Below are 137,440 nucleotides of genomic sequence, written 5' to 3' on the forward strand. Positions count from 1 at the left end.
GATAGCGATGCAGAGAAAGGCAAGATGGCTAAGCGGAAAGGCAAGTCCAAGAAGTCTAATGAGCATCGACGAACAAAGGGTGTGGTTGTGGAGGTGCCGGATGTTCTCTTATCTATCCAGGGTTGGAGTCCTCACGCGTTTTCCCATTTTCCTGTATTTGAAACAGCCACTAATTAATATCTTCAAACTACAGTTCAGTTGCAAGACCTCACCTCATACACTGGTGACGTGTTCGAAATCCCTCTTGTCATCAATACAGATGGTGTCATCTTACGTCGTCTCAAGATTCAGAGAAATCATTAAGGACCTCCCTCCCCATGTTACTCACAAGCAAATAGCCAAGATTGATTCGTGCAGAAACCTCCGACCTCAGATGCAAGTGCAGAGCATTCGGGCTCTGAGGCTGTGCGTCCGAACTTGGTAAATTTATGATTCAACTGAAGATCTTTATACTTATTACCAGCAGGTTTTTTGTACCGTGGTATGGTTCCACGCGCCAAACTCAGGGGCTCCATGCTCTCCACCTTGGGGCTCTGCGCTCAAAACCAATGGGCTACGCGCTCAAACCAAGGGGCTTTGCGCTCTGCCGCTGGGGCTTTGCGCTCCACTTCTGGGGCTCCGCGCTCCAACCAATTTGTCCCTAGGCACACGGACTATGATGATTTCGCTGACAACAGTGACCTCCCAGGCGACTATGACGATCTCCCACCATCTTCTCCTTTTTTGCCTGCTACGCCTCGAGGTTCAAATGCAGCCCATGGTCGATCCCAGTACACACCCGTCTGCGTGAAGACATCCGCCATTCTATTGCCTCTACGTCTGACAATTGGAAATGATCTCGTGGTGATTACGAAACTATCAGTGAGGCCGACGACATCGAGACTGCCATGGTGGATGATAGGCAATGGGCCAGGATGTGTGTACATCGTCTACATCTTTATTTTATTTTATTTTCTCAGCATACCTTTCGAATCGCAGGACAGGACAAGCATGGATCAAAGGTCTACTCTTGGTCATCAGTACGTTACTATTCAATTGTCATTATATATTACGGTGCTAATTGTATCAATTATTGTTCTTTCCTTAGCCATCCTAAGCCACATGTTCGCGCTACATCAAAGGCATGCATGGGACCTCCAAACCAAAACACTACGCACTTGCCATCTCGTTCGGCAGTTGTGCCCTACTCTGAGGGCTCTCCGTCTTCGCGCCAATATGCCTCACGTGTTCGGCCTGCTCATGTCTTGGATCGCCGTTTACTTGCTCCTGTAGATGAGCATGAATTTGAGTATAACTGACGTTTACAGCTTTTATAACTGCCTCTCTAATCTCGACTCTGATTTCGACTATGATACTTTGCTTGTCGTGACTTATGTGACTCATGTTAAAATTCTTATGCCTATGCAAACATGCTTTTCTAATCTATGACTCATGGTTTGTGTTTTGTCGTCTATGTTACATCACAATTGTCGAGACTTACCTGATGTTGAAGAAGAATACTGTGTGTGAAATCACACACACAGTTATATTCTTCAACATTATGTCTGCACTCATGCAACATTATAACCTTCAATATCAATCTGTCTATGTCTTGTGACTGCGCTGACTCGTACTTCTCTAGTTTCAGCTACATACTCTTGAATCACGTGACCAATGAAGTACATTCGAGCTACATGTAGCTACATGACACATGTATTCATTGACCGAGTGAAAATACGCAACACTCAATTGAACGCCGAGAGCCTGGCATCCTCAAATTAATTACTACCTACAATGGTTTGTGCTCACAACTACGGTCTCTTATTCAACAGCGGCGAGCACCCCCTTCTGCTGTTCCCCCTCATATCATCCCGCGTGATGGCATCTTTCAGCTCGACATTGATGACGACATCTGGCAAGATGTTGGGCTAGATGATGACCCTCTGAACCCTCCAGCATGGCTATCGGATGACAAGGTCAGGAATGGTATCCGGTTGCAACTTGAAGCTGACCGGTGCAATGAGGAGGAGGCTTGACTGATGTGGGAGAGGGCCGTCCTTCAAGAATGGATGTTAGCGGAGTGGGACAGTACGCAAACTGCCTTGAATAAAGCAGGTGCGTCAGTGTGCAAATGTTATGAACAGTATCTAATTATTTCACAGTCGCAGATCCAGTGATGTCTTTCCACCTTGGGTCTCGCGCAGATGAACTTGTCAACATCTGCGTCATCTGGAGGAAAAAGGTTCAGTGTATTCTGTGCGTGTGGCCTATGATTGCGAGTTGGGGACCCTCAGACGAGGCTTTGGTTCAAGCCGCTTTTAGTCAGGCACGATCATCGTTTTGGGATGAGGATGATGATGATGAGAGTTTGGAAGGAGATAGAGAGGGTGATGGAGAGAGTGACCTGGAGTATGGCGAAATTGAAGATGAGGAACTGATGGATGCTATTGAGGAGATTGCATTGGCAGATGAATATAGGTATGACCAGAATAAGGAGCTCGTGGATGACCTGGATGACTTGGATGACATTGATAATGACTTCATGCCTTCTTCCCCTATAAAATCGTTACACAAGCGGCGCAACATGTAGAATGCAGTGTTTCAATACAATATTTTCTGTAATATCCTATTTATTTAATAAGATATTTTCTGTCACATCCCATTTGTTAAATTTGTTAAGATATTCATTAACACATGTGTGCATATGACAGACAGAAAGAATTCACATACCATTTTGTGCAATTCATCAATTTTTTCTTGGCAAGGGTACTGGACCAACATCATAGATTCGTACCATACAGCATTCCAATCATCATCAATTTTTTCTTGGTGGGAGGACTGGACTGTCATCATAGATTCTAACCGTACAGCATTCCGATCATTCTTGGTGGGGGTACTGGACTGTCATCATAGATTCATACTGTACACCATTCCAATCTTCATTGATTTTTCTTGGCAGGGGTACTGACTGACATAGGGAGGGGGGGCTCTGTAATAAGGGGCATTCTGCGCAATTTATCAATTTTTTCTTGGTGGGGGTACTGGACAAACATCATAGATTCGTACCGTACAGCATTCCAATCATGCTTGGAGGGGGTACTGGACCGTCATCATAGATTCGTACTGTACAGCATTCCAATCTTGATCAATTTTTCTTGGCGGGGGTACTGACTGACATAGGGAGGGGGGGTCTGTAATAAGAGGCATTTTGCGCAATTCATCAATTTTCCTTGGTGGAGGTACTGGACCGTCATCATAGATTAATACCATACCGCATTCCGATCATCATCTATTTGTTCTTGGCGAGGATACTGGACTGACATAGGGAGGGGGGGTCATCTGGAAAAGCGAAAAGGTGTATAATAAAGGTGTGGGTTATCTTGTCCCTGTAACTTGTATGTTGGGTATTGGACCGACATCATAGATTCGTACCGTACAGCATTCTGATCATGTTGTTGTGGGTCTGCCCTATATTACATATGGTTCACCCTAGTTAGTCTATCATGTTGTTGTGGTCCACCCTACATGACATATGGTCCGCCCGACATAGGCTATATTGTCTTTGCGGTCTGCCCTATAGGACATATGGTCCTCCCTAATTAGTCTATAGTGTTGTTGCGGTCCGCCCTACGCAGGCTGAATTGTCTTTGCGGTCTGCCCTATGGGACATATGGTCCTCCCTAATTAGTCTGTAGCATTGTTGCGGTCTGCCCTATGTAGGCTATATTGTCTTTGCAGTCTTCTACCATGGGATCATGACCGAAGATACTACTGGTAAACCTGGCATCCAGGCAAAGGTAAGTAGGATGGGCAAAATCGCCTAGGCAAAGGTATGGTAGAAGTCACAAGTACCATGGTTCAGCACTTTTGGTAGGGGTCTGACAAAGGTAAGTTATTCACGGGATTTAGAGTGATCATGTAGCCAACAGTCAAAAGTGAGTATCAACAAAGGTACTGATTGCGCAAAATTTTGAAAAACTAGGCGACCACTACCAAGGTCCAAGGTAGGAAGCATCCTAGCTATCAACTCTGTAGCTTTTTTTTATTGTACTACGTAAAACTCCGGAATGTACAGGTGAGGTCAGTAGCAAGTGTAGGTGCATGGGGATATGCATCTGTAAAAATTCAACCAGCATCCCTGCAGCGAAAGTATGTAACAACTATACCACATTATTACGTGCAAATCGACAGGACATGTGCAGACATAGGGTGTAAACCGGTCAAAGAGGCTCGGCTGAGTGACAGATAAGGAAGGTAGGTCCAGGTATGCCAGTAACACATAGACGAATATGGTAATACAATCATAGTGTGAAGTAGTAGAACTAAACAGATACAACCACAAATACTACCAGACTTCGGAATGTACAGGTGTCTTCCTAGCAAGACACTAAATTGGGCAATGTACAATTGCATCCACAAATTCAGCCATTATATGATTCTATACGGTAGATATAACACAAACATTCATTGTAGTCTAATGCTATTCACCATCAGAATCAACAGAAAATTACTGCAAAAAATCGAACATTTAGGTGGTTTGTGACCCCAGACACTCCTATATATCCAGGGAAATCCATTAGATATGTGGTCCAAAATACCCTGTGGTATGTGCCATGACATGGTCCCAACGGTCTATGGTCCATGTGCAGCACGTTCTCTTTTGGTCCACAAAAACAATAGGGAAGGACCATGGAACACTGGAGAGACCAGCAGAAACATACCTCTTAGGTGCAAACCTCTATATACAACAATCAACCTAAGAGGTATCTAAAATAGGGTGACCAAAGTGTTCAACCTGGGCACCAACAAATTGATGAAAAAGGTCGACACAGCATGTTGCAGTTTTCTTGCTACTGGTAAGAATAGTTGTTACTTACACATCTCTGATTCTGATCTCCTGCTTAGCTTTTACAGAGACTTGGCACTAGCCTATATGAATCTGAGTGATTTCTTTTTGTAAATGACTACTGTAAAATAGGATTGATTACTCTGCTGTGATACATATTCGTGTATAGATTATCGTTGAGTGAGTGATGATTCAACTGTGAGAGGGGCGATGAGTGGGTGATCATTGGGTGATCAATTTTATCTGGAGACAAAACTTGATGATTTGTCTTCACATTTTATCATCAGGGGGTATTTGAAATATTAACGCCTGTCAAAGTGGTGGTCTAAACTTCATACATGAGCAGACATTCAATCACATGCAATGGTTGAAGTTTTTTCGAGTATTAAATGTGAAGTTTCATTTTGAAGTTTAGGCAGCATTAAAAATACATTTATATTTCTTATTGTCGTTGATGTTCGGCTGGCAACAAAATGTTTGCTAATGCTTTATATTTCTCATGTCGTGCAAGATCTCTTTAATATTTGAAATTTTGCATCTCCTTTGACGACTACCTAAATACTAAGTGTTATCTTCACATTTTGCATGGCATTCAAACCTGTCTTAAATATTGCAAACTGATGACGGCACAAGGTAGAATGCAATCTCGCATAATGTTAACCAGATACAATCATAGTTGTGATTGGGAGAAATTCTGAGGGCTAAGTACAAAAACACGACCTTATATACTGTCGAAGTGTACCAAGCCTGAAAATAAGGGGAAAACATATTACACTGAAAACTTAACATATGGGCCCAGGAACAACGAGTTACCGGGCCTAGAACAGTCTATCTTCGATATTCTGAGACCTTCCTTTTGTGTGGGTGCCGGCGCCACATACTCCCCTCCAGGATGTGCAACATCCTTCATTTCTTCCTCCTGGTGGGTTCCTTCCCAGAAATGTCTCCGGCGCTCTTACCTGGCTGGGACACAAGTTCCTCTTCTTTATCAACTTCCATATGCGCCTGGTTACAAGGGGCAGTAGAGGTAAGAGGGGACAAATTGCAAGGGGTATGAGGAGTGGTATGAGTGCTGCTTGGCCCTTCACCTCAATCCTTTGGCAGATTGGTAGGGGGGATGCTAGCAGTGTGGCGGGCGCATTTGGCTGCCTTCCGCTCCGAGATACTTCGGTTGCGCCATTCCCTTTGCCATTTGGTGGTCTCAATATTCATACACAGGGCCTCTTCCAATAGCTCAGCCCAGCAAGGATTAATCCCACGCCCGCCTTCCGGGGGCGGTGGATTGGTGGTGTTGGGTTGCAAGGCTGGGGGGATATCCTCACCAACGAGGTCTGTGAGGGATGGGGAAGGGCCTCCGATGTGTGGCCCTTTGGATGATTCTTCCGTGATGCAGGACACGAGTCCATTGGTGGTCTGCATCATGTTGAAGGAGAGGACAAAGTCTCCATACCCTACGGGGTTGGCACGATTTGCAGCCATCCCAGACCGTAAGGATGCATTGTGTTCGAGGTAGGCGCAGAGCATGTCGAGGACAACCAGCATGTCCCCGTTGCCTAGGCAGTGGGGCAGGGTAAAACGACACATGCCAGTGCATGTGAGGATGGGGGGCATGGTGGTGATGTGACAGGCGAATAGCAGTAGGGAGTCATTGGAGGTGAAGGAAAAGGAGGAGTTAGGAGAGGAGGGAGTGAGGCCCAGGGCTTTATAAGCCGAGTCTTTGGGGGATAGGTGCCCTACTGACACCTGGGAACCTCCTGTTGGGGGGCTCCTGGTCCCTTCCTCTAGTTCCAAGATGTTCTCGATACCTAGTACTGTAAAGTATTCTTTTAGTGCGTCTAGCTCTTCTACTCACTTATAGGGCAACCAGGTGATGTTACCTGCTTTTCCACTTGGTTTCAAACAGGGAGTCGGTGTAGAGACTCGCGTTTCTGTGGGCTCATATGGGCTCATTTTACGAATTCTGATGACTGGCCTTTACTGCACAACTCGCACTATCATCCACTATGACTTCCCTATAGAGCGCACCACTTTCCCGCAAAACGCGCCATAGGCACGACACTTTCCCACACAACGTGCAGCATTCCCACATGCGCGCCTTGCGTGCTTTCTCGCGCTTAAGCGCCCTGCATCGCGCATCATCCAGGAGCATCCATCCATCGTCCGACCAGTCCCTCGGTATGTCCCTTTTCGTGATCTGACCATATTTGGCATATTACACTTCCCATTTCATTATGCACCCTTACTATCCATCACCTTACCTCACATTACATACTTAGAGCGCTCCCTATTCGGCTCCGAGCCCTGGGAGAGCGCTTAGGTAGAACTTACATACTCTCATGTTCGTTTTACACCGAACATTACACCTTAGCTTCCTACCACCAGCTTCCTACCACTCAGTATCTATCACCAGTTAGTTCCATGCAATGCATGTGTCCATCATCATCTTGAGGCCCTAGCATCAGTCTATAGCTAGTGGCACTATCAGTATCTGTCTAGATCTGCGCTTTACCTCTTATCAGTCTCAGTATCCGTCTCCTACACTTGTGCACCGCTTGCACTACCTTCCCGCACTTCGCGCACTTTCACACTTCGCTTTCCAGTGCGCGTTTTCTCGCGCTTTCACCGCCATTCACCAGGGTTGTTCAGCATCATTCCGTGGATCCTTGCTTTCTTTGCTTCCCCTTTAGGGTCGAACGTTCTTGCATTCTGCAAGTATAGCAGCTAGGCAGAGCTAAGACTCACTTATACTGGCTGAGCACTTTTCTTATATGTGCCTGCCAGGTTGTGATACCCACATTGGTTCGCTTCCCAGTGTGAGTTAGGATCCTGTCGATAGCCATTCTGACTCGGGTTCTTCAAAGTTGGCTACGTCAGGAAACCTGCCATTTCCATGATAAGCTGAGAGATCTGAAGGAAATGATAAGCTACTGGACTATGTATATGATATACTGTACATCTGAGGTCAGACCCAACAGATTGTTCAGGCAAGACAGACACTTTACCTGGCAGGATATTAATACCTGCAGAGTGATCATATCATCAGTGAATCCAAAATACATTATTTCAGACAGCACAGTATATCTATCCATCAGACAGTCAGTAGTTGCAGGTCAACCAGAGCAATCAGACACAAATGAGGTCATGTTTCCTGATCCTCCAGTACCATGGACCATCTGTCCCCCAAACCAGCAATTGTTTCAGGAATATCAGACAAAACAGCTGCAAGAAACCTCAGGCTCTCATATCAACAAAGAGATAGGCAGTCTGGATCTCAGAGCATCAATACAAACAGGAATTATCAAATACACAGAAAGGCTGAACATTCATGTCATTCCTGATCAAGAGTCTATCCATGGTCTCATGACATCAATAGGATAAGATCTTAGCAAGTTATAAGCAAAACACTTGAAAGTGAGTAATTTGATTGTAAGAATTTCAATTATAATAAGCAAAAATGTGGTCAAACCCTAACCCTAAGTAAGCAAAAATGCGAAATTTCACCAAGTCTTTTGTTTGATACAAGTTTGGCACTGCTTATATAAGCAAAAATGCATTCAACAAACAAGTCTTTTCCTTTCCTTTCCTTCCTTCTGACTATCATGCCCTTGTGATAATTCTCTCTTCTCCTTTGTTCTGGTCTTTTTTTCTTTCTCTTCCTGGGGGATGGACTAGTAATGGGCTGGTAATGGGCTGGTGGAGGGCTGATTAGTGGGTTGATTCATTATAGGGGTTGTGACAAAACTACTGTATAATTTTGATACTAGTTTCAAGCCCATCTGCCCATGATCATGTCATGCTTAGCTTCATAGCTTCAAACTTCAGTGTGACCTGTGACCATGCCTAAATAGGTTCATCCAAGTCAGCTCATTTACATTGGCATAAAGTTGCTGATGTTCAGTTCAAGTCTGGTTCAGGCAAATTTTCATCAAACCTGAATACAGACTGGATGTGTTTCGAGTGATAGTCTTGAACCCAAACCTGGACTGTATTTAGTAGTGGTCCAGTCCAACATGGGTCTGGTCCATGTTCAAACTGAGTCCAAACCATTTTCAAGTTGCATAAGGAATTTTCTTTCCTATATGTGAATTGACAATATACAACTACTGTGCTACACTGTCATATCCTGTATTCCGGACCTATGTCCGATGATGTTCCCACGCCTTCCGGATGCACATCCGGACCTCCATACCCTTATCCATGACTCCATACCCTTATCCATGCCTTCAGTCCTCCATTCCACTATCGGTTTGGATCCGTACACCTTCGTACATCCATATATCAATACCTTCGGACCTCCGCAGCTAAGCCTGCTCCATCCACCCTTAGTCCTATCAGATCCAAGCTCATTCCATCTCGGACTCTACCTTCCCTAGACTACCAGTCTATATCCATGATCCATATCCTAGTCTCGTATTCATCTAGATCTCCGGATCCGCTCATCCGATATCCAGACGCCTCATCCGATATCTCTAGACCTCCGGATCCGACCTATACTCATATCCGAAGCCCAAACCTTAAATCAGCATCTATCTCCTTATGGTAATCCCCTTGACTCCAGACTTCGGTTATCTCTGTTTCCGTCTTGCTTATTGATCTTTGTACTCTGTTCATATCCGAGTTCATTTACTTATGTTCCGTTCATACTTACTAATATGTTTCCACATGCTCGTACATAGCATTTGTGTTCATTTTACCGATCCTCTCGGATCCCGTCCAGTATATAAACCTCTGTACAACTCCTGTAAAGTTTCCTTAGTTCGAATATTGCCTTAGACTTTGCTCTGTCTCAACATAGACTTGCTCCCTTGCATCTTAGACTTCACTCATTTTTGTCTTGGACTTTGGTCCATCTGAGTTCTGCCTTTCCATCAAGGCCTAGGGATGGATTCCCTAGGCCGGAAATCTGGACCTTCGGATTTGTCCCCTATGTCTCTGTTCTGAAGTCTAGGGATTGATTCCCTAGACCGAAGTTTTGCCTTTCCGGCACTTCCTGTCTTTCTGAGACTTCTGTCTAAACCCCGTCTATCCGACTCTACCATAGTGTAGTCTACCTCTGTTTGTTTCTACTCCGGACCTTGTCCATAGTAGCCTTTCCCCTCCTGTCCTAATCCTGTCCGCTCCTCCGGTCCTCGTAAACCTTCGGACCTTCGGACGTCATAACCTTTGGACATCGTAACCTTCGGATGTTGTAACCTTCGGACGTCTTAACCTTCGGACCTCTGGACGTCCTGTCCTTCGGACCACTCCTCTTATCCTATCCTGCTTTGGACTCTGTCCCTTGCAGCCCATCCTCTATGTGTTTCTATCTAGGGAACTTACCTTTGGAAGTCTTACCTTCGGATCTGATACAGCGGATGAAACTCCTCCGGAGTTTCCTATACTCCTCCGGAAGTTTCTCGCACTCATACGGAAGTCCTCTAGCACTCTACTAGAGTAGCCAGCCTCCAGAAGTCCTTCGGACTTCGTCGGATTCCATCTGGACTTCATTCTGAAATTAAGGGCACGTACTTGGGTAAGGGGCACAGCGCACGAGCTGAGGCCAAGCCCTTCAGATCTGTTAACCCTTGAGCTACGGTCTTAACATACACAATGTTACTGCTCTGACAAAGTTTCTTGTTTCAATACCTGCTCTGATGAGTCCTCATCCCACTATCTCTTCTGTGCTGCATGTTAATGAAGGTTGAACTAAAGAGAGTCTCAGTATCCAGGAAGAACAGCTATGACATTAATAGTACCTAAGGGGAGAGTCTAGAGATGATGTAATGTAAGATAGAGTCGGTGTGCAAGAGAGAAATGAAACATACCTCAGTATCTAGGAAGAACAGCTGAGGTATGAACATATGAGACAAGAGACTTATAAGGTAAATTAGGTAGAGTCCATGATAACAGAGACAAACAAATAAACACAAGTGACAATGTTGCACCCCCAACACATCCTTTAAACTTACCCCCTCAACCAGATGACACAAGAGCCAGACCAGTACGGTGTATGATGAATATTGGATGAGGGAGTGTTTTTGTAAAGATGTTAGCAGTGTTTTTATGAGTTGAAACTCATATAGGTAAGAATGTCCCTTTCTCAATGTGCCGCTGGATGAAATGATACCACAAATCAATGTGTTTAGTGTAAATATGATTGGCCACCTCCTTGATAGTACAATGGCTCCTGCATTGTTTGCAAATAGCTGAAGCGGAAGAGTAAGAGGAATCTTGACACATCTGAAGAAGGATTGTAGCCAGAGGCCATCCTGTATGGCAGCTGTTACAGCCATATACTTGGCTTCAGTTGATGACAGTGTATGTGTCAACTGCTTCTTTGTGGAGTGGGACACAGGCCAACCATTGAAGAACCATACATATCTGGACACTGAAACATGATCCTCAGGACATGAGGCCCAGTTGGAGTCGCTGAAAGCATGAAGGACAGGGTTGACACCAGCACCTCCATAGTGAGTTCACATATTTATAGTTCCAGCAAGATATCTAAGGACATGTTTTGCAGCAGTATAGTGTCAAGACTTGGGGGATGCATTGTTCTGTGTGAGGTGCATGATAGTATGGGCAATATCTGGTTGAGTATACATCGCGAGGTACAGAAGCTCACCAACCAGCTTTCTGTACTTGGCCTCAAGATCGTCTATGTGAGGATGAAGGTCAGTGGGATGACCAAAGGGAAAGCTGGGGTCCATGGGAAGAGAAACAGGATTGCATTTAGCCATGTCATGCTTTGCAGAAGGTAAACAATGTATTCTTCTTAGTGTATCCATAGCTTGTGTGTCTGACAGTCTTGGATGAATTAAATGCTAAGATATTTAGTGATGGGGCCCAGATCCGTTATACCAAAGCATTGAGTGATTTTTCCCTTCATCTTGTCAAGGAATTTGCAGTTGTTCACCCCTGCCAGTCCATCATTGGTGTGCCATGCAATGATGCATATGATTCTCATCCCCTCACCATTGACATGGTCAAAGATGAACACTGTGTAATCTGCCTTACAATGATTGAATCCAAGACTGCTGAGTACTACCCAAAGTAATTCATACCAGCCATATGCAGCCTGTTTCAGTCTGTAGAGTGATGAGAGCAGATGCATGATAAGATATTGACCTTCAGGACCCGAGTGTTCAAAACCAGGGGGTTGGTGCATGTACATGTCCTCCTGCAGCTTACCCCAGAGAAATTCACACCAGGCATCAAAACAGTCAAGTTTGCAGTCGTTCACTGCAGCATAGGTGGATAGCATACATATTGAGGAGGACTTAGCCATGGGTGCAAATGTCTTGCCGAAATCAATCCCTGGGACCTGTGAGAACCCCTGTATGACGAGCCTTGCCTTGAACACTAGGCCACCTTTCAAATCCTCCTTGAATTCAAGGACCTACCAACACCTGATTGCACGACACTCTGCAGGTAAGACAATGAGCTTGTAAACATTCATTTCTAACATAAGATTGATTTCCTTGTGCATGGCTACAAGCCAATTGTCAGTGTCAGAATGGCAGCACGGCTTCATCATATGTGGCAGGGGGGACTTTTAGATTGTAACCAGGTACCAGTGGGTTGCAGTAGGTATCACTGCAAACAGACAGGCACACGACTTTGATGGCAATGAGGTTAGCTATCACCTGAGGGAAGCCAATCTCTTCCTCATAGGGGACAATGACATCAGAGTCATTTGTTGGCACAGGAGTAGCATTGTGCCTTGCAGGCTTGTATGGAGCAGTCAGAATGTATACTGTGGGAACCACATAAGAGGCAGAGGAGGGGGAGGAACTCTCTGCATTTTGCAGCTTTGACGTCATGCTGGCATGCAAAGCAGGACTGATCAGCAACAAGACGACTCTTATAGGCCTGACCTTTGGCAGTGGGCATTGGGATACAAGAGGAACAACATGTGACAGGCTGGTTGTGAGAGGATGTTACAGGGGCAGGGGGAGGAGGAAGCTGTTGATGGAGAGTGAGTAGAAGCAACTGAATCATCATTGTTGTTATCATCACTGTCTGGAAAAGGACAATTGGAAAAATCCTCATCAAAAATGACATCCCTGGAGTTAAAAAAATGCACCCATTGCAATGTCTCTCAATTGCCACACCTTAATGCCTGGAGGATACCCCATGAAAATTGCTTCCCTTGACTGTAGACCCAGCTTCTCCTGGAGTTCAGATGGGATCTATGTGAAGCAACGCACACCAAAGACATGTAGATGAGGAAGTGTGGGCTGCAAGCCCATAAGCATCTCGTAGGGTGTGCATCCAGGAGGGAGTGTGTGGGACTCTGTCCTGTTGAAGAGGTAGGCAGTCCATCAGAGCTGCTTCCCTCCACAGAGTACAAGGCAGGTGTGCATGATCCAACATAGCTTACATATGTCCCTCGATGGTTTACATTACCCTTTCCGCCTTGCTATTCTGCTGATGTGCATAAGGCACAGAACACTTACATTTAATCCCAACTGACTCCAAAGTGGTTGTGAAGGCATTGTTGATGAACTCACCCCTATTGCCTAAGTGAAAGATCTTGACCTTCAACCCTGACTTATTCTCCCATTTAGCTTGCACAGTGGTCCAGGCATGCAGTGCTTGATCTTTTGTGGCTGTCATATACCATACTTCTAGTACAGGTCGGGACATCCGGATCTCAGATCCAATCCAGATCCATTGTTCTAATCTGTTGTTTGGTCCACTATTCAATTCCTGTTCATATAACCTTAATACAGCATCTATCTCCTTTCAGTAATTCTTTGACTATTGGTACTCTGGTTATCTGTACTTCTGTTTGTCTTACTGATCTATTACATACCTTTCATCTCCAGTTTCATGATTGGTGATCAATCCTACTTACTAATAGACTTTGCATATGCTTCATACATAGCCTTGGACATTGCTGATTAATCATTCCATTAGATACCTATAGTATATAAACTCTTGTACAACTCTGTAACACATCAGTTTGAATATCATCTTAGATTATACTCATTCTCATCTCAGACTTCAAGTCCTCCTCTGTCCATCTTCCATCTTCCATCTGAACTTGAGTTACTTCGACTCTTGTCTACTCCGAGACTTAGGATTAACTCCTATGGTCTATATCTCCACCTTTGTCTTAGGACAGTCTACCTCCAATAGTTTCTAGTTTCAACTCCATCTGGATTAGCCATTACATTACTTGTTTGATATCCAGAAGTCATCTGGAATGGACTATAATACTCATCCCTCTGGATGCGATATCATTAGCCTTCTGAAATAAGGGGTAATACTCAGGAAAGGGGCACAGTACACAAGCTGAGGCTGAAACCCTTCAGATCTGTTACCCTTTGAGTACAGTATAGGACCAGTCCTTTACCCACCTCAGGCAAAATTCATTATTTCTTCATTTTTTCACATCAACATATAGGAATATATTAAAGATGAGGCCTCAATGGACATTTATATAGTATATGATGAAGAATCAATGTTCACAATGTTGTGCATGACACAAATTAGTTGATTTTTCCTTCCTGAGTGAATTTTGTTGGGAGCATAGTACATCAATGATTTTTTTTTACAAAAAGTGGCTGGTAGAATACAAAGTATATCTGTACACTTGTTTATTTGCATGCACAACAGCTTTTGGTAGTGTTGGCCAACCACAACACACAACATTTCAGACTAGCCATAGATAATATAGTGAAAGCAGGAGCTGGTGCAGGCTGTGATACAGCATATTTATTGAACTGTTGTATTGTCAATAATGTTTATCAGATGAATTAAGCTATCCAACTCATGACTTTTTCCATTGTTGTTTTTGCATTGTTTCAGCCACTCTCGGTCCAAAACAGTTTGAAGTACTTGTCTTGAAACATATAGGTTCAAGTCTGTTGAGTTACAAATCAGCACCTGGCATTAAAAACTATGAATTACATACATATCAACACAATGTGAACTGGTCTTTTTCAAGCTGTAAATTGCAGCATTGAGTGCTGGCCTAAAGGTCACCATCTCCAGATCTTCAGCATACTCCTGCCACTTCACAATGAACTCTTCATAAAGGGGTGGTGTGAAAAACACAACCTGACTAGGCACTTGTAAAGGTACTCAGCCAGTATATGTCTAATGCTCTGCCTATGCTGCTATACTTGCAACAAAGATGCAAGAACATTTGATCCGAGGGAAAAGCTACTAAGGACTACTCAAGATCAAAAGACCCGAAAGAGCGCTAAAGCGTGGGAATAGCGTGTTGCAAGATAGAGCGCTAATGCATGGGAAAGAGCAGAAGTCAAGAAAGCAGACACTGAGTCAAAGGAGGGTAATGGATAGCGAGTGAAATCAAAGGTATTGATCGCAAGGGTAAGGAAAGTCAAATAGGGGCCATAGAGTGCCACTAAAGGGTGACTACTTCTAAGTAAAACCTAAGGGAAGGAAATACAGTCAAAGGGAAGTAATGTCAAAGTAATCACCATAGGCTTCTTATACTAGTAAACTATACCATCTCAGACTCGGAAGGGATAGGATATACATGTAATAAGACTGTAGCACTTGTTACAAACTTGAGGTAAGGCAAATTACACACCAATAATGTAGGATGGACAATGGATGGATTCCAACGTTTTGGGTGGATCCTAGAGTGCGAGAACAGCGTGCTGGATAAGCGCTAGGCGCGGGAATGAGCGCTAGATAGAGCGGACAAGCAGTAATACTCCTATAGACTCATTGCTGGTAGTTCTGATAGTGCTATAAGTGCAGGAATAGCGTCGGATAAGTCGTGGGAGTATGAATAGCACTGCGGGAATGTGTGCGCATAGTGTGGGAAAGTGCAGAATAGCGTCAGACAAGGGTTATGGCTAAGACAAGGGAAGACTGCTGATAGGGGAGTAGTGAATAATATAAGGGATAACTTTGATCCACCTATTGAAGGCTTATGCAGGTATACATGCCTAGCGCCAATATGATTGTCACAGTGGTATATGCCAAACAGTTCAGTAGTACTCTGCAGTGAAATCTTCCTGAATTGATGCTGCAATCTGTGTCAAATGAAGTCAGAACTTAGTTTAACTCAAGTGGTATTATACTCACATTTCAAACCTTCTTAATAAGATTAAGCAGCTTCCACTTGTCTTCAGAGAACTTGTAGCTTGAATAGTTTTGCTGGTTCTTATTGATGTTTGGGACTTCATCAGAGTCATCTGCATTATTTGTGAATTTGATGACAGCCTAATGACAGCCTAGTCATTCTGGGTTAGTAAGATCAAACTTAACACTGCACCTTTTAAGAAGCAACAAGTGTTTGATAACACCATGTCAAGATCTCTATCGTGTCTTGCAGTATGACGGAAGTTCGGGAGCCTTGATGAGTGCCTCATTGCAGCATTTCTTGGAGAACCTCTTGGCCTGTGGAGAATGTTAAACCTGGATATTGCTGTTTCAAAAATGTGTCACAAGAAGGTTCATTACTTACCTTTGCGATAAAGCTACAAACTTTCAAAAGGAGTAATGCCAATAGTCAAGGGTGTGAGTCAGTGTTAAGACCATACTCAAGAGGTATCAGATCCGAAGGGCTTTGGCCTCAGCTTGTGCGCTGTGCCCCATTCCCGAGTATTACCCCTTATTTCAGAGTACTGAAGTATCATGTCTAGTGAGACAGATAAGTATTGTAACAGATCTGTTAAGGCTTCTGGATATCGAACATATAGAGTAACAGCTAATCCAGATCGGATCTGAACTAGAAACCAATGGATAAAGACTGTCCGAAGACAGAGGCGGATATATAACTATAGGAATCAATCCTAAGTCTCGGATGAGACAAGAGTAGAAGACTCGAGTCCGGACAGATAACGGAGGACAAATGGAGGGACTTAGAGTCCAGACGGAATGAGTGCAATCTAAGATGATATCCGAACTGAAGTACTACAGTGCATGTACAAGGGTTTATATACTACGGATAACTAATGGAATGATCAATAAGCAAAGGTGTGAGGCTATGTACGAAGTATAAGCAAAGTATAATCAAAGTATATTGGATGGATCACGAATCATGAATCGGAAATGAACATAAGTTAAATGGATCCGTAAGCATAGTGGAAGTAAGAATATCCAGATTACCAGTGTACAGGAATACTGAAAGGAGATGAACAATAGTTAGAGTCATATGAACAGGAAATAAATAAGAATCAGATTGGACCTATGGACCGGACAATGGATATGTCCATCAGATCTGAATCAGATCTGAGATCCAGATCTTTGGATCTATACCCAGATAAATGGTATATGACAGTCAGATGGGAAAGACTTTGCAGCTGCATTGTCAATATATTGCATAAGAGCCTCAATTTCTTCCTCAGTATCCTTGTCATTGAGATTGGAATCAATCTCCCCTTGGCCACTATCTGATGGTTGTAGTTCTTTTCTTTTTCATAGGTGATAATGACAATAAGAATTTGCCCTCCATAATTGCAATAACATGTGAGAAGCAGTACAAGCATTGTTCTCTATGAATTTTACTCCATCAGCTTTCAGCTTGTTGGTGAGAATCCAGGCACTTTTGTCATTCAATGTGACATTGTTGGAGGTCAAGTTCTGAGTCTATGTTCATATAGTATGACAAGCAAGAAGATTCATTATAAATTGTGAAAAATAACAAACTTTGTATGTGACATTATACTTCTTTAAGATATCATAGAGCTTGTCACCCATGTTCACCCTGCTGTGACTTTCCTTGAGCTCTGAGAAAGATAGAAGCTCAGACCACAACTTCCATTCTTTTGTATTCCAATGTCCTGTCACTGCAAGGTATGCAGTCATAATTTTTGACACATCCATCCATCAAATGTAAGTAAGATTCAACCCTGTCATATCCCATATTCTGGACCTACATCTGATGATATTCCCATGCCTTCCAGACATACATCTGGACCTCCATACCCTTATCCATGCCTCCAGACCTCCAGTCTACTATTGGTCCAGATCCATGCACCTTCACACATCCAATATCCAGACACCTGATTCAATATATGGATCCATACTTTCATATTCCAGACTCAAATCTTAAATCAGTTTCTATCTCCCTCATGGTAATCCCCTTGACTCCAGACTTTGGTTATCTGTGTTTCTGTCTTGCTTATTGATCCTGGTACTCTGTTTCATTTCCAAGTTCATTTACTTATGTTCCGTCTCACTTACTAATGTATTTCCACTATATTTATACATAGCCTTAGTCCTCTGCTTACTAATCCCCTCATATGTCCTCCAGTATATAAACCTCTGTACAACTCCTGTAGAGTTTCCTCAGTTTGAATATTAACATAGACTTGCCTAATCTTCTTCCAGACTTTGGTCCATCTGAGTCCTGCCTGTTCCATCAAGGCCCAGGGATGGATTCCCTAGGCCAGAAATCCGGTGTGACAATCTGTTTAAAAAGTTATTGGATAGAATAACTGATGCAAGTGTCAATGAATCAATGAAAAGACATCTACCATGAAGCAAGGGAGTCTGCCACTCACACCTATCCAAGAAGAAGCCATATCAACATTATCTTCACTTATTAGCCTCCAGAAGTGGCCCACTTCATTCCTATCTTAACAGCAAGGCCAATAAAATCATTCTCAGATGACATAACCTCTCATTCATCAAACAATGGCTTTTGGTGATCTGTAGCATGAATTATTTGGCTTCAGTCACTAAGCGAGCATTTGCCAGTACTGAGTCTGATATTCCAATAGTAGGTCAATTTACTTTATTGCTAGCTATCTATACCTCACATGTGCCCCACCCTTCCAACCCTACTAGTTCCAGTAAAGACATAGATTGCAAGCCAGACATGAGTTTTTAGAACTCAGAGGTGAGCTGCCAGTAGTAACTCATGAAACAGGTAAATTTAATCTATAGTTTATTTTCTTGCTTTCTGGTTATGCTTTTACCTATCTTGTGCCATCTTGACAACTATGCCATGGGCCAATTTATTTGCCACATTTTTGGCAAAGAAGAAAGCCATGTCTGAAGGTGATAGTATGTCAGTGGAGTATATTACCAGGGGAGCAGGGGACAGGTTGGTACTAGAAACAGTTCTTGACCACTTTGAATGATGTTTAAGTTCTTTGATAGAAATTTGGTCATTGACCTTGTTGATGTTAGTTAAGAGTTAGTGCAGGATACTGACTACATCTTGCTATGTACATTATACTCATATCTGTATGTCACTTTGTATCATGTAGACATCAGTAACAGATAATACTAGAACATGATCTGATTTGCATGGTCCATGTGGTCCATTAACTTGGTGCCAGCAAACAATATCAAAGGTGACAGGATGGTCACCCTTTCAGCATACTTAGAGAAGACTGTGTGCTGAAACAATTGTAAGACATTGTAGGAGGATGAAGTTATAGAACTTGTTATTAATTTTGCCATGTCTAGAGTCCAGAGTAAGTTGTCAATGTATTAGAGTATAGTGAGAGTGTATAGTACCTAGGGTCCAGAGTCAGTTGCCAAAGAGGCAGGAAGCACTGGACTCTAGGATATGGGCGATATTTGGTAAACAAATGTAAACAGACAAGCCACAATCCAAATGCAAGGAATAACTCATCCTAGGGACGTCCTAGGGAGGTCAGGAAGTCATGTAAATAGTCAAAGAAATGTGAGGAATGATACTGTAAGTATATAGAGATAAAACACATAGGAAAGCGTACTGTAGAGGTGAATAATCATATAACTAACATTTGGATCCTCTGGCTGTAGCTGCAAGGCTTGGCCAAGCATGTCCATCTCTCACACCTACTTAAATATTCTGTCATCTTACTGTCAGTCCTTCCCTATATATACTCTGCTATCATACTCTTTTACCTTCTTTATTATGACCTCAAGCCAGCAGCTGCCAATGACTTTAGTGGTGCCCTTTGTGACTAGTCACTCTGAGTTGGGCATGAATGGCAGATGGTCTGTATGAGGTATGAAAAGACTGGTTCCAAGTCACTTCATCCTCCAGGGAAGCAATACAAGACACAAGCACAGAACTCTCTGTCTTGATATACTCTAGATAGTATGTCTGCTAGCCTTCCTTCAAAATGAAAATGTGGACCCTCTATGTTTTATTATTATGAGTTATTGTTAAGACCGTAGCTCAAGGGTTAACAGATCTGAAGGGCTTCGCCTCAGCTCGTGCGCTGTGCCCCTTACCTGAGTACGTGCCCTTAATTTGAGAATGAAGTCCAGATGGAATCCGACGAAGTCCAAAGGACTTCCGGAGGCTGGCTACTCTAGTAGAGTGCTAGAGGACTTCCAGATGAGTGCGAGGAACTTCCAGAGGAGTTTCATCCACTGTATCAGATCCGAAGGTAAGACTTCCAAAGGTAAGTTCCCTAGATAGAAACACATAGAGGATAGGCTGCAAGGGACAGAGTCCAAAGCAGGATAGGATAGGAGAAATGGTCTGAAGGACGGGACGTCCAAAGGTCCGAAGGTTAAGATGTCCGAAGGGTACGTCGTCTGAAGGTTACGACGTCCAAAGGTTACGGCGTCCAAAGGTCCGAAGGTTTACAAGGACCGGAGGAGCGGACAGGATTAGGACAGGAGAGGAAAGGCTACTACGGACAAGGTCCGGAATAGAAACAAACAGAGGTAGGCTACACTATGGTAAAGTCGGATAGACGGGGTTTAGACAGAAGTCTCGGAAAGACAGGAAGTGCCAGAAAGGCAAAACTTCGGCTTAGGGAATCAATCCCTAAGCATGGATATAGACGGAAGGATAAATCCGGAGGACCGGAAAGTCGGCCTAGGGAATCCTTCCCTAGGCCTTGATGGAAAGGCAGAACTCAGATGGACAGAAGTCCAAGACAAGAATGAGTGAAGTCTAAGATGCGAGAGAGCAAGTCTATGTTGATATTCGAACTAAGGAAACTTTACAGGAGTTGTACAGATCTTTATATACTGGAAGGGATCTGAGAGGATCGGTAAGCTGAACACAAATGCTATGTACAAGCATGTGGAAACATATTAGTAAGTATGAATGGAACATAAGTAAATGAACTCGGATATGAACAGAGTACAAGGATCAATAAGCAAGACGGAAACAGAGATAACCGAAGTCCAGAGTCAAGGGGATTACCATAAGGAGATAGACGCTGATTTAAGGTTTGAGCTTCGGATATGAGTATAGGTCGGATTCGGAGGTCTAGAGATATTGGATGAAGCATCTGGATATCGGATGAGCGGATCCAGAGATCTAGGTGAAGACGAGACTAGGATATGGATCATGGATATAGACTGGTAGTCTAGGGAAGGTAGAGTCCGAGATGGAATGAGCTCGGTTCCGATAGGACCAAGGGTGGATGAAGCAGGCTTAGCTGCGGAGGTCCGAAAGTATGAATATATGGATGTATGAAGGTGTACGGATCCAAACCGATAGTGGACTGGAGGACTGAAGGCATGGATAAGGGTATGGAGTCATGGATAAGGGTATGGAGGTCCGGATGTGCATCCGGAAGGCGTGGGAACATCATTGGACATAGGTCCGGAATACGGGATATGACAGTTATGCACAAAATATTCTATGCAAACTTCATTTGCATTTATGTATCCAAAGCTATGGTATCAACTAAGTTGACAATATAAATAGAGAGCTTGTAATTGGTAGCCAAAGGTACAACAATCAGGTAGTGCTAATGTGCTGTAACACAGCCTTTTGCCAAGCATTCTATGAGATTCAGAAGTATTCTATAGTACATTGGTAATCAGTAGCATAGCCACTAGTTTAGTATATAAGGATCTCATTTTCTTCTCTTATGAAATAATCAATTTCATTTCCAAATTTTAATTATCAAATTACAAGTGTGATACAAGTTTAAGGGAATCAAAGATGATTCAGAGTCCCCAGAGTACAAGATAGCTATACAGGCTTACATTCCCACAGAGCTATGTGCACCTACATACTTATGACCTAAATAAAGGGCTTTCACTTCAGAGGCCTGTCTTGAAGAAAACCTTGAACAATCAAGGTATTTGTGATAATGATAGCAATGATAGTGACAATATGGATACAAAGGAGGGTGCATGTGCATATGCTGGTAAGCTTCTAATATATCTGCCTTTGAAATATTGAGATACTATTATTAATAAGGATTAGGTATCTCAAATAATGTTATGTTCTTATGGTATTTTAACTATATATAATTCAAATAACTGGTTAATATCTTGTGAACTTGTTTAGTTTGTTGCTGATAGCTGGTGAGTAATTGTGGAAATTGTGATAAAATTAGTTATTTGCTAATTGCTCTCATAAAATTCTTTATGTAATGTTCTAGATTATGCTGTGCAACCTATTTCAGTAAAGTGTATGGCTGCCTATGATGCCATGATGACAACCCTACTAAGGGAGGAGCCTTTAATATACTTGATATATCCTATAGTACATAAGTAACAATTATAGTTCTAGTAGACTATGCACATACACACACATAGTTTATAATACCATACATGTATACCAAAATCCTTCATAGCAGCCTAGGTAAGAACAGATTGCAAGTAGAGAAATGATTCCCAATCTCAGTAATAGGTGCTACTAGACTCCTTGTGAACACATTCATGAGGTGATTAGGTTAGATAGCAAAATGCCCACATGCTACATATATGAAGATCAAGCCTGTACTCTTTCATTCACCACTCAAGTTTCCAGATGTGTCAAATCTGTCTATAAGGCAGTTGATAGAACTTTGCAGTTTACAAAGGCACTGGTAGTGCTAATGATAACATGCATAAAACTTGTAGTCAATAATTCTCTAGTTTAAGCTTTCTGTGTATACATCAATCATGGTATCAGCTTAATGTATCTCCTGAATATCATTCTTTCTATTATGATAACTGTTGAAAATTTATATTTCATTTCTGTTAGTACAGATCACTCATATAGTAGGACAATAAATAGTAATATCAAACTCCCCTTGCCTTGGGCTGAATATTAGATAGAGTAGTAATAGGATCAGTAACCAATGTACTTCCTTTGCTGGGCAGTCCATTGGACTTGGTTTGTTTTACTGACAGGAAAAGTAGCAAAGTCCTGCATACAGAGTGGAGATGTTATTGTCTAAAGTGGGTGGTCAGCTATCTCTGCAGCACAGGAGTCAATGTTATAGGAGGGGGGGCCTTCAACTGCAAATGAAACCAGAGGATCCCAAGTGGACTCTCTGGATGGCAGCTGGAATGTGCTAATGAAGAAAAGATATGCTCTTTAGATATCCTTAGTAATTAAGTGATTAAAACTTACTTGTATGGAAGCCTGGACAGTGTTTTTTCACACTGGGAAAAATCTCCAAAAGATGGAGTTACAGCTTCATCAATATCACCAACACCCTTCATGAAGATTAGACAGTTGATTGGTTTAGATTTGCATAAAATGTGAATCTTCTATAAAAGCACTACAATTCTTGCCTTATGACTGACAGTCTCATTTTCAGTGGCAAAAACTATCTAAAATCAGTGTCAGCTGAGAAAAAATAAAAATCCCCATACACCTTTAGGACATTAGCATGTAAAGCTGAAAGAAAGAACAATATCATTCACTAGCATATGCAATGAAAGCCAACCAGCTTCCACACTTGGCAAATCCAGCTACAGTATCTGATTTCACATTTGCTTCTTTATCTAGATAAGCATATGAAATGTTTTTGCCTTTGATTCTGTGTAAATGTTAATGACCAAACAAGCAAAATACAAAGAACTTACTTTGCAAGGTGAAAGGCTGGTTTTATATAGTCCACCATGGATATGAATGAAACATAATGGAAAAAATTAACATTAGACCTACACTTTTCAATCAAGGCATGCAGGCTAAGATCACTACTATAGGCTAAAACAAAGGTGGTGGGCATCTGAATTATCCCTAGAAGATTTTTGATACTTTCTATATGCACCAAGGAGGAAAGATTTGCCAGCTCTATAATCCTAGTCAGGATGTTAGACTCTGGGGTAGGTGGATGATAATAGGTCCACTGAACTGCACCAGCAGGACATATTGGCACTACCTCAGCTAGTATACTTGAAATGTTGCACTGGGGAAGGCTCAAAATCTGGAGAGTGTTAATAAGTTTTGTGTGAATAATTAGTTTTAAATAGCTCACCTGCAGGACAAAAACATCTCTCAGTTCTCCTAGGACATAAATCCCTCTGAGACATCATTCTAGAGCTCTGGCTTCTATCTGAGTCAGGTGTCAGATTGGAATGTTGAAGCTATTTGAGTATATCTTCAGGGATGTTAATAGAATACATTCATTGTATTGAAAGTCAGTATTGAGATAGGTTCAGAACCAGGTGAGGCTTATTCAAGTTGATAATTCAAATTACTGAGTCACTTCAAAGCTTTTCTGACTTAGACTCTAAGACACATATGATGACAGCTGCTACCTCTTCAAGTTAGTACTGCCATAACACACTATTGTCATACTATACTAGCTACCAGTGATACATGGGCCTCTCTCACCATGTGTTAAAAGCCTGCATATTTGCAAGGTAAGTAGAAAGAATAAAACAAAGCAATATGATCAATTTTTGAGGCATAAAGACTATCTGTTAGATGTTTAATGAAACCTTGAACAATCATAAAAGCAGCAGTATTGGTAATGTCCATAGTAGCCTTAAAGCCTGTGCAATTACTGCTAATAAATCATCACTCATACCATCAAGAACCTGAGGTAAAAATGAAGGACATCATCAGGATAACAGTTTTATATGGCTATAATCTATAAGAAGCCTTAGACACTTAACCACAGCTGTTATTAATAAGGTTTTGGAGAATGACACTTTTATGAACACACCTACTAATGAAAGTCATTGCCTTTTATTATTCTAAATTCAATGCTTATAGATTTATAAATTGAGTGGGAGAAAAAATCATAGATGTATCTTTTGACCACAGTATAGTGCAGAACCTTGTTAGACACATCCTTTTCTACAATGTTAGTCCAGTATTGCTTTGATAAGTCACCTCAATGTATTACAATATGTATCTATATAACAGAACATTAAATATGATTAAGATAATTTCTAGTTAGATTGGAATTATAAACTGAAGTACTACTGATGATGATTGGTGATTATTGCTAAAGTAATCAACTCCTACTTGTATTTAATAACTCTGAGTGGGATGAAGCTAGCATTAAGGAGCAGGATAGAGGACAAGGACATTTTCAAATGTCAAGTAAGTCTGATAAAAAGGTGTGAGGTAAAAAGTGAAAATTTTGGTTTAAGATAAAATTTAATATTGGAATATACTGTTGCAGAGGGTTCATAAAGAGGGACTGCAAAAATACTCCCCTAGTCTTGTCTAGGGTTTGGAATCTAGGTTACTTCTGTGCTAAGGGTTCTTCAGAATATATTAGATCAAACTATGAACTCAGAAATTGTAATACTTAATCACCAGAATGATTCTATAATGTATCTTATAGTTAATCTTGTCACACATATTGTTACAGTCGACTGTATGCCCCTATTCTTTCTTTTTACTCTTACCTGTATTACATCATGTGCTGCACATGCCACTGCTAGACCTCCATTTATATTTTGTGTACTTACTATTCTTGTTAAGTCTTAAACCTGTTGCATTTATATTACTTATGTATCCTTAGTCCATGCACTCTATATGGTCTATTTAAGCATTAACACTATGTTCTGTACTTTAATCTTACTGGGTTTTACCTGGAACTTTCTTTGCTTATGTACCAATGATTTTCCAAAGTGATTCTGGCGACACTTTATTTCATCATTACTCAGCTATTTCATTTCGTAACAGACTCCATGCCAGACACACTCAATGATACCCTCCAAGTTCTGCCTGAGGAGCCAAGCTACCCAGGACACACCCAGGACCTGGGAGAGATACACAGTAGAGTGCAACAAGTCGTCATTACTGGTATGTGATATTTACTTTGCTCAGCTCGTATTGACGATTTCCCTCAAGCTATTTGCACAACTAATCTTACTATTGGTCTCCAGCACATCCCCGCTGACTTGCATGTGGTGGTAAAGACCGACAGTGCTGAATGTCAGATGGGCAACAAACCCGTACACGTATATGAGGCTGTTGTCAAATGGACCAAGTCCATACTTCTGTATGTTGTCCTTAATCTCATCTTTTCTGTGCAGATTGAGAAGCACTCTAGGCCGTGTGAGCCATCTTCTATAGTTCAAGTCAGCGTGCATGCCTCATTTGAATTGGGTCCGATGCTCAGTCAAGGAGAAGTCCTCCACGCATTTGAGATCTCCGTCGGAGAATTACTGGATCATAGCGAAAATTCAAGTGGTCAGTAACGTCTTTTGCAAATAACATCTGACAGATGTTAAGAAGTATCACAGCCATAATCTTTCAGCTCAAGCAAGGCGAAGTTATATCCCCATGTACATCACTGTTCATGACACTGGCACGGCGACTTGCTGATGAAAACAACACCGCAGTTCTTTGCCCCCTGACTACCATGAGTGATCAATGCTGTATGGCATTCTGATGCTAAGAGCTCGTAACGTGTAGCTTACGTCCCTCAATATGGATGCATTAGCACTAAGGATGGATGCCAGACATCAGCTTCTCGCACGGTACCATGGGACGCAGAACAGTAGGGATCTCGACCAATCCATAAACCACTTTGAATACGTCTTGGATATCTGCCCCATGGATCATCCCTGCCGCCTTGCAGCACTGTTCAATCTAGCTACCATACAGTTTGTTAGTTGCTATGCTAACAGAAGACACCTCGACCTTGACATCCCTATCAATGTGTTCCAAGATGCCCTTGATAGATCATCCCGACCAAACCGTCACCCAGTTCCACCTTGCCATTGCTCTGCTTTCTCGCTCTGTAAAACAAGGATTTCAAGCAGATGCTGATGCAGCTCAAGAGTTACTGAACAAAGTCCTCAATGTCTGCCATGCCAACAGCCACATTTACAGAGCAGCTTTGATTGCAGTCGAAACATCCGCTCTGCATTCTGCGGGAAGCATTGGTGCAAATGATCTTGGGCAGGAGCAGCCCACCACATCCATGCTTCCATTATCACTGAATCAACTTGCTCATCAAACAGAGCTGTGTTTGCAGAGAGATGAGCCCCCACCCTAGATGAAGTGATATCCCTTCATTATCACGCACTGGGATACTACAACTCTGGGCATGGCATGCGTGCCGAGGGCAATTGCTAGGTAATCTGGCTGTAATGCTGATCACTTGCTTTGAACGTTGAGCCTTTGCGCCTGGTTGGTCACCCAGATCAGTCTATGTCATTAAATAACCTTGCAAATCAACACTCCTCCCACTTTGAGCACCGAGGCAAGGACGAAGACTTGAATCAGGCTATCGCACTTCAGAGGGAAGCACTGGCTTTATGCCTGGTTGGTCACACAGATTGCTCATTGTCATTAAATAACCTCATGAATCAACTCCCCTCCCGCTTTAAGCACTCAGGCAACAACAAAGACTTGGATCAGGCCATCACACTTCACAGGGAAGCGCTAGATTTGTCCCTGGTCAGTCACGCAGATCGGACGTTGTCATTAAATAACCTCGCGGCTCAACTCTTCTCCTGCTTTGAGCACTGAGGCAAGGACGAAGACTTGGATCAGGCTATCACACTTCATAGGAAGCGATGGCTTTGCGCCCAGTCGGTCACACAGATCAGTCATCGTCATTAAACAACCTCACAACTCAACTCTCCTTGCGCTTTGACCATCGAGGCAATGGAAAAGGACTCGATGAGTCATGAGACAACCTATGCTGCGCATTGACTCTGTTGACACAACATGATCCTATCCAATTAAATGTCTATGTTTTGCTCGCAACTGTCTATCTATCATTCCATTGTTCAGGGCTTGATGGCACCAGCGCCGGCAAAGATACCGACAGTCTGAATGCTGTCATGCATCATCTCAAGGCAGCAGCAAATGTTGTCTTGGAGGCTCACTATCTCGCCTGTGAGCAAGTCTATGCTGGGTTTGCCATGCTAGTCAACATTCACATGCCACTGAGCTGGAGGCTTATGCAACTTCCATGCAACTTCTGGACGCTTACATGTCCACCACAGCTTCCATATTGTTCCATCACAATGTCATGAAGGATTTCCCAAGTACACATGCTGTGGATGCTGCATTGTGTGCTCTTTGTAGTAGTGACATGTGTCACACTGTTGAGTCGTCGGAACAAGGCAGGACTATCATCTGGACCCAGATGACACAACTACACATGCCTCTTGACAGCCTCCAGACACATGGCAATCACGCAGTGGCCTTGGTGAAGAAATTCCGAGACCTCAGCTCCCTCCTTGACAAACCTCCTGCGAACGATCGAGAAGCGACCCCAAGAGTCGATTGTAGAAGTAGACAAAACCTAGTACAGACATTAGTAAATGACTGGAATGGAGCTGTAGAAGAGATCCGGAAGGTCGAGGGCTTCTCTCGCTTCCCTCCTTCCCCCTTATTCTCCAATCTTCAAGATGCAGCTCGTGATGGGCTTATCATCATGCTCCTCGCAAGCAAGTTGTCTTGTGATGGCATTATCATCCTGCACAAACAAGGTCAAAAATCTTACCCGATTTCCACAACGAGGTTCTTGAATATGGTGGTGTCCGATGTCTGTTTTCAATTTTTTGCCGTTGCACGCTGCTGGCGAGTACAGGGAACATGAGACTCCAATGCGGAAGTACACCAGCCTTAACAACAGCCTTGGCGCAGTTGTAGGATGACGTTGTCCACCTGATGATCGAAAATTTGGGCAGATTTGCATGACCAGGCTCCCAAATATGGTGGTGCCCGACGCTTGTCTTCAATTTCCTGCCATTGCACACTGCTGGCCGGTACTGGAAAGATGGGCAGTTCCTTTCATAGTTCTATGTCTCTTCATACACACCATCGCTTACTGCATTGATAAATGCTCGCAGACATGACAGGTCTCTGTCAGTGTCCTTTGCTGCCATTGGTCAGGATCGCCCAGCCAGTGCTTCACACACTTTGGAATGTGTGGAGCCTGAACTGGAATTAGTGCAGAGTCTGTTACCCCCCTCCCCCAACTCTTTCCTTCACCAAGATAACGAGTGTTGATGCAACGAAATTGAGGGCACTGTGCACGCTGCGAGAGAATACTTGGCTCCATTTTTCGTGTCATGGGACACAGAAATATGAAGACTCCTTCAATTCGGCCTTTCTCATGTGAGACCAGCCACTTTCACTCCTCATTATCACACAAACAGATCTGTCTCGGCATGAATTTACATTCCTTTCTGCCTGTGATACCACAGTCAGTGACCATGATACTCCTAACAACGTGATACACCTAGCGGCCGGCCTGCAATTTGCTGTGTCATAGGGACATTATGGAAGGTCAACAATAGTACTGTGCAGCGCTTAGTTGAGGCATTCTACAAAAACCTGTGCAGGGATGGCAAATGAATTCCAAGCGAGCCACCTGAGCGTTGCACCGAGCGGTCCAGTCGTTGGCTTTCGACAAGGACATGCCCTTGGACCAGCGCATAGTGTTCATGCATATTGGCATATGATCAATTTTGTGCGTACTCCTAGCTTATTGATTAATGTATTAATCTGATGATTTCGCATGTAGCATCAAGTCGTGGTTACTTGCAGCTTGTTGCCAAGAAGATAAATTTCTATTTTTCAGACTATAACTGTATATCTCCCTGATATGTGCACCCAATGTAGACTTCTATTTGTATTTTCCAGTCTGTTGCCTGGGAACCACAGGTGACTATCATCAGGTTAGGTGCATGGATGGGACTTCCGCATGAAGGTCTAGTGGATATCTCCCCGTCTCTTAAATCCATCACTCCAGGATGTTTTCTTCTGTCGATGGAGGTTTGATCAATTTCAATGGGGAGCATTTATCTCATCCCACGCTTAAATCAAGCCATCCTCTGCATTGCAATTAGTAGTTGATGGGGATCATTTTACAGATAGTGGTCCTGCCACAGCTTCAATGTCAGCACGTATCTAGTGTGTATGTTCTTGATATTTTTATTTTCACTTACTCTAATTCGGTCCTTCTTCCATCCCAGCACTAACAAATGCAAGTGGTGTCCAATGCCTAAATCCAGAGACATCCAAACATTCAGTTTTGGAACAAGGCTCACCACCTCGAGTGGTTGGATGCTGAATTGACCATCGACGTGGAGAAAGGCAAGAGCAAGGGCAAGGTGTGTCCTAGCCAAACCAAAAATGGACGGTGATTTTTTCTCTTTCAATTCGGATGATACTGATCATTATCTACTAATATCAGGAACCTGTGCGCCTTATGTTAGCTGAAACAACCAAGTTGACGCACCCAGGAGTCAGTGCCCACTACAACTCTCTCACATCAACACAACATACGGTGCAGCTCTATACTACTCTCAACAAGGGCTGCATCTACTAGGACGCATCATACCACCATGATATTTTCCGTGTTCCTCAACGCATTTTCACTCTGATTTATACTGCCTCTGCTCATCTAGTCTGCTCTGCTCTCAGCATGTTTCCGATGTGTGCTCCACCTGTTTTCAAATCATTTCATATCAATTTTGATTTTTTTTGTGCACTGGCTTTCAAGTACCTATATGGCTTAATACTCTCTGTGCAATTGAAGAAGAAAGTGGTGTTTTATCCATTACAAGCGGTGACCTTCGGTCGGTACTTTTTATTGTCATTGTCATGTCATTTCACCATAACTACAAAAGCAGACTTTTGTACACTATTTTTGCACTATCTTTTTCCTCATTTGCTCCTGAAAATAAGCACAGCCTATGGACAATGCTGTATATAGCTGAGAGCATGAGACCTTGGCAACTATTGAAAGCTATGTAGAGCTGTTATTCCTACTCATGCATTTATCACCAATTCCTTCTCGACTGAGAGGTTGCGTTGTATGACACATGCTGTTTATTTTGAGATGCAGTCGATGGGGAGAAATTCTGGGCCCGTAAGCCCATCACTTGTTTTGTGGGGAGAGAAAGGCACAATCGAGGCAAGTATGGGAATTCACCAGCTAGTACTATGTGTGGCAGGAGAAGAAAGCAAGCGCTTCGTCAGTCTCTGTTGACCGCCTGAAGCATCTTCGCCAATTTCATGGACAAACATCTAATGAACTGTGGGTTTCCAGATCTCCAGCAGTGCGAACAGGTATGTGCGCAATGAAAGCACATGCATAGCATGACATAAGTGAGATCCAGCCAGTGGTTAAGAAGTGGCAAGTGTGTGCGTCAGCGCTGCACAGCATGGTGGGGTGGACACGAACCACCGGAAATGTGTGCTTATATCTGTTAGAAATGTAGCACCCAAAGAATTGTCAGATACATGTACAACATCAAACATAAACATCAGTTGCATTTTTTAATCGCACTACCAAAAGAACTGTAGGTCATTTAGAGATGATACACAAGGGTTACAAACAAGCAAAAACGAGTATCCTATCCAACAGGTAAATCATGAACATACAACAATCAATCCATGGAGGCAACATCAACTCTCATTGCCAATGCCTCTTCCTCTTCATTCACACCATTATCCATGCACTCTTCCAAAACGGTTCTTCTGGCAACCATAGCTTGAAGGAAACGTGCAGATGCATTCCTGCGAGCGATGTCAATCAGACCCTTTCTCTCCTCCTGGGCTTTTATATTTGTCTTCTTTGTCATCCTCTGCTTCTTCTTTGACTCAACATCCCGACATTTCCATATGGCGAGCCAGTACTCAACACAATAGCAAAGATACACCCATGACGAGCTATATCTGGTGGGGAGAGGCACATAGCCAAGAAGCCAATGGTCCTTCACAACAGGAACCCGCAAACACTGCTCAGCCTTATCTCCTACACCATACTTTGTCAGTTCCAGAACACCGTAGTGGATCCTGTGAGGCGATTGTGCATTCCATTGATCCATAGACAGCTCAGCCTTCGTGATAGTGATGCAGAAATCACTGATTGGTTTAGGAAGTGGTTTGATGATGACAGCATGTTTTGCTGTGTTCATCGCACAATGCTGTTGCCAACTAGCTTTGACTCTTTGGAAAGAGATTTTCATACAGCTGGTTAGGACACCTTTATTTTTTTTTGACATTGTGCTGTAGTGCTCAGATTGTCTGTTTGTTTCTCAATCAAGTCTCAATCAGCTCAATTCTCGTCAGGCATCACTTTTTTGATGCTCAGATTGGTGTTTGATTACAACTACAACAGGAGCCGTTTTGACGCCTCCCAAGGTTACACCAATAAGAACCTCTGGGGAACCCTCCTCACCCCCTTCCTAATGTTTGAGTATATCCATTCCGCCCAGAGGACGGAAATTTGAAGGGTGTGCCCCTGGATTGATGTGCTTTGGAATTGGTTTTACCTGGTCTCCTGGTTGGCCTATCATCTGGTTTTTCCATATTCAAACACCCAACCATGCAATGCAGAGTCATAAAAAGCCCCACATTCTGTCCCTTCTGTCCTTTTTCCTGTCTATGATTTGGAGAGCATTATGGAGCCTGAAAGCGGACAAGATGTACCTACAAAAACCTTGCCTGCTATTCGAGCAGCATTGGCTTCATGGGATCAGGCGGCATTAGGAGCCTTTTCCCGTGGTCTCAACAAGACGGAATAATTGAGTTGATTTGACACCGGCATGAGGCTTGTTGGGAAAGATTAGCGTAGAAGGAAAAAAATACAAAGACGGATTTCTTGAGCTAAATTGCTAATTGTTGGGTCCATCAGTCACTGTGATGAACAGATCAGCGATCCATTGTTAGCTGTCTTGGGTGCAATGTGCGACAATGGGTCCATGGTTGAACAAAAATGTACCGCAGCCGCCACTGTGAGGATGCCATGCAAGACCAGATGTTGTTCTATTCCTGCGGGAGGATAGAAAGGTTGATGCATAAAAAAGATCGCCCTCCATGGTGAATACAGAGCCAAGCGATTCCTGGAATGTCTTCTCTTGTGTCCCATGCAAATACATCACACCCCTGTATTTTGTGGGTCCACTAGAAGAATTGACTTTGATCAAGATCCTCTCACTCTGCAATGGTGTCGCACTCCTTGCTCTATTGGTTGTGACAGAAGCATTCATCAAAGATGAATCATCACCGTCTATGAATGGTGGGAAGTGCATGGATGAATCTGAATCCAACTTACGTGTGCGCCCTTCTTCGAACCTCGCTATTGTTGGTTGTGTACATTGTTATACTATTATTCGAGCTACATCTCAACTGCTCCGCTGTGTGTATGACTGCAACATTGTCAGTATTAATGCCAAATGTTGAAGACAATAATCAGGAGTGTTTTAGCCTGTCTCCGGGTTTAAACCTTCCAAAATGTCTGTGTATATTTCATTTTATTGACTTAAAAACATGGCGCTTCAAACATGACTCAGACATGGACATCTAACATTTCTATCTATCAACATAGTATCAAGCAGTAATCTACAGCCATACCCTCGAAGCCATGATCTCTGAGTCCAGATTCACTGTATCAACGCACTAGAGTTAGGGCAACAATACATCATAATTATGGAACATACCCAAGGGGAGTATGAGTCATTGGATCAAACATTGTCAGAACAGAATCAGTATCATGCAAGATGCCATGGTCAATGTAACTTAGATAGGATACAGACAATGAGTTGCAAGAGAAATAGAACTGCGTCATACATACCCTGCAGGTCTGCAAACATATACTCACATGCAGAACTCTCCAAGACAAATGGCTAAAAGCCATGATGGTTGCGGACTGTTTATCAGTGCAGTTGCGCACTCCAAGAGTCTCGAAATATGTGAGAACAGCAGAAGAAACCCGGCGAGGCTCAACTAGATAAATTGAAGTTGGCTGATGTGTAGGGATGATATTTTCGCTAATTGGAGTCTGAAGCTCCACTTCGACATTGACAACTTGGCCTGCATCGGAGTAGGTCTTGATAATAAAGCCATCAGAAACCTGAAACACTAAAGATTGTTAGGTCAATTGTTAATTTCTAAATTGTCCAAATAAACTTACCTGCAGTGTCGATGCCTTCCTGAATGACTCACTGTGTAAATTTGGCTTCGAAATAGCTTAACCTTTTGGGCCAGATCAGATCAGCGGTGAGAAATTGGCAGGCATCCTGTATTGCGAGCTGTCCGCGACCTTTTCCCACATCAAAGAGTTTCTTTGCCACATATTCCTGATTTTTGATGATCAACTAGAAAGGTCGTCAGAGGATGATCTCAAGAAGAAAAAGTATGGCTAACCAAAGATACATCTTTGGTCTTGCCACGGTCAGCTGCAGAGAGAAACAGCGTGTTGCGTGCGAGAAAGCCTTGCTCTGTAGTGCCCTGCTCAGTGAGCATGTAATTACCATCCTGATCAATCGTACAAATGGTTCGTTGGAATGTTATTTTGTCGGAAACAGATACTGAAGCAGGATGTCCAGTTACAGCATCATGCTGGAATGATGATGTCAAAATGGCATTCTCATCGGCTGTCAATTCAATTGAACACAATGAGTGAGGTCAAAGTTGGTTTACAAAACATAGTACTTCTCAATCGCTTAGCAGCTGACGTTTGAAGGAGTGTACCATTTCCACGTGTGCGTTTTGACTTCTGACGGCTGAAAGTTGATTTTCCAACATCGGTACTTCCAGAATGGTCTTCACCAGTGTGTTTTTCGTACTGTTTTGGGTGATACAGTTGAATTTTTGAAATCAGGGGAAAAGAGATATTTACCTGCTCAGTATCGATGAATAACTCGAGTGAAATTGCATGGCCTGACTTATTTCCCTTCAGGGCTCCAGCAGGCACTTGGATATGGAAGGCAGCTCAGTCTCACTCCTACAGCCTGGGCAGTGAGTCAGGTAGCAGCAGAATATATGTCGGGCTTACATGAGCAGGTCAGAGACATGTTTTGAAGTCCATTTTGAGTTGACAAGCTTTATAATGTTTTCTTGAAGAGCTGCCGAGGGAGTTACAGAGTAAGTGCGCCATGTAAAAATCAAAACATAGAAATAGTTTCTTACCTATGAATGTCATTGTCTCAGCATAGGGTGCACAATATGTGCCAAGAGTACGGTCAACAGAGCCAGGCTTGTGACTCAAGCAGCACTCGACATAGATGGTAACACTACCCGGTTTTCCATTGTTCTCTTGCAAATTGCTCAGCTTTGACTTGGGTGTTGATGGACTGAGTGGTCGATGCAGGCGTCCTTCAATTGCATTGCATCGACGAGCCTGGGAAGAAATAGCCTCTCGGTCAGAGATTCCATTTTCGTCATGTGCTGCAAGTTTAACCATCACAGGAGTAAGTTCACTGCTGGTGATACACAATGTAGAGATGTTGCACCAACCTTTGCGCTTGCACGTTCCACATGGGTCGCTTATGTTCATTCCACAGATACCACACTGAAAACACTGTTTCAGTGTCCCCTGATCAGGTTTGTAGGAGGTAAGATACATCTCAACATTTCCACTGGTAACAACAAACCTTGAGATGTGCAACTTCGTCATCTGTGAGCCCTTCCTTCTTCAGCTTCTTGCACAACTGACAGAGTAGGGTTCCAGGGGACATCTGAGGAAAGAATCTCACAACACGCATTGCCAAGCTTAAGGAGGAACAGCGGGAGATTCTCAACAAAGTTTCGGTAACAAAGAGGCTGGCTGCAAAGTACATTTTAAACAGGATAGCACTGGAAGAGAATGTCCAGAAGATGGTGGATTTATTTGAAGAGCAAAAAGCAATGGCATAGTGGAAATCTTGACCATGTTGTCTCGAAGTGGAGATCAGAACTTAAAGATCTGCTTCACGGTTGCCGAGAGCATAGGGAGGACAAGATGAGGGAGACACTCTTGCACAATGTACTCTCAGACCATGTTGACACGCTACAGGATATAGATATAAATCATTATCATTAAATAGCATACCATAACATCTCAACATTTCCATGTGCTGGCAAATATTGATGTACCATTTTGAATGCCCCAGCTTCACCACTTCCCCAGTGTGTGACGTCTGTGTCATATCCATGCATTCGGATCTCAGATCAGATCCAGATCCGATCCACCGATCTGATATCCGGTCCACAGATCCGGTCCACTGATCAGATCTGGTCCACTAGTCCAATCCGGACCACTGATCCACTATCCAGTCCACAACGCGGTTTACCAGTCCACAACTCATTCCCGAGCCCAGAACCTTACTTCCTGTGCCTCATTGCCTGATGAACCTCAAACCGCATACAAACCAGTCGGATTATGCGTGAGTATCACTACTAAGAAGGTGGATAATTGAGGTTTTAGTGCAATGAACTAGTAACGGTGCCCAGCAAGTGTAAACATTGCATCTTGGAGGAAGTTCCGCATTCGAATGGTGTGTTTGATCTTTCCTGGACTTCAAGGACCGCACAGCATATGTGTTTTGAACAGTCAGTATACCCAGAAGCCAGCTTCAAGTCCAAGGTTTGATGTAATGTGCAGAGGCCTTGAGAAGGTGATCAAATCAAGAAAGTTACATCCATAGACATCATTACAGCGCACAGAGACAGTCCCAAATATTGTGAGATTTGCAGAAAAGACATTGCCTATACATTCGTTGCACATTACAAAGCAGTGGTTTGGCATCCGGGCCAAACATCCATGGGTTCGTGATTCTCCCATTGAAGGCAGATGTTGATGGCTCTGTGACAATTTACTTGCTGGTTATGTTTTCTGTTCGTATGTTTAATTTGCACTCTAGTGATTTGTCCATGCTTATTTTAATTGAATTACTGCATGGGACAACTATCAGATACTGTCTAGTAAGCCTTTTGTTGTGAATAGGGGCAATTGAATATATTACTGTGTACTAGCTCTTGTTTAGCTTCCCGTGGTAATAATCAGATGTCGCCAGATGGACAATTCTTCTTCCTTCCAGAAGAACTCATTCCTTCTTGCTTGTAATACATAGCATAGTGCCTCACAATTTGCGACCTTAACCAACTCTACATGCCCAAACTCTAATACATGGTCAATTAACTCGCAATAAGTGCTCAAAGTCATTAAAATTACAATGGTCGCCAAATATGGATGTCTCGTAGATGTCGTAAAAGTCTGACTACAGAGCCCAAACTTTAAGCAACATCATCATTAACCACCGACTGTTGTTTGTGGTTTGTGGATGGCCTCATTGTTGATATATGCCTCATTGTACGCCAGTTTTTTCAGACCAATGTCTTGCACTCCCTTTATTCCAACCCTGTGTCTTTGGCTTCTACTTGGAAATTCCAGATGGTCGCACTAGCACACTTCTCAACTCAACACCTGTGTTGCAATTCAATACATTGTGATGTCCCAACACAATGCAGAGTCTTCCAGCGCTCTCCCCCAACATCCAGTCTCGCTATATACAGGTCGCAGCTACACCAGATAACTCAGAACTCAAGTATACAGGACCACTCTTCCAGTGCCTTGCCACCATTCAAATAGTCAGTTCTGGATCAACCCACTCCCCCTCCGGTGGACAAAAAGCCAGCTGGAGATGGCTTGAGAACACCCTACATCACGCCACGTCCACCTTCAGCATCGACTCTCTGCTCCCTTTGGACTTCTCCATGTTACCCCTTCCCTCTTCCTACGGTTATGGTATCGTTCAAAACAAGGGAGGTTCTGCAGAGAGCTCGACTACGAAGATGCGAAGAAGGAATTCAAGACCGGACAACGGGAGCAGTTCATATACGACGAAATCTCAAACCAATGGGATATCTGTTCACTATTCGACAAGGATCGAGATGTAGAAAATGATGATGTTGCATTTCACCAACCCATCCAGGAGCTCGATACCACACCAACTCCACAAGTAAACAACCCTCCTACCCTTTCATCGGACCACAATGAGTTGGGAAGAACAGTGGTGCACCAAACACCTATTGGGCAGGATATGTTGTTTGGCAGCTCGCTGGAAGATGTCCTATACAGCCGTTATGGACTTCTCTGCAGCACGCAGTCCGAAATACAGTCTGCAATAGACTTTATACATGTCGAGGAATCTCAAATCATTGATGCTTACACCATTTGCAAATACATAATGGAAGTCAACCTCCACTTGGAACATCGCAGCAACGAATTTGCCATCTGATACTTCATCTCCTCCCTTATACTCGAACTTGAACCACCTTCGCTCTTATGGGATTTACATCCTGACCATGCTCACGAACTCCTTACATGCAACATGTATTTCAAGGTTGAGCAGGTGAAGGACAGCACCCTACCTGGCTACCTGCTGCTCCCACTCATTCCAAAATACACTCAAATTTGGAACCTGTTCGTTGCAAATGCCACTTCCATTGTTCAATGCATCAGAGAAGAGTGGGGGCCATCCTTAGAGGATGTCATCCTCTCCGGAGGAATTCTCTGGTGTCTATGCAAACAAGAGCTGGCCAGCGATATACCCAACGAACCTTCACCTGACGTCCTCTATTTTGCAGATACATCTCAAGGCAGATCCCACACCTATCTCTTCGATACCCTGACTGAGCATGAGATTGAGATACTCTGCGGGATATATTACGTTGACACAGGTACACCTTCTCCTACTCCCATGATGCATCTGCATTAAAATCTCATTCACAAACAGACACAATCAAACTACTACATGGCATGGTGGCCAAGTCCTCAGTTGTGGGGATTCGTCAGGTTTGGACACAGGATACTGGATGCTTTCCTGCGAACAAATGTTCCAGGGTAGGTTGGAAAAAATACGGCCAAAGCTACGGCCTTGCTTACTACTAAGAAATGGAGGTCAGACCTGAAGTTCTACAAGCGCCAGACCAAGAAAATACATGTCCGCATTGAGAAATAATGTTGTCAACTGCTTAGCTGAATCACCATATGTATACCAACAGTAATTCTATCACTGAGCTGGCCTTAATGAATATATGTATCAATGGGCATTGCCACATTCCGTAGACTTTCTCAGCATTACCTTGCACATTATCAAAGTCTTTCATCGATGCAAATGCTGGTGTCTTATTTCAAACATAATTGTGAAATATCTAGTAGCGTTGGGTTCACCCAGGTGTTGAAAATGAAAGTGTAGATACCAGACAAAGCTCTCAATATGTGAAAACGCACAGTGCAGGGGGACACAGGGGTATAAAATACGCAAATATAATACCAAGTATCTACCTACAAGCGGGATGGACCTGCACAACTTTGAGGACATGATTTAGACATCAACTACGATTTGGGTGCTTCCAAGACTTTGAGGACATAATATATATTTCGACTACGATTTGGGGACTTCCAAGACTTTGAGGACATAATATATATTTTGAATACCACTTTGAGGACTTCCAAGACTTTGAAAACATGGTTTAGATTTCAACTACGACTTTGAGGACTTTGAGGACCTACTACATTTACGTTATGCTTACCAAGTTTCTAGCTACGAGTGGAATTCCTATCATAAAACACTTCTGACATCCTCAGCCGTCCACTCCTGATTGAAGCCCACAGTGGTGCGGAGTTCTTATGAAAAAATATTACATAAATTCTAGTCTGACGCTGTTAAACTGCAATTGAATTCACTTAAGACTCTCATCTCATCCTAAACTCGACGCATTAACTACCCTCTCCCAACTCGTTCCAAAAACACGTCTGACATTATCTTAATGAGGAAATTCCTCGTTGAAACAACATGGTACAGCTTGAGCAAACTGAGAAGAAGCCAAGGCTTCAACACTCCAATCTCGCCAATTCAGCCTTAACTCCCAAGGAAAAGCGACGCGAATGGCAAAAAAGATGGCTCGCCAATGAGAAATGCGATCCACACAGGGCTCAAGAGATGAAGGAACAGAACACCACCAACAACAGGCATGGCAAAAATGCAAGAGAGAGGAAATGCAGAGCAAACAGCACACACCTGACACAAACTCCCAAGGCCATGCCCCTCAAAAGCAGCCTCGGACCTCATCTCCTGAAGCGCCTTCGGGTCATGTGGGCCCATCCATCTCAGAACCCGACACCATCCCCATCGGCCCCATCCTCCTGGCACAGGAGACCCTCACAACCATTGTGACACCCCACCCAATGCGTGACATTGCCGTCATGACAGACACGCCCAGCCCTCCCATCAATTGTTCCTCCATTCCAGATGACCAAGCATACCCCTCACCCACCTTGTCTGCACTCACCAACCTAGAGTTCTGTGATCTGGCAAATCCTATCATTGGCTCCCAAGTCCATGAACAATCAGATACCATTCAATGGGACGATGGATCTACCACTGCTTCCATGCATCATGAAGAACGGCATAAATATATGCAAAGAAGACGCCCTTGCAGTATCGTTTTGTGCTTCACTCCCAGAATCGCTTCCTGTGACCTCAAGAAATGTCATCCACTTACAGCATAGCGATTGGCGCTTTACAAGCCGACAGTTATGCAACGAGATATTTGCAGCGCTTCACATCAACAAAGCCATTGTCATTCGGCAAGTGAGCACACCCGAGCCTGCAACACTTGATTTAGAGTACCTGGAAGATTGTGGAATGTCAGACCTCATGCGTGTTGTAGTACGTGGTAAGTCTGTCGACATCCATCTTGTTTCTCACCTAATGTAATGCTGCTAAACAGACGCTGAACAATGCACGAAGGATTTTCCGTATCCCCACCAGAACGCAACGCTTGCAGAATTCATACGCAACATACACGACCCCAACAAGATACAATGTATACTTGATGTTCCATATGGACAGGGCGGTCTCCTGTCATATCTGAGGTGCGTACTGTACCATTGCACGCCGTTACAATACTAACCCGTCCACGCCTAGTACTCTCGACAGTGGCATTACCAACGGATGGAATCAAACCACAGTCAATGGCCCCATCGGTGACAAAGTCCATCCAGACAACTTCATCGTACATTCATGGTCCTTGCTCCACAGGCCCGCATATTGGACAAATTCCCACCACGACTCTGATGGCAGCGTGACCTTTGTTCAAATTGACACTGGCGAGAAAAAATGAGGCCTATTAGTGACTAGAACGACATGTTTCAATCATACCAATTTCCCACGGCCTAGTGCTCTTCCATCCATGCTCTTCTATTCAAAACACTCTGATGTTTGTCAGCACAACCCTTTGCTTGGTAATTGTCATATACCATATTCCCGGGTACAGATCTGAAGATCCGGATCTCAGATCCGATCCAGATCCGATGGACATATCCGTCGTCCAGTCCACAGATCCGATCTAATCCTTGTTTCATGTCCTGTTCATATAACTCTAACTATCGTTCATCTCCTTTCGGCATTCCTATACACCGGTATACCGGTTATCCTCTACTTCCGTTATGCTTACTGATCCGCTACACTTACTGATCCGCTTTAGCTTAGACTTCATTCCCAGTTATGATTCGTTATCCATCCAACTTACCGATATGCTGTACACATACTTTGCTTATACTTCGTACATAGCCTCGCGTCCTTGCTTATTGATCATTCCGTTAGTTATCCATAGTATATAAACCCTTGTACATGCGCTGTAGTAGATCAGTTCGAATATCATCTTAGACTGCACTCATTCTGTCTGGACTCTAAGTCCATCCGTTATCCGTCCGGACTTGAGTACGATACTCTTGTCTACTCCGAGACTTAGGATTGATTCCTATAGTCTATATATCTGTCTCTGTCTTTGGACAGGTCCTCGCCCGTTAGTTTCTAGTTCGGATCTGATCCGGATTAGCCGTTACTCTATACGTTCGATATCCAGAAGCCTTAACAGATCCATTACGATACTTATCCGTCTCACTAGACGCGATACTCTAGCACTCTGAAATAAGGGGCAAGACTCGGGAAAGGGGCACAGCGCACGAGCTGAGGCCGAAGCCCTTCGGATCCGATACTACTTGAGTACGGTCTTAACAGTAATTCGAAGCAGATTCTTGTGGCCAACATCTCTGCAGTCTCTAAGCTTAATGTCTAAAGTCTCAGAAGTCGCTAAAGCTGCCAAAATCGCCAGTCTGGTCTCCCAAGGTGCCACAGTGGACTCGAACCTCCCATGCCATCATACATCGTCAATGCTGCTGTTTCATGTCCGCACTCATACTCTCATCAAACAGTCAGTATTACTTGCTCCTCAGTAGACACGGAATGCATAGATTAATCACTCAATCAGGTATCAAACCCATATGCACGCCAAGAACAAAGACCCTTCTTAATGTCTTCTTGTCCCTGATCGAACATGATCATTCAGGCTGACATCTAACACCATCGGTCTCAACTTTCGTCCTCAAACTCCAGAGGTCCATCTAACACCAGTTTTCATGTCCACATCCTATGCCTGTCAAACATCAACATATCACACCCGCAGGGGTCATTTCTGAGAGGCGGTTCAGCTAAATGTCGTGAACTTACAAATGTCAATGAAGAAGTAGTTCCGCTTCATAATATCAAAGCAGAGGTAGATCTTATCTGGTGAATCTTAATTCCAAGTCACGAATACAAGCCAACCATAATCGCGTGTGGGGTAAATTATAGGAGAAAACGCACCAATACAGAATGAAGCTGAAACCATCAGTGCCTAGGCAACCTTGAAATCATTCTTAAATTCCTAAGCAACTCACTCGTCGTGACGCCACACCCTTCTTGTTCACCAAATCCTCCAACCCACAAATGTAAGTCCAACCCATTGAGTCTTTTGCCTTCACTTGATTGCACAGGATGTCCTCTAACTCCAGAATTCCTCAAGACAACTCAAAGCGCAAGCACGAGCATGAACATTGGGATGACCCCTCAGTATTGCAAGTGAATATATACCATCACCAAACTCATACACAACATTTTCCCATTTCTTGACAAAGCCTCTGTGACGCATTTATTTCTGTGTCCAAATGGCACGATGTCATTGCTGATTGCGATGTGTTGATCCTCATTGACTTTGTCTCTGTTCAGTCTGATCAAGAGCCTCTTCTCAAAGCCCTCCTCGAAGAAGTTGAGGACTGGCTTGAAAATGTATGCTTATGCTCATCAATCGATGACCTCAATGCGACTTTCTTGAACCTGATAAACTCCACGACAGAGTAAATGAATTTTCTCGCTTCTTATTTACCTACCAGACCCAATGTTTTGGATGCCCAGACCCTCAGAGAACCGTTCATTTCTGGGTCTACATTCAGGCTACTGCTCGAGCAGTTCCGCATCAGACATTCAGAACACTTATTGTCCAAGGTACTCCAAGGCTTTGATTTGTGAACGTTCAACAGCACAGTTCAAGAGTCATTCGGTTCAAGAGATTTGACTAAATGGCAGCCCCATCGCATTTGAACTATTTTATGTTCGTGCTAAAACAGGACGACTGCAGCCCAGATTAGGTCAGTGTTCATTGTGTCACATTCTAGGGTTCTCATCAACTCCTGTTAGAATCCATCTACAAATGGCTCAAAGGGTTTCCTGCTACGTCGGATTGGCTTACGACCATTCATTACATCATTCCCCTCAATCATGCGTCAAACTGAGCCTTCCCCTCGTTGGACCCCCTGTCATCTCCTCTACAACACCTCCATAGCGGTCCTCAACCAGATCCCTTCATCGTACGAACACTGTTTTCCTTGTCAACTGCATGCTCACATTTACTGCAGGCAAAACGTTAGATCGCCCCTTCCTCTCAATCCTCCTAGTTTACTAGTTGTTGCAGGTTCATGTCACACATTTTTTTTTGGTAATCCGGCATTGCTTGCATTCACTTAGAGGTCAATGTACTAAAGACTTTTTCAGCAGTGTACGACTCTACACGTATTCGCTGATTGCAGAGGTTATCCTAGAAGTAGATCATGCTCAACCATTTGCACAAACACTATGGAGAAAGAAACTGACACATTCGACTGCTTCATTCATTTCAGACCGCACTCGCTCAAATATTTCTGGTATGAGACTTCCTCACATTTGCATTCATTATCTTGCAGCAGTTTGCCCTACATATACTACATATACCACAGGTATACCCATTTCCCGGTTTCACCGTGTGACTTGTCTATGCAGCCCTACAATCGATCAAGCTACAGATAACACCATTGTTGTGACCATGGACGGCCGCAAAAACTCTGCGTCCCCATATCGCCTCACCCCCAAGTTTGCCTACTGTAATGCAGCAGTCCATCACCCTTGCCCCGCTTCCATGAACCCAATCAGTGGAAACCATGCTGGTACTCCTACATCAGGTAGCATGCTGTCACTGGTTTCCTGTGACCTCACTATTTTGATCCTGATCATCTGCTGATGTTCCGGTGTCAATTGGAACAAAGGCGGGCTAGCATGAGACCAAATGAGTGTAGGTTGGAATGGACAGCAACAGCGCATCCAGCAGTCGTGTTCTATTGTAGCTGTGTACATGTAATTCACATTTCCAATACAATTGTAACAGATCTGGTACAACCTAGAGTAACGAGAAAATATTGTATGCACACACATTTGCACATGTCCTAGTATCATTTTCTGGAGAGTTGATCTTGCTCAGCTCTGACAACTTTCACGGAACACCATCCATTCTCAGCACAGTTGGTTCTCAGCGTAGATTCGCGACTCCACATAATCATTATCTATAGCACGTTGAACTACAGACCACCGAAATGGAATATCCACATTTGTGTGTGGAATTGTGGATCAACAATATTACCATTTGTGGCACCTCAACATTACTCACACTCCGCTTGCCTTAATTACTCAATCCTTGACTTAAACTCTTCTTCACTTGTTTTTTTTTTTTTAATTCCGATTTCATGTCCTATGGAGAGATGTACTCTAAGGAGGACAATCCTATCTAGTCTAGGGGACCCCCAGTGTACCCATTGCATCTCTGGGCGTGTGAATGCCCTGATGTGAGGCATACCCCCATCAGTCTGCTGTTCCCACCGGCCGTTTTAGATGCACCGCCCATTGAGGATGAAATGACTGTGATATAAACTCAATCTATGTGAATGCTGTCATTTTTACAATATGATAATGCGTACTCGGCTGCTTATGCAGACAGGTACAGGAGTTAGGTAGGAAGTGTTTGGGACAGTTTGTTTGGCTTGATCCTCAGGGTGATCTGAGGACCTGCTGTTCCGAATTGGATGTTCTGTTAGGGCCGAAGAGGCGCTGGTGGCTCTGTGTAGATGAGTAGAATGAACGGGTGATAAGGGTGGGTATATGCTTGAGGGGCTTGAGGAGGTTGTCGTCACTTGTTCATCAACTACATTTAATCTCACCGTTGTCTTACTACTTAAGGGTCTTATATGGAACACGTATATAGTGACAACACAACTATACAGGATAAGACTACTTGCCAGTCCTTAAGTACACGGTCTACGACTTTTCTAGTTTTCGTGGTAGATAATGTGTGAGTTCTTGGGAGGATTTACTGACATGTCCTCTTCTTGTCTTTCTCGTGGTTTCAGTGATACAAAGTTTCTCAGTGTTATATAGTCAACCTCTAGTTTAGGTAGTATATAACTAATAGTAGAAGTGTCTTAGATCTTACTTCAAGGCAACCTATTTGGCCTGCACTTTCAGAATCTTACTGGGTCTCACATGGTTTGAGAGAAGAGTGGAAAGTGGGAAGTCTGATTACTAGGTGCAAGATGGGCTCCTTTTATACCTTTTTGGGGCCCCCCTTACTAAGCATGACTCATCACAACATTAGTAAGTCACTGGCTTACTAACCGTGCCATTTGGCAGTGCTGAATCAGCTGCTTATCAATTAATATACATAAATAGTAAATACTATTACAAAGCATGATAAATCATGACAAAGCATGACAAAGCATGACAAAGCATGACAAAGCCTGACAAATCATGACAATCCTTACAAATCAGCCTATTGCCAGTCACATGACATGCTTACAAACATATCTGATGGCTCACTGAAGGATCTGTGGCTGAAAGAAATGGAAACAGACAGAAACAAATGGAAACTGCATGACCAATCATGAAGGATCCTTACAAATCAGCATATTGCTAGTCACATGACACACTAAGTAACATATTTGTGGCTCACTGAGTAAATTGATGGTTGAATAAGCCTTAGAAATAGAAATAGAAAGAAACTGATGGAAACTAACAAACTGAAAATATAAGTACAAGTAAATCTGTCATAAAATGAAACCAAGCCTATAATACAAAGAAGTATACCTCAGTATACTCTCCTGTGATTACTTCCTGTCTATGTATGTCATCGTATGGTTCCCATACCATGCATGACACCGTAACTTCTCGTTGGAAATTCCAGCAAGTCGTTTCTCAGTGGTTTATATCTCTATGAACACGTGCTCAACAAGCACTCTGACTCTAAATACCTGCCCATCTGCATTTCAACACCTCACCAGTGCGCATCCAGCATGTTGTTGATATCCCTAACCACCTAAACTTCCCCTTGGAAATTTCAGCGAGTCTTCTCTCCGTGGTTCAGTCCCTCAACTTCTCAAACCATGCATTGCCTTACACCCTCTCCGACATGTCACATGCCTCGGTCCAACACTACCTCCTCAAGAAAGCCAAAGGCCACGAATTCCACACCTCATATACAGCCTGCAGCCATGTCTGTGACTTGAAAACCTCCAGTTGAAGATCATGCTCCCGGTGAGACAAATCCTCATCATCATTCACAACAACCTCATTTCCGTTCCTTGGACAATAACAAGGGATCAACATCCCTCAGAGCTTTGTCTTGGCCAGAGAACCCATGGGCAGATGTCAAGCAAATCACCACATGGCCAAAACGGGGCCCTGTTAAGACTGTAGCTCAAGGGTAGACGGATCCGAAGGGCTTGGCCTCAGCTCGTGCGCTGTGCCCCTTACCCGAGTACGTGCCTTTAATTTCAGAATGAAGTCCAGATGGAATCTGACGAAGTCCGAAGGACTTCCGGAGGCTGGCTACTCTGGTTGAGTGCTGGAGGACTTCCGGATGAGCGCGGGAAACTTTCGCATGAGTATAGGAAACTCTGGAAGAGTTTCACCCGCTGCATTAGATCCGAAGGTAAGCTCCCTAGATGGAAACACATAGAAGATAGGCTGCAAGGGACAGAGTCCAAAGCAGGATAGGATAGGAGAAGTGGTCCGAAGGACAGGACGTCCAGAGGTCCGAAGGTTAAGACGTCCGAAGGTTGCGTCGTCTGAAGGTTACGACGTCCGAAGGTTGCGACGTCCGAAGGTTACGACGTCCGGAGGACCGGAGGAGCGGACAGGATTCTAGAACAAGAGAAGAAGGGCTACAACGGACAAGGTCCGGAGTAGAAACAGACGGAGGTAGACTACACTATGGTAGAGTCGGATAGACGGGGTTTAGACAGAAATCTCGGAAAGACAGGAAGTGCTGGAAAGGCAAAGCTTCGGCTTAGGGAGTCAATCCCTAAGCATGGATATAGATGGAAGGATAAATCTGGAGGACCGGAAGGTTGGCCTAGGGAATCCTTCCCTAGGCCTAAGGAAAGGCAATACTAAGATGGACCGAAGTCCGAGATCAGAATGAGTGAAGTCTAGGATGCGAGAGAGCAAGTCTATGTTGAGCAGAATCTAAGATGATATTCGAACTAAGGAAACTTTACAGGAGTTGTACAGAGGTTTATATACTGGACGGGATCCGAGAGGATCAGTAAGCTGAAGACAAATGCTATGTACGAGCATGTGGAAACATATTGGTAAGTATGAACGGAACATAAACAAATGAACTTGGAGATGAACAAAGTACAAGGATCAATAAGCAAGACGGAAACACAGATAACCGAAGTCCGGAGTCAAGAGGATTACCATAAGGTACATAATAGACGCTGATTTAAGGTTTGAGCTTCGGATATGAGTATAGGTCGGATCCAGAGGTCTAGAGATATCGGATGAGGCGTCTGGATATCGGATGAGCGGATCCGGAGATCTAGGTGAAGACGAGACTAGGATATAGATCATGGATATCATCCGGTAGTCTAGGGAAGGTAAAGTCTCAGGTAGGATGAGCTCGGATCCGATGGGATCAAGGGTGGATGAAGCAGGCTTAGCTGCGGAGGTCCGAAGGTATTGATATATGGATGTACGAAGGTGTACGGATCCGAACCGATAGTGGACTGGAGGACTGCAGGCATGGATAAGGGTATGGAGTCATGGATAAGGGTATGGAGGTCCGGATGTGCATCCGGAAGGCGTGGGAACATCATCGGACGTAGGTCCAGAATACGGGATATGACAGGCCCTACATGTACATCAACCTAATATCTATTAACACTCGTCTGACTCCTTTACTCCAGTCGTTGACTATTGCAGCAAGCTGGGCCAATTCTGGCCGGATGGACAAGAGCCTCCCTTCAAAGGTCAGAAAGCCACAAAGCATATCTTTGTCACCAAAGGCAAAATGCAACCGCGCAAAGAGATCATCAAAAATTACGAAGAAATCAAAGAGCTGAAGAAATATGTGCCATCTGACATATTTCACCCACGAACAGGAGATATTGAACTCTACTACAACTACTCCGACTATGATGGTACTGACGAGGAGGATCTATTTGACATCGATGAGGATGACGCTATACCTCCCCCCGCAGTCGCTCCCATTCCTCCTCCTACCGTTGTCCCTGCTCCTCCGCGCGTTACTGTTCATGTACTGGTTGGAAAATGGGTCAATGCAGGAGACAGGAGCATTAGATCCAGAAGACCTTGATCTTCTATCGGAGATTATGGACATCCCAAGGAGGTATCCAGCATGCTACTGCCATCATCCGACGCCGTCAATGTACAGCAGATACTAAAATTCACACTGCTCGACATCGATGATGGGTCCTTCGCACAGGCCAGAGCATCATGCTTTGACAGTGCATGTCCGAACGAGAACCTGGACCTCCCACCATTTATACCTCCAAAACTGTGGGTTTATAGCCTTCGAGAGTCTCTCGACGATGCCATTCGTGAAGGAAAAAGGTTGATCATCCACCCCCAACTCAAAGATCAACCGTTGCCTCTTTGGATGTAAGCTACACGTGGTGCGTGGATGCCAAAATGTCGTGGCGAAATGCAGATAGGTGTTGGAGCAAAAAATGTACGACTGCAATATGAATCCTCTATCTGCCTACCAAGAGATGTATTGTCTACCATACCACAAGAAGTTGGCTGGGCAAGGCTCAACCAGCCTAAGAAGTACATCACAGCTTGCACGATTCTTGTCAGATGACGCTTGGTTGTCGGATTCTCTCGTGGACATGATGATACACTCCACTATCCGACAATTAGTCCCCAACCAGTCCAACCTTGTTATCACTGACAATGAGCTCGCAGATGCGATCTGCATGGCTAAACCGAACTTTGGTTCGTTGCCAAATGCATTCAAGAAGTTAGAGCAGACACTCGCCGAAGGAAAGGTTCTCTTTTTCCCAGTGTGCATCCCTGGAATGTCCCACTTTGTTGCGTTTCACATTGATTTTAAATGTAAAACCTTGCGCTATGGTAGGACATTTCCCTAACTGGTAAGATGCAAACTGATTTTAACACAGGAGACTCTTTGAATCTCTGAGGGGAACTCAGAAGCTTCATTCAGAAGTTACAGCGGTGGCTCACCGTGCGTTTTCATGGGCCATAGGAAATACCCTCGCACATGGCATTCAGCAAGATTCAATTTCTTGCGGACTGTTTTGCATTAATACCATTGCTCATAATGTCTTTGGCAATCCCCTCGGTGTCCCTGACCCTGCGCGTGCACGAGCGAAATGGTTTCAGTGGATCGCTTACAAGTATATTACCGTGGTGCCACAAGAAGAAATTCCTACCATTTCTATGTCTGATATGGTAGTAGGTCCCCCTCCTCCTCCTTCGACGTCACCAGGCGGGCTGCCACAGTGTCAAACTGAAACGGAGCAGCAAAAGAAGGAAAAGAGGAAGCAGCTGATACCAATATTCAAGGAGAAAGCTGATGCACGAGCAGCCAATGTTGCGCGGGACAAGAAAGAGAAGGAGATGGAGGAGCAGAAGGAGATCAAGAGGCAGAAGGAAGTCGAGAGGCAGCTCGAGATTGAAAGGCACAAGCAGCTCGAGATCGAGAGGCAGATGGAAGTTGAGAGGCAGAAGCAGCTTGAGATCGAAAGGCAGATGGAAGTCGAGAGGCAGCTCGAGATCAAAAGGCAGCAGGAAGCCGACAGGCAGAGGGAGCTTGAGATCAAGAGGCAGCAGGACCTCGAGATTGAAAGGCAGAAGGAAGCCGACAGGCAGAGAGAACTTGAACACCAAAAACGGGTACAGAAGGTGGATTCAGGTGGTCAAGTTATCACGGACGACAGCATGGACATTGACATCGAGCCAGGCGAAGTGACCTCTGGGTCACACGCACCATCTCCAACCAAGGGCAAGATGGACACAGTCAATCGCCGAGATTGTTCTCCTCGTCACCCACATGCACCCTTTGTTCCAAACCGTTCACATCGTTCATTGTCTCCTCCTCCCCATGAATTGTCATACCATGCATCTCGCCGAGAACTGTCTCCACCCGTTGACCATCATCATATAGAGATTACGCTCCGTCTCAGTCTGACCGTTGTGCGCCTCCTCGTTGTTACCGATCACCTCTCCAAGAACATTCAACTCGCTGGGTAGAGCTCAGAGAGTCACAGACAGTCCAACCGTCAACACAGTCCTGTCCAGAGAAGTTATTGCAGTACATTTGCTTTCCCTCAAAACAGGCAGCTTGTCATAACAATTTTTTCTTATCACAGTGCCTTTTCCTCATCGTGGGTGTCATATACCATATATCCGGTTACAGATCCGATGATCCGGATCTCAGATCCGATCCAGATCCGATGAACATATCTGTCGTCCGGTCCACAGATCCGCTTTGATTCTTATTTCATTTCCTGTTCATATAACTCTAACTATCGTTCATCTCCTTTCGGTATTCCTGTACACCAGTATACCGGTTATCCTTTACTTCCGCTTTGCTTACTGATCCGCTACACTTACGAATCCGCTTTTACTTGTACTTCATTCCCGGTTCATGATTCGTGATCCATCCGACTTACCAATACGCTCCACTTAGACTTTGCTTATACTTTTGTTCATAGCCTCGCACCTTTGCTTATTGATCATTCCGTTAGCCATCCGTAGTATATAAACCTTTGTATATGCGCTGTAGTAGATCAGTTTGAATATCATCTTAGATTGCACTCATTCCGTCTGGACTCTAAGTCCCCCTGTTATCCGTCCGGACTTGAGTACGCTACTCTTGTCTACTCCGAGACTTAGGATAGATTCCTATAGTCTACATATCCGCCTCTGTCATTCGGACAGTCCTCACCCGTTAGTTTCTAGTCCGGATCCGATCCGGATTAGCCGTTACTCTATACGTTCGATATCCGGAAGTCTTAACGGATCCGTTGCGATACAAGACTTATCCGTTACAATACTTATCCGTCTCACTAGACACGATACTTTAGCTCTCTGAAATAAGGGGCAAGACTCGGGAAAGGGGCACAGCGCACGAGCTGAGGCCGAAGCCCTTCGGATCCGATACTACTTGAGTATGGTCTTAACAGTGGGCCACAAACAAACCAGCGCCGTGAGTACATACTATCATTACTCTGAATCCTGAACTTATTTTTATATTTATAGCTCTTGATTCATGCCACCCTTTGTATCCTACACAAGCACCTTCCACCAACGTACCTGCTGCACTGTCATCAATTCCTGGCACTTTGTCTCTCCCAATGGGATATCTACAGTTCTTGCCCTCTTCTACTGTAACAAGTGTCGCAGGGTTGAACATGATGGGCTGCCGTCCTGCCAATAACACAGTAACCCGCTTCATCTTAGATCGAACAAACTGCCTCACACAGTACGATGACCTCAATCCACTTTCCCTGTTGTTGCATAGCGACCCTCAAAATCACCCTCTCCACATCACTTATTACCCTCCATATCACCTCCTCCATGCCATATCTCGTGGTAGGTTGGTTGTATCCAAGAGGACTGAAATAAGACTGTGTCTATTGAGAGCGCAATATCCGGATGTCCCCCTGTGGTTTTTCGCAATTCATTGTCTCTCCTGCAGAATGGATTGGCAGGTCTTTGCCAATCCCCAGCACCTCGTCGGCCCACTGATTACCCTCTCAGGTCGACGTCCTGCCTATCTGGACCAAAAACCTCTCTTGCTCACAAGGGGCAATGGAGAGTTTGAGTGGTATGAAAACAGCGTCAGGGATATGCTCCGACTCCCATTCAGCTGCCATTTCTGTGGTATGGGCGGTCTCCTGTGGCAACTTGTAATCCAATTTGGACCAGACAACCTAATTTTGGCTGCCCTGTCTGGACCTTCAAGTGACACTTCTATGCACTTGAACGTCGAGCATATCGGCACCAATGTTAACGACATGGTAACGGACGCCCACATCAATACCCTATTAGGCCTAACAGACAACAACCATATCTTATGGCCTCCCATTGATGTATTTGACAAGTACATGCAGTGGCAAGGAGAATGGATGGCAAGCCTGGAGACATGGTTCATGAGGCACATTTCCGCGATAAAAAATAGGGATTCGCACACATTTACCACCCATAGTCAATGGATATTGAGACTTGGCCAGCATACAGCAACTTCATTCAAAGACACCAAGGTTGTAACTGAGGGGCAAGCAGAGTTGTTGTGCTTCGACATTGATCGGTTGGATCCAAGATCTTTCGCAGCTTTAGATTAGCTTGGGTCATTGTCATTTTATTTGGTTTACAGAAATCACTCATTATACCCATGCCACACATCTAGCAACGGAATGTACTTTTACTTACTCATACTTCTTGTACAATTATTGGGTTGAGGAATTCAAACTTCAAGAACAGAACAGTATTTGCAGATCGCTACACGGTCTTCCTCCAGTTAATTCCTGTATACAGGCGAAGATCAGGGAGAACACATTGGTGTCCTAGTTTGAAAGTTTGTTTTGGAGGACTGAGACAAGTTGTTCAAAACCCATGCCTGTATCAACATGCTTGCTTGAGCCACTCCCAAACAAGCATGTTGATACCGGCATGGGTTTTGAACAACTTGTCTCAGTCCTCCAAAACAAACTTTCAAACTAGGACACCAATGTGTTCTCCCTGATCTTCGCCTGTATACAGGAATTAACTGGAGGAAGACTGTGTAGCGATCATTATTGTACATGAATAAATATCAGATACTAGTAATGGTAATTCGGTTGTGACTACTTCAGCGACTTGTAAGACATAGATTTGGAAGTTCCACTTCAGTGATTTCTGAGACATAGATTTGGACGTTCGACTTTGTGGACTTATAAGGTTCTGTCTGGACACGAATTTCACTTGATAAATTCAAATCGAAATTCACCTTTGGCGTCATGTAACTCTGCTCCCACGACCTTCGGAAGTCACCTGGGCATATGCTCCGCTATCATGATAACCAGGGATATATGATATCCGTCCAGCGCACTGACTCAGTACAACACCCATAATGGACATCTCACAACAGCGATGGCATGCAGATGTCTGTTGACACTGACTTACTTTCATCTTCATGTGCATTGCTACACAAGTTGTGTATCTGTACCAATTATTATTCCTATCTACAAAACACATGTATTCCATACCACACATCAGCCTTGACTGGTGAAGCATGGGTTTATGAGCTTATGACAGGTCACCCTGATAGAATCCGCCACAATCTTGGGTTTAACCTTGAAGTCTTTGAAGTGCTAGTGAAGATTTTGCAACAAAATGGTATCCAAGTGTCTTGCAACAGCATATCAGTAGAGGAACAACTGGCAATTTTTTTGTATGCCTGTGTAACTGGGCTTTCGACTCGCCATCTCAGTGAGTGAATTCAGTGTTCCCCTGATACCATTGCCAGGTGGGTACTCAGCCTTTGTCTGAGTCATATCAATATCCTACTGAATTATGTTGTGCTAGGTACTTGAAGCACTTACTTAACTTTTTCTCGGATGACCTATTCTATCCCTCGCAAGTCCACTTACCCACGATTGAGACTCCCCTATCCTCCAAAATTCTGGACGACCCTCAATTTCACTTCTTTGATGAATGTATCGGTGCCATAGATGGCACACACATCTGAGTCTTTGCCTCAGTCAACCAGCATGCCATCATGCGCAACCGCAAAGGATTTTTATCCCAAAACTGTCTCTGCGTGTGACCATGATTTTTTATTTATATACTCACTTTGCGGCTGGGATGGCTCTGTTGCCGATGGTGCACTCTAGAATGATGCACGCGCCCATGATTTTGCCTTGCCCCCAGGCAGATATCTACTTGCGGATGCTGGCTTTGGGACATGTGATGCACTGTTAGTGCCATACTGTGGTGTCTGTTACCACCTGAATGAGTGGTGTCAGGCCAATCAGCAGTAATTTTTTTTTTTTCATTTCAATACTTTATTTTCTAACACATGTCTAGGCCGCGGACCCCAGAGGAGTTATTCAACCACCAACATGCATCTCTTCGCAACATCATTGAATGCATCTTCGGAGTGATGAAGCGCCAATGGCACATTCTTCAGGTGCCGCCGGAGTATCATATGGACATCCAAGCATGTGTCCCTAATGTGCTCTGTGCTTTGCACAACTTTGTTTGCAGATATGACCCCGACATTTTTGACGAAGAAGCTGATGATCTGTTGGAATATGACTCTGAGGGAGGAGGGGGTGAGCTGAATGAGCTTGGTGATGGTCCGGCAGATACTTCGGAGAGGCAGAGAGCTGATAATCGTTGTGATCGGATTGCTAGGGAGATGTGGGAAGATTATCTTGCAGTGCGTGCGGCACGAGGTGACCCAGTTAATTGAAGTTATACTACTAGTTTGTGCGCTCTGTATCTCGACAATCAATTCAATTGTTTGCATGTATCATAGTGTTTGACAAGTATGTGAAAGAAGTATACGAAGCAAGTTAATCAACAGTATCGATGTGCATGGCACGAGTTTCACCGAGCCTCCTCTTCACCCAATTGGCCCTCAGATTGTCGCCCTTCAAGTATAAAAACACCGTGGCCTGATCTTTGTCCCTCACAAACAACTGTGTCATGTCCAACTTGTCATCATCAGACATGTATGTGGCATCACTGATGACTTCAATGGCACATACAAAGTCAGAAGCAGGTGCAACAGGGGCCGCAAGAACTGGGGGTACACTAAGATGCTTGCTCACAGCCTCCATTGCAGTAACAAGCGATGTCATTGCTGCACTACCCTCCAGCTGAGCTCTGGCAGTTGCAGATGGTGGGCGAGAGCGCTTTCCCAATGGAGCATTGCCATCAGAACCCAGTGCACTGGCCTTGCACTTGTTAATGCTGAGTGTGGACTTGTCAATGGGCGAGAGCGCTTTCCCGATGGAGCATTGACATCAGAACCCAGTGTGCTGGCCTTGTGCTTGCCCTGGCTGGCACTTGTCAACGCTGAGGGTGGGCTTGTCGAAGGAATGCATGATGACATGGTGGGAGGATATGTGGAAGTAGATGATGCAGGAAGACAGCCCATGTCTGCAGAAATCTCATCGGTGGCTATAGATAGCTCACAGAGGTGGAGTTCTGCAGGAGGATGAGTGCTAGTGGAAGGTATCATGGAAGGTGGGGGCATGCTGGTAGTAGATGCGGTAGAGCCGGTGCGATTTTTTTTCTGACGGCAACGGATGTGAATTCCTTTGTCTTTTATGCCGGCTGTCAGCAAGTCAAAGATCTCGAAATGTTCGAATCCTTTGTTCTTGAATTGTCTGGCATTTGGATTTGACTTGAAAAAACAGATTAGGATCCAGAGCAGTGATGGGGAGCACAGTACTCACTTTGACATATCCAGCCCAAGCACTAGTGGTGTCCTTATCTATGGTTGCCCCCCCGCTTCTGTCCATGTGAATCCTGATGACGATCCACCAACTTTGAGTGCTTGAGCGGCGAGATAAGCCTTCTTGAGAGCTGAAAACTTTGACTTGCAGGCTGGAATTGTTTTGTCCCCACCCTTCTGGTTTTTGAAGTGCTTTGCAAGGTGCGCAGAAGCTTCTGTATAGGTTCTCTTGGGGAAGGTGGTGCCATCTGTGCCAGACCTGTTATAATAGAGGTATCTAAGGAAGGCAGTCTCCTCTTCCAGTCTCCAATAAGCGGTCTCTTTACGGCCAGATACAGATTGCAGTCAAGGCTCTGTGGCACCACAGGTGGAGTCTCCAGAGTAATGAGAGCGAAGAGAGTGACGAGAGTGGTTAGAATCCGACATATAGTCCATGCATATGATGGTAGTATGATAACGAGTGCCAATCTCATTCTGAAGGTCATGGGAGCAGAGTCACATGACGCCGAAGGTGAATTTCGATTTGAATTTCTCAAGTGAAATTTGTGTCCAGACAGAACCTAGGGCGTCAATTTGGAAAAAGTCTCAAGACAAAACTGCATACCATGAAGCGATAATCCTTTGATCGAATGTATTGTGCAAATTCCATATCTTAAGGACATTTGGGTCGTCACCATCCTGAGGCCCATGCACTCAAATGCTGAACGGTGCTGATACTGTTTCTGCGGATGTGACTGCCTGAATCAGTGGTGGACCAAAGTTAAAAACTGATAGTATGGTTCTCGACCACTTCTGACTTAATGCTTTAACACATCAACATCGACGTTCGACCAGATCACTAGTCTGTAATTCAGACTAGTCATCCTTCCCGAAAGACAACCTGGCTGTAGACACTTTCCCTCCTCATGGCGTGCACTTGAACCCGATTCTCGACCCTCTGCTACTCACTCTCTCTCTCTCAACACTCCTGTGCATATCCCTGCAGGACATGGTGTCCATAAATTCAATTGCATGGGCTCTCCTTGCCATAGAACTGCAATGCTAGCTGAACAGCTGGTACTGTAATGCACATCTCAGACTTTCTTGCAACTACTGTGCCATAAATTTCAAATATGTCCATGCCCCTCGGACTTTGCTTGTTTGGACAGCAATCCTTCTACTGTCATGATAGAAGCACTCATATCCACCAAGTTGGTACTGAAATGTTGACATGTGTGTATATGTTCATATACAGATGTTGAGAATCCTCAATCAATGCCTTCCATGTCACAGTGCCTTGCTGTCCACCTCTCTTAAGAGTTCTGGACATTAGATTCACAGTATACATTGTTCCTCCGCTCACCAGTCGCAAATGCTTCGCCTCCATGACGACATCCTACTCGAAATCTTCAAGTACGCCTATGAGCAACTGCGAGATGAGCTACTTCAGTGACTTCATCCCTCTTGATACCGTCAATAAAACCTTTTTTTCACATCTCAATCCTGCCATTGTGGAGGAAGCTACCATCTGTAGAGCCCCTGCTACACCTCATACCCGAGCATGTCTTGCAAAAAACGGTTGATTGAGAACCAGTGGTCATATGTAGGTCAAGCCTTTTGTATCTAATTTTGATCAATGTTGACGCCGCCTCAGACATTGTGTGATGATCTCCCACAGAAAGATCTCATTCCTCTCTACCTATGTGCGCTGTATATACACGAAATTCACTCCCGTGGTCTTAGCCTGACCTACAGCCGCCGGCAAAGACAAGAAAGCTTCTCAAAAATATGCATGTATTGCTTCACAACAGTTTGACAATCATTGAACTCCCATACTATGCTGTTGATTTGGAGGCTGTTGCTTTTGCTCTTCTTGCGGCACCCTCTCACCTTCAAACTCTTGTTTACATTGATGACTCAGACAACACAGAGTTTCTAGAATCTCTCCATCTGTTTCACTCGCTTCAGCATCTCACAGCCTTGCCTCTTCAACCCACTGCAATGGAAGTCATCACATCCTTGCTGTCTTTGGAGTCCTTAAGCGTGGTGGTATTCGACTCACTCAAGACACTACCATACAATGTCATTTCATTTGAAATCATGCTTTGGAGGCGTCAGCTCACCTCGGCGGAGTTGCGTTGGCAGATTTTATCACTTCCCTCGCACAAGAATTTGACATCACTAACCATCCCAACTTTCTGCTGTGACCTCCACCGCCATTCAGTCAGCGCAGACATTCACATGACACACAACAGAGACACGCTTCCAATCCACTTTTTGGAAGACCTATATAGCATCCCGATGGCACATGTCAACCTTGCGTGCTTCTCCATGTGTATAGGCTTAGTTAGTGGGTTAGTGTTTTAGTGAAAAACATATCAGCACATGGAATGAGACATGCAGACATGTGAACAACCCAATGTCATCCACAGTTTCAGCTACAGTGGAAATTGGAGATTGTCGAGCATCTTAAGACACTCGATATGGTGTTCTGTTCTGCTAACAACTTGCAGTGTCCAAGATTTGGGTCTTACAAAGGCACAACTTGGGATAGCTGGACGAGCAAAGGACCTAGGGAGTTTCATGGCATGTTCCATAAAGAAACAGCTCTTGGTGCACAACTGCGACGCAAACGGTGCAAGGAGACATCAAAGTCGAAGTCAAAAACCAGATGTGGCACCACTCAAATTTTGGACTTTAATTCCAGTGTCGAGGCCTATTTCTTCACAAAAAAATGTATTGGAAGTCCCAGGAGCACCTGAGGATACCACGTGACTCTCACACTGAAGACTTGTATCAAAAGAATACGTTGAACAGACAATGCATTAAAAAAACCATTGCTCTGCTTCATCCATAGTACGCAGGCTGGAACAGATATTCAGGGATGTCACACCACTTGCAGAAGAACATGATGATGAAGAGAAAGGAGTTTAAACAACACACCTATACCCTATCGCCTTTAACTATCCTTAGACTGACGCACGGACATCACATAACTGGTAAAAGTACATGGCAGTTCACAGTATGTTTTGTCTACCATAGTGCATCGCACCAACAGACAATAAACATTGCTAAAAAAAACCCTTATTAACAGCACATGACCCCTGTTTGTCCTTGTAGTGCCTGGCTAGACTCAGCATAGGACTTAGAGTCATGCATGCTCTATTGATGAAAATCGGGTTCCAACTTCCCTGGCCTGACAGCCAGGTCTTGACTTCCCTTGGCAGGAGAAGTGAAGGACAGCACGCACATGTCTGAATGACTCCAGCTCCCGCATCAACATTGTAGGGAGGTGGCTGCAAAAGCAGGCAACATATCATTCATTGGGAAACACAAGACCACCATGGCCTCAGTGATAATTGGGCAACAATGCCTCGCCTAAAAAACAATCAAACAAATGAATACATGAACACAGGTAGCCAGTCATGTCTGCCTGGATTGCTGCCCCTTGACAAGAGAAGGTAACATGGTGCATAGATGACTGGATGACTCCATAGCACACTCCCTTGTAAGGGAAACACATTATTATGTAGTGATATTTTGCCCTCTTCAGCTGTAAACATTCTTGCTCATATAGGCGATGAAGAGGCATGGGGAATGTCTGTGGCCTATTGTGTAGAAAACCAGTCAGAAAATTGCAATGGAGAGAATCTTGCCCTGATGTTCATATTCCAGGCCTGCATTGCACTCTCCCTGGATATGCATTCATCATAACTGTCTCCCAGGATAGTCCTGCCATTGTCAATGTAATTCTGGGGCTGCGTCCTCTCTGATTCTCCAACAACTGGATCACAGGTGTAGCCATAAACAACATCCCTGCCACTGTATATGCTGCAATGGGATGCTCATTGAAAGGCTGCATGGGGAATGTATAACACATATACTGCACGATTCTCTGCACTGGTGAGGTCCCATGGCTTCTGGAGTTGGGAGCTGAATTCCTTTTCTCATGTCTCAAACCCAGTGTAAAGTTGGTCTCCTGGGCCACTGAGGTCAAGGCAGGGGGCACATCCAGAATGAATAACATTCCCCTTGAATATGAGAAAGACAACTAGGGTGTTTATTTCCCGGATATAAAGGCCTGGGTGACCCAAGCAAAATGCACCTGGATCACTGCCTAGTGCAGGGAATAATGGGTTAGCTGAATGTGTAAGACAGTATGAGCACAAACCTGGTGGAATCTGCAACAGTATAGTCACCAGAGTATGAGTCATAGGATCATTCCCAGCATCTACATGCCAGGATCCCTGAGCACCACCAATGGCTTCTTCAAGAGCTCCTCCTGAATCTATTGATGAGAGATATTCAGCTGGCAGCCCACAGGGCCCACTCCTCCTCCTCCAAAAGTGAACACATTATTCTCTGCCATAACATACTCCAATACATCCCACTCATCTGCAGAGATGCTCAGTGGAAGAATGAGTGTGCCCTGTCCCTGCCCCTTTAGGACAGTACTAGCAAGATTGTAAGAACCTTCATATGAGCCTTCCTGGGGTCTTGATGACCTGTCATTGCGCTTAAACTCAGGCAACTTATAGACTGCAGGAGTGCTAGGTGCCTGGCCTTTGTCCCCCCATGTTAGCAGTTGTAGTTCATCCACAAGCTGGTATATAACAGCATGCTCTGGATAGGTCTGGAGAGATTCCAGGGTATGAGCACAGCCCACAGTAACAATCTTTCCAGGGTCCCATAGACCTCATAAATATAGGGAACACCCAGTACCATTTTCACCATTCCAGGAACTGGCTCCAGGGCAGCATTGCCATCAACAAATTGGGGCTGAGTGATGTTTGGTGGTGTGGTGATTTTACAGTACCAGTCTTAGAGGTGTGGTGCATCACGAGGATGGTAGGCTGCAGCATACCCGTAGTGGCACTGAAATCGATTATCAGGCAGTTGGTTTAGTGAATATGGTGGGGCCTGTAGATAGCATCACATGTCAGGAGGGGTCCATGGTGTCAGGAGGTAGGACAGTGTCATCAGTAGGTTTACATTGGGATAACTGTAAACCTATGGGTCACTTTAATGGGTTGTCTGGATCCCATGGTAGGGGCAACAAGTTGCATGAGATTCCATACATCAGTACTGCCAGTTTATCTTCAGACATGGCATGCATATCTGGAAATTTGATGCTCCCTGCTCATTGGGAAAGTAAGATTAGTAGTAGCAGAGAGGTAGGGAATAGCACACACCCTCAACTTCAGCAACATTTCTTCTTTCAGCTCCTTGAGTTGTATCCGACATCTTTGAGTTTCTCCTGAAAGATGACTTCTCAGGGGTACAGGAGCAACAGAGGGATATCTAAACACACTGTTTTCAAATGCTTAGTTATTACTTTCTTAGGCCACCAGAAATACAATGGAGTTCAGAACAAGCCACAGCTAGGATCTGATTTGTTCTGCTGCCTGAAAAATATGTGTAAGGGTTCTGGTGATGATACAAGCCTAGTTCCATGACTGTGACACAATTTGCACTTTCAGTCAATTTGCGGTCATGTGACATTCTGCCTCTGTTGATACCTTTTGTTTTTTTTGTTCAACCACACTCTCTCAAATGCTAGTGATGTTGCACTGCCCCTACAAATCATGAAAGGAAACTGCTGATGTATATATATCTGACTAGGGCCAGAGGAATGCTAGGATGGCGGGGATGAAAGCGGTTTCCAACCTGCAAAGCCCACTACATCTGAAGTTCCCAACTACTGGAGTCTAGTCCAGTACAACATTTGAGTCAAGTGCAGACGGACTGCAGACAGTCACAGCCAGGAACTACATCACACCATGGATAATTTGAATTGTATTGCTATGATATATCAGTTGTTGAGATTCAATGGTAGGCACTCGCATGTGTGACAGTGCATCCACGACTCAACTCCCAAGGAAGATTTGAGTGCCTGAGTGGACAGCAAAGACCATGGAAGGTAGGTGCAATCTGCAAATGACCGCAGTAGCACTGCGCATCAACTTGGGCAATGTACCTGAAAATGGGACACATACCTACTGACTTCATCGTTCTTCAAACAAAAGGTCATCATTAACAATAAGCTCACCATTGTCGTAGTTGCTCCTGCATGTTCATGTTCCAGACTTGTGTTCTAAAGAAGTTTGCAAGTGAGTTTGCTTCAAGCAGAAGTAGATACTAGCGTATGAATAATGAGTGAGTATAAACGATGATACAGGAATGCAGATCGACGAACAAACCTACCTAATGACGATTTGAACGTCAGGGAAGTGAAAAAGTCACCATCCTCATTGTGATTTTTGGTATTTAGAGGTGGTAGTGGGACGGGGCAACTGAACCTGTGCAGAGTGATTTCACATGTATTAGTACAGTTAGGCGACAGCTGGCAAGGGCAGATGGCTCCACTACTGTTGTAGAAGCTTTAGGAGTGCAATCGAACAAGTAGCATGTCCGACAGGTATACTTGGAGCATAGCAGAATAGGCAGCAGCTGCTTGAGCAGCAAGCAAGTGCATTTGGCAGCAGCAGGACTAGCTCACATCTTTCTCTGCTCGATTTGTCAAACAAAGACTAATAAGAGTTAGGGTTACAGGAAGATGGAGGGGCACCATGCAGGCCCCATGAAAGTGCGCACCAGTGCAGAGGGTGGTGGCAGTACAGGAAGGCGTGCAAAAGAGCCGAGAAAAGACTGCTCGAGAGTCACAGTGACGGTTGATATATTTCAGAAGTTCTTGTCCACTTTGGGTAGACAGGCATATCAGGGAAGATCCAATCAGCAGATTTGAGAGTGCCAGGCTGGGCGCCGCCATGCCGGATGGTAGGTACAGCAGTACAGCCATTTAGGGTGTCTGAACCCCAGAACAGGGGACAAGAAGCTATCCAAAGGTCTGATACATCCACCTGGATGGTGGATAACTAGAACTGTGGATGTACACTATGCACAGCAAGAAAAGATGGGGCGACAAATGCAGGCTCATTCGTCTCCATATCACAATCGCACTTCTTTGGCGGAGGTGCAAGGAATAGCACCCAAATCGATGAATTTGTCCACCGAAAGCAAATCAGTGTTGTCCTCGCCCGCGCCCTCTTCATCTTCTTCCTTGTTCCGCGTCATTCTGCCCTTCGAGACAATTGGTTCTTGATAGACCGCCTGCATTTCCCTAGCATAAGCTTTGCAGTCTCAGCCCCTGTTTCCTTGGAAGTCCATATGATGGATGGGGCTTTTACATCTGAGACATCGATGATACCATCAAATGACATGAACTCACCTTCACGGAGTGCAGTTGCCTGTTCAGACGAAGCTATGATACGTAGGGCCTGAAGCTTGGAGGATCTTCAGCAGCTGGCCATGAAGCATTGCGAGAGAAACCCTGTTGGATGCGTATCAGGTATGGAACTGCAGAAGACTCCAGTATTGTGAATGTGATTGAGTAGCATGAGCAATTACATACCTCCATAGCCAATTTCTTAAGGATGTCTGGGGAAAAGCAGTGCAATGGTGGGATGATTTATGACAACTTGACGATGCTGCTAGTGTGTGTCGAATAAGAATAATGCACGGACACAAATGCCAGGCCCTGTAAATAATGTACTAATCAGTCACGCCACAAAAAAAGGTTGAAAGCCGATGGGACCCACACAACACTCAAGAGTCGAGAGCGATCAACATCATAAGTATGCATAGCGCTGAGACTGAACAAAATTGGACGCACTTCAGCAGGTCCACCAGGGTCGGATTTGAGAGTGCCAGGCTGGGTGCCGCCGTGCTGGACGGTATGTACAACAGTACAGCCATTTACGGTATCCGACCGGGCGAGAAGCTATCCAAAGGTCTGATACATCCACCTGGATGGTAATAGAACTGCGGATGTATCGGAGTTTTGGACTTATAGTCCAATTTGAATGTATCAAAGTAGCCATATGGGCTGGTGTGTCAGCGCTTCAGTGGCGCTACAATGGTTTTTCAGGACTACTTATCCTTTGACAAGTTTGCTGAAGTATATGAGTCACATGATGCAAGCCACATGGCACTTTTTCTGCGAGTGACATCATCACTCGAGGAAAGAGTGCCACATTTTCTCCATCATGTGACTTGGCGCTGGCACAATCTTGTCAATGTCAGAATATTAGGGCATACTATGCCTGCTCCACTTTCCTCAAAGTTCTCTCATATGGGCATCAGGTCTGGGACATTGACACATCTGGCACATCTGTTCGTATGGCACATCAGCCCACCTATACCCTACTATCCGTCATTCTCTGCACGCCGAGTACTCTGGCGTCCTGTGTCTACCTCCCAGATTGCACTCGTGTCCAATGAGGACTTTGGTGGAGGGAGTGGTAGTGAGCTATTACCAGCCTTCGGCAACAGTCCGAAACTTCAACGTCCATCAATGCCTCCAGTTCTATCACTAAAGACAAGGGGATCCTAAAGTTAACGGTGCAAAATCCAGATGCTATAGAGATATTGGATGCAAGGTGTGGCCGGATTGCTAAATGGACTGTTGAAGTGAGCATGACTGGTACGTGGCCAGATCACGTCAGGTCTCATTGAAGTTAATCACCTGTATGCCCTGCATCTGCAGGTGACTCGCATGCACTTTGGGTCCACCATGTATAACATTGACTCAAGTTGACTTACATAGATTTGTATGTCCTGTCATATCCCGTATTCCGGACCTACGTCCGATGATGTTCCCACGCCTTCCGGATGCCTTCCGGATGCCTTCCGGATGCCTTCTGGATGCCTTCCGGACGCACATCCGGACCTCCATACCCTTATCCATGCCTTTAGTCCTCCAGTCCGCTATCGGTTTGGATCCATACACCTTCGTACATCCATATATCCATACCTCTGGACCTCTGCAGCTAAGCCTGCTTCATCCACCCTTAATCCTATCGGATCCGAGCTCATTCAATCTCGGACTTTACCTTCCCTAGACTATCGGTCTATATCCATGATCCATATCCTAGTCTCATCTTCACCTAGATCTCCGGATCCGCTCATCCGATATCCAGATGCCTCATCCAATATCTCTAGACCTCCGGATCCGACCTATACTCATATCCGAAGCCCAAACCTTAAATCAGCATCTATCTCCTTATGGTAATCCCCTTGACTCCGGACTTCGGTTATCTGTGTTTCCGTCTTGCTTATTGATTCTTGTACTCTGTTCATCTCCGAGTTCATTTACTTATGTTCCATTCATACTTACTAATATGTTTCCACATGCTCGTACATAGCATTTGTGTTCAGCTTACCGATCCTCTCGGATCCCTTCCAGTATATAAAGATCTGTACAACTCCTGTAAAGTTTCCTTAGTTCAAATATCAACATAGACTTGCTCCCTTGCATCTTAGACTTCACTCATTCTGATCTCAGACTTTGGTCTATCTGAGTTCTGCCTTTCCATCAAAGGCCTAGGGATGGATTCCCTAGGCCGGAAATCCGGACCTTTGGATTTGTCCCCTATGTCTCTGTTCTGAAGTCTAGGGATTGATTCCCTAGACCGAAGTTTTGCCTTTCCGGCACTTCCTGTCTTTCCAAGACTTCTGTCTACTTCCTGTCAACTCCGTCTCTACTTAAGTGTAGTCTACCTCTGTTTATTTCTACCCCGGACCTTGTCCGTAGTAGCCTTTCCCCTCCTGTCCTAATCCTGTCCGCTCCTCCAGTCCTCATAAACCTTCGGACCTTCGGACCTCTGGACGTCCTGTCCTTCGGACCACTCCTCTTATCCTATCCTGCTTTGGACTCTGTCCCTTGCAGCCCATCCTCTATGTGTTTCTATCTAGGGAACTTACCTTGGGAAGTCTTACCTTTAGATCTAATACAGTGGATGAAACTCCTCCGGAGTTTCCTATACTCCTCCGGAAGTTTCTTGCACTCATCCAGAAGTCCTCTAGCACTCTACTAGAGTAGCCAGCCTCTGGAAGTCCTTTGGACTTCATCGGATTCCATCTGGACTTCATTCTGAAATTAAGGGCACGTACTCGGGTAAGGGGCACAGCGCATGAGCTGAGGCCAAGCCCTTCGGATCCGTCTACCCTTGAGCTACGGTCTTAACAGTCCTCTCGATGCCGTTCCACGCATATCACTCTTGGAATGTTGGCATCGATGAAGAGACCAATGGAACATTAGCTTTTGTCTCAGACAGGCAAGCCAGATTGGAAGTACCTTATGATTATATGTCCCCACTTTATGTCGCAGTTATTTTCTTATTTGTGAAGCAGTCACATTGATCTGAACAAAAGCTCAGTCCATGCTTGATGTGTTGTCCTTTGCAAGTGCTCGATCTCAACATCATAGCTCATTCTTGCCACCACAGATTTATGTCCAGGCCCTGCAAGAAAAAGATCCTCCAGTCATTGGTCGTGAGAAGCTGAAAACTTTTATCACTGACATTTTCCACAACTTTGCTGAGCTCCACTCACATCACTGGAAGCTCCTGTATCAACTGCACGATATACAGCGCGATGAGCATCCAGCGATCAGGAGTATTAGAGCACCTATATTTGACGCTGCTTTGAACCTCAGGGATACATACATGGAGTACATTCCCAACTACCCTATCACTGCCTATCATGTCACATCAATGACGAGATGGCTAACAACATTGATTTCAAGACATTTGTTGATGTGAGGCTTGCTCTTTTGCTTCACTTTACATTTCTATGCAATATATCTCACCTGTCTACAGGCCTCTGATCATTTGGGACACCTGCACTACTATAAATGCTGGCAATAAAAAGATAGGTCACATTTTAGATCCTGCTTTCCCTCTCTAAATTCTGTTGGTTGTGCAGGTCCAGGATGCCCTTTCTGGTGTGGAACGATGTGCTGATCCCTGATTGGCACTTTGAGACACCAAAGAGGCTGCCAAAAGCATGAATGAATCTACTGTCGGGGCCTGTGACATCTGGACTTTCCGCCGCACAACTTGACCTTGTCACAGGTGATTTGGGCAGCAACTGCTGATGCCGCAATGACTTTTGGTCTCTTTGACAGCCTCAGGTCCATCTCAGGGGGTAAACTTGCAGACTTTGTCATCTTTCCCCCTGGCTTTGACCTGTTTCAGGATGATATCCATTACATGGGGAATATCAGGTATGTCATCCATAGTGGGGTGGATATGGGATGCAGAAATTATGGAGGTGCGGCCCATCAACAGGAAGCAAGTTTTCTCACTTTCCAATGTGCGCTCACCTTGCCATTATCCAGGATGTTTTTGGATAAGACGCCTTCCTGCTTCCCTCATGCCCTGGATAAGCATGATTGTCTATTGCTCACAATATCTGCGATTAACCTGATTATTGTGATTCTCTTTATTATCCCCAATATCATTCCTCAATCTTTTCCACAGCGACAGCATTCTGTGTTAGGCTTGTCAAATGCCTCGTTTCTCACCATTGTACTTGCTTGCCATGTATGCTCCTATTCATGGGTTGTATTTCCTTTTGATGGTCTAGCTGCCTGCTGCTGATGCATGTGACAACAAAGCATTCTGTTGCTTGTGCGGTGTTCTTCTTCCTCTTGAACAACATTTTGCCTGCCCGTAGCGGCCTTCTGGCTGGTGCTGGCGCCATCATCTTGGGTGCCACGCTGGACAGATCAGTTGAAGATGTAGTCATACTGGAAGCCCTCACGAATGCAAAGGCCGGGAAACCGTGCTCACCCTGCACCACACAGGAACAAAAGATATGCAAGGGCTCATTGACCACTTTGTTCAGGACCTAGAGGAAAGCTTGCGTGTTGTTCTCCTACCCCCTCATTCTTCATCACCAAATCTATCTAGCACTGTTGAAGATGGCTCACACTATCCACACAGCTCCTTTTCCACTATGCCCACCCCCTTCCACCCAAAAGGACCTTTCCTCCAACCAAAGCCTTCCAGGAGGCCATTGAACTCCGGAATCACTTTCGTGCACCAGAAAAATTGATCACCAGAGCGGAGGATTCGCACATACCCCTGGGGTGGTATGAAGAGGGTGAATGCCAATGTGATTGCCAGTGTTCAGGACTTGGTGAGGCAGCTCTGATCTGAAGCATCCATGTGTTTTGAGGGCTATCTGTGATGCTGCTGCTTGATGAACCAGAGGAGATCTGTGTGTCGACTAAGACTATAGAGTCGTATTCGCTCATTACATTAGAAGGTGAGCAGGGGTATTTAACCTTGGATGACATTGAGCATGAGCCGGAACTAGGCTTGTGTTCGTACAATCTCTTAGTGAAGCCTGGCTCCTCGTGTGGAGCCTTTAATAGCTTCCTTGTGGGTTCCTGCTGGCGAGGAACGTGTCCAGACTGTTTTCTAGACTCAGTCCGCCCGTCCCATAGGGCGGTAGCCTAAGTCCACCTTTGCTGCATATGGACATGCAGACATTGTCGGGGCCTTGAAGACCTGGAGAGAGAAAAGCCTGAGGGACCAGAAGGAGATAATCAATGTGAGGTGTCAACAATGGCACTAACTTCTCTCCCAAGTACCTGGTGGGTAGCATCAGTAGCTTGGATAGATTCTAGTCACAATTCAAGCATCATATCCAGCACAGCTTATTCTGTATCTTCCAACTGCTATGTGATCAGCAGTCTAACACCTTCATCACAGGCAATAGATAGTAATATGATGTTATATTCCAAGTCAAACAAAGCAGCTGTCATGCACACAGGATGCATAAATGACATCTGAAGTCATGCTGATATGTGTTCTGATGGATTTTAACTTGTAGTGATGCTGAGCTCTTTCCCTACAGTTGAAGTTTAATCTGAAAAGACTGCACATCATGTATGCTGCATTTCATTGACATGGTGCAATAGGGGAGCTCACACCTGGGAGCTTACGGTTTATTCTTATCCGTGCTTATGCTTACACCCCCCAATACTATCTGATTTGTACATGGGTATAAACAAACCAAAATACATTACATATGCTGTCGCGTCCAGTATATTCGGTGAGTGCTGTGACCATCAATGTCGAGTGCTCTGCCAGTGGATTATTGATCATCCGAGTCTCATTAGTGTCATGAAAAAGAAGGACCTTCCACCCCCTCCTATTCCCGATGTCCACTGATCCGTGGATATGACATGGAACTTGCTGTCAGAGGTCGAGAAAGACGAGAACAGGCTTGTTTTACTGGGGAAGCGGGACAAGAAGGAAGTAAGTAATATTCACTTGTGGATCTCCTCAGCGCTGTCTCAGGATATTCTGGACAAGGTAAAGCAGCGCATCGTCTCCTGACTGGGATGAATTTGACAAAGATGATTCCTAAGTCCCCTGGCTGTATACCCTTCTAATTTTTCAACGCTCTTCAATACACTCATTCACCATGTGACTCCTTTTACCACTTGCTTTTATCACTTGCTTTACACTTGCTTTATGCTTTTATGGTTAATTTTAATGCTAGTTCACAGATGTTTAGATGAAGTTTACTTAGTTACATCTGTTGAAATGCTAGTAGTTCTTCGACCAGGAGCACCACAGCCTCTTTGGGGGATAATTCTGGATTTGCCAGGTTATGGAGAACCACTGTCAACATATATGCATGTAGATACTGCTCAGTGCTCATGGAGAGAAATTTGTGCCATCTTTGCTTACAAGTTGTTAATTGATAACAAGCAGTAACTTGGTACTGTGTATTATATAATCTGCATCTGCGCAAACTGGAGGGTTGTAAGCATAAGCACAGATAAGCATAAACTGTAAGCTCCCAGGTGTGAGCTCCCCTAATATGTGCATGGGACCTTCACAGTGATACATCTGCACCTGTGTCTTCACAGATGCACCCTGGTCTGGGTAAGTTCAAATTCCACTTGCATGTAGGGACATGTGCAGGATGGCCACCAGACCTACTTTCCAGTAATGCAATCCAACTGGACAATGAAAGGGACATCTGCTGAAGCAGCCTGGGACCATCAGTCTCGAGCAAGTCAATGCGATCCATGACTGCCAGTCTGCAGTGGAAACTCTAGAATTAGATTCAAGATTTTACCATCATCATATTAGTTGTGCTGACATGCTCATTCTCTTTCTCAGTCCCACTATTCTACTAAGTGTGCCACTATCTGCAACAGATATTAGAATGAGGTCGATTTCATTCAAGTTCTTTGACAGGTATATGTCATAGTTATTCACCAGCGAATCAAAACTGTGCACATATTATGACATTGACTGGATCTAATCAGTGGCAGCCTGCTCAGCATTTTCCCCTATCATGTACCCAGGTGAGGCCGCCAGGTTAGAGGGCTTGGTTGGACTTTTGGGATGCGGATTTGATGAGATGATTAGATCTTGGCAAGATGATTCAATATTCAACCTGGGTAAGACAATCAAATTGAGTGACAGGGGGCAGTGGACTCCCTTCAATACTTCTTGCCCCATTCTGCAATGGAAACCCTTGCAGATCAAACTCATCAGAATTCTTTGTCAAGATAGGTACGATAACTGCTCATGAGTATGGAACTCATATTTAGTCCAAAAGGAACTGGTATCAACAGTTCATGCTGAATTATTTATGATCTGGATTGATGGAACCAAAGCTTAGGATCAATTGGATCAGAAACAACCTTTATGTAACAGCCATTTGCAGAGCACTAGGCCAAATTTTTTTCACTACATACACAGCAGTATTTTAACTTCTACTCTCCGATCAGATATGTAGGGTATGCTAGTTATTGTCGTGAACTGGGCTCACAGGCGCAATAGGAAAAACAGCAAGAAACTCATGTCCGTCAAGAAGATCACCCAAGCACCATTGACCTTTTTTCTTGTACTGTTCCAACACCACTAAAGGCTCGGTATGATCAACATAGAACTTGGTGAACACAGATGATATAGCTCCATTGTCGCAGCTGTCTTGGAAGAGCGAACCCCTCAGTTGAGCGGCCTTTAGATAGCTAATGGGGGAAGATGCCAGAATGCCCTTTGCATGTTGATGGATGAAGTCCAATTCAATGTCCTTTATATTAGCAGCTTCATGATTTTAGTCATAATATCTGAATATAATGAGGGTGATAACTCACCAGCATATTTTGCCAATGCATTGCAAGCAGCGGGGTGAGACGAGATGAGACCAACTGATGTTAACATGAGAGAATAAGGCATGGCACTTCAGAGTTTGCAAGAGGTGGGTTGCGATGTAATGCTGACAGACTGCTTCATCGACGACAAGCTGCGTCACCCAGCCAACTTAATGAAATCAAAAGGTGAGCTTTGCAATAAATTGAGATAGCTACCTTTATTTTCACCATAGTCCCAGACTGCAGCAAATGCGTGTCCGTAAAGTTGAGGACGCTCACTCTCAAGTGGGTCGACTTGAATATAGCAAGTCACCAAAACACTACTCTCCAGTGTCCTCTTACTTAAGGGTCTTATGTATGCCGCTTATATAGTGACAACACAACTATATAGGATAAGACTTATTGCCAGTCCTTAAGTACATGGTCTACGACTTTTCTAGTTTTTGTGGTAAGATAATGTGTGAGTTCTTGGGAGGATTTATTTCAATATACCTTCTTTCCTTGTTCCTTGGTTAGTTTAAAACAATCTGATTCTGTATACTGAGTCTACGGTATGAATTGTGTCTGAGAGTTAGCATGCTCGTGTATTGTGTAGCATGAAATGTGTAGCGTGAATTGTGTCTCCCTTCCTGTAAAAGAGAGAGGAAAATAGTATGGGTTAAACTTAGTTAGAATAGCTGATAGATTATATAATCAACCCCTGTAAGGTAGTATATAATTGAATAAATGTTTCTTAGTCTTACTTTGAGGCTAATTATTTGCCTGTACTTAGGTTCTTACTTAATCTCACACTGTTTGAGATGAGTGAAGGTGGGAAGTGCTCCATTTATTACATGGCAAAATTGGGCTCCTTATATACCTTTTGGAGGCCCTGATTACAAAGCATGAATCATCACATGGATTGGTAAGAATGTGCTTACTAACAATGCCATTTGGTGTGTTGAGTCAGCCTGTTTACTAATTTACATTACAAATACAGTGTAGTTTACAAAGCATGACGAATCATGGCATGAGTCATCACATGGATTGGTAAGGATGTGCTTACAAACAATGCCATTTGGTGTGCTGAATCAGCCTTCTTACTAAGTAGCTTATAAATACAGTTAGAAATCTTACAAAGCATGACAAATCATGACAAAACATGATGAGTCAAGCTCAATCTTTACAAATCATGATATCTACCAGTCACATGACATGCTTACAAACATGCTTGGTGGCTGAAAAGACTAGTCTGTTGGCTGAATATGCCTGAGGAAAATAGAAAGAGATGGAATGCCATAGAACAAAATAGAAATACATGGAAAAATGGAAGTGAAGTTTGAAAGTGAAAATACTAGCTAATAACTAAGGGGAAAATGATGGGGTAACTTGGTGATAAGATACAGTAGGGTCTATTATACCTTCCTTATCACACCTCTTGTGTATCTGTCATGGTATGAGTTGCATACCATGCATGACACCGGGTGAGACAAACACTGGGATCGTAGTCGTGAACTGGTCATTTTGACCTGTTGTCCTGTGTAAATGATTCAGCCATGGCAAATGATCAACATCTCGACTACTGACCAGCTACAGTCAATTTGGAGATTGTAGCTGCCTGATTGCCCCAGATACCATAGTTGGAACTGAACAAATTGGCGCACAATTTCAGTGTATCATTGGAGACTTCACTGCCCAATGTCATCTTATAGGAGAAAGAGGCCTTGGATGGAGAAGTGGGACAGGGGAGGACAAGGCCTCTTGTTGGGGGAGTTACAGGTGTTGTCATCGACTGTGACATTATTGGAGAAGATGTGTGATTATGTAATTCATACCAACACATATATTATAAAGCATGGTCTGTGCGCTTGGAACCCGACAGCAAGATCAACTCATAAATTTGTCCTGATGGACAGTGTGCTGCAGGCGTATGGACATGTAAATATTATGGTGTAATACTGTGAAAAAACTATAAGAACTGCTTGATACACGAGCTTGAAGCCCATCCTCGTAAGCCCATCCTCACTTACTATGTCAAGTACCCCTCCAAGTTGGTCTGGCACAGGCAATATTCACAACCCGCATCAGTATCCTCATCAGTATCCACAGCTGCCAGCACATCATCAGCAACCTTTCATACAACATTATCTGCAAATGCTGCACATACCGCAGCACTATCTGCTACCTTTGCAGCATCAGTATTATCCCCCGCACTTCATTCACACTGGCCAGCCTCCATACCAGCAGTATCTTCCAATGCATCCGGTGAGGATGCAACCAGGAGTTCAGCTCCAGAGTACCCTCCAATGTGATCAGATCCAACCCCAGAACTGTCCCAGGCATCATCAAAAGCCCCAGCGTCGTCCCAGGTATCAGTGAGACTGCAACCAAATCCTGAACCGCGCCCTGGCGTTTTTAGTTTCGATATTGACATTATTACAGGTGACATGAAGCGTGGATTTTGTGGTGAGACTGACATTCCTTGGGATGACTTCAAAAGTCGCATTCTTGCATACCTCGATGCTCCTGAAGAAGTCCAGCTTGTGTATAAGTTCATAGGTGATAACAGTAAAGCTTCTCACCTAAACGATGCGGAAGCATTTGGTATCGCTATGGATCAACTTTGTCACAAAGCATCCAATGCGCGTACATGAGTCATTGCTTTAGAAGTAAAGAATGCAGCAGTAAGTGATTTTTTATGTCGCATCAATCAAAAATTACTTACAGTTACTCCAAGGCCAAACAGACTACCACCAAAGCGAAGAAGAGGACATGTGAAGACAATATTCCTCCAGCAATTGATGAGGATTCCATGCAGCTCAAAGCATACAAACAGCTTGAGTGCCACATTTGATGTGAGCTTCACCATGGCCATTGTTTCATAGATCACACGAGCGGCTATGATAACCATCATCATCTCGATCACGCCAAGATGACTCTCTGGGCTAAAAAGATCGTAAGTTTCATGTCTATCCTTGCAGAAAAAATAAAAAATATCCTTAGGCTCTTGGTCATGCAACGATTTACAACCCACCTCACTGCCTCAATTTTGACTGTGGCCCAGCCAACAAAAAGCCTTGTCACTCGAGGTTGGGATCATCACCTGAAGTTCCATGTCACCATATAAAATATAACGGCCAATCCTACCATAGCTTCCACATCAAAGACTCCTAGTCCTCCACCGCTTTCACAACAGTGCCACTTCGAGTCTGCAGCCCAGATCCCTAACACAACACTGCTGGACTTTCCAAAAAGTTGTTCTGCCGCTCCTTGGACTCCTCAATTCCTACGAGGAGCCAGAGATAGAGGAGCCAGAGGCACCTAGCTCAGGGACTCAGGACAATGGGAAGGAACGTGCTATCAAGACTGAATATGATATGTGGCAGGAAGGAGAATTGGAGTATGGAAGTGGCGAGTACGACGAGTACGAGAGCAATGATGAGACTGAGGGGGATGGAGAATTCCTGACCTAAGCTGTCAATCAGTGATGCAGACTAACCACTTAGTAAAATAACACCGCCGGCAGTTTCAACACGCCTGCAAGGTACTTGCACAAAATCAGTAAAAAGTGCACTCTCTACACAATGTATTCACTATGCTTGTACCAGCCACGAGCCTTTTCACTCATAACAACACCATATACAGCTTCCCATATCAATGCATATGGATCACAGGCTGGACCCTCGGTCTCCCCAAGTACATAGTCACGGTTTGACTGAAGCCATGCATTGATAGCTGAAAATGCCTCCTCAATAGGATTTAAATCAGGTGAATAAGAAGGCAAGTACAGGAGCCACATGCCACTACAAAAAAAAAGAGAGATCAGTATCGTTTGAGCAGGAAATAAGGATAACGCACTGCTCTTTGACCATCTCACGAATACCTTGGACTTTGTGGATACTTGTGTTGTCCATGATCAACACCGAGTTTAGCATGGTCCAGGGCTGCATTTGGTCCAATACACCAGCAACAAAATCCGCAAATTCTTCACCAGAGAACGAATGATCTAAAACCTCCAAGTGGAGGATACCATCAAGTGACAGAGCCAGAAGAATTGAATATCTAACAAAATGTCAAGGCGCTGACGAGAGAGTTTCTGAAAAAGTACCTTTTGCCACGTATGAAAAAATCCTGCCGTCGCATGCGCTTTCCAATAGGAGCCCAAGCAAAATCATGGTGTAAGGAAATCCTGTTGAAATGACACTCATCCGCAAATACAAGGTGTTCCGGCCGGAAATGTTCACCAACAAGCATCTTATAGGCAGCTCGATCATCTTTGTCGCGTTCGACAGAAGGGCATGTAACCTAGATAGTGCTGTATTGAATCATACATATCAGTAAGGACATAAGTGATGACATACCTTCTTCCGTGTGAACCCTCACCTACATATCATTCTTGAAATTGTTGTAATCGAAACTTCAACACCACAAGTCTCCCGCAGTTGATCTTGCATCTCGGTGAGGAGAATATCTGGTTGTCGCTTGATACACGCCTCAAGGAACTGAGAAATAACATATATGTAGTACTGAGAATAAGTAATAACTCACATTTGCATCAAGACTATTGAGGATGCGGGGTCGACCTGCACAAACCTGGTGTCCTCACAACTTCGCCAGTCTCCCAATATGCCTTCCGAAGATATCGCAATGACCGCTCACTAATCCCAGTGTAACGACGAATCATTGGGTCCTTAATATTTAGCAAGCTCATTTGTAGAGCAACTTGCTTTCGTTCCTTAGATATGTATTCGTCCCATCCGAGTTGTAGATCAAGATTGTCCATCGGAAGTTAAAAGTTTGTTGACCTGACTTATTGCTGAATGTATGTAGTGAAAATTTTTTGGCCTAGCGTTCTGCAAATGGCTGAAATGATACCTCATAATTTCCGCCAGAGAAGACCCCAATAGTACTATGACCACTATAGCCAAAAGGAGCAAGGTGATTTAGAATCTTGTTTGCTTAGCAGGGATAAATTATGCTAGAGGTCCCTCCAAGCTTAGGTCATCTGAACCTGATTCAAGTAGAGGACACTCTTCTCTGCTTGTTTTATTGAAATAAACTTTTGTATTTGCAAGAGCTATGATCAACTCAAAACAACATTTGAAAAACACAGAAAACAAAGTTAACATTGTTATAAGCTGTTTTAACAAGTTCTCATTTGACATTGTTGTTAACATGTATGCACTTTTGGATTTAATCTTGGATGCAGAGACCTCTAATTCTGAAGACATTGTGAGGAATGGCAGATTTTTCTGTCTGAATTGCTCAACATCATCCTAAGATAATTCAAGAAGTACCTAGTTTGTCATCTATCTTGTGCCCAAATGTTTTTTTCATCATACATTATCCTTGTTCTCTTTGTGCTCACAGTTAAGTTGGAAAATATATTGTACTCCCATTGAATTATCATTTTTGTCTTCTGGTTTTCCAGTCTTTATTTTTCCCTTGTAATATTGCTTTGAAGCAGTCAATAAAACTTTATTTGTCATCTCTTTGTTTGATCCTTTTGTTTCTTACACTCAGACAGAAAGCAATGTGAATGTTACCTGTATGCAACTGAGAAGAAATTTGTGCTTTTATTTGAAGAATACTCTCATTGTCTTCAATTTGTCCTAATCTTGTCTATTCATACTACAATGTGTAGACATTTTGCTTGGCATTAAATTGTGCTCAGCCTGCAAGCCCCTGAATAAACAAATTGATTTCACACTGTACTCCCTGATATAATTGTTAACATTTAACAGTTGACAGTTGACATTGACACTAATGTTGACATTAGTGTTGACAGTCAATTAATAGTAGTGCTAACAGTGGGCAAGAGGGCAAGAGTTTGTGGACTCAAAACACTTCAACAGCATATAGAAAACTAGATGCAAATACATTCTAAATATTGATTTTATGTTTCGACCAATGTGTAATCATATACATTTATATCAATGTCACTCAAGGAGGATCAACCAAGCATCAACACCAATGTTGCAACTATTTATATTGTTTGAAGTTCCTCCCTTGGGGAGGAGTAGAAAAATTACTGAATTCTCCTGCACAGAAATCTCAGTAGAATTGGCTTTGCTTCAGATGAGAGAGTATACAATGAGTTGGCAGCATGCTCACAGAGAAAATGGTTGTGGAGAAAGACCATACTTACAAGTAATAGCATGCAACATATGATTCAGTATTTTCTATTAGTCTGTTCTTTTCCTGAGTCATGTTATCTTTGCTACTTAAGTTTGATCTTAGTACTCTGCAAGTGCTTGCTGCTCTCACACTAGCCCTCACTCCCATGATGAAAAACTGCGATGTTAGTAGTATGTGCAACCTATATGAAGTTCTCAGCACTGTGAATGCTATAGTGGATTGTCCATATTGTTCATCATTCTTATATAACTTAGATTTCAATATAGTCTGTACAGGAACCAACTGAATCAGAGGCAAAGATTATGATGAATCTTGTGAGAGAGCCAAGCATGATGTCCACCAAGCTCAGAAGGTACTTGCAGATTATGTAGTGCGAGAAAATGAGGCATTTGCCAGCCTACTGAAGTTCCAAGCAGAAGTTGCTGAGAAGATGCTAGATAATATAGACCTTAGGCTGGGATGCATGAGGATTGTTTTCAACATGCATGGTTGATCTGTCCCTCCTAGTCATATCTCTCAGGAACAATGTGGTGAGTCTTGTTTATATGGTAAGTGTAACACACTCTGCACTAATATTGGTTTCTAATTTCTTTACAGGAATGACATTGGATGTTATGCATGACCAGTGTCCCATGATTCAGCTTGATTAATTGTTTTGTGAAGCTCTTGTTTGATATCTTCATTGTCTCATGTATTGTTGTCTTGTTATCATTACTATGCTATATGCAAATCTCATGTCAAAACCATACTGATATATACAATTTGTGTCATCAATCTATTTGATCAAGTCAGTAGTAGTATCCAGCGAGCCTCAAACTTCATATTGAATTCTGTTGCTGCTTTTTTACACTGGTACATACATACTTGGAGATATTATTAATTATTGATACACCAACCACTAGCAAACCTGTGCAAACTGTGAGGCTCTGTAACTTGTTGTTGCAAGACCCTAAGTTTGTAATGTCTGTGACAAAATTGGACTTTACTAATATTCTTTATTCATAAAACTTCAATAATGTCAAAAATCATAGATTGAGGCTGACCTTCATGCTCCAGATGGACTAATATCACCACAAATGCACAATGATTCAGGAAGATCCAGGCATCAGTTGCACAATTAAGCTTACCATCAAAGTTCTGGTGAGCATTTTAGTTTGTATCTTGTCCTATGCTAAGTTTAACTTACTTGTAACATGTTTGATGTCACATGAGACAGTTGAAGATCTGGATGCCCAGTGTTACAGTCAAGTTTTCCCTGGGCCCAGATTGACTACTCTTACTTACTTTCACTTACCCTCACAATCTTTAGCTTATGTTTGCAATTTTGCTGCTTATATAAGCATGTTTCCTCTTCACCAGTTGCAACCACCAGTCTTTACCTAGTTCCTAGTCCCAGTTCTAGGGTGCTCCCCACCTGCTTTGGTTTCTCAGTAGTATCAACCACTGTAGCTTGCTAGTTGTAGCTTCTTAGCTCACTTAATAGCTCCTGGTATATGGTTCCCTGTGTTTTGCTGTCTGTAGTGACTTCCACTTTTTATCTTCTGTTCTCTTCTTTCTTCTTGAGCACTAGTCAAGTCAGATGCCCATGGGCTGAACACACTGCTCTCCACTCAGCAGCTTTCCAGCTATTTTGTGATTCTCACACTGGTCTTCATTAGAACATTAAAACCATGATCATTGACAATTTTGAATGGTTGCAGGCTCTTGGACATCCAACACACAGCCTCTCCTCTGGTTATATTCTCAGTGCAAGTATGCTAACAGTGTGAATAGGTAACCTTTCCTTTCCTTTTCATGTGAAGGAAGTTTTGATTGATCCAGTTTCAGGTAGGCTCTTCATAGGCCCTTCACATGCAGCTTCAGTGTTTCCTAAAGCCATTGCTGATTGTAAGGCAGGTTCTTCCCAATAACTCTTGATATGCTTTCGCATATTGCTGGTTTATTTTGTGTCTTTTTATCAAGGTATCACTGGACTTTGTGTTTACAGCCATGCATAGTACATTTAAAGACATGGCATTGTGCTTGTCATGGTACTCAATTGCTGGTATTGGCTCGAAAAAGGCATAGATTGGCAATGTCCAATCATTCATAAGTCTCCCTGCATTCATCTATCATTAGATTTGTATGACATATTTTGTAAGTACATACCTAGTTTGGCATTTGATAATTCTAATAAATCCTCATCAGCAAATCCTCAAGTGCCTTTTTGTCCCTTAGAGTACTTAACAATATTAGTAAGGCAGCTAAGGAGAATAAGGTGCTATTTTTGTACTCGGTTCAATTTATTATAAGGACTGAAGTCATTACATGTAACTTAAGTAAGCCTAAGTAATTTAAGGCAGAATGTTAGTTGACATCAATCATTGAAATTTGCAAAGTCCAATATTTGTATATGTTTGTTCTCATGTGACAGTGCCCTCACATAAGGTCAAAATCTTTGCCATCTTGTCTGCTCTCACTTGCTTATATTGAGGCCTAGAGATAATGATTTTTTTAAATTCTAATCTTATTCTTTATATTTAAATAAAACAAATCTATTATTAGGTTTTTTTCAACATCAGGCACTCAGTACTCATCTGCAGTGGCAGTGCCACTCATTTTTGCTTACTGTCACAGTCATATCCTGCTCTTAGAGGGTGTATGATCTCAAGTTTCAACGTTCCTAGGTGATATTGATGGTGGCATGGCCATATCCCACTCTTAGAAAGTGTGTAATCTTGTGTTTTGATGTTCTTAGATGACATTGATGGTGCCACAGCAATGTCCCACTCTTAGAAAATACATGATCTTGTCTTTTGAGGTTCTTAGGAGACATTGACAGTACTTGGCTATGTTACATTCTCAGAAAGTGTGTTGTGAAAGAGAAATAGGTACTAGGTGGTTAGCAACTAGCACTACTTATCCAAGAAGGCACAAGTATAGTATTCAACCCAAGAGGACTGCTAATGAAGCAACTCCCTACTAATAAGCAAGGGGAGCAATAGTGCAAAGGGCCTAGAACCTATAGCGACCAAAACCAAGAACTAATGAGTAGCACTATAATGATCAGTGACTAAGAGAGTTCTGACATATAAACATGTGTATAAGGAGGAGAGATGCACTATGCAAGATGTGTTATGCGATAGTGCTATGTGAATGTGCAACTAGTGACAGCGAGAGAGTTCAAAGGACCGAAAGCAGAGGTAAGGTTAGATAGTGCCAGTGAAATGCCTGGTAGTGACTAGATGTAGCACAAACTACTGATACCAATTCCAGAGTTGCAAAAGTCAAACTATGAGAACCCTTAGTGACGTGCACTTAGAGCAGTTAAGTGACATGCGATCAGAGAGAATAGACAAGAGCAGAGTCGATTGCACAAGGACTAAGATATAGCAACTAAGGTGACTCTAACACACCAGCAAAGATCCAGGAAAGGGAAATGAAGTATTGTAGGTAGAATGAGCCATTTTATCATACTGTGTGAATGTTTGGGATATGTAGGCAAATGCAATAGTGATGCAGGCAAGAGCAGGATCATGATGTGTCTACAGGTAATAGGACAAGCAGCGCAGTGGAACATGAAGATACATGTAATAAGACCTGTGATCAGTGTCTTATTACTTAAGGATCTTATATATGACACGTATATAGTGACAACACAACTATACAGGATAAAACTTCTTACCAGTCCTTAAGTACACGGTGTGGGTACAACAACTCTGCTAAGGTGCAATGCAGAGCAAATGAAAGAAATATAGATGCTCTATGCTCTGGGTGGGAGATAGGGCTATACTCTCTCTAAGTGTTGGTCGAGGTGTGATGTGAATCATTCGACCTGGGGAAGCAGATGGCAGCAGAGAAATGATTCAAGATACGCTGAATGAGCGCCTAAGGGAGCGCCTAAGCGCGGGAAAGCGCCAGAGCGCGCTGTAGAGACTCGCATTTCTGTGGGCTCATATGGGCTCATTTTACGAATTCTGACAACTGGCCTTCATGGCACGACTCGCACTATCATCCACTATGACTTCCCTATAGAGCGCACCACTTTCCCACGAAACGCGCCATAGGCGCGATACTTTCCCGCACAACGCGCAGTATTCCCACATGCGCGCCTTGCGCGCTTTCTCACGCTTAAGTGCCCTGCATCGCCTATCATCCAGGAATGTCCCTCTATGTCCATCCACCTCATTGGTATGTCATATCACTTGCCTCGTGGTTTGTAACAAGCATTGCAGCACTATTACATGTCATTACGTATTCATAGCGCTTATTGCTCCTATCCCTTCCGCTTCCGATGCGATTTCCATAGTATAAAGTTTGCTGACTTACTACTCCATCATTATTACTCCCCTTTGCTGTACTTCCCTCGCTATTGGGTTTTACTTTAAAGTAGTAGTCACCACTTGGGCGCACTTTGTGTTTCCAATGGTTATTGTTATCCGCCTATACTAGACCTTTATCCGCACTCATTATAACACTTGCTCTGCATTTGCACTCGCTTTGCACATCCGCTTCCTTATCCGTTTCCTTATCCGGTATTTTCCGCACAATGCGCGCCTTAGCGCTCACGTTCCCACGCTGACACGCACGAAACCTGTTTCGTACATGGTCATGGCAAATTTATGATACATACAGTTCCTTACTATAGTCTATGCACTTCCCCTGAATTTTCTATACCTTACTTCAATTTACTTTGGACATTTCTGAGCATGTATCACCAAGATATGACTTAGCGGTTCAAATTAAATACTTAACGTACCCTTTATCCTTTCTATAATTCTTTATTTTTTTACCCCTATGACAAATATATGCCATGCCACTTCATTTGTATTTGTGTACTTAAAGCTGTGGTACCAAATGAGTTGACAATACAAATAAACAACTTTGGATTGGTAACCAAACAGATGAGTCACAATGAGTCACAATGAGTCATAATGAGTCATGTTTGTTATGACTCATACTGAGTCATCTTTCTTACTAACTCATTCTATGACATTCCATGACATTCTATAGCTCTTTCTCAATAATTCTGACACATTCTGGAATATTCTATAGTATATTAGTAATCAGTAGCACAGCCACTAGTCTAGTAGTATATAAGGGGTTCATTTTCCCCTCTTGTGAAGTAATCAATTTGATTCCCAAGTATTAACAGAGTGAAGCACAGTTAGGGGAACATAGGGGAACATTCTTTCACCCCTTGGATTCTTTGTCCCCATTATTTGAGTGAACATTCAAGTGAATATCAGGAGAAATATTAGCTTATTTAGCTCCATTGTTTTGACATTATACTTCACATTCTTCAGAAGTATCTGGCCACATTCTTGAGCCAACTTTGATTCTATCGCACATTCTTGAAGCACATTATACTTCACATTCTTCAGAAGTATTTGGCCACATTCTTGAGCCATCTTTGATTCTATCGACTTCAATCATTCTAGTTCTCTTTTGGATACAGGAAAAGTTCTGTGGGGAGAATTTCACGTATTATTCATCAATTAGGGTAGACACAAATAAGACCTACAATCTGTCAACGAATATTAAGAGCTTGGCCACTTAAGACTACATCAAGAAGGTGTACTCTATTCTGGACTGCTGTCATTACTCATTGTGAGATCCTGAGCAGCAGAGAGTTGGTTTCGAGGCCACGTATTGGGACGATCCCGCTAGTGAATTTGTTCTCCATTGCTGAAGTATAAGTAAGGAATATCCAAGAGGAATATAGTATAGTTCTAGTTCATTGCATACAGCTGCAACACATTATTCTAAAGGTTATAGCACTACCTTGTGCTACTTATTGGTTTCTATCGTTATTAGTTTCTATCATTTCTTTGCCCCTTTTACATCACTAGCGTTCGCTTGAAAAGTTCAACACACCTCGTCCCCCACAAACAACCACGTTATCAATCGTTGGTAATTGTCTAAACCGTTGACCGTGGAGGATTGTGAAATTTGGAGAGTTTTCTTGCCTTTCACATCCTAGTAAGACAACACTCGCGCTTACCTTAGTGCGCTCTCTCGCGCTTCGCGCTCACTTCGCTTTTCTTCTTGCGCTTTCGCGCATCCATCGCACTTCAAGGGTCTTTCTTTCATCTGGTTCTGTGTTCAGTAGCAGCCCCCTTTAGGGTCGAACGTTCTTGCATTCTGCGAGTATAGCAGCTAGGCAGAGCCAAGACTCACTTATACTGGTTGAGCATTTTTAGATATTTCATATCAGCCCAGCCAGGTTGAGATTGCCTCAGCGTGAAGCAGCTCTCAATGCAAGACAGAGTCTATATGAAGTGGGATAATGATTGTTGCTCTAAAGTGTGGCTTTATACTGGTGCTCAGTGGTAGTAGATGGGTGGTAGTAGATATCTAAGAAGTGGTGTAGTAATGCCTCTTCAGGCTCAACACAAAGTGAACCAGAGTGAGGTAAAGTGCTATGTAATAGCTACTGGGCCCATGAGAAATGATGCCATACAGTGTAGGTAATAATGAAAAGTACATGGATAGTAAAAATAGTGAACTACTATGTACCTGTGGGCTGGATGGACAGTGGATGGATGCTCCTGGATGATGGGCGATGCAGGGCGCTTAAGCACGAGAAAGTGCGCAAGGTGCACGCACGGGAACGCTGCAGCTGGTGTGGGAAAGTAGCATGCGCATTGCAGCTAGCGCGGGAAAGCGGGGCACTCTATAGGGAATGACCAGGGATGATGTTGTGTAGTGATGGGATGAGACTGGTAATGGCTTGGTGACACGAGCCGTGATATAGGCCATATGTGGCTGTAGGGGCACGAGCCTCTACAACGGTCTACAACTTTTCTAGTTTTTGTGGTAGATAATGTGCTGAGTTCTTGGGAGGAATGTCTTTCAATATTCTCCTTCTTGTTGCTCAGGTAGTTTAAAGCTCATGGTCTTGAAATGCTGAGTGTGAAGTTTGTATGTGTTTTGGCATGTGTGTGCCAATGGAATCGTGAAATGTGTCTCATGATTCGTGTTTCCCTTCCTGAAAAGGAGAGAGGAAAATAGTTCTGGTGGAACTTAGCTAGGTAGTTGTACATTGTTATATAGTCAACCCCTGTAAGGTAGTATATAACCTAAATAGATGTTTCTTGATCTCATTTCAAGGCTGCTGAATGGACTGCACTTAAATCTTACTGGTTCTCAAACAGTTTGAGACAAGAGTTAAAGTGGGAAGCTTATATTACATGGGTGTAAAATGGGCACCTTATATACCTTTTGGAAGGCCATCTTACTAAGCATGATTCATCACATAGATTGGTAAGAATGTGCTTACAAACTTGTGTTGAGTCAGTTTGTTTACTAATGTATATACAAAATGAAGTGTAGTCTTACAAAGAATGAAAAGTGAAAAGCATGAGTCATCACATGGATTGGTAAGATTGTGCTTACAAACCAAGCCCTTAGATGTGCTGAATCAGCCTTATTACAAAGTGGATTATAAATACAGTTGCAAGTTTTACAAAGCATGACAAATCATGACCAAACATGATGAGTCAAGTTGAATCCTTACAAATCAGAGTATTTTCCAGTCACATGACATGATTACAAACATGCTTGGTGGCTTGAGGGAAAGTCTGGTGGCCAAATGTGCCTAGAAAAATAGAAAGAGATAGAATTTCATGGAACAAAATAGAAATATATGGAAAAATAGAAGTGAAGTTTGAAAGTGAAAATACTAGCTAAGAAATGAAGGAAAAATGATAGGGTAACTTGGTGATAGGAATCAGTCTGGTGTTTTCTACCTTCCTTATCACACCTGTTGTGTATATGTCATGGTATGAAGCACGTACCATGCATGACACTGATCAGTAATGACAATTCAGGACTGATAACGCACCAGCAGAGGTAGGTGGACATAGGCAGGACATGGGAGGACAGAGTACCTAGGCATTAGACTGGATACCACATTATGGGAGAAAAGCGATCCTAAGGTGGATAAGTCAGGGATAAGGATACTGGTAACTAGTGTTTAGATCCTTTTTCCTGGACAAGGCAAAATATCGCAGTAGCACTCATACACGCCTAGCACTGTTATGATTGTCACATCTCAAATACTAACTGTCCCCAGTCAGTCTTATGTTGAGACTTGGACTTAGCAAAATTATTTCATCGATAAGGGCACACATTCAATGGTGACCCAATATGGAAGTGATGATCGGGTTGTGGAAATTTGATAGAAGTGGTGGTACCACCTGACTTATTGTTAAGGTTGTACTCAAAGGTTGATGGATCTGAAGGGCTTGGCCTCAGCTCATGCACTGTGCCCCTTACCTGTTACAAACGATGTGAGTTCGCAACTGGAACTTGGATAGGGGCTCTTGCTAAGCCTGCTGAGACCAGCGAGCATTCAATAGCAAGAGTTCACAGCAATAGCTTCATTGATTAGATGAAGGTATTATTGACGATTAGGATGATGTGTCTCTAATCGTGTTTCTCAACTAGCAAGACTATTGGATGACGAGCTCAATAGAGATTAAGATGAGAAAGCGAAGCTTGCTGAAGGCTTCTAGCAGATAGGCAGATAGAACCAAGTAGATTCAAGTTGGAGAATACAAGCGACACCCTACTGGTATATACATATAGGTAGGAAGTGGTTGAGGGCAGGACTGCCGGATTGAGGGGAATGAGTCAGAGCAAGTCATATGTAAGATAACACCGGTTGGACGGTAAGGGCCGAGGGGAAAGTGAGTCAGAGATAAGTACCAGTCAGGCGGTAAGGGCATAGGGTTGTGAGTCAGAGGAACGAAGCAATGGTAACAGTAAAATGTGCACAGCAATCTAGAAGAGCTGTGCATTCGAAGTGAAATGATATGCACAATAAGGCAATGAGAAAGAGAAATGAATAGGGGCCTAACACGACCCAATGTTCTTGTAACATTACCCGAGTACTTGCCCTTGATTTCCGAAGGCTCAGGGATTAGATCCGAAGGTTCTGGATGTTGGATATGAAATGTGAGATAAATCCGGTGGACTTCCAGATATTGGTTGAGAAGCAGAAAGGCCAATTTAGACAAAGTCCAGACTAGAAGCAGACAGAGGTAGACTATTGTAAGGTAGAGCCGAGGACTAGTCTTAAGGAATCAATCCTAAGACTGGAGGTTGATGAGAGTAAACGAAACTCAAGTCCGAGATGGAGACAGAAATGAGCAGAACTAAGATGATATTTGAACTGAGGTGTTACAGAGTTGCACAAGAGTTTATATACTGTAGGTAGCATAACAGAATGGTCAGTCAGCACGGAACAAAGCTATGTACGAAGCATATGGAAAGTTTATTGGTAAGTCTAACAGATCAAAGGAAATGAAGTTCAGATGTGAATGCATAGGGTGGATCAATAAGCAAAGCAGAAGGAAAGATAACTGGTGTAGCGGAGAAGGTAACATCTAAAAGGGGATAGACACTGATTTAAGGTTCTGGGTTCGGGGATGAGTTGTGGACCAGTATGACTGCATTGTGGACTGGGTAGTGGATCAGTGGACTGGATCAGACTAGTGGACTGGATCTGATCAGTGGACCAGACATGTGGACCGGTGTGAAAGAGTAATAGCGACTAGGCTGGTTAGAAACTAGCGCTACTTATCTAAATAGGCGCGAGTGTAATATTCGACCCAAGAGGACTGCTATTGAAGCAACTCCCTTCAAATATGCAAGGGCAGCGATGTTGCGAAGGACTAATAACCTATAGCGACCTAAGACCAAAAACCAATGAGTAGCGCTGTAGTGATCAGCGACTAGCGACAAGTGAGTTCCGACAGAGAAACATGCGTATAAGTAAGTAGCGCCATGCAAGTTGTCCTATGCGATAGCGCTATGCGACGTCCGACTAGTGACAGTGAGAAGAAATCAAAAGAAGGGAAAGCGAGGGATAAGGTATGATAGTGCAAGTGGAATTGCCTGATAGCGACTAGATTATAGCTCGACTACCAACAGCGATCCCGACGTTGCGAAGATCAAACTTTATGAAGGAACTTTAGTGACCCGCACTCGAAGCAAGTCAAGCAACACGCAATCAGAGAGATTTGGCAAGAGTGGAATTGATTGCACCAAAACTAGGATATAGCGACTAAAGTGACTCCGACACCAGCAAAGGTCCGGGGAAGGGAAGTACTGTACTGTATGTGCGACGGGTCATTTTATCATACTGCGTAAAAGTTTGGGAATGCGTAGGTGAGAATAGTAGTGACACTGATGGAGGCACGATGTAGCGACAGGTAATAAGACATGCAGCGCAGCAGAACACGAGGATGCATGTAATAAGACCTGCAACTGATGAGTAGCGACATTTAATGAAAAATAACGCACCAGCGGAGGTAGGTGGACATAGGCAGGACATGGGAGGATGGAATACCTAGGCGTCGGGCTGGGCAGCGCGCTATGGGAGAAAGCGGTTCCAAAGCAGATAGCTTGGGAGCTGAATAGCGCTGGTGACTAGTGCTTTACTCCTTTCCTCAAGGTAAGGCAAATTGTGCCTATGACACTCATACACGCCTAGCACTGGTATGATTGTCACACCGGATCGTGGATCTGATCTGAGATCTGAATGCATGGATATGACACTTGTCTTCTTTGTTGCACTTCCTTTGTCTATCCCTCCTGTTGCTAGTATGTGTGACTTAAGTCCCTAAACCATGTCAATGTGCATGGTGCACTGCCTACACATTTGAAGAGAAATGTACAGTAATCAATTGTTTGTGCAAAATAGTCCAGTCTTTGGTAATGTCTGTCTTGCAATATAAAGTCTATGTGCTGATGGTGCATAATGTATGTGAGTCCTTTGAGAGAGTGGAAGAATGAAACTGAGACACTAGAATAAACCCAGGGTAGAACTGAGACAATTGTACTGAGAGTGGTATGTTTTTGTGTTTTTGTTTTTATGAGAGATAGCAGGAGTTGGGAGCGGGTATATTGGCAGTATTGAGGCATGGTGGATACTAGGTTACACATTGAAGTTGAAATTGAGCACTTCATCTTCTGGTTCTTCTATGTCTTTGCTTGCTAAGGCATTCAGTGTTTCATCATCTAGACCTGTGATGCTAGTGACTAAGACTTTAGTTTCACTGCATGGAAGATAAGGGAGCAAGCGGAATGCTGCATAGTGTAGCCTAGATACAGAACTGTCTAGTTCAGCCAGAATGTACAACCCACCCTTAGTGCAACAGATAACATGTTCTGCCCAGAGTACCACATATGCAGACTGGTACCAGTGCACCTCATCCCCATCACAACTTTTCATGATGGCCTCCCAGACATCATAGTGACATCACTTGACAATACCATTAGCTTGAGAATTGTAAGCTGAGACATGGATCAGGTGAGTTCCATAGTGGGCTGTTAGATCATCAGCTGCTGCACAAAATGCAGGTCTGTTGTTGGTAATGATTTTGGTAATGGGTCCCCATCTACAAAGAAGCTCTTTGAATAAGAATGTGACTAGAGTCTTGGTATTCTCTTTGCACAACATGCACCATTCTGAATATCCAGTTAGCGCGTAATGTGCATAAACTAGATGATCAAATCTGCCTGCTTTGGGCATCATCATACTATCAATATGTGCTCTCCTGAAGATACCACCCAGAATTGGGATGGTTGGAGGGATGTGTAGCTTGTACATTTGTCTGATCTGGCATTAATGACGTATTCTGTTGTACCATTTGATATCATCAATAATCATAGCCACCAGAAACATAGGAGAAGTCGGGCTTGGATTGAATATACTCCCTTATGTCCAAGGTTATTGTGTGCTTTTTTCAAGATGTGAAAGTGTCATGATTCGGAAACTACTAACTGATGCCTTCCTTGAGAGTTGCATTTCCATAGCTTCCCATCGAGAATGAAGTACTGTGCAGTGGATGAGACAAATGATTCATAGTCATCATCCAATAGATCTGCAGGTCGCTTGTGGGTCTCTAGGAAGTGTTGGATCTCCAGTAGTCTATTGTCAAGTGCTTGTGTGTTCTCTGAGCAGGATATGATCATGCTTGCAGGTTCAGATTCTATGATGCCTAGGTATGCAATAAGGGCAGGTAAACAGGTTAGTAGGTTTGATACAGGTATTATGTATGGGTATTGTTAGGGTTAATGGTCATTCAGAATCTCGATGCCAAATGAATATGAATGGTCAAGCCAATCCTCATGGTCATCATTCTCATCGGGATCTTCCTCATCGGTGTGAAAGAGAAAGAGCGACTAGGCTGTTAGAAAACTAGTGCTACTTATCCAAATAGGCGCGAGTGCAGTATTCAACCCAAGAGGACTGCTATTGAAGCAACTCCCTACTAGTAAGCAAGGGAAGCGATAGCGCGAAGGGCTAAAAACCTATAGCGACCTAAGACCAAAAACTGATGAGTAGCACTGTAGCGATCAGCTACAAGTGAGTTCCAAATAGAGAAATGTGCATATAAGTGAAAGGCGCTATGTAAGTTGTTTTATGCGATAGCGCTATGCGACATCCGACTAGCGACAGCGAGAAGAAATCAAAAGGGAGCGAGGGCAGAAAGTAAGATAAGACTGTGCAAGTGAAATGCCTGGTAGTGACTAGATTGTAGTGCGACTACCGATAGTGATCCTGATTTTGCGAAGTCAAACTTATGAGGGGATCCTTAGCAATGCACACTTAAAGCAAGTCAAGTGACATGCGATCAAAGAGACTGGCAAGAGCAGAATCGATTGCACCAAGACTAAGATATAGTGACTAAGGTGACTCTGACACACCAGCAAAGGTCCGGGGAAGGGAAGTAAAGTACTGTATGTGCGACAGGTCATTTTATCATACTGCGTAAGAGTTCGGAATTGCGTAGGCAAGTATAGTAGTGACACTGGTGAGGGCACGATGTAGCGACAGGTAATAAAACATGCAGCGCTGTGGAACATGAGGATACAGGTAATAAGGCCTGCAACTGATCAGTAGCGACATTTAAGGACAAATAACACACCAGCGGAGGTAGGTGGACATAGGCAGGACATAGGAGGACAGAATACCTAGGCATCGGACCGGGTAGCGTGCTATGGGAGAAAAATGGTTTCAAAGCGGATAGCTTGGGAGTTGATAGCACTGGTGACTAGTGCTTTACTCTTTTCCTCTAGGCAAGGCAAAATGTGCCTATGACACTCATACGCGCCCAGCGCTGGTATAATTGACACATCGGGATCTTCCTCAGTGGGATCTTCCTCAGCAGGTGGTCTCCTTGAGAGTCCATCTGCTCCAGTATGCTTGGTAGCGGTTACATGAACAAGTGTAAAAGAAAATAGCAATATACCTGTAATCCACCGATTGATGGTCACATTGGATTGAAGGTCAGGATTATTGATCATTCCTTTAATATACTTTGCATCGACCTCAACCATAAGATTGGTGATGCCAAAGATAAAAACGCAAACCACATGAAGTACACAAAATAGGCCGTAGAGTTCTAGTTTCACTTGAGAGTAGCAACTTTCAACTTCTGTAAGAGATATGGATCTGAAGTGGTTTGGATAGCACTTGCCATCTTCCCTGACTTGAAGGAGAATAAAACCTATAGCAATGCAAGAGGTATCAACAGCAAGGATAACTTTGCAACCACACTCATAATCGAGTGGGAGGAGTGTAGGAGACTCTAGTATTGAGTCCTTCAGAGTCTGCATAACTACCTGTTGGTCTTCACCCTATTCAAAGGGTACATCTTTGCATGTGAGATTGGTGAGAGGATGTGCTATCTTGGAGAAGTCCCAAATGAAGATGTGCAAGACTCCACAAGTACTTAGAAAGCCGCACACTTGCATGACAGTACAACATTCCAGCCAATTGCAAATCTTTTGCACTTTGGAATCTTCTAGTACTCGCCCTTCGAAGGTACACTTGTGCCTGGCTATGACAGTGGCAGGAGCAGCTAAGACAAACTTAGTAGCAGATACAGTTACACTGACATTCTTGAGTCGCTGGAGTATGTGATTGATGACCTCACAATGCTTCTATATGAAGCAACATATGCCCAGGTTTTGCACAATGGTTTCATATGAGCTGTCAGCTCTTTGATATCGCGTTTTAACCAACTTGATTGGCACATCATCAATAAATGGCAATGTGAACTCTGGAATTTTGTCCTGCAAAATGAAAGCAGTATCACCTTGATATACTTGAACTGCATTAGCATGACCTTGCAGAAGTGTTGTCAACCAATGCAGACCCAATGGCATTCCAAAGGAAGTGAGATTGTGCGATTCCTGTAGTACATGCTGGTTGTAACCTGAATATAAGTCCATCATACCATATACCACATACCCAGCAAAAGATTCAGCTAACTGTTTGACAAAGAGAGGGAGGGATGAGTCTCAGATAGTTACCACATTCAGCAGTTGAAGATCATGTACTAAGCACAATGATTTTGAATCTTTCTTAACAATGCAGAACCAGTGTGATCAGTATGCTGTGGTAGATGGTTCATATACACCGGATTGGATCTTTTCTTTGATGATGTGGATAACTTCTCCAAGGGTTGTAGGCAGGATAGGGATATTGCATTGAGACCAAGGAATGTGAGGGATGGTAGGAATTTTGTACAGGGGGAAATATGTTTCATTGAGATGGCCACGCTCAGTTGCGTCCCATGCAAATGCTAATTCATGGACCCAGACAAGCCAGCATATAAGCTTCAACTTGTCAGGCCATAACCAATTAGTAGGGTCCAAGTCCAATTTGTCTGCTCTTTCTTGAGTAAAGTGGATGCCTGTAACAAAGTCAGGTGGATGGGTTGGCAGTGTAGGCATGCCAGCCAAGGGGTCATCAGGCAACTGTTGCATTATTCTATATTTGGGGGGTATAGAAGTTTGTACTATATGGACTTTCTTTGCAACTGGCTTGTAAATCAGCATGTGTCAGGTCTTATTAAAAAAATATACACTGTTAAATGTGTTGACAGACATGCAATCAATAACTAAATGAGTAGAGATGAGATGGGTATAGCACACTGAGAACTGCTCAGTAGAAAACAAAAATGAGTCATGTTTGCTCTGTAAGAGTGAGTGATGTGTGGATGGCATAAGATGATAGTTAGAACTAGGAAGTAATGTATTAGGACATGAAATGAGAGAGGGGCAGGTGAGTATGAGTCCATTTGTCTGCTCATGGTATAAGCTAATCATCAATCATCAAAAACCCTTCTTGTGATCACTAGATGGTGGGTGCAACCCTTTTTTGCATTCTGGGCACCTCTTAACCCAGCAATTGGTAGGGATGCAGATTACTTTTCCTGAGTTCAGGTCAGTTAGAGTGATATCCTGCTCCCCATTAGATAGATCTTCTGTGTGACAACTGGTGAGTGTAAAGAATGGGCAACCTAGCAAGATCTCAAAGTCAGCAGTCAGGACAACTTGAACCTAGAACAGCATTTCTCCAATGCTGAAGTCTAGCAGAAGATTTACTATAATGCCAAGTGTCTCATTGGTAGAGGTATTGACCAATTCCATGACTAGTTGCTCATGTTGGCCTGTATCATCATGCTCTCTGGGGGCTTGAGTATTCAATGCAGCGAGAACAGAAGTTAGATATGTCCCATCAAGCATCCCATGAGCATAAAAATCTTGACATAATGCAGTCAACTTGTCCAGGCACTGGTTGGTCACAAGTGTTTGGCCTAGTGCTTTCTAGCAACTGGATTGCCTCCATGGTTCCTTCACAGCTTTGATGTGCCTACTTTCTATGATAGATGAACAAAGTCCATTCAGTGCACCAAAAAGGTGAATGAGGATGTTGTAATGCTTTATTAAATGTTGGCGAGGGAGTGAGAAGGTTGAAATTACATCAGAGTCCTTGAAGATCTCGTGATACTAATGAAAATGAGCAAATGTATCATTGATTTCTTTGAGAGATGTCTCTGTGATGATGTTGCAGCAGACAAGGTAAGAAAACTCAAGGAGTGCATGGAATGCATGGATGATATCCATTGGGACATAGCCTTCAAGTGCTGGCAAGTATACCTGAATGGTGTTAGCTCAAAAAAAAACAGAATTAAATAAGATGAAAGATGAATATCTTTATAAGGGCTTGAGTCATCCCCAGTCCACTGTTTGAAGTTGCATCCTTAAGGAAATCTGTGCAATCCTGAAAATGCAGGTGCTGCTGCAATTCTGTTCAGAATGCTAGTAAGCCTGATTGTTCATAGTTAATATTGTGTTTGACATACCTTCTATCAATATCATCAAGTATGATATCAGCTCATGCTTGACCATGTGTCATCACAAGGTATTTTTCAACCTAGGTGACCAAGTGATCTTTGAAGGCCTCCTTTATAATTTGATGGAGGAGATCTGGTACAATGAGTTCATGTATGTTGGCTCGAGGGTAATAATTTCTGAACAGCTATATGAATAGGTTAATTTTGAGTGAAATAGATGCACTGAGACTTACCACAAGTTGGGCAATAATCCCATACCATCTCATGGTCATACTCTTTGATTAGTGTGTCAGTATGAACTCTTGAATGCAGGAGATTATCATTGTTGAGAGCTTTGCTATTTGAAGTACATCTACAGCAGAATTAGATTCAATACATACAATGAGGAAGCAGTAAGTACTTACTTTGCACACCAAGATCAGACTATGCATGCAAGTAAAAATTGTTTCTCATAGTCTACAATATACAGACCAAGTCCATAGATTATACAGCAAGAATGGCCATCGTCAAAGTGCATGACTTCAGGTTTTGTCATCCCTGGCTTCAAGTTCTGAAGTATAAATGAAAGCAATAAATGACACAGTTGGTCAGACAATCACAGTTTTAACATGTTGTTTGGTTGCTATAAAAATTGCAAGGTTGATGAAGTCATGCAGTTGAAAAGGAATGTACTCTTTGGCATTGCTAGAAATCCAACTACTGCAAGTATGCTACGGTGAGCACAACACATGTTATTCTGAACATTTCCTATGGATGCATATAAGTGGGTAATAGTCATTTTGTCCAGTGGCGACTGATACTGTGATTTTGTCACTGCCAAGGATTATGGGCATGAATGTCAAGCCATAAGTATCCAGATCATTAGCAATTCAATCCTGTGCATAACTGATCATGGTAGGGAGTCCAATCATCAGCACTTTTCTCTGAAAATGGCAAAGGCAGAGCTCCTGGCAGAAGAAAATTCCCTTCAGGATCACATGGATGACCTTTGAAGATCAAGTGTATTAGATAAAAAATGCGAAAACTAAAGGAAATGTACCAGTCAAACTAGGGTAGTAGTTTCTATAGAAGTGATTACCAGCACTGAAGAATTCTGCAGGTGTGGGTGATTGTACAGAATGAGGGATCTCAGAATGGTCCTCTTCACCAGCACCATCAGATTGTACAGAATTGACATCTCCATTGAAGATAGGCAAAGGTGATCAATTGAACTGAGACAGATCATCTAGATGTGACCAACTACTAGTAGACTGAGATGGTTCCACATGTAAGGGTGCAGCACTAAGCAAAGGATGTACTGCATTTGTATGCTGTGTGCATCCAGATTTGTTCTTGAACCAGTGGTTACATCCTGGTTTGGTGCAGGGAATGTGGAGGATGCTAAAATCTCATCTAGTGTGTGACATGGCAAAGATGGTAACTAGAAGATAGCAGCAAAAAATACATTTTCAGTACACAAATGAGTAGCACACAACTGATGGATATATGTCAAGGAGAGCAAAAAGCTCATGAGGCACTTACCAAATGTTGAATTTTCTCATCAATCCCCATTGTATTCCTCATATCTGACTGTCTTGCTATTACTGCTTTCCTGTCTGGTATGATTTCTACTCACCCTAAAAATACAATACAGCATCCTGGTGAAATTGTGAAGCAAACTATGAAGAAATGATGCACAGCAAAAGAGATTGCAGTGGACAACCAGTGGACCAGAGAAGTGCAGGAAGTACAACAATTAGCCACTCAAGACAGCATTAATCATGTTGCAGAAGTGGAGGCATCAATGGAAATAGAGCAGGCAGGAGCAATAGCAAAGGTGATACCTGTAAAGCTTTATCCAAGGCCAGTCAAACAGAAGCCACGTGTCACTGAAGATGCCCCTTCAAAGAACCGCAGCATATTAGGAACTCAGACCAGTTTCTAGTCTAAAGGTGACCATACCTTGAAAAGCAGCACTGATAATATGGGCACAGATGGTGATTGCAAGCTCAAGCTGGAGTCTGAGGCAAAGCCAAAGAGCATGAAGAAAGAGAATCTTTTATTATATGAGGCTGTCAGTGCCATGAGGTTAAAGAAGCAGAATGAGAACTTGGATCAGCCTGATGATCTGATCAAGGTTGACTAGCCTGGGAGATCTGTTGATGGCAAGGCACATGGCCTTGACAAGAAAGGAAAAAAATATCAAGTCAGTGACATTCTATCTCACACTGTTGTGGTGTTCAAACTCAGGCTAAGCTTGCAATACCTGATTTTCATATAGATGTCAAACTATCAAGGAACTACCTCCCATATATCTTTCATCACTTTCCAAATTTGGCCAGAACCTTTGACCAAGTCATCAGCTGCATACCCCACGCCATCGTTGGCCAACCCAGCCGCGGTCTGTTGCGTTCCTGTGCCCTGCATGCTTTAGGATGGTCAGTAATATGCAAGGGCACTTCCTACTACATTTCCCTTGCATCTACCACATATCCAATCATGCCTGATGTTTTGTGCAGCTGCATCGGCTGTTCCTGCATACCCGAACCTGTTCCTGCATGTCCAGACCATTACTATGCATCCATATAACCTTCAGCCAAGTTCCCATGCCATCCAACCACTCAGAACCCATTTTAGGAAAGCCCCATGTCAATTCCATGTCAATTCAAACCCTACTGGTACATGTTTTTACTTGCCTCATGTTTGTAATAAGGGTTGCAACCTTATTACATGTTCTTACATGTTTCTACTATTCCTATCCCTTCCAAGTCCGAGAGGATTTAGCTAGTATAAAAGAGCCTATAGTGACAACTTCATCATTACTTCCCTTCAGTGGTATTTCCTTCCCTTTGGTTTTACTTTGAAGTGGTCACCCATTAGGTTCCATTCTTAGCCCCTATTGGTTACCTAATACCTAGACATTATACCTAGCCTTTCCTTAACCTTGTAATTCAATCCCTTGAGACCTAGTCCCTCTCTATCACATTCCTTACTTGTCTGCTTTGCATCAGCCAAGTTTACATGCCATTTCCATTGGCTTCAGCCATTCCCATGCTCCGGTGTGGTGTTCAAACTTTCTGTAGCCTTGCGGAGGCAGTTTTTACTATGCATCTCTTATTAATACTTTCTTTAGATTAGGTTTGCACTTTTGCTGCTTACATAATGAATTCACTCTTTACCTAGGACTCTACAGTCATTACCTAGTTTCCTTGTTTCCAGTTCTTTGGTTGCTTCCCATTCACTTGGGTTATTCAGTAGCATCCCCTAGTTGTAGCTTTCCTAGTTGTAGCTTCTCAGCTCACCAGATAGCTCCTGGAACATAGTTTTCTTACCTTGACTTGGGGTACCTTCCTCACTCTCTTTCCTTGAGCCTGAGCCTAGTCAGAGATCCTTTAGGATTGAATGTTCTTGCTAGCAGGAGTAGCAGCTAGGCAGAGCAGGAGACTCATATATTTTGGTTTGGTGCTTTTACCTACAGCCCAGCCAAAACTTGTTCACCACACTGGATACCTTTGGACCTGTTCCCACATGTCCAGTCTACACCTACCTACATTTCTGCATCCTTATTTCATAGCTGTTCTCAGATGCAGAGGAAAATTGAGGAAGTTGCAGGTGAGTTGGGACTTCAAGTTGAAGACAACTCAATTGATTACAAGGATGGAGATGATGTGATGGAGTTCAAAGATGACACTATGGAGTTCAGAGACAATGCTATGAAGCTTGACAGCAAGATATTCTCCCATTGCCAAGGTTTTAAAGGGAACTAACAGTGTAGGTTGCACTACTACAGCAGTAAGTCACTCTTTTTCAGCAGCATCCATCCTAACAATGTGACAGACAAGTGTAATGGCCATCAAGAAACTATTGGTCCTGCAGTCAGCCAAGAAGGCTAGATCAGAGCCAGCTACTACCCAAACTTTGACGATAATGACAAAGGTACCATGCCCAGCCAAAAAGGTCAAATCAGAGCTCACTTCCAAAACCTTGACAATAGCAGCTGTTCCTGCTGTGCAAGAGTCCATGCTGGCAGACATGGCAATCAAACCTGTAGCAGGCAATGGTCAGTGGCAAAACAGACCTCCCACCTATGCTAACAGAAAATGAATCTTGGTGTAGGCCATTTGTTCTGACAGTTCTCCTTTGGGAAGGTAGCCAGTCAATTGGACAATTGGGGCTGCCGATTTGCTGTGTGCCATGCAGGCCATATGCAACACAATGTATCCTGGAGTCAAGTACAATATTCAACCCAGGGGCCCTATCATGGGTGTGGTGAGTGTTATCCACATCCATACTTTTATTTACAGTCTTGATCATAAATTCAAAGATTACTCAGCGCTCATGTACTTGGTGCAGCAACTTTGGTTTTACTGCTATTGCACTGATCACTAATTTTTGGGCATCCTTAAGGGAAAGTGAGAATGAGAATGTTGACAGCAGAGAGAAATTCATGACATAGATGGCAGCCTCCCTCCTTGAAGGCTATGTCTTTCTGTTCACAGACCCAAATACCTGCAAGGCCTCTGAGATTTACCGCTCTGTGTTCATGTTGCAAATGATTGCAATGACACATCTTAACACAGTTGCAGGCTTCATTGATGTACTAGAGCTTGACATGTGTGCTCTGTCTTCAACAAGGACGGATGTGTGATTGGCACTTGTGCTGTTGCTGTAAGTCCCATCTGTAAATTTGAACAATAGCTAATAATCACTATTTTATTGGCAGCTCAAACATGCTTTGAAATCAGTCACAGAAAAGGAGAAGAAGAGCACCGATCTCAAAACCCCCCTCAAGATCAATAAATCTACCAGCAAGGAAAGCAGCACTCCACTGGCCTTTTCCAAGTTGAACTGGGGTCAATTCATGACAGATTACCACTTGTCCATTGTAAAGCACGGCCCGAAATATATGACAGATACAATTGCAATGGCCTATCAATTTGTTAAGAATTTGGGTTCAGATGCTAGTACCAAAGGTTCTCTTGCTGACAACAGTGTTGCATCTTCCAGGGGTGAGCAGGCACTACTCTGTGAGTATTTTTTTGACTTTGTTCTGTGCCTCATTGACGTATTTCACCAGAATATCTCTTCTATGATGTCTTTTTGCAATCATTTGCATTCTCTAAGCCGCACCTACTACACTCATACTCATATACTAATGCATCAATCCACATAAATGTCCCTGTTACAGGCTTTCTTTCTCCTTTTTCCTTCCTTTTTGCACATTTTATCACCTGCTTATTCTACTTTTTTTGATGATATTATGCTTTTGAAATAAGCATTCATAAAAATAAGTCGGAAAAGGTCGCGAAAAGCTCAGAATGAATAGAGGGACCTACTTAAATAAATCGGCTCCAACTTTTCAATGTTCGCATGGCTTGGTGGGGAAAAAATGGCTATAAGTGGTAAAAAGGAAAACTCGGAATTTACTGATGCCGTGATTAGCACCATGTTGGGAATTAAGGTTTCCCCCCCTCTCGTGTTTATCCTTCTTTCCGTTACCCGATAAGCCCCCCCAACATTTCCCCCTACCATTACTTGACCCCAATTTATAGTGCTATGTAGCCGTCACACTTTTGTTTGTCGAGCCCCACAAGTAAACGAGGGGCACAAAATGGCATCTGGTCTATTGATACGAAAGGAGCGGTAACATGTCTGGACTCCAGAGTCTCATCATGATCATAGCTATGGCCCATGGGGTTGCTGGTCTAGCAATGCGAAGGGTCTCATACATGCATTTTGTTTCACGAAAAGCGTTAGATAGGGATAGACACATCTACAATTCTATCATGATACAGAGCGACCAACCAGTCGACTTTTCCTTTCCAAGCAAAGACAACCTCAGACAACTACAATTTTACGCTGCAGCAGTAACAGCCTCTGGCTGCTGACGTTCTCTCGAGGTCTCGCGGTGCTGCTGGAGCAATCGGTCAAGGGCTTCCTTTTGACCGACTGCAAGCTCTCCAGACTGGATGCCGGAGTGGTATATACGCAGCAGGGAGTCGACATCATCCATGGATTGGGTGCGGACATCAGCGAGCTCCTTGATCTTGGCAGTTGCATCCTTGACCTATTACAATCGCATTAGTGAAGTGTGGAAGGACGAGGCAAAGATAATATAGCGGACCTGGTCGTCGGTGAGGTTGAGTCCGAGTTGCTCAACTCTTGACTTGACAGCGTTCCAACCAGTGAGACGGTGTCTAATGGCAAACATCAACCTCTATCACGAGTCATGGACGACCAGAAAAGGTACGTACCCAATCGACACATATCGGGTGAGCCCAAAGTCCTCAGGCTTCAAAATTTCGTATGTGCTGGGGTTGTTCAAGATTGCCTTGGCATGAATACCAGCCTTGTGCGTGAAAGCACAGTAGCCGGTGATTGGGTTCATGAAAGGCACGTTGACCTCTACTGCCTCTGCGACGAGGTTTTCAATCTCGCGCAACATGGGGAGATTGTACTTGGCCTTGACGTATTCAGGGTTGGCAGCATACAGGCACGCTACGAGACCACCGAGAGGCGTAATACCTACACGCTCGCCAATGCCAAGGACCGCTAAGAGAAATTTAGCCGCTACCAGTGAGGAGAACACGAAGATACGTACAGGTATCGATGTGTGTTGCGCCAGCCTCCAATGCGCAATAGGCGTTAGCGATGGCCATTCCGGTGTCATTGTGCAAGTGAATCTCGATATCACAACCAACGACGCCACGGAGGGTACGAACGAGGTCGTAAACTTGTCTGGGGTTCGCGCATCCGACGGTGTCGGCTATGCCCACACGGTTGACACCGATCTTGTCGACGGTCTGGTATATGGAAAGCAGATCGACAAGGTCCGAGCGGAAGGAATCTTCTGAGGAGAAGCGGACTTCGATGCCCTTGGACTTGACAAATGTGATGACTTCGATGGCGGTCTTAGTGATGTACGTCATGTCTTTTCCGTGGGAGAATTCGCGCAGGAACGAAGATGTTCCAATCACGACATCGACACCGTCGACACCTACGGATGCAAATGAGTCAAAAGATAGGGTGGAAGCGCTGTGGAGCTCACCAGTTTCGACAGCGATCCGGGCATCGTCCATGTGACAACGAATGTGGGTAAGAATCTTGGCCTTGAGACCGAGCTTGCAGATGGCCTCGCAGTCAGCGCGTGACTGCTCAGATGCAGCGGGAGAAGTGAGCTCGATGTACTCGACACCGAATGCATCAAGAGCCTTGGCGATGGCGATTTTTGTTTTGGTATCGAAGAAGGCGTTGGCAAACTGCTCACCCTCTGCTACACTGGTCAAACTGGGCCAAAGTGCCAAAAAAAACTTGCAAGACGTACCTCGAAGAGTACTCTCGATGATGGAGAAATTCGATATGTTGTTTAGAAAATCTGACGCGCGTGGTCCATACGGATTCTTGTGTTGTGCTTCACTGAGCTGGACGTTACGTCCACTGGCACCGTTCGCGCCGTTGATTCCGTTGGCACTACCATTCAGGCCGTTGGCACCGTTGACATGGATCATCTGAGTCTTGTCAGGCATCGGTAAGGATTCTGTATTTCCATGTGAGCAGGAGTTGCAAGGCATTTTATAGTGTGTTGACGGGATAATCCAAGGAGAGATCTTAAAGATATAAATAGCAACGACAGTCAAAACGAGTCACGATCGATCACAAGTTGAAGGTATAGCTGAATCAGGCTCTATTGCTGGTCTGCGAACCCGCAACTTCAAACCCAGCCCAGCCCGACGTCAAGCCACTGAGAATTTCCCTTGTCCCGTGTCCCGTATCCCTGGTCCCTGTTCCCTTGTCCTGGTCCCTTGTACCTTGTCCCGTGTACCGTATCCCTTGTACAAACAGAGAATAAATAAGTCTTGAAGTCTCAAAATTGAGGAATAGGGAGACTGGCTGGTCTCTCGATTTGGCACTACCTATCACTCGCCTGCATCGGCTGAACCTTGCTTGTCATATTCATCAAGTAGCGCCGTGATCTAGGACAGGCTAATGGAAATAGAGCAAAAGCGAACGAACGGCGGAAGAATATGACAAAAGATAACGAAGGTAGTGACAGGCTCTGCATAGAACAAACACATTACACTTGATCGTCATCCATGTCATGTTTGACGATAAGTCGACGTTGGAATTGCTGTACCTCTGATTGGACCAAACAAAATAGCAACCAATCGAATGTCTGTCATTTGTCGGAGTGGCGTCTTGAGAGACCTATAGGGGTTCAAACTTTCGCGGGCGGAACTTTCGACTTAGGGGTGATGCGTACGTCAATTGCTATAGTCCGAACGTTCAATCGTCAAGTCGTGCTTTACTAACACTCGTCCAGATAACACTCATCTAGATATGGCATCCCTGTGCCAGCATGATATCGCTTTCCTCCATATCAGCAAGCCACTGCGGTAAGTATGGCAACAATTTCCTGCGTCAGATATCGACGTTTGCATTCAGTTTCTCTCCTGAGGATCGCAGACCTCAGCATTTTCCTCATCTCCAGGCTCTGGTTGTCGTGGTAGCTGAGGAGCGCGCTGACTCCACGGAGCGCAACGACATTATAGCGCACCTTCGTGTGCGAGATAAGGAAGGATGTAACGAAATGTCAGTCCGTGACAATTGCTGTGTAGTTTGGTAATGGATAGGCTACCCTTCAGTGTTCAGTTACAAGGAGTGGCTACTGCAGAGTCGCTGCTACCCACCACTGCAAACATATGCAAGCAGTCTTGTAATGTCAGATTCTCATAGACATACCTGGTCTGTTGATAAGACCGGAGACATAACCATGTCATGTCGGGGTTGAGCAAATTTTTGGATGACACTAAGCGCGTAGGAGTAAGGCGAGAGGTCTCATTCCAGCGTTTTTGCAGATGACCAATCCCCCGAGTGATTGTGTGGGTAGTATCATATGAGAGCAAACATAGAGAGGACATGAATAATGCAATAACACCTGTCTAACCCCGTTTCTTCTTCGACACACCGACCGTTTTCCCCCGCGACGGCCTGTACTACGCTTCAAAAAAGAGATAGCGGAAAGCGGAAACGAGTAGCTTACCAGTAGTTTTTTGTGTGCTGACCACGTACCCGCAGGCCCCAGAAGTGTCTGAGACCACGGTGGGCCCGAATCTTCTTCAATCGCTCGAGGTCATCACGCAACTTCGAATCGACACCGTTGGAAAGGATTTGCGAATCCTTGCCATCTACAATGTCCTTCTGTCTGTTCAGGAACCATGTGGGAATTTTGAATTGAGTGGGATTTTGGATAATCGTGACAATACGCTCAAGCTCGTCAGAGTTCAATTCACCGGCACTATACAATTATATGAGCGAGTTGCACACCAGAGTGGAAGTACATACCGCTTGTTGAGATCAACATCTGCCTTCTTGCAAACAAGGTTGGAATAACGACGTCCAACACCCTTGATCTCCGTCAGAGCGTACATAATCTTGCGCTTTCCGTCAACATTAGTGTTGAGTAGACGGAGAATGTGCTGTGGATGGCATAAATCGAAAGCAGATGCAAGGCCTAAGACAAACGGACCTGGAACTGCTGGTGTGCTTCAGGAACAACGAGGGACATGGTTGCGATCTGCAAGTGGAGATTCCATAAGTCTGTTATCCAAAAGGGAATCCATCCATCCAGCGGAAACCTGGTCTCAAAATCTTCTGATTCTTCCCAGCCAAGCAAAGTGCCTCCTAACGAATTGGTGCGTGCATGAAAATGGGCTCACCTTCGTTCAATCGTTCCTCAGGGTAGCCTTGACGCTGGGTATGACAGTGAGCGATGGGTGAATGCTGAGACACAATTTCCCGGCAAACTCCGCTATCCGCGATCACGTGGCCTGTCGCGTGTTGCCAGTGCGGCTATGCCACCGTGACGGGACTGATTTGAACTTGCTCAACACTTCATTTTCTAACCACATCCTCATTACAACGACCTGATACATGTCCAAGAGAAAGGTGGGAGATGCATCAACTATCGTCCTTGTCACTCTCTTATATTTCCAGCAGTGTAGCTCTCCAGCAATTTTGAACGCAGAACTTGAAGCTGTCCGCGGGAAGGTCTCCCTTGAAGAGACAGAGGAGTCATGGGACAAGATCGAGCAGGGCATTGTGCAGCTCACAAAATGCTGCAATAACGGCGGATGCGACTTCGCCACAGAAATGGTTGCTGGCATACGCTCACTCTCCAGACCCATCAACCATGCTATGAACTCGGAACGCAGTAGACTGTCAGGTTCTGCTATCGAACTTGTGAATGCTCTGTTAGCCGGTTTGGGTTCCTCGTTTGAACCCCTCGTCTCGCTATTTATGCCGACTCTTCTCGGGCTTTGTGGCCGGACCAATAAGGTGTTCACAAGTCGAGCAAAGGCGTGCATTCTCTCTGTGATTGAAAATACCCAATTGCCTTCCATTCTGCCGTACCTCGCTGACTCTTTAACTCAAAAGTCAGCTTTTCTGCGTTTAGTGGCTGCAGAAGGTGTCCTCGCTTGCTTGAACTGCTTCAATCCTCCTGATATTGAGAAGGATACGCGTGCCCGACTTATCGAAGACGTTATCAAGTTGACTGCCCGGGATGCTAGTTCAGACGTTAGGAGAGCGGGGAAAATGATTTTTGAAGCATATAAAGCCCTTTTACCCGATCGCGTGGAAAGGTTGGTCTCTAAAGCTTCCACTCGTGACATCCGTCCCTGACATACACAATTCAGTTTTATTGCACCCTTAACCCCTGTCATAAAGAAGTACTTAGATGTGCAAGGGAAAGTTACTTCGCGGTCGGCTTCACAAGCACTTTCTCGTGGTCCTGCAGCGACAGGCAGAGTGACCTCGAGGCCAATCGGGTCCCTCCAGACTCAGAAGACGAGTTCTCATTCTAGAGCTCCATCCACGCAGTGCGCTACCGTCACCCGTGTTTCCGGGAAACACGCAGAGAGACCAACACGTCCTCCTAGCTCTGAGCCGCCGCGAGAGGTGCCTGCAGCAAGGCTGCGTGCTGTTTCAAGTCAAGCAACCTCTAGTGCAATTGCGGGGCCCTCAGTGAAGGAAACATCTCGCCAAGGTGCACTCCGTCCCCCGTCGGCGGAAACAGGTCCACCCACTATGCAGAGTACAAATCTACGGAAGGATATTCCACGTCCTCCGGCTCCCACTATACAGGGCCCTCAGCGAGTAGGCACTGTGCTCATGAAGTCACACGACGAGAAGCCTCGTGTTGGAGGAGGAGCTCGAAGAGTTCTCATTCCTGCAGCTCCTTTACCAGAAACTGATGATACCACGACAACGCGCACGGTCTCAAAGACTGGTCCTCCTTCAACCAAGCCGACTTCGGTTAACTCACTCGCACATTCTCTCGTTTCAAAACGAGATTCACAGAACGACCCCGTAACCACAAAGGTTCACTCAACTACCACAGCTCGCGCTGCGTCGTCAGCGGCCACTGCTACCACCAGACCATTATCTCGAACGGGACCGCGCCCGATGACAAAATTAGAGCATCCGACAACCAAGGGTACAATTTCTCGCTTACGGTCACCGACCATGGGTGTTGAGCAACAGCAGACTTCCCGCAAGCAGGTTGCTGAACTAGGTCGTTCTAGCCAGCAAGCTATAGGTCAGAAAAAGCCAGTATGGGGAGGACGGTCTTCAGGCAAAGCGTCTAAACCCGTCGTCAAGGGACTCTCGATACGCCCTAAGTCGGACGGGTTGAAGAGTTCTGATACTAGCAAGCCTGCACCAGAACACGTGCCATTGCCTCCCAGTCCCACTGTATGTCCCGCTGCAGTGCCTCTGCCATCTTCCCCAGCCTGTAGTCCCCGTCAGTCACCCCAGCCCGAGCCACCAGCATTAGGAGGGCTATCCGCACAAGTCACTGGCGATGATGCACATGTCGCAGGAGATTTTCGTCCTCCCTCCACCTCCGTTGAAGCTACGCCTTCACGCAACGTGAACTTTCAGCAGTCCCCGTCTAAAACACCCATAACAGCTCTTCTTTCATCTATTCAACGCGGGTTCTTATTTACACCTTCATCGCCGCTCTCGCCTCCCCAAGCTTATGTAACTGAAATCATTGCTCACACATACCGCCCGAACAGCCCAACCGCTCATAAAGACATAGCCTGCGTCGGTGTCATTCAGGACAATATGGCACGACAGGCATTGGAAGTGATGGATGTCAACTAGATCATATACAGTCTTATAGTACTTGACTTTGGATTTAATGACATCCGTATACTAGAGCACGGTGTGTGACTTTGGAAGCATCGACCGTGAGACAGAAGTATAGAAGCTGGAGAACGGCGCTGTTAGAAGTGTCTACGACATGGCGGGAGACGACAAAGAGAGGATAGTCTACGACGTAGATATATATACGTAGTCGGGACTATCCGAACACCGAACGATGACGAAGGGTGGAATGCCGAACTCTAACAAGAAGGATAGGCTGTCTTCCTTGTATTGGGTCTGTCTACGAGCCCACTGTAAACCCTGGTGCGCTAACCTAAATCTATGGTCAATCAGTGTATCAGAGACCAGAAGTGAAAGACATGCCATCCATCAATGACTCAAGAACCTGCGTCCCTTGAGTAGTCGTCTGGCTAGAATCTTTCTACCAGTTGCGGTCTTTTTCCGAGTAAGAAAGCCATGCTTTCTTTTGCGCTTTCGCTGAGAAGGTTGGTACTCAGTACCACGGGAGGCAAAGCGCCTCTGACCGAGCGCGTCACATAGTGAAGGTAGCGAGAGTGTTTGTGGTACAAGTAGCGCGCGATTGATTAGAATAGAGCGCGAGGCCGGAATAATTGAATTGACCGCAGTGAAAGAGGGTATACTGAGTAACGGTCTACGAAGTGCTCCGAGAAGTTGAAGAAACATGTTGAAGACTCGAAGCGCTAAAATTTAGACTCACGGTCGATCATGCTCATCCAAGTCATGTGACCATTTAATAATTCAGGGTTGTACTCAACAAGTACTCACAAGTAACTCTGGATCCCTCAGAATGTCGACAACGCCAGGAAAACCCAGAATATCAGGTATTCCGACTCCTGGAAAGTCTAGCGGAATCCCTACTCCAGGCAGATTTCGTTCTTCATCCTCCGCCAATTCTCAACCCGCCTTTGACTCTGATGTGGAATTTATGTCCCGTGCATTCGCAAACGCGATCAAGGCCAACGATCCTGCACAACATCGCGCCAGCACTACTTCGAATACTTCCCCTTCGTCATCTTCTCCAAAGTCAAGTTTGGCGACATTGCAATCAGGCCGTCGTTCTGTAACTGGTCGTCCTCCCTCAGTCGCTTCAACCTCTGCATTTGCACAGAGCAGAACAAAGACTCCTGGACCACGCGCTGCAAGCAGACAATCAGATGTTTTTTACCCGTAGCGTAAGTCGAGCCGGGAAAACATTCGAAGTCGGAGACAATGTCAGGATAGAGTCTTTGGGGTTCGAGGGCTGCCTAAGGTATATTGGAGAGATCGACGGTAAATCCGGCCTATGGGCAGGGGTTGAACTCAGTGGAGGTTTTTCAGGCAAAGGAAAGAATGATGGATCTGTTGGGGGGTGAGTTTTCTGCTCCCTATTGACTGCTGGTGTCCGTGTAAAATAACAGCTGCAGAGTATCTTGCTGAAAGTATTTCTACAGGAAACAGTACTTTGTGTGTCCTCCAAATTGCGGTGTATTCGTTGCTACTACGAAGCTTTCTGCCCCCACAATGCCTTCTAGCTACCGGCCTCCCTCAGTCGCCTCCTCTCGCAGTGGTCGCATAACGCCATCCTTTTCTGGTAGAGTCACTCCCTCACATTCACTATCTTTTGGAAGTGGACGCATCACCCCGTCCAACCTCTTTAGCCGCTCTAACGCTGGCACAACTCCTGCAGCTCGTAAAACAAAGCCAACTCCACAGTTAGGCTTGTCACAATCGCCAAGACCTGGATTAGACACTCAAATTACCTCAGGTTCGAGGGCCTCCAAATATATCGGTCTCACAGCCAAACAATTGAAAGCCAATGGCGACTGTACCTCAGAGTATACTCTTCGTTCTCCATCTTCGCCATCACGCGGACCCCCAGCTGTTGATTTGAATATACACTCTTCGGATTTTCCATTTACCTACGCCAAAGGCTGGTGCTGCTCCTCGTGCTCCCAATGTGTACAGCGGCGCACTCACCCCCGGTCTCAAAGGCCGCACTTCCCTAAACACCCCACGCCCAAGGATACCCAGCGCAATTGCTATGCCACCTCCAGCCTCTCCTGCTCGATCAGCATCCTTTACGTCCACTTATTCCTTGAATGATGGCCCCGACCTCGCACATGAGGACCCAACATCGCGCGTTCAGCTGCGTTCTTCGATGGATCTGACTGCTTCTTCACAGGCTTTGCAGGATAAGATTAACCAACTCCTCTTAGGGCAGTCTATTTCGCCACCCAAGATCAGTGGCGCCAGTCCATCTCGGCCGTCCTCAGTTGCCTCCCTTCGATCTGCTTTCCCCGACAATGACTTGCAAAAGGACGCTCTGCATTCTCGCCTAGAATCTCTCGAGCGCGAGAATGCTTCTCTTCGTGATGCTGCTGATGCGGCCCGTGCAGACGTCGCGCTAGTCCAAGCACTCGAATCTGAGCGCGATACAGCTCTCGCCTCTGTTTCCTCCACAGAGAACCAGCTCCGCACTCTCGAGCGTAAACTCACTGAACGAGAGTCGAAAATTGAATCTCTTGAACGCGCCGCGCTGAAAACAACTTCGGAACTAGAACGCATCAAGAATGAGAACGAGGCTCGTGTCGCAGACTTACAGGCCAAATTTGGTACGAACGAGTCACTCGTCAAGAGTCTCAAAGAGGCAATTGCGGTGAAAGAGGGCGTTGAGCATGATAGGGATGCGCTACTTAAGGCTAAGAATGACGAAATCGGGCTTTTAGAAGGTCGATTGGAGAAGGTGTCGGGTGAATTAGAGGTGGACAGAAAAGAATTAAACGCACAGATTGATGAGCTGCGTCAAGCTGGCCAGGTCAGCTATGTTACGTTTGAACTGACGTGAACTTGACCATTATCTTAGGAAACAATTGCGTTGTACGAAGAACGTCTCAGTACGGCAGATTCGCGCCAATATGAGCTCGAGGACCGGGTCGTGTTTCTCGAGGACCAAGTCAAGAAAGCCTCGACTCCTCTCTCTCCAAGCGCCGCCCTCCAACGCGCCACTTCCGCTGCTGAAATCGACAACGAGAATCTTCGCGAGCAAGTGCAACACTTGCAACGCAAACTTGCCACGCTGGAGGACTCTCTTGAAGATGCTCATGCGGTATCTGAACGGGAGGAAGCTGCCGTGCGTGAGCGAATCAAACGATTCAAGGACAAGGAGGATGTAATGCGAAACGAACTCAGCGAGGGGCGCAAGACTGTTGAACAGGTTCTCAAAGCTGAGGCTCTCGCTAAAAGTCGCGTCGAAGAGGTCGAGGAGGCCTTGCGAGAAAGTACTCTTGCCCTCGAAAATGCCCAGGCCGAAATCGAAAATCTGAGATCCGATGTTGCTGCGAGTGGCTTGCTTCGAGCCACTTCACATCTTAACTTGGTCCATCAGGTAGCTGAGCTGGAAACAGACGGTGTTCCCGACTCGCAGAAACTCAAAGCTGATGAGCGCACGCGCCTCACGGAGGAGATTCAGGAGCTGCGTGACGAACTCAATCAATTGCGCTCATCTGCAGCAGAATTTGCATCGGCCTCTTCAGCAGCTGATGTAAGAAGCTACCCTGGTTTCGCACATGGTCATTGACAATTGTGAGTGTAGGACGACACCAATTGGCAAGCGAAGTACGAGCAAGTACAGAAGGAGGTGCTTGTTTTGCGCAAGGGTCTCGAGGAGCGTGCTACGGAGCTCGACACTATGAAGAAGAGACTTAACCGCGACATTCCTGTCAATGGCATCCAAGAGCCACCAAGGACACCAACATCGTCTAAGCAGGAATCTGCTGAAGTAATGGGTCTCAAGTCGGTTCTGTTCTTAAATTCTTCTTCTGGCGCTCATATTTCACTACAGGCACATTGTTCAAGACTTGCAACAAGAGACTTCAGCAGTAACTCAGCGAAATAAGCTATTAGAGTCTGAGAACAGACTCTTGATGTCAGAGACAGATCAACTTCGCCAGGTGCGACTCACGTGAGGCAGCCGACGAACTATCCTTTACCTTTTATTACAGGAACTGAAATTACTGGAGGAGAACATCGAGCAGAGTTTGTTGCGTGAAGAGGCTGCTCTTGGAACGCACAACACACCGGCATCTGGTGACGAGCAGACAGCTAGGCTGGAAGTATGTCAATGCGTAGGGTATCCAGCTTGTCGAACTGACTTGTGTCGCAGAACGAACTGGAACAGTTGCGCAAGCGCTTAGCTGAAGCTGAGATGAAGACCGCCCGTGTCTCACACGACGTATGTGCCAGTCTCTCTTGTTATGCCTTCCTAATCAGTGTACAGCTGAATAAAGAGATCGGTGAGCTAGAGGCGCTTGTGGAGTCAAAGGTACGTGTTGTCAATGCATGTGGAGCAGAGTCTGATTCAATTTATAGATCTATCGCGAAGTAAGTTTCCGCAACATATAAGTACGCTGTCATACTTATCTAACTTCTTACAGGATGAACTCGAGCAAGAACTCGAGCGCCTCAAAGAGAAGTTGTCACGGAACAACAAGAAGTTGTCAAAGAATAGCCTCGAACCAATAGATTTGCCTCCTCGCAGGCGTTCATCCACGCCAAACAGCTTTAATCGAAGTTCTAGCGAAGACGTCTGTGAGATCTGTGAGAGACCGGGGCACGACATCTTCACTTGCGACCTTTTACGGGACGACACGACCCCTTCTCGTGACCAAAACGCTGTCAAGAAGACGAATGGAGATCCGTCAGACTTATTTTGCGTTGACTGTGAGGGGCACGGGCATGTAGCTGCTGATTGTCCACACTCATTGGATGTCTTCTAATTTTCGTCGAACCTTTTTATGCACCACTGTCGCTTTCTGTACCCCCTACCTACATAACATATTTTCTGTTACAAAGCCACAGCACATAGCACATAATCATATACCCTTCCCAAAATGACGAGAAAGGCAAGTGTCTCCTATGACGCAGTGAAGTGACGTCATGTTGCCTCCTTCGTTCCAAAAACATGAGACCTTTCACGTTGAACATTCTAGTTTCTAAACTAACCTTCGAGCGACTCCTATAATATGTCCTACGCATCCGTTGTTGCTCACGATGCTCCTCCCTCGTCTGAGCAGGTATGTACTTGCGAAATTTAGAATACTATTGAGTCGTGCTCATTATGCCCCTCAGCCTCGTCCTGATCCTGCGCTCCTCACGACCGAGCGCTCCGCTGCAAGTAATGTTGTTGATGACACTTCTAAAGTGAACGTCGTTTCCAGCGATTTTAAAGAGAACCTTGCGACATACACATCCGAAACATATGTTCCAGAAGACGTCGATGATGATCTCGTCGACCCAGGCAGGAAACCGGTGAAAGGTAAAAAGAATAGGCGCTTTCAGGAGGCTCAGGCGGAAGGCATTTATCTGTGGGAGGTCACAAAACACTATTGTTTCGTCCAGGTGTTGCTGGTGGTCTAATCGGCCTGGGTATGGTCATTTTTTCCGAATCTTTGGGTTGGTTGACGATGTTATCCTAAAGTGAATATCGGCCTTCTGTCTAGCGTGGGCTACGGATTCTACACAAAACCCAGTCTTCGTCGGAATCTCACTGCCATCAGCTCGGCAGCGGCAGGAGCACTGCTATTGATCGGGACTGAAGGCTACGCAGCAGAGAAGTATCGACAGACCCCTATCGGCCGCCAGGAAGAACGACGCGCGCGTGAGGAGGGTACTCTCATCTACATGCAGCTTCGAGAACATGTCTTCCGTCCAGGTGTCTTGGGCGGTTTGGTCGGACTAGGTCAGCGAAAATTCATCTGCCGATTTCTTGAGATGTTCATCCCCTCCTTTTTCTTTAGTAAACACGGCGATCCTTGGAGCAGTGGGATACTATAGCTATTCCAACTGGCACAAACCTAAGTGGAACCGGGATGTCGTCACCGCTGTTGCATTCGGCCTGCTCACGCTTTGGGGTGGCGAAGGGTGAGCAGGATAGTGCTGCCTTGCATCTACTGATGCTAAGATTTACTTGCAGATATCTTGCAGAGCGCTATCGTGCAGAACGGCGGAGACAGTGATGTCAATAGGCTTTATTTGCAGTTTGGAAGAACACTTGTACACTATGTCAGCTTACTTTGATGATGAATTCTTGCTGAGCGCCAAGTGCGTTCACTGGCAGAATAGACGAGTCACTTAGATCTTTTCTACACATAGCTCTTGCAAGTCACCACTGAGTGCAGATATGTTAAAGAGCAAGGAACGGCGCACGTGTCATTTCATATCGTACAAAAAACAGAATTGAAAATCAAGCTTGACGGTGGGGCTGGGGTAACGGTTGGTGAGCCAGCAAAGAACGTTGACAAAGGGGAGACAGGACATGAGGAAGCCTGCGCGAGGATCACAATCTGCATAGGTCTTGGAAATCAGACGACAACATAATGTTCACATTGTCTATGCACTGTATACAGGCCTTCCACCGAAAGTACGTGGTTCTGGCTGGTTAGTCTTCGTCTTCATCACTTTCTTCCTCTCCTGTACTGCCTTCAACATCGCCTTCGCTGTCTTCTGGCTGTGCGGCCCAGTCTGAAATGTCAAGCTTCTCGTGTCGCACTGATTCTGTCAAGAATGTTTACTTGTGCTGCTGAAGTAGGCAAGTGGAGTGCTCGGCTCACCATTATCTTTTACTTCGTATCCAGCCTGGGTAACGCATCGTACCAACTCTGCTTTCGATCCTACAATAGTACTATTACCCAAAATGCATCCATCCAGCTTCGCCCTGGAGTAAGGTATGTCATTGTCAGATAATAATTTGAAAATTACACACCCATCAGAAATCACACAATGATCCAGGAGAACGCATCCCACAATCTTCACCATCTTTCCTATGACACAATGTTTTCCTATGGTAGATTTTTTAATGGTTGACTTCTCTTCGACACGTGTGAAGTCTCCAATGGAGGTGTCAGCCACGAACTGGTGTATCTCGTTTTCAGTGATGATCTGATCAAGACAGGAAAAGGACAAACGTGACGATTTGCTTCGAGGTACGCTGGTAGATTGTTGACGCGAATAGCGAACCCGTCATCCGCTCGGTGAATTATAATTCCTATTCGAATGCTCGTAGCATATTTTTCCCGCTTAGTTGATTGGTACTGCAATTTGCATAACCAAGGAAAGAAGTCTTCTCTGAGAGAGTCAAACCGAGTTTTTTGGGCCAACAAGTCGAGCACAGCGCGTTTACAGACGTAAACATGGGAGTCTAGCAGCCTCGAAGACAACTTTGCCTGTGGATATCTAAGCAATTGAGTCATCACACATGATTGCGGAGCGATATAAATTACCTTGAGAGTAAGGTCATCCGCAACTCCAGCTCATCGCCGTTTTTATCAGTTTCGTACGGACTATCTACATATAACAGGGTCCCAGTGAGTTGATCCCATACAATCGGAGTTGGTTGTGCTGGAGAACCCCACTCATCTGGAGTGGATTGCTTGTCTGGTTTGTGTTCATACCAACACGAAGTCACAATGGAACCATCCGACATCGTGTCCGTGCGGAACTTGTTGAGAAGTTTTGATAAGGGTAGGGAAGGTGGCGTTATGAAGTCGCAAGGGATGAGAATGAAGTCCTCCTTGATGCGGTTGGCGAAATGGCGAAGTACGGAGCATGTCCCTGCACTTAGTTCCTGCGATTCATCGAAAGTCTGGAGGTCAATATGAACGGAAAAGAAGGATGCAGATGAAGACTGTGAATGGATATAATGTGATATTGCAGGGCGGTGGGATGAAGGACAGATCAAAAGGACATCTGTGACTCGATAAGCCATCGTTGATCCGAACAATTTGTATGAAGTTATTAGGTCCACCTTTGATGCCAGATTGCTCGACCCATGACAGGGGATAGTCGAGCATAGGCTTATTTGAAATCGGAAGCAACGCCTTTGGACAGGGCTCATCACCATGTTCGCCGGTCAAAGGGAGTAATCTACAAATTAATGATGTAGTCAATCCATCATTCATGAGTGTCAGGACTTACTCGTTCCCAAATCCCGCGAGGATGACTACCACGAATTCACGAGTGACTACTTCAACTGGAGTAACGTCAAAGTTCATCATCGCGCGCAGGGGTACGAAACGAAAGTTTCTGACTTGGACTTTATAGATTCATTATGATCAGAGTCATACCTTCCTCCTACTGTGACATTGTGACAGTCACATACAATTGAATCAATAGCTCACTGTGACACCCTTCAACCCAGCCAGCCTCATCGATCTCGGATCATCTCCAGGACGCCTCTGTCAGCGTTGTGGTTGTGGTTGCCGCAATGGCTGCTCAGCCAACCGTGCATCAGCTATTCAGACGCCTGGAAACTGTAGGCAAGGGTGCCTATGGTTCCGTCCATAAAGGCGTCCATATACCCACAGGAAATATCGTGGCCCTAAAAATCATTAACCTAGACACTGCTGACGACGACGTGGAAGCCATTCAACGCGAAGTGGCTCTATTAACCCAGCTTCGCGATGCCCCCAACGTCACCAAATATTACGGTTGTTACCTTGACGGTCCGCGCGTTTGGATCGCTATGGAATTCGCCCAGGGCGGGAGTGTCCGCACTCTTATGCAGACTTCTAAAGACCGTATTCTTGAGGAGCGGTTCATTGTGCTCATCACCCGTGAGGTTGTCATTGGGCTCAACTACCTACATAAATCCGCCATTATCCATAGAGACATCAAAGCCGCTAACATCCTCATCACTGCCACCGGTAAAGTTATGATTTGCGACTTCGGTGTCTCCGCACTCTCTGCCACAACTACGAGCAAACGAAACACTCTGATGGGCACCCCGAATTGGATGGCTCCAGAAGTAGCACAGCCAGTTCCAGCGTACGATAGCAAGGCCGATATTTGGAGTCTGGGCATCATGATTTATGAGATGGTGAAGGGCGCACCTCCTCACTCAGATTTGAGGGATGCATTCAAGGTCATGCAATTGATTACCAAAGTACAACCTCCTCAATTGGCCGAAGCGGATGGTAGCAAAGAAATGCGAGAGTTCGTGTCGCACTGTCTCAAAGTCTCTCCGAACGAGGTGAGTTTTTCGCTTTTGATGTCGCCCTGATTGATGGCATAATTAATTCGAGGAACAAGCGATTTTCCGCTGATGAATTAATTAGAACGAAGTGGATGAAATCGGTGTCAAAGGCAAACGTGTCTACTCTACGGGAGCTGATACTCCGGTACGATGCTTGGATGCAGAATGGGGGTACTCGCAATAGCTTAGTGGAACCACTCGACTGGGAGAATGAGGAGAAAAGAGAGTGAGTGCCATTTGTGCAGCGCTCCTTGCTGGCTAAAGTTATTCCTTAGCTTGCAAGGCGTGGTAGATGAAGAGACAGACCTCTGGGAATTCGACACGATAAGACGTCGAACGTTTCAAGCTGCATTAAAGGAAGATCTATTGCCGGATACCTTTCCAGTTGACTCGTCACTATCAGTTCCTACTATCAAACCTTCAGCACGGTTACCTACATCATTGCGTGGCCTTTTTGATGATGACTCTGTGAATCCTGGATTTGAAACCTTGCGGACTCCAATGCCACCTCCACCACTACGTGATACTCCAAGCCCAACACCTTTAGCACCTTCCTCTTCATCACCATCACGTGATCGTACGCCATTCAAACGTCCATTAGCCATTGCAGACAGCACAGATGATGTTCAGATGGTCAAATACAACGATTTCGCGTTTCCTCCCAGGACAGCTTCTCGAGCGAAATCGAAACTTTCCACCAATGTCCCAACTTCTGTGGATGTTGAAATGAAAGAGGAAAACACGCCTCCAGAGGAGAGGGCTGAAGGTATATACGTTGTAGTTGACATCAGCTATTGTCAGCTTATTCTTTTCACAAGCTTCTGCTACTGTCATGGATACTACTCCGACCTCTCCTCTTTTGCCACCTGTTAGGCCTTTTGTGGTCCGAGAGAGGAGTGGTAGCGCATCAAGCAAAGGCAGTGACGGCAGCAGCTCTGCAGCAAGTTTAATTCTGCCAGGACTTAAGGACGCAGTGAAGGTAGCAACGACGGTATATCACTGAATTATTTGCTCATGTCATTCTAGGTGCCTACCATTACGTCGGAGCACCAGTTGGGTCTAACAGATTTGCTCCCGCCGTCACCTATGGCCCTTGTCCACAATAAAAGCTCTTATGTCCATGCTCCTAGTGGATTTGGATCACCCGCGACGACGAGCGAAAAGAGCTCCGTCGGTCTTGGTTCCCTTCCTGCAGCGAACGCTTCCAGCGCTTCCCTTACACTTGCACGGAGCCATTCTCCCTCCGGGCCTTCTAACTTATCTCATTCCGCTTCATTATCTCACTCTGGTCCATCAGCGCAATTGTCGACTGTCGGGCCTCAAGTATTGCCGCTGGATCTCTGTAATATCATGAGCCATGACGCCACGAATGTGCAGCTGGTGCGGTCCGTCAATGATTTAACAAAATGGCTGTCTGTAATCGAAGTTGGTTTTACAATGATGCTCGAACAAGCCGCAGGGGACTCTATAGCGGAAGAGCAGGAAGAGGGTGCTATTGAGAGGGATACTTTTACGGAAGACACGGACGCATGGAAATGGGATTCTGTAACTGATATCGTCCTGGAGTCCAGCTAGTTGTCAAACTTTGATCATCTTGATATTCTAATGACATTCTACTTTTCTAAAATTCTAGCCGGTATATGGACTGTATAGATTCCTTTTTGCTGTCCTTGGTAACTACGAAATATAATTATGCTCGGTGAGGTATTCAATGATGACCTCGACTGCTCTAGTTACATCGCATTCGTCTGTTCTGATGTGTATATCAGGTTTCTCGGGAGCTTCGTACGGCGCAGATATGCCAGTGAAATCTACATATAAATTTTAAGTACCTTCATCTTAGAGTGAGGATATCGTAGGGTGACTTACCCTTGATTGTTCCTGCACGAGCTGCTTTATAGAGCCCTTTCGGATCGCGCTGTTCAACCACACTGAGAGGGGCATCAACAAACACTTCGATGAACCCGAGGCCTCCTTTCTCATGAAGTTCGCGGGCTACTTGTCGATCTGCTTTGTAGGGCGATATAAAAGCTGTGATCGCGATGCAAGCAGAGTCCGCGAATAATTTGGAGACCTTCAAAGAAAGATAAGGACGTAGCTGCTCCATAATCCTAGACTCCTATGCAGTACCTCGCCTATGCGCCTGATATTTTCCACCCGGGACTTCTCGTCGAAACCAAGGTCCTTATTGAGCCCTAAGCGAACGTTGTCTCCATCGAGCCGGTAGGTGAATTTGTGTAAGTGAAGTAGATGTTGCTCTAGAGCACATGCTATCGTTGACTGCGAGGGAATCAGCGCACCAGTGGTAAGATGGAGAGAGTAACAGACCTTTCCACTAGCACTGAGTCCAGTCAGCCAGATAGTAACACCCGTTTGTTTGAGCAAGCCAACACGTTCTTGGGTGTCAACAGATCCTATAAACCTTGGTATTTTATTTCTAGATAAAAGCCGTTCCAGGAACACACCTGGATGGAAAGTAATGTTCGTTGACATCTCGGTAATAGTGGAGGATAGCTTCAGTCAAGCTTCAGTGACTCACTGTGTTATATCCAGCTCTCGGTGACCCGACTTCCCCGTGTAAGGTTTTGCGACCTGCCACATGTCGCAATCTAGGCGTCAGTATGACGGTATCACTTCATACATATACATAGTACTGGGGCTAAATATAGCCGCTGACTGTTCAGTGTTGTCAGTTCGTTTCGGAAGATTTTTTCTACAGGTATAGCTGTATCATATTCACACCTAAAAGTGTCTTTACATACCACTTGTGGAGTATACTAGGTATGGCTGCTGGAGTTATCAAACGCGACACCAATAATATTACTCTACTCATACTGCTTCGCGCCTCCGAGGCGATGCACGCAGAATATCATCCACCCTGTTCACATCCAAGGTTAAATGACAGATCATGGTCCGGAGGGCACACCGCATACCTTATTATCATCTCTGCTGCCTCGCTTGCACTGAGCACAACCTGCCGCTTCAGTTTGTAGCTCTCCGTAACACCTAATTGTTTCATCGAGCCGATGGTGCCCTGGTTCATATCTGAAAATCCTATAAGTTCAGCCCGCGCTTAAAAAGTACACAGTCATACCCAGTCCAGCATCTGACTGTCCCTCGTAATGTGCGGCTCTCAGCTTGGCGACAAGGTCGCTCGAGTCATAGCCAGCATTATCCGCGAGGATAGTCGGAATTTGTCTCAGAGCACGGCTGAATGCCTCGGCAGCTATCGCCTTCTTGCCCTTGACCTTCCGCGCGGCCTCCTCTACAGCACAGCTCATTAACATCTCGGAACATCCACCGCCCAAGACAATGCGTGTCTCTTTGACTGTTTGCGATAGGACAGAAAGCGCATCATGCAACGAGCGCTCGGCCTCGTCAACCATCTGATTGGTTGAACCACGAAGCACAACAGTGCAGGCTTCGCCCGCGGCAACACCAGAGAATTTTATAAGCTGTAATTCTTGGTCAACTCAAATCAGGGAGCAGATAATGACGCCAACCTTATCCTCGCCAATGATGATTTCCTCGATTAAGTCGCACTTTCCAAGCTTCACCAATTCTGGGCTGTCGAACGTGCTTGCAATCTCACCACTAGTCACGAGTGATAGCCGCTCAACGCCCTCAAAATCGGCGTGCTCAATCACCATGATACCTTTCTCTGCCAAGAGAGATTCGGGGTAATTGTAGATGAGTTGTCGGTTGACAAAGCAATTAATACCATGTGCGGCGATCGCGTCGACTTTGGCTTTCATTTTTTCCTATAATGCGTCGTTAGACAATTAAGAAGGTCATAAAAGCGTGCGAGTACCCGTTCAGCCCGCTCAAGCTCAGCAAGTTTTCCAGTCGAGTCCACTTTTACTCTGGCTCCAAAGATCTTGATCTTATCAGTGTCCATCGCTTTTGAGCAATTCTTTAGTCCTAGATCAATGCGAGATGGACCCACACGTACAGGTGTTGGCAATCAGAATTTTTGCGTTCTCCATCCGTTTGGGCGAGTTCACGGCAATAGTTTTGTCGAGAATGAAACCTGTATGAGGTACATTGGTGAGATGAGTAGGATTCATTGTGTGTCTCAGCCAACCTTCGTCAAGGTATGAGTCTGTGAGTTTGCCTCCGACCTTTTTGATTACCTGGATATGCTCCAGATCTGTGGACCCCTAGAAGACAGTCAACACTAGTGTCATATACAGCGATTCCAATATACCTTTAATCGAAGCACGGCATCTACAGCTAGGTTGGCAAAGTAATCTTTTTCTTGTGATAAGACTTTTGATGATAGGGTCGTACGCGCAATGTTGAAAAGATCCTGGCGGAACTGGACAGCATCGGAGCTATTTGAGAGTACAAACCAAGTCGTTCCCGTAAGAAATCGGAGAGCGACGCCAAAAAACACGAATACATACGCGTGATCGACCGCTGCATTCTCCAGTGCCGCAAGCGCAGCGATGCTTGCGATCCGGTATCCTTCCACAATCGTCTGAGGATGTATTTTCATTGCAACCAACTTCTCTGCTTCCCTCAGCAGCTCTGCTGCTAGCACACACACGCTCGTTGTTCCATCTCCGACTTCGTCGTCTTGGACTTTTGAGATGTTGACGAGGATCTTGGCTGCTGCATTGTCGAGCTGGATGGACTTCAAGATCGTTGCACCATCATTAGTCACCTGGATATCTCCTGAAGACGCCGATTGAAGAATCTTGTTCATGCCTTTTGGCCCAAGCGTTGATTTCACGAGGTCGCCGAGAGCGAGGGCACCGACGAAAGAGGACAGACGGGCATTTTCAGCTTTCTCCTCCGTTGCCTATAGAACATTAGACGTCACGCGAAGTGCGAAAACATCAAGCTACCAGAGCCTACCTGTTGACCGAAAATATGCATGGACATGGCTGCAGTTTTAGAGATTGCGTGACAAGATCACAGTCAATCGTGCCACAAAGAATTGCAGATTGCAATCAATAAACTAAGATTTCTAATACACTTATCCCCAATGTGAACAACACACCCCTGTCCAGTATTTATTTTCTATATTCTACATGTACTTACTGTCAGTGGTGCAGAGATCGTGCATATCCCCGGTATTTACATAGTACTCCAAAGTCCCATGTCAGCTATGTAACTTTGCCGAGCTCCCCGCTTCTCCCGTCACGGTATGTTAATTAAGTAGATGAAATTGCGGACTTTGCTGCAGCCCCACACAACCAGATGACAGACTGCTTAATGGCTTCCGTTACCTCTCCTGTGCTCAGAGGCTGATCAACAGGTGGACAATGCAGAAAAATGACTTTAGTGGCCGACTTATCAGCCTTCCCGCTTGCCCGTTTACTCTCGGCTAGTGAGCAGTAATAGATGAAGTCGCAAAGGTAGTGTCCTGCGTCCAGAGACGAATAGATTTGCTTCCCAAACTATGTCAATATTCCTGACAAGATACACGCAGATCACTCTCACCTCGATGCCCAACTTTTTGAGGTGATGCACGAGCTTCTCGACATCAATTTCTGTGAAAATCTCCTCGGGGAATGACTCGTATCCCTTTCCAAATCCACGCTTGGGTGGTTCTGTACCATCAACAGGTGGTTCAATGAGGTATTCGCTTAAACGTGCTCTTTCCATCCTCTCCATCTCCGAAGGTTCAGATGGTCCGCGATTGGAATTAGAGTTTTCCTCGCGCGATACGCGTACGACCGGCGCATGACTACCAGTGGCATCCTTCATATTATAACCAAACTTATGCCCAACCCTCTCCATTCGCAATGGTCCTCTCCCAGCGACGCCTACGTGAAAGATGAGATCGAATCCATCTACTGGCAGTATGGTATCTGGTATGTCAGGATCTGCAGAAGGAGGAAGGACAGGTGGCCGTGCGTGTAGCCCGGGTACAATGGCAAGAACGTCTTCGTATGTTACGGGGACTTGAAGGGTCGATAGATAAATGTCGCGTGTATCCTGGGTAAAGCTGTTTTCTTCGGCCGTGGGGTTTTGATCATCAATTATAACGGGTTCATCAGGCAAATCGATGGTCAAAACGGTGTTGTGAAGTGGCTTGACAGCCAGCCATGATGGGTTGACCGCATAGCGAGAGAACGGCTAGGCTCACTGACAGTTAGGCGCGCGTTTGAAAGGGTGAGAGCGAGTAAGGCCAAGACAACTCACACCAAAGCCAGTTACAAGAACATGATAAGGTCGCACTTCTGATGCAGGGATACCGTTTACATCTATGGCTGGCATCGTTAGCTCGAGATATGCGAATCAACAAGGATGAGTTAGCATAACCCGTGATCGAGAGCAGTGCTTCAGCCAAGAGCCGGGACCCGGGACACTGTCAAGTGGTCTAGTGGATGTCCTAGTTAAGTACTAAACGGAACCTTTTTGCTACTAACATACTTGACGGAATCTTGTACTATTGAGTTTGAATTCAAGTTTGAAACCAACATTTCCGTAGAACTCTAACGCCGTCTTTTGATTAGCGTGTCGAAGCTTTGGCAGATTTAGCTTACTATCTCCACTCTGACGTCCACATGCCTTCAGGTGGGTTACTGTATATTCGCCATCTCACTCATTCGACGACTAACGTTCCCGACAGTATCTTGGTCAGTCATTTGATTTACCCTAGGCATCACACTACCAACACTTTATTGCAAGTCCAATATGTCTGCAGCTTGTTTTGGAGGAGAACATCAATAAACATTTGGACAGCGGCTGCAGTATTCATGTGGCACCTCAAGGAGAACCTTCCTCTCAACCCAAAAACACGGCATCCAAGAAGTTGGCGCCGATATTCAGCAAGATCCGTGACAAGCACACCAGCGCTCTGGCTGACGGACCTTTAGTACCTCCATCGATAACCCAAGGCACGCCCACTACCTCCAAGAAACGAAAGTTTGAGGTGCCATCACTATCGAGCAAACGCTTCAAGGGCACGCCTTCTAACTTCAAGTCCGCCATGCCTCTTGCGGAAAGGCTTCGCCCACAATGCCTGGACCAATTTTTCGGGCAGAAGCATTTAATTGGGCCCGACTCTATTCTGACGAGTATGCTGGACAGTGGTATTATTGGCAGTCTCATATTATGGGGGCCACCTGGGTGAAGGAATTTGACCATGTTATCATTAAATTCGGTATTGACGCACCTCGAGCTGCGGAAAGACCACTTTGGCAAGATTATTGGCACAGCACATGGACTGCAACTTCAGGGAGCTAAGCGCGACTTCTTCTGGTACGAACGATGTCCGCGCGGTGCTTGAAGAGGCTAAAGCAACTCTTTCATTGACTAGAAGGTAAGGCAGAACTTTTCTCGCATTTTACTTCGTTGACTTCACTTACGCCAGAAAAACAATATTGTTCTTGGATGAGGTACATCGTTTCAGCAAGGCGCAACAGGTGCTATTCTCCTGAACACATTCGCAGCTATTTCTGAAGCGAATGAATAGGACGTTTTCCTTCCATGTGTTGAACAAGGCCAAATACAGGTGTGTAATATAATGAAGACTCCTTGACTATTAACAAAATATAAGATGATTGGAGCGACAACTGAGAATCCGTCATTCAGGTTGACGGGCGCATTGCTGAGTCGTTGCAGGTGAGTAAAAATGTGATATTTTATTTCAAGCACCGACTTTTGCAGAGTGTTAGTACTTGAGCGCTTGACAAACGATGATATCCGAGGTATTATCACTAGTGCTGTAGAGCGAGTCTTGGCATCCGTCCCCCGTGAACAACCAGAATCTGAAAGAGCAGCCAGTCCACTGGTGGGTACAGAACCCATGGCATCACAAAATATGCTGTCTCGGTCTCAGCCTCAGTCTGAGTCCTCCCAGGCGCCTATCAGTTGCGATGGTCCATTTCTGCCGTACGTCCAACTCACAGACCGCGTCATCTCTTCCATTGTATCTCTTTCTACGGGAGATGCAAGGACTGCGTTGTCTTTACTAGAACTTGTTCTGGCTTCTAAACCTGATAGAGATGAAGATACCCTTCTCGCATCATTACGCCAAAGTGTCTCTGCTTCTTACGACCGTGTAGGGGATAGCCACTACGACATGATTTCAGCGCTTCACAAGAGCATCCGCGGTAGTCACGGTAGTGCTGCGATGTACTGGCTAGCACGGATGCTGACAGTAGGAGAGGACCCGTTGTATATCGCGAGGAGATTGGTAGTTTGTGCAAGTGAAGATATTGGGTTGGCTGATGCGCACGCCCTTCCTTTGGTATGTCAACCAATAACTGAAGGCAAATTTCAATCGAGCGTTTCCAGGCAATGGCAGCTCTTCAAGCTTGCCAGGTTATTGGCATGCCCGAGTGCCGAATCAATCTAGCACACTGTGTAGGTTATCTATCAGAGGCGCCAAAATGTACCCGTGCGTACGAGGCATACAACCGGGCGGAGGTAGCGGCAAAGTCAGACCTGACAATGCCTGTGCCTATGGCGGTCCGTAATGCCCCGACAGCCCTCATGAAGGAGCTTGGCTATGCAGAAGGCTATAATTATAACCCAAGTTTTCAGTGCGTCAACACTTTCGAAATGCTCACTGACTCACTGAAGTGTCGCTTAATTCACCTGTACCCATAGGCATCCCGTGCACAATGACTACCTCCCGATTGCGTTTCGCGGTGATAAATTTTTAAAGGAAGTTGGAGACCTGTCGAACAAGGATTGGAATGAACGGGAGTTATTGCGTTGGGAGCAAGAAGAAAATGGCGGACAGTTATGGGAAGGTCGCTCGTCTGCTCAACACTGTCGTTGAACTGTGTATCGTTTGGCTGTTGCCGATCCTTCCCTTGATGCTATGCCACTGTATTGTAGGTAATATTGCAATTGAACAACGAGTCTCGGATGAACCGTTCAAAAGAATAACCAACTCGTTCACACGTGTCATGAAATTCCTTAGCACAATTGTGGCATATTTCCATGCGCTAGGTGGCGTATGTGAGCGCGGATCATCTTTTTGGTCATACATGTACAATTCAGACGGTTGAATCGCTAGAGATGGCAAGAGAAAATGCAGTACTGGAGTTGCGCCGTTATTGGAGCACATGGTTTGAATGACAAATGCAACGTGATACGACCCGCTATGCACATGCGCCGGCCTCGGAAGTGAGAACAGTCCCATCAGTTCCATACGAGTCTTGCATAGATAACATTGTCCGGCCACCGGTATTGCCGCATTATGGACTTGCCGATGAACTGGCGAAATCCTGCCGGAAGGTTGCGAAGACGATGTGACAACGACAGCGCGATACTCTGCCATCCATGGCAGCAGAACTAACATCATGAAGCCGACTTAGGTGCGCAATATTAAATGCATTGGCCCATGTGATTTCCCCCAGGCATGCATATGTGCTGTTGGGCCAGCGTTAAATGCCGAAACAGCGCTATTTTTGCTAGATCAAGGTACCTTCAAGTTCTTATCTTACTGGACACGAGACACATACTCACGATACCACGCGTAGTGACAGGTCCGTACACACTGATGCCACAAACATGGCCGTAGTACCCGAACAACTGGATCTCCAATTACGAGAATAGTCGCTTGAGGTAAATACTTATAGTCAGCTGAGCGCTGAAACTTCTTGCTTCTCTTGTAGTACTGTCTTATCAGTTACGATGAGTCTGACCGCTGCAGGGGCGATCAGCGAGCACACTGTGCCCAGCGAGAAAGCCTTTAGCACTGATGACAAATCCTTCGATGGGAAAGGTGACGTCGAAACTGCAACAGTTGATGCTGACTCGGACAGCGAGGAAGGTGTGCTCTCCAATGAACGTGATATTGCTACGCACGTCATCTCGGTGGACGACGACCCTTCTCTGAACCCGTGGACATTCCGTGCATTCTTTATCGGTCTTGGCCTCTCAACCTTTGGCGGAGTACTCGGTGAGTTCCTTGGGTTCGTTTTTAGCCAGTATGATACTCATTAATGTCAACTTGTAGCGGAAATCTATTATTTCAAGCCTGTACGTGGTAGAGCAAGCATGACGACTTTATGTGTTCATATCATTGCCGCAGCAAACAGTTTTAGTGTCATTGATGTTCATCGCGGTTGTTTCTTATATCCTGGGCGTCTTCATGGAGACCTTTATTCCTCGTCGCGGACTCCTGCGCTATCTGAACCCCGTAAACCAATTTACCCACCTCCGTTGCTTTATTCTAAGTATCTTCCGCAGGGGCCATTCAACAAGAAAGAAAATGCTTTCATTGTGATCATGGCAAGCGCCTCTGCCAACTCCGCCTTAGGTACCGAAGTTCTTGCTGTCCAGCGGTCAGTGGGCATTATTCATATTAATGGAATTTACTGATTTTTGTCTTTGTTGAAGATTGTATTACAATATCACGCCCAATGCCGGTGCCTCAGTGTTCCTACTCTTCTCTTCTCAACTTCTTGGGTACGAGAATTTTTGTTCAAGTTCCAGCGGACGCTGACAAAGTTCTCAGTTATGGAATTGGTGGCATGATGAGAAGTATGTCCACAACTAAGTCTGTTGTTGAACCCAGTGTTCACATACTTCTTCCAGGCATCCTGTTATATCCATCAAAGATGTTATACCCCGGTGTGCTACCATTGTTATCCATGTTCGATGCTCTCTTCGAGGGCGGGATGGCAGCACGAAGGAAGCTCAGGGTCTTTTACATTGTGTTTACTGCGTAAGCCCCTCGATTAAGACCGGCAATGATCAAACATGCTGATCGACCCAGTATCTTTTTTGGGAGCTTTTCCCAGAATGGATCTTTCCGCTTCTGACCGGGTTGTCAATTATGTGTCTTGCAGTTCCCAACAATGCCGCTGTCTCGCGAGTGTTTGGTGGTACAAACGGTAACGAGGGTCTAGGGCTCTTGTCTTTCTGCTTTGACTGGCAAGTAAGTGTGAACACGAACTTCGAAGTGTATCGCGTTACTGACTGGATCTGCGACAGTATATTTCTAGCGGGGTGAACCCTATGACTATTCCGCTGAAAGCACAGGTTTGACCTCTTCTCAATTCCGCGGGCCAGGAGCCTTACATATTTTTGAACAGTTCTCGAATTTTCTGGGCTACCTCCTTTGCATGTGCGATCACTTCGCCCTGATCCGAGACCTTACATTGACTTATGTCTAGGGTTGTGTTTGTGGCTGTATATTACAACAACATCTGGAAGGCCCAGAACTTCCCATTCGTTAGTCTACATTCATGTGCAACGGCAGAACATTGACCCCAACTCCCCACAGCTCTCTCAACTCTTGTTCTATGAAAACGGAACACAGTACGATCAAACACTCATTCTCAATGCCAACTATGAAGTCGATCCCACACTGCTTGCTGAACAAGGCGTACCTTACTATTCCAGCACTTGGATAGTCTACTTGCTTTCCTCAAATTTGGCAAGTTCACCAAACGTTAGTGAGACTCTGCGGACTGACAGTCCGAAACCCTAGGGTTTGGCGGCCACGTTTACTCATCTTCTCCTCTGGAACTGGGACGATATGCGCTCTGCATGGAGTTGGATGACTCTGTCAAGCATCAAAAAAACGTGGGCGAATTTTGATTGGAAGTTCTGGCAAGCCGACGGAATGCGGACGCAAGACGTCGATGATGAGGATATCGATCCCCACTACAAGCAGATGCTGAAGGTGAGTTTTGCATTTCTCTGTATTCAGCTTACCAACATGAATATTTCTGTAATAGTATCCTGATGCTCCCAATAGCTGGTACTTCGTCGTTTTCCTCGTGGCCTTCGTTATTTCCCTGGTCGTTTTATACAAGACCAATTCGACTTTGCCATGGTGAGTAGCTTTTGATTGGAAATATGGTCCAGGCTGATGAGCGTTGAAGGTGGGGCTTCCTTATCTCGCTCTTGCTGGCGACGGTTTCTATCCTATTCTTCTGTGCACTCGCTGCGATTACAGGATTGATGTTTATCATCCAGCCGTAGGTGCTTGAATTCAATCTCGATCTTCGATATTTCAATTTGGATTCAGGTTTGTCCAGATGATTGGTGGTTACCTTCACAAGGGGTTGCCAGGTGATTACCTTACTCGTCGTTGATTTCTAATATGCTTTGATTAACGAATGCGACAGTGGCAAATATGTACTTCGTTCTATACGGATACAGTATGTGTCAACATTGCGTCCAAAGAACAGGTCGGCTAACCCAATGTTACAGACTCTGTCACCCAAGCCAATCTATTACTCCGCGACCTCAAGATTGCTCAGTGTGCGTGTATTTCAAGCGTGTAGGAGGACAAGGCAATCTGTGTTGACCGTAATTTACAGATGCAAAGCTGCCACCTCGCGCTGCATTTACCGCCCAGATTCTGGGCACGCTGCTTGGTGCCATCCTGAACTTCAGTGCGCACGCCACTTGTTGCATGACTACAAAAATCAACTGACATTGCACATGTAGTCATGATGAATTCAATCATAGATAACCAACGTGAAATCTTGTTATCTGTTCAAGGAACCAATATCTGGTCTGGCCAACAGCCACAGATGTACAACTCTCAGGCAATTGCGTGGGGTGGACTCAGTAACGAGCTCTTTTCTGCAGGCCAAAGATACCAATGGGTTCCTTGGGCTTACGTAATTGGACTTTTCATACCCGTTCCTTTCTGGGTCATTCACAGGTACTGGCCAAAGCTTCGTGCTGATTATCTTTATACTCCAATTATCGCGTACGTTCAGTGTTCCTTCAATTACTGACATCATGCTCACATATTTCACAGCTACTTCATTGGATGGCTTTGTGTTGGGATCAATTCATCTATTCTCTCCTACTTTTCTGTCGCATTCGTCTCGCAATGGTGGCTGCGTAGGCGCTACCCTCGCTGGTTTGCCAAATACAACTACATCATCGCAGCTGGTGAGTATTCCCGAACTTCATTAGGGGCCCCGGACTGATCAAGTGATGTAGCCCTTGACGGAGGCACTCAAGTCATGGTGTTCATCCTCTCGTTTGCGGTGCAAGGCGCTGGTGGGACATCTCACCTGTTCCCTGCATGGTGGGGCGCGAACCAAGGAGGTAATTATGACCACTGTCTCTACTTAAACTGAGATTAGTGATCATCGGGTAACTGTGGGACTTATGGCACGTATCGTTACTACTAAGTGACTTGTATCCATTGTATTTAAGTATATTGATCATATAAGAGAATGTACTGTATATATGCATGGTGCAGCACTCTTTCCACGCCTTCGACTACGTAGCTGAGACGAGGAGCGCAAAAAAACGCCTCACTGAATGCGTGCCACGGCTGTAGAAACACGAGGCCGCTAAGCAGCAAGTGCGAGATCCTGCGCTGCCACCATCGCCTCTACCTCAAGAGCCTATCAGAAAATCACGAGTTTACTTTTTGCCCACTTATGTCCAACTTTTCGCACGACTCGGTAGGAAAGTTGTGTCAGGTCGAAAAAAGTTGAACCAACTTTTTTCAGTAGATCTCTACTCAAATTCTACCTATGCTTGACTTACTGTCGAGATACGCACCTAGGTTCGACCCTACTTGGGTGTGACCAAATGAACATTAGAGCCTGTCGGGCAACCATTATTTGGCCAACTTTACAATATGCACGTTGGCGGCATGCAAGCGGCTGTGACCGGAGTCTGAACTTTCTCTGTTTCCGACCATGGCCATCAGTAAATTCACACATTCCTTAACATCCTTAATCAGCTTATCTCACTTATCTCAAAACTTGTTTTCTCTCTCTCACATCATTCACCTGGCATATCTGATATTTTTTTAATGTGGAACATAATAAAATATGTCCATTAATACATCTCAACATTTTTTTTCTTAATACATTCAAGTTGAAAATTTCAGACAAGTAGATCCACTTTCAACAAGGTGGTTAAGTGTGAATAAGTCTGTTTAAGGGCAAAATAAGGAATGTGTGAATTTTCTGATGCTGACTACACATGCTCTTTCCGGTCAAGTCAACTTCCAGTGGCGAAAGGAGATTTTTGTTGCTGTTATTGTCATAATCCTCTGAGGTGGACTTGCAGATTCGGTGGCATCGTCAATTTGATGCAGAAGTGCCTGCAGCCAAACACCTGAAAGGAAAAAGTGGGTCGGAAAAAAAGGCTATTTTGACAGCTGCCGCAGCTAGGTATATTTGTGGTGCTGGACCCAAGATCCAGGACGAGAATGTGCCGTGGGAGGATGCAGAGTGCGCCATGGTAGATTCTGATGATGAAGAGGGCCTGTGGTAGGATTAATATGGACTTTCAACACTCATATAATGCATATAATATTCTAATCGCAGTCTCGATACTTGTACGCACCTATTTTGCTTCATATATCGCCGTCTTGTATGCCTTTACCCTCCTATGATTGTGTTGACCATGTATTGGGACGATATTTGCTTACATAATGTCACACTTTGTTTACAGTGGCTGCCCCTCCCCACACACAGTGCGCACAGAGCTACAGTGCACCGACACCACAAACACCACAGACTCACAGGGACTCACAGAAACCTACAGACTTACATGTGAGTCTTTTCGAAAATTTAATTTACATTTTGGGTGTGGCTGTCATGCGGTGCTAATTCCTGAGCAGCCTTAATATTTGAAAATTCTTACAACACCTATGTAGTTCTATTGAAACAAAAAGTAACTTAAAGCACTACACATTTGTGAAGGTTTGTGATAGGTAAATACAATTAAAGTGAGACAAAAACATTGTGATTCAAATACACAGGACTACTACAACCATTCATCTTTGAAAGAAAGTTCTTGGAACATGAATATTTGTGTGGCATACAAATGTGAACTAACAACATACCAGGCATGATGTCAGATTTTGGAGAACAAAATGAAATTCTGAACATTTGAAACCATTCCTCACCACCAGGGTGTGCACACACCTAATGTTCATTTCCATGTCTCCCAATTGTTTCCTTGCTCTCCTAGCCCTGAGTTGCCAATAACATGTATTGACCCAAAGCTGAAGGAGGAGCTGATCAGCAAGGTCCCTTTCAACATGTCAAACTTCCATATCTGCCCATGCCATCTCCAGTAAGTACATGGCCTCCTCAGCACTCTCAGGACAAGCTGCACTAGAGGTCTATTGAAAGTCAGTGAATACATATATTTCACACCCTGAAGAAGGACTCACCTTATCAAGTGTTTCCGGATGTTCAGAAGTTGTCATATACCATATATCCGGTTACAGATCCGATGATCTGGATCTCAGATCCGATCCAGATCCGATGAACATATCCGTCGTCCGGTCCACAGATCCGCTTTGATTCTTATTTCATTTCCTGTTCATATAACTCTAACTATCGTTCATCTCCTTTCGGTATTCCTGTACACCGGTATACCGGTTATCCTTTACTTCCGCTATGCTTACTGATCCGCTATGCTTACTGATCCGCTACACTTACGAATCCGCTTTTACTTGTACTTCATTCCCGGTTCATGATTCGTGATCCATCCAACTTACCAATACGCTCCACTTAGACTTTGCTTATACTTTCGTACATAGCCTCGCACCTTTGCTTATTGATCATTCCGTTAGCTATCCGTAGTATATAAACCTTTGTATATGCGCTGTAGTAGATCAGTTCGAATATCATCTTAGATTGCACTCATTCCGTCTGGACTCTGAGTCCCTCCGTTATCCATCCGGACTTGAGTACGCTACTCTTGTCTACTCCGAGACTTAGGATAGATTCCTATAGTCTACATATCCGCCTCTGTCTTCGGACAGTCCTCACCCGTTAGTTTCTAGTCCGGATCCGATCCGGATTGGCCGTTACTCTATATACGCGATACTTTAGCTCTCTGAAATAAGGGGCAAGACTCGGGAAAGGGGCACAGCGCACGAGCTGAGGCCGAAGCCCTTCGGATCCGATACTACTTGAGTACGGTCTTAACAGTATATTCGAACTCATACCTTTCCGAGTTACTTAACATCTATCATGCCTCCTACCAAGACACAAACAACTCTGCACGCGGTCGGACTAACCTCCCTCCGTCGTGATCCGACACCTATAGTCAACACCTTCACCAGTTTCTCTCAGCGCCGTGTTAGCGCCCACGGAACCGCTCAAACCATATCCGAACTCCTTAATCGTCGACACCCGGAAACCCCAACACGCACTCCTGCCGTAGGACCTCCGGACGATGATGATCCCGATGATGGTGATGATGATTTCCCTGGTAATCCACCCGATGATAACGGTGGTGATCCGGATGATGATCCGGATGTTGAGGATGATGAAAATGACGGTCTAAACCCACAAGACCGCGTTATGCTTTGACTCTCAGAAGCCATCGATAACCTTGCTCGCAATAATCGTCGCGCGCCCGCATCCGAAGATTCTAGAGTCAAGGTCCGAGAACCGGATACCTTCGACGGATCCGAACCACGGAAGCTCCGTGCGTTCTTTGTCCAGTGTGAGCTTAACTTCCAGAGCAAGCCTAAGGCTTTCCGTACCGGAAGGGCTAAAGTCAACTTCGCCCAATCCTACCTTAAGGGTATGGCCCTTGAATGGTTTGAACCGGATCTCCTGTCCGATGATTCGGACGACCATCCGGATTGGATGGATGACTATTCCGTGTTCATGCTTGAACTCCAAGCCAACTTCGGGCCTCATGACCCATCCGGTGATGCAGAAATGCAGCTCGAACAGCTCCACATGCGCGATGGACAGCGCATCAACAAGTACGTTGTGGAATTCCAGCGTCTTGCTTCACAGGTTCGTGGCTGGGGCGACGGAGCCTTACGACGCCAATTCTACAACGGACTCCCGGCCCGTATCAAGGATGAAATCAGTCGCATGGGTAAACCCTCTACTCTTTCCGAATACAAAGTCCTCGCTCAGACTATCGACGCCCGATACTGGGAACGGAAGGGAGAGATCTCTCGAGAAGCTAAACCCACTTCATCCACTACCCCTAAGCAATCTGCTTCTGACCGGACGAACTCCAATACGTCCGGATCCGGAAATCACAAATCCGGAAACTCCAATGATCAGAAGTCTACAAAGCCATCCGCGTCCTCGAACTCGTCCGCTCCTAAGGTTCCGGATCTTACTTCCAAGCTGGGTAAGGACGGAAAGTTAACGTCCGAAGAGCGGCAGAGAAGGATGGACAAGAAACTCTGCTTATTCTGTGGTGGACCCGGTCATACTGCTCGGGAATGCACCAAGTCTACTTCGCAGTGCTGCCAAAGGCCGCGCTGCAGTAGTCGCTCCGGAAGTCAAACCGGATGTCTCTACTGAGACAAAAAAATAGTCCGCGACTCTCCTAGCTCCGTGCAGGAAGAGGGTCGCGTTGACTCTGCCTGCACAAAGGAGTTAAGACTCAACGCTGTCGCGCTCTCGGATCCGACTTCCCTCTGTCCATATGTTTCACTTCCGTTACTTCCATCCGTATCCGAATTTCCAGCTCTTGTAGATTGTGGTTCTTCTCATTGTTTCATAGATACTGCGTTCATCCGAAAACACAAAATCCCTACATATCCGATACCTACGATTCCGCTCCGCTTGTTTGATGGTACTTGTAATAATACTATTTCCGAAGCTATAGATTTGTCCGTCCGCTTTCCGTCCGGTGTAGTCACCTCTGATACGTTCTACGTTACCCCTTTGGATTCATCTTGTTTTATCGTTCTTGGATATAGCTGGCTCACCCGACACAATCCGTTGATTGACTGGGTTTTGGGCAGCATCGAATTCCGGACTGACATCTCATGGAATGCCATCGACCCCTCCGACGTCACTTCCGTCCTCGGATATCCCTCCTCCGACGGAAACCATACCTCCTCCGACTACATCCGTACCCTCCGCTGATAACACTGTTCCTAATATATCCCTAATCAATGCAGTTGCCTTTTGCCGGGCCTGCAAGTTAGAAGGATCGGTCCAGTTCAGTATATACCTTCGACCATCCGGTGTCGATCTCCGATCCGCTTCTCTATCGTCCGATCCTCCGGATCTATCCCAAATTCCTTCGGACTATCACGAGTTTGCGGATGTCTTCGACAGGGAAAGGCTGGTCAGCTTCCTCCACATCGTCCTTATGATCTGAACATAGATCTGGAAGAAGGAACTAGTCCTCCCCTCGGAACTATCTATTCTCTATCCCCGGTCGAGCTTGCAGCCCTCCGGAAGTTTCTTGATGAAAATATTGCCTCTGGACTCCTCCGCTCCTCATCCTCTCCTCACGGAGCTCCGGTCCTATTTGTCAAGAAAAAGGACGGATCCCTCCGCCTTTGTGTGGATTTCCGTGGACTCAACCAGATCACTAAGAAAGACCGATATCCATTACCCCTCATTGCCGACCTATTAGACTCTCCGAGCCGTGCTAAAGTTTATACCAAAATCGACCTCCGATCCGCTTATCATCTCGTCCGGATAGCGGAAGGGGACGAATGGAAGACTGCCTTCCGAACGCGCTATGGCTCCTATGAATGGTTGGTGATGCCGGAAGGTCTCACTAACGCTCCAGCAGCATTCCAGCGCTTTGTCAATAGCGTGTTTGCTGATATGCTGGATGTATGCGTTATCGTATATCTGGACGACATCCTCATCTATTCCCATGACCTTGCGTCCCACAAGCAACACGTCCGAGAAGTACTCCGTCGACTCCGTAAACATCGTCTCTATGCCAAACCCGAAAAATGCGAATTCCATTCCACTTCCGTTGAATATCTCGGATATCTCCTATCTCCGGACGGCTTAACTATGTCGTCTGATAAGATCCAAGCTATTACTGACTGGCCGGAACCTCGGAAAGTCAAGGATATCCAATCCTTCCTCGGATTCGCAAATTTCTATAGACGGTTTATATTCAACTACTCGGATATCGTGGTTCCGTTAACACGGCTTACACGCAAGGATGCTCCGTGGAACTTTTCCGATGAATGTCGGAAATCCTTCGAGGAACTCAAGAAAGCCTTCACTACGGCTCCGGTGCTTACGCACTGGATGCCGGATGTTCCTATAGTTGTGGAAACCGATGCCTCTGACTACGCTATAGCTGGAATACTATCCATAGTATGTCCGGACTCAGAGCTTCGTCCGGTAGCGTTCTACTCTCGAACGCTAACCGCTCCGGAACTTAACTATGACACCCACGATAAGGAACTTCTAGCTATATATGAAGCTTTCCGGACCTGGCGACATTATCTAGAAGGCTCGGCCGAGCCTGTAGATGTTGTCACGGACCACAAAAACCTTGAGTACTTCGCCACTACCAAACTCCTCTCTCGCCGTCAGGCCCGCTGGTCGGAATTCCTCCATCAGTTCAATCTTGTCATCCGCTTCCGTCCCGGAAAACTCGGAGTTAAACCGGATTCCCTTACTAGACGCTGGGACGTCTATCCCAAAGAGGGGGATAAGGACTACGCTCGAGTTAACCCTCATAACTTCCGTCCGGTATTCACGTCCGAACAGTTAGCTTCGTCCCTACGAGCCTCAACCTTAGCAACTCCGGTTCTTAGAGCAGCTGTTCTAATGGATATTGATGACCTTCGGAAAGACATCCTGACCGCACTTCCTAATGACCCTATTGCAACCAACCATCTTCCAGTACCTTCAGATCCGAGATGGACAGTGGACGATAGGGTTTCCTCCGTTGCGACAACCGTATATATGTCCCAGAATCCGATAACCTTCGACTTCGCGTCCTCCGTAATACTCATGATCACCCCTTATCCGGACATTTTGGTCAAAACCGAACCCTAGACCTCATCCGACGCGAGTATACATGGCCGGGTATACGCACCTATGTTAAGGACTACGTCCGGTCCTGCACTACCTGCGCCCGAGCCAAGGTTCCGAGACATAAACCCTACGGATTGCTCAAAGCAACTACCCATACCGGAAAAAGCCTTGGAATTCCATATCCATGGATTTCATAGAGCAACTTCCGGACTCATCAGGCTTTACAGCCATCCTCGTTATCATAGATCGTTTATCCAAACAAGCAATATTTGTTCCGACTCACGATACATTACCTCTCCGGATCTCGCTCGTCTATTCCTACTTCATGTGTTTTCCAAGCACGGAGTTCCGTCCCATGTCACCTCGGATCGCGGGTACAGAGTTTGTATCCCACTTCTTCCGATCCTTAGGAAAAGCATTGGATATGGTCCTCCCACTTCACATCCGGATATCATCCGGAAGGGGATGGACAAACCGAGCGTGCCAACCAAAACCCTGGAACAATACCTTCGGATATATTGCAATTATCAACAGGACAACTGGTCGGAACTACTTCCCTTAGCAGAATTTGCCTACAAATAACGCTCCAAGTGCTACTACCGGAGTATCGCCTTTCTTTGCTAATAAGGGTTATCATCCGAACATATCCGTCCATCCGGAACGCGATCTATCCTCCATCCGCGCTCGCGACTATGCTATAGACCTCGACGACCTTCACCAATTCCTTAGAGAAGAAATGGCTCACGCCCAAGAAAGATATCAAGGACCTGCGGATGCCAAACGGAAACCTGCTCCGGATATCAATATCGGAGACCAAGTCTTTGTCAAGGCTAAGTACTTCCGGTCCACTCGTCCGTCTAAGAAACTCTCGGAAAAGAATCTAGGCCCGTTTGAAGTCATATCCCGTCCGGGTACCCATTCCTTTACCATCCGACTTCCCGAATCCATGAAATCCGTCCACCCCGTCTTCCATGTCTCACAGCTAGAACCATCCGTTCCGAACACAATTCCCAATCGGATCCAGCCTCCCTCCACCTCCGGTCGAAGTCGACGGAGAGAACCAGAATATGAGATATCCGAAATCCTAGACTCTAAGCTGGACCGTCGTAGAAGACAATGCCAACTCTTATACCTCGTCCGATGGTCCGGATACGAAGGAACAGACGAAGAGACTTCATGGCTACTAGCCACGGAACTCGGAAACGCGTCCGATCTAGTCTCGGATTTCCACACTGCATATCCAGACAAACCCGGTCCTATTGCTATACAATGAATATACAAAGCGGATATACAAGTACATTAGTAGCAGAGAAGGCAGATCCGAAAATCCTCAGCCATCCATCTCCATGTCCCCACCCGATCCGGATCCGGATCCGGATTCATCAACGTCCTTGTCAGTGGCCTCAGAACGAGCCGCCTCTGTAATCCGGATTCCATTCCGGATCCCCTCAAGAAGGATGGTCTGGAACTCCCTCTGCTGCTCCAAAAACGCCTCCAAGTTAGTATTCATCCGCTCTATAGCAGTCCTACTCCCTTCCGCCGCTCCGATGCTCTGCTGGAGCAATCCGTTGGTCCGAGCCAGTTCCGCTACAATGCTGTTAGCGGCCGCGACCCAGGCCTGATCATCATACTCCACTTCCACCTCATCCACTACTACCGTCCTCATATCCGGATCCGGAGTCGGACTCTGCTGGCGCTTCTTACCCTTGCCTCTCGGAGATGGGTTCTCAGCAGCGCGCTGCCTCTTCTTAGACTTGGAATCCGTAACGGTTCCAGGTCGTCCGGGACAAGGAGCCTTGTCCTTCCGGCACGCGTTACAAGCCTTGATCTATCCGGATGTTAAGAGTCACGGATCCGAAGATTCAAGGATGACTTACCAAGGAATTGCTATCCGCATCGGACCACAGACAGGCCCGACCCTTCTTAGCGCAGCGGGTACAAGCCCCATCCTTATCCGCTGAGATGGCGCGAGACTACGGATCCGATAAGGGACGGATCCGATAGAACAAGTCATAACTCACCATTTCCGCCTACTATAGCCCTGCGCCTAGCCTCCTCCGCTTCCCTTCGGGCCTCAGCCCGTTCAATCTTCTTAATCCCTGCCAAGCGCTTCCGTTCCGCCTCTTCCGCTTGTTGCTTCAGCTTTTCAGCCTCTTCCTCCTTCTGAACCTCGGCCTCAGCAGCAGCCAGCGCGGCCTGGATATCCGCCAGAGTCTGCTTAGCGGTCTTCTTAGAGCCGGATCCGTTATCAGTCATGGTTGAGATAAGCTAGTGGTAGTGAAAAAGTAGGGAAAGGAAGGAACACCCTGCGACGCTTTGGCATCCGTATATCTGTCAGAATCCGAACTCAGCAACTTCTCCCATCAGCTTCTCCATTGTCTCGCACTCATACCATCCGTTCCGGATCGCTGATTCTTGTGCCTCTAGGGATCGGCCCTAAGGGGGGGATACTGTCATATACCATATATCCGGTTACAGATCCGATGATCTGGATCTCAGATCCGATCCAGATCCGATGAACATATCCGTCGTCCGGTCCACAGATCCGCTTTGATTCTTATTTCATTTCCTGTTCATATAACTCTAACTATCGTTCATCTCCTTTCGGTATTCCTGTACACCGGTATACCGGTTATCCTTTACTTCCGCTTGCTTACTGATCCTATGCTTACTGATCCGCTACACTTACGAATCCGCTTTTACTTGTACTTCATTCCCGGTTCATGATTCGTGATCCATCCAACTTACCAATACGCTCCACTTAGACTTTGCTTATACTTTCGTACATAGCCTCGCACCTTTGCTTATTGATCATTCCGTTAGCTATCCGTAGTATATAAACCTTTGTATATGCGCTGTAGTAGATCAGTTCGAATATCATCTTAGATTGCACTCATTCCGTCTGGACTCTGAGTCCCTCCGTTATCCATCCGGACTTGAGTACGCTACTCTTGTCTACTCCGAGACTTAGGATAGATTCCTATAGTCTACATATCCGCCTCTGTCTTCGGACAGTCCTCACCCGTTAGTTTCTAGTCCGGATCCGATCCGGATTGGCCGTTACTCTATATACGCGATACTTTAGCTCTCTGAAATAAGGGGCAAGACTCGGGAAAGGGGCACAGCGCACGAGCTGAGGCCGAAGCCCTTCGGATCCGATACTACTTGAGTACGGTCTTACACAAGGCCACTCCGACACGAACGTGCTGCCTCCCATAGTAGATAAGCTTCGCAAACCTTCACTTCGTGGTGAAGGCCAGCGCGTTTGAAGCATGGATAGCCTGCAAGTAGCACTTGTGCAAGAACATTGAGCGCCCAGGGATGCCCATTCATCCGAGTATAGGAGACAGCTAGAGGAGAAACATTGGTGCCGTGGGCAAGTGCGGATCAGATTTTGAGACTCCCAGAAAATCTGAGGATAAGGATTATTGAATTACGCAGCGCACGAGATGCAGTAGTCTAAATGTACATGCATAGCATCAGACTCATCAGACGTGTCAAAGATCCTACGTTCCTCCTTGCTCGGGAATCCCCATGTAGAGGAATTTCAACTAATAAAAGTAAATAACGTCTATTCCTTGATTGATGGCGGTGTACTTACCTTGATGCATATTCCAGCGTTACCGACTCTTGCAACAATAAAAATCGGGCACATATCCTTGACCCTCCACCCCATTGAGAACTACCTGCCAGCGTGACCCCATCTATGGCAGAATCTCCAAAAAAGTTGTACAAAGAACCTGGCCGGAGTCAGTCAATCGTTAGATAGTCAAGGTCAGCTCTCTCACATCATCGAACTCAAAGGCCTTTACTCTCATGGAGTGTCCTGAGCAATGTGTAAACATAAAAATCATGGAGTACAGATAATGTCACAACCCTTATACGAATTAACGCAG

At 44.9% G+C, this 137,440-nt stretch overlaps 30 protein-coding genes across 30 annotated transcripts; 15 read left to right on the forward strand and 15 right to left on the reverse strand.

Annotated features, from left to right (window-relative positions):
* Positions 1-483: 483 nt before the first annotated feature.
* Positions 484-2,569, forward strand: DFJ58DRAFT_733143 (uncharacterized protein; the record flags this gene model as incomplete). Its single annotated transcript, XM_041386254.1, has 5 exons — positions 484-1,019; positions 1,088-1,268; positions 1,812-1,955; positions 2,028-2,094; positions 2,142-2,569. The coding sequence occupies 5 exons, from the start codon at positions 484-486 to the stop codon at positions 2,567-2,569; spliced, it is 1,356 nt and encodes a 451-aa protein (XP_041238775.1).
* A 3,345-nt stretch (positions 2,570-5,914) lies between these two features.
* On the reverse strand, positions 5,915-6,436 carry DFJ58DRAFT_733144 (uncharacterized protein; the record flags this gene model as incomplete). Its single annotated transcript, XM_041386255.1, has 1 exon — positions 5,915-6,436. One exon carries the CDS (start codon positions 6,434-6,436, stop codon positions 5,915-5,917), a length of 522 nt encoding a protein of 173 aa, XP_041238776.1.
* Positions 6,437-15,777: 9,341 nt separating this feature from the next.
* Positions 15,778-18,616, reverse strand: DFJ58DRAFT_845565 (uncharacterized protein; the record flags this gene model as incomplete). The annotated part of the gene is made up of 10 exons (XM_041393168.1): positions 15,778-15,822; positions 15,884-16,012; positions 16,257-16,269; positions 17,088-17,184; positions 17,275-17,380; positions 17,441-17,580; positions 17,720-17,771; positions 18,025-18,177; positions 18,298-18,371; positions 18,556-18,616. The coding sequence occupies 10 exons, from the start codon at positions 18,614-18,616 to the stop codon at positions 15,778-15,780; spliced, it is 870 nt and encodes a 289-aa protein (XP_041238777.1).
* A 6,960-nt stretch (positions 18,617-25,576) lies between these two features.
* Positions 25,577-26,892, forward strand: DFJ58DRAFT_733147 (uncharacterized protein; the record flags this gene model as incomplete). The annotated part of the gene is made up of 5 exons (XM_041386256.1): positions 25,577-25,691; positions 25,740-25,946; positions 26,011-26,081; positions 26,307-26,501; positions 26,563-26,892. The coding sequence occupies 5 exons, from the start codon at positions 25,577-25,579 to the stop codon at positions 26,890-26,892; spliced, it is 918 nt and encodes a 305-aa protein (XP_041238778.1).
* A 4,357-nt stretch (positions 26,893-31,249) lies between these two features.
* On the reverse strand, positions 31,250-35,323 carry DFJ58DRAFT_859119 (uncharacterized protein; the record flags this gene model as incomplete). Its single annotated transcript, XM_041393990.1, has 7 exons — positions 31,250-31,702; positions 33,466-33,717; positions 33,778-33,796; positions 33,840-33,961; positions 34,011-34,240; positions 34,776-35,181; positions 35,240-35,323. The coding sequence occupies 7 exons, from the start codon at positions 35,321-35,323 to the stop codon at positions 31,250-31,252; spliced, it is 1,566 nt and encodes a 521-aa protein (XP_041238779.1).
* Positions 35,324-37,088: 1,765 nt separating this feature from the next.
* Positions 37,089-37,864, forward strand: DFJ58DRAFT_733149 (uncharacterized protein; the record flags this gene model as incomplete). Its single annotated transcript, XM_041386257.1, has 2 exons — positions 37,089-37,342; positions 37,402-37,864. 2 exons carry the CDS (start codon positions 37,089-37,091, stop codon positions 37,862-37,864), a joined length of 717 nt encoding a protein of 238 aa, XP_041238780.1.
* A 1,682-nt stretch (positions 37,865-39,546) lies between these two features.
* On the forward strand, positions 39,547-40,754 carry DFJ58DRAFT_733150 (uncharacterized protein; the record flags this gene model as incomplete). Its single annotated transcript, XM_041386258.1, has 4 exons — positions 39,547-40,074; positions 40,136-40,307; positions 40,362-40,506; positions 40,559-40,754. The coding sequence occupies 4 exons, from the start codon at positions 39,547-39,549 to the stop codon at positions 40,752-40,754; spliced, it is 1,041 nt and encodes a 346-aa protein (XP_041238781.1).
* Positions 40,755-47,853: 7,099 nt separating this feature from the next.
* On the forward strand, positions 47,854-50,326 carry DFJ58DRAFT_733152 (uncharacterized protein; the record flags this gene model as incomplete). Its single annotated transcript, XM_041386259.1, has 4 exons — positions 47,854-47,912; positions 48,014-48,365; positions 48,438-48,712; positions 49,234-50,326. The coding sequence occupies 4 exons, from the start codon at positions 47,854-47,856 to the stop codon at positions 50,324-50,326; spliced, it is 1,779 nt and encodes a 592-aa protein (XP_041238782.1).
* Positions 50,327-54,636: 4,310 nt separating this feature from the next.
* On the reverse strand, positions 54,637-55,590 carry DFJ58DRAFT_733154 (uncharacterized protein; the record flags this gene model as incomplete). Its single annotated transcript, XM_041386260.1, has 3 exons — positions 54,637-55,067; positions 55,133-55,472; positions 55,525-55,590. The coding sequence occupies 3 exons, from the start codon at positions 55,588-55,590 to the stop codon at positions 54,637-54,639; spliced, it is 837 nt and encodes a 278-aa protein (XP_041238783.1).
* A 4,143-nt stretch (positions 55,591-59,733) lies between these two features.
* On the reverse strand, positions 59,734-60,746 carry DFJ58DRAFT_845572 (uncharacterized protein; the record flags this gene model as incomplete). The annotated part of the gene is made up of 6 exons (XM_041393169.1): positions 59,734-59,790; positions 59,824-60,135; positions 60,198-60,281; positions 60,314-60,377; positions 60,524-60,638; positions 60,695-60,746. The coding sequence occupies 6 exons, from the start codon at positions 60,744-60,746 to the stop codon at positions 59,734-59,736; spliced, it is 684 nt and encodes a 227-aa protein (XP_041238784.1).
* Positions 60,747-63,600: 2,854 nt separating this feature from the next.
* Positions 63,601-64,572, forward strand: DFJ58DRAFT_733155 (uncharacterized protein; the record flags this gene model as incomplete). The annotated part of the gene is made up of 4 exons (XM_041386261.1): positions 63,601-63,805; positions 63,880-63,984; positions 64,048-64,076; positions 64,108-64,572. The coding sequence occupies 4 exons, from the start codon at positions 63,601-63,603 to the stop codon at positions 64,570-64,572; spliced, it is 804 nt and encodes a 267-aa protein (XP_041238785.1).
* Positions 64,573-66,445: 1,873 nt separating this feature from the next.
* On the forward strand, positions 66,446-69,062 carry DFJ58DRAFT_916879 (uncharacterized protein; the record flags this gene model as incomplete). Its single annotated transcript, XM_041395501.1, has 11 exons — positions 66,446-66,567; positions 66,682-66,775; positions 66,824-66,886; positions 66,961-67,127; positions 67,267-67,448; positions 67,557-67,613; positions 67,837-67,901; positions 68,208-68,239; positions 68,398-68,405; positions 68,556-68,611; positions 68,654-69,062. 11 exons carry the CDS (start codon positions 66,446-66,448, stop codon positions 68,690-68,692), a joined length of 885 nt encoding a protein of 294 aa, XP_041238786.1. The 3' UTR covers positions 68,693-69,062.
* Positions 69,063-70,118: 1,056 nt separating this feature from the next.
* DFJ58DRAFT_733156 (uncharacterized protein) lies at positions 70,119-70,555 on the reverse strand (the record flags this gene model as incomplete). Its single annotated transcript, XM_041386262.1, has 2 exons — positions 70,119-70,423; positions 70,474-70,555. 2 exons carry the CDS (start codon positions 70,553-70,555, stop codon positions 70,119-70,121), a joined length of 387 nt encoding a protein of 128 aa, XP_041238787.1.
* A 2,278-nt stretch (positions 70,556-72,833) lies between these two features.
* On the forward strand, positions 72,834-73,088 carry DFJ58DRAFT_630082 (uncharacterized protein; the record flags this gene model as incomplete). The annotated part of the gene is made up of 1 exon (XM_041381186.1): positions 72,834-73,088. A coding segment is annotated over one exon (255 nt), but the record flags the coding sequence as incomplete, so codon positions are not given.
* Positions 73,089-74,828: 1,740 nt separating this feature from the next.
* Positions 74,829-75,232, reverse strand: DFJ58DRAFT_667500 (uncharacterized protein; the record flags this gene model as incomplete). The annotated part of the gene is made up of 2 exons (XM_041382627.1): positions 74,829-74,992; positions 75,043-75,232. 2 exons carry the CDS (start codon positions 75,230-75,232, stop codon positions 74,829-74,831), a joined length of 354 nt encoding a protein of 117 aa, XP_041238789.1.
* A 3,214-nt stretch (positions 75,233-78,446) lies between these two features.
* DFJ58DRAFT_667505 (uncharacterized protein) lies at positions 78,447-78,695 on the reverse strand (the record flags this gene model as incomplete). The annotated part of the gene is made up of 1 exon (XM_041382628.1): positions 78,447-78,695. The coding sequence occupies one exon, from the start codon at positions 78,693-78,695 to the stop codon at positions 78,447-78,449; it is 249 nt and encodes an 82-aa protein (XP_041238790.1).
* A 17,538-nt stretch (positions 78,696-96,233) lies between these two features.
* DFJ58DRAFT_845575 (uncharacterized protein) lies at positions 96,234-98,031 on the forward strand (the record flags this gene model as incomplete). Its single annotated transcript, XM_041393170.1, has 10 exons — positions 96,234-96,317; positions 96,362-96,455; positions 96,481-96,497; positions 96,543-96,765; positions 96,862-96,974; positions 97,039-97,117; positions 97,205-97,302; positions 97,341-97,373; positions 97,429-97,732; positions 97,982-98,031. 10 exons carry the CDS (start codon positions 96,234-96,236, stop codon positions 98,029-98,031), a joined length of 1,095 nt encoding a protein of 364 aa, XP_041238791.1.
* Positions 98,032-98,337: 306 nt separating this feature from the next.
* DFJ58DRAFT_101826 (HMGL-like-domain-containing protein) lies at positions 98,338-100,362 on the reverse strand. The gene is made up of 6 exons (XM_041378601.1): positions 100,030-100,362; positions 99,754-99,975; positions 99,307-99,702; positions 98,960-99,257; positions 98,830-98,902; positions 98,338-98,772 (listed from the first exon to the last, which is right to left on the reverse strand). Exons 1-6 carry the CDS (start codon positions 100,274-100,276, stop codon positions 98,560-98,562), a joined length of 1,449 nt encoding a protein of 482 aa, XP_041238792.1. The 5' UTR covers positions 100,277-100,362; the 3' UTR covers positions 98,338-98,559.
* Positions 100,363-101,644: 1,282 nt separating this feature from the next.
* On the reverse strand, positions 101,645-102,270 carry DFJ58DRAFT_718484 (ribosomal protein S13/S18-domain-containing protein; the record flags this gene model as incomplete). Its single annotated transcript, XM_041384482.1, has 4 exons — positions 101,645-101,693; positions 101,746-102,000; positions 102,048-102,181; positions 102,232-102,270. 4 exons carry the CDS (start codon positions 102,268-102,270, stop codon positions 101,645-101,647), a joined length of 477 nt encoding a protein of 158 aa, XP_041238793.1.
* A 343-nt stretch (positions 102,271-102,613) lies between these two features.
* Positions 102,614-105,213, forward strand: DFJ58DRAFT_101867 (clasp N terminal-domain-containing protein). The gene is made up of 3 exons (XM_041378603.1): positions 102,614-102,650; positions 102,699-103,345; positions 103,400-105,213. The coding sequence occupies exons 1-3, from the start codon at positions 102,636-102,638 to the stop codon at positions 104,868-104,870; spliced, it is 2,133 nt and encodes a 710-aa protein (XP_041238794.1). The 5' UTR covers positions 102,614-102,635; the 3' UTR covers positions 104,871-105,213.
* DFJ58DRAFT_101858 (ribosomal protein L34-domain-containing protein) lies at positions 105,032-105,582 on the reverse strand. Its single transcript, XM_041378602.1, has 2 exons — positions 105,237-105,582; positions 105,032-105,186 (listed from the first exon to the last, which is right to left on the reverse strand). The coding sequence occupies exon 1, from the start codon at positions 105,555-105,557 to the stop codon at positions 105,243-105,245; it is 315 nt and encodes a 104-aa protein (XP_041238795.1). The 5' UTR covers positions 105,558-105,582; the 3' UTR covers positions 105,032-105,186; positions 105,237-105,242.
* Positions 105,583-105,633: 51 nt separating this feature from the next.
* On the forward strand, positions 105,634-109,805 carry DFJ58DRAFT_811496 (uncharacterized protein). The gene is made up of 10 exons (XM_041391486.1): positions 105,634-106,061; positions 106,325-106,754; positions 106,804-107,688; positions 107,737-108,204; positions 108,259-108,414; positions 108,466-108,665; positions 108,715-108,823; positions 108,875-108,985; positions 109,036-109,194; positions 109,307-109,805. The coding sequence occupies exons 1-10, from the start codon at positions 105,682-105,684 to the stop codon at positions 109,646-109,648; spliced, it is 3,240 nt and encodes a 1,079-aa protein (XP_041238796.1). The 5' UTR covers positions 105,634-105,681; the 3' UTR covers positions 109,649-109,805.
* An 82-nt stretch (positions 109,806-109,887) lies between these two features.
* On the forward strand, positions 109,888-110,940 carry DFJ58DRAFT_811499 (uncharacterized protein). The gene is made up of 5 exons (XM_041391487.1): positions 109,888-109,945; positions 110,001-110,259; positions 110,350-110,610; positions 110,669-110,792; positions 110,845-110,940. Exons 1-5 carry the CDS (start codon positions 109,895-109,897, stop codon positions 110,885-110,887), a joined length of 738 nt encoding a protein of 245 aa, XP_041238797.1. The 5' UTR covers positions 109,888-109,894; the 3' UTR covers positions 110,888-110,940.
* Positions 110,941-110,961: 21 nt separating this feature from the next.
* Positions 110,962-112,994, reverse strand: DFJ58DRAFT_811501 (UDP-3-O-glucosamine N-acyltransferase). Its single transcript, XM_041391488.1, has 7 exons — positions 112,845-112,994; positions 112,675-112,793; positions 112,151-112,616; positions 111,836-112,103; positions 111,634-111,782; positions 111,482-111,585; positions 110,962-111,425 (listed from the first exon to the last, which is right to left on the reverse strand). Exons 1-7 carry the CDS (start codon positions 112,922-112,924, stop codon positions 111,310-111,312), a joined length of 1,302 nt encoding a protein of 433 aa, XP_041238798.1. The 5' UTR covers positions 112,925-112,994; the 3' UTR covers positions 110,962-111,309.
* A 55-nt stretch (positions 112,995-113,049) lies between these two features.
* On the forward strand, positions 113,050-114,823 carry DFJ58DRAFT_101950 (kinase-like domain-containing protein). The gene is made up of 5 exons (XM_041378604.1): positions 113,050-113,898; positions 113,958-114,127; positions 114,177-114,478; positions 114,532-114,667; positions 114,720-114,823. Exons 1-4 carry the CDS (start codon positions 113,134-113,136, stop codon positions 114,624-114,626), a joined length of 1,332 nt encoding a protein of 443 aa, XP_041238799.1. The 5' UTR covers positions 113,050-113,133; the 3' UTR covers positions 114,627-114,667; positions 114,720-114,823.
* A 704-nt stretch (positions 114,824-115,527) lies between these two features.
* DFJ58DRAFT_101998 (adenylylsulfate kinase) lies at positions 115,528-116,491 on the reverse strand. Its single transcript, XM_041378605.1, has 4 exons — positions 116,230-116,491; positions 116,032-116,181; positions 115,771-115,975; positions 115,528-115,712 (listed from the first exon to the last, which is right to left on the reverse strand). Exons 1-4 carry the CDS (start codon positions 116,392-116,394, stop codon positions 115,579-115,581), a joined length of 654 nt encoding a protein of 217 aa, XP_041238800.1. The 5' UTR covers positions 116,395-116,491; the 3' UTR covers positions 115,528-115,578.
* An 81-nt stretch (positions 116,492-116,572) lies between these two features.
* On the reverse strand, positions 116,573-118,829 carry DFJ58DRAFT_811514 (chaperonin Cpn60/TCP-1 family). The gene is made up of 10 exons (XM_041391489.1): positions 118,762-118,829; positions 118,308-118,705; positions 118,109-118,235; positions 117,986-118,061; positions 117,854-117,931; positions 117,713-117,801; positions 117,405-117,662; positions 116,996-117,356; positions 116,835-116,946; positions 116,573-116,779 (listed from the first exon to the last, which is right to left on the reverse strand). The coding sequence occupies exons 1-10, from the start codon at positions 118,786-118,788 to the stop codon at positions 116,731-116,733; spliced, it is 1,575 nt and encodes a 524-aa protein (XP_041238801.1). The 5' UTR covers positions 118,789-118,829; the 3' UTR covers positions 116,573-116,730.
* A 63-nt stretch (positions 118,830-118,892) lies between these two features.
* DFJ58DRAFT_811518 (uncharacterized protein) lies at positions 118,893-120,288 on the reverse strand. The gene is made up of 3 exons (XM_041391490.1): positions 120,055-120,288; positions 119,350-119,988; positions 118,893-119,297 (listed from the first exon to the last, which is right to left on the reverse strand). The coding sequence occupies exons 1-3, from the start codon at positions 120,127-120,129 to the stop codon at positions 119,061-119,063; spliced, it is 951 nt and encodes a 316-aa protein (XP_041238802.1). The 5' UTR covers positions 120,130-120,288; the 3' UTR covers positions 118,893-119,060.
* Positions 120,289-122,956, forward strand: DFJ58DRAFT_811534 (P-loop containing nucleoside triphosphate hydrolase protein). Its single transcript, XM_041391491.1, has 10 exons — positions 120,289-120,429; positions 120,485-120,491; positions 120,544-120,984; positions 121,037-121,177; positions 121,229-121,280; positions 121,331-121,369; positions 121,415-121,479; positions 121,525-122,107; positions 122,155-122,402; positions 122,470-122,956. Exons 1-10 carry the CDS (start codon positions 120,420-120,422, stop codon positions 122,642-122,644), a joined length of 1,761 nt encoding a protein of 586 aa, XP_041238803.1. The 5' UTR covers positions 120,289-120,419; the 3' UTR covers positions 122,645-122,956.
* A 548-nt stretch (positions 122,957-123,504) lies between these two features.
* DFJ58DRAFT_718493 (OPT oligopeptide transporter protein-domain-containing protein) lies at positions 123,505-126,923 on the forward strand (the record flags this gene model as incomplete). Its single annotated transcript, XM_041384483.1, has 22 exons — positions 123,505-123,772; positions 123,830-123,852; positions 123,905-124,012; positions 124,063-124,157; positions 124,213-124,281; positions 124,331-124,356; positions 124,411-124,529; positions 124,592-124,753; positions 124,810-124,857; positions 124,911-124,942; positions 124,992-125,049; positions 125,102-125,254; positions 125,309-125,503; positions 125,559-125,656; positions 125,706-125,801; positions 125,852-125,895; positions 125,952-125,984; positions 126,037-126,087; positions 126,147-126,221; positions 126,277-126,544; positions 126,596-126,732; positions 126,784-126,923. The coding sequence occupies 22 exons, from the start codon at positions 123,505-123,507 to the stop codon at positions 126,921-126,923; spliced, it is 2,298 nt and encodes a 765-aa protein (XP_041238804.1).
* Between the last annotated feature and the right edge of the window lie 10,517 nt (positions 126,924-137,440).

Source organism: Suillus subalutaceus, assembly GCF_016647625.1.
Source record: "Suillus subalutaceus strain FC151 chromosome Unknown DFJ58scaffold_141, whole genome shotgun sequence".
NCBI lineage: Eukaryota > Fungi > Basidiomycota > Agaricomycetes > Boletales > Suillaceae > Suillus > Suillus subalutaceus.

Coding starts and splice junctions, on each gene's coding strand:
- DFJ58DRAFT_101826 (XM_041378601.1), bottom strand. CDS start 100,276: ATGCCTTGCAACTCCTGCTCACATGGAAATACAGAATCCTTACCGATG. Junction 99,976..100,029: donor CATCGAGAGTACTCTTCGAG/GTACGTCTTGCA, acceptor CCAGTGTAGCAG/AGGGTGAGCAGTTTGCCAAC. Junction 99,703..99,753: donor CCGGATCGCTGTCGAAACTG/GTGAGCTCCACA, acceptor TTGCATCCGTAG/GTGTCGACGGTGTCGATGTC.
- DFJ58DRAFT_101867 (XM_041378603.1), top strand. Junction 103,346..103,399: donor TTACCCGATCGCGTGGAAAG/GTTGGTCTCTAA, acceptor TACACAATTCAG/TTTTATTGCACCCTTAACCC.
- DFJ58DRAFT_101858 (XM_041378602.1), bottom strand. CDS start 105,557: ATGTTTCTTCAACTTCTCGGAGCACTTCGTAGACCGTTACTCAGTATA.
- DFJ58DRAFT_811496 (XM_041391486.1), top strand. CDS start 105,682: ATGTCGACAACGCCAGGAAAACCCAGAATATCAGGTATTCCGACTCCT. Junction 107,689..107,736: donor AGCTGCGTCAAGCTGGCCAG/GTCAGCTATGTT, acceptor CCATTATCTTAG/GAAACAATTGCGTTGTACGA. Junction 108,415..108,465: donor CGGCCTCTTCAGCAGCTGAT/GTAAGAAGCTAC, acceptor TTGTGAGTGTAG/GACGACACCAATTGGCAAGC.
- DFJ58DRAFT_811499 (XM_041391487.1), top strand. CDS start 109,895: ATGTCCTACGCATCCGTTGTTGCTCACGATGCTCCTCCCTCGTCTGAG. Junction 110,260..110,349: donor GGAGGTCACAAAACACTATT/GTTTCGTCCAGG, acceptor GTTATCCTAAAG/TGAATATCGGCCTTCTGTCT. Junction 110,611..110,668: donor GGGCGGTTTGGTCGGACTAG/GTCAGCGAAAAT, acceptor CTTTTTCTTTAG/TAAACACGGCGATCCTTGGA.
- DFJ58DRAFT_811501 (XM_041391488.1), bottom strand. CDS start 112,924: ATGATGAACTTTGACGTTACTCCAGTTGAAGTAGTCACTCGTGAATTC. Junction 112,617..112,674: donor CGAGCAATCTGGCATCAAAG/GTGGACCTAATA, acceptor ATCGAGTCACAG/ATGTCCTTTTGATCTGTCCT. Junction 111,783..111,835: donor ACCTCGAAGCAAATCGTCAC/GTTTGTCCTTTT, acceptor GAGATACACCAG/TTCGTGGCTGACACCTCCAT.
- DFJ58DRAFT_101950 (XM_041378604.1), top strand. CDS start 113,134: ATGGCTGCTCAGCCAACCGTGCATCAGCTATTCAGACGCCTGGAAACT. Junction 113,899..113,957: donor TCAAAGTCTCTCCGAACGAG/GTGAGTTTTTCG, acceptor TCGAGGAACAAG/CGATTTTCCGCTGATGAATT. Junction 114,128..114,176: donor GAGAATGAGGAGAAAAGAGA/GTGAGTGCCATT, acceptor GTTATTCCTTAG/CTTGCAAGGCGTGGTAGATG.
- DFJ58DRAFT_101998 (XM_041378605.1), bottom strand. CDS start 116,394: ATGTCAACGAACATTACTTTCCATCCAGGTGTGTTCCTGGAACGGCTT. Junction 115,976..116,031: donor ATATCAGGCGCATAGGCGAG/GTACTGCATAGG, acceptor CTTTCTTTGAAG/GTCTCCAAATTATTCGCGGA. Junction 115,713..115,770: donor TCGTGCAGGAACAATCAAGG/GTAAGTCACCCT, acceptor ATTTATATGTAG/ATTTCACTGGCATATCTGCG.
- DFJ58DRAFT_811514 (XM_041391489.1), bottom strand. CDS start 118,788: ATGTCCATGCATATTTTCGGTCAACAG. Junction 118,236..118,307: donor AATGCAGCGGTCGATCACGC/GTATGTATTCGT, acceptor ACTCTCAAATAG/CTCCGATGCTGTCCAGTTCC. Junction 117,932..117,985: donor AGACTCATACCTTGACGAAG/GTTGGCTGAGAC, acceptor TACCTCATACAG/GTTTCATTCTCGACAAAACT.
- DFJ58DRAFT_811518 (XM_041391490.1), bottom strand. CDS start 120,129: ATGCCAGCCATAGATGTAAACGGTATCCCTGCATCAGAAGTGCGACCT. Junction 119,989..120,054: donor TTCTTGTAACTGGCTTTGGT/GTGAGTTGTCTT, acceptor CAGTGAGCCTAG/CCGTTCTCTCGCTATGCGGT. Junction 119,298..119,349: donor TCAAAAAGTTGGGCATCGAG/GTGAGAGTGATC, acceptor TAGTTTGGGAAG/CAAATCTATTCGTCTCTGGA.
- DFJ58DRAFT_811534 (XM_041391491.1), top strand. Junction 120,985..121,036: donor ATATTATGGGGGCCACCTGG/GTGAAGGAATTT, acceptor ACGCACCTCGAG/CTGCGGAAAGACCACTTTGG. Junction 122,108..122,154: donor ATGCGCACGCCCTTCCTTTG/GTATGTCAACCA, acceptor GAGCGTTTCCAG/GCAATGGCAGCTCTTCAAGC.